The 142,535-nt window shown below is 46.9% G+C and overlaps 4 protein-coding genes, 1 long non-coding RNA gene, 2 other non-coding genes and 1 pseudogene across 11 annotated transcripts; 5 read left to right on the top strand and 3 right to left on the bottom strand.

Moving 5' to 3' along the window:
• The first annotated feature begins 18,158 nt into the window (after window positions 1–18,158).
• On the top strand, window positions 18,159–19,222 carry LOC123625740 (ubiquitin-conjugating enzyme E2 E3-like). Its single transcript, XM_045534271.1, has one exon. It carries the CDS (start codon window positions 18,159–18,161, stop codon window positions 18,663–18,665), a length of 507 nt encoding a protein of 168 aa, XP_045390227.1. The 3' UTR covers window positions 18,666–19,222.
• A 33,678-nt stretch (window positions 19,223–52,900) lies between these two features.
• LOC123625776 lies at window positions 52,901–66,834 on the top strand. The gene is made up of 3 exons (XR_006730651.1): window positions 52,901–52,924; window positions 53,387–53,411; window positions 66,783–66,834. It is a non-coding gene; the product is annotated as an uncharacterized LOC123625776 (long non-coding RNA).
• A 16,794-nt stretch (window positions 66,835–83,628) lies between these two features.
• On the bottom strand, window positions 83,629–103,862 carry SMPD4 (sphingomyelin phosphodiesterase 4). 3 transcript variants are annotated; one of them, XM_045535041.1, is made up of 20 exons: window positions 103,627–103,862; window positions 102,270–102,353; window positions 100,755–100,841; window positions 99,815–99,957; window positions 99,303–99,378; window positions 98,634–98,742; window positions 98,475–98,527; window positions 98,173–98,324; window positions 96,886–97,018; window positions 94,657–94,728; window positions 92,093–92,179; window positions 88,994–89,139; window positions 88,235–88,325; window positions 87,664–87,764; window positions 86,753–86,916; window positions 86,056–86,261; window positions 84,904–85,137; window positions 84,541–84,672; window positions 84,262–84,390; window positions 83,629–84,041 (listed from the first exon to the last, which is right to left on the bottom strand). In XM_045535041.1, exons 1-20 carry the CDS (start codon window positions 103,699–103,701, stop codon window positions 83,712–83,714), a joined length of 2,604 nt encoding a protein of 867 aa, XP_045390997.1. In that variant the 5' UTR covers window positions 103,702–103,862; the 3' UTR covers window positions 83,629–83,711. The 3 variants fall into 3 exon arrangements, with proteins under 3 accessions (XP_045390997.1, XP_045390998.1, XP_045390999.1); XM_045535042.1 differs by lacking the exon at window positions 92,093–92,179 and having other exon boundaries at window positions 103,627–103,859; XM_045535043.1 differs by lacking the exons at window positions 92,093–92,179; window positions 99,303–99,378; window positions 100,755–100,841; window positions 102,270–102,353; window positions 103,627–103,862 and having other exon boundaries at window positions 99,815–99,937.
• Window positions 103,863–103,939: 77 nt separating this feature from the next.
• On the top strand, window positions 103,940–111,007 carry MZT2B (mitotic spindle organizing protein 2B). Of its 2 annotated transcripts, XM_045535047.1 has the most exons (4): window positions 103,940–104,442; window positions 104,568–104,716; window positions 105,531–105,710; window positions 110,744–111,007. In XM_045535047.1, the coding sequence occupies exons 1-4, from the start codon at window positions 104,279–104,281 to the stop codon at window positions 110,899–110,901; spliced, it is 651 nt and encodes a 216-aa protein (XP_045391003.1). In that variant the 5' UTR covers window positions 103,940–104,278; the 3' UTR covers window positions 110,902–111,007. The 2 variants fall into 2 exon arrangements, with proteins under 2 accessions (XP_045391003.1, XP_045391002.1); XM_045535046.1 differs by lacking the exon at window positions 105,531–105,710 and having other exon boundaries at window positions 103,965–104,442.
• Window positions 111,008–111,777: 770 nt separating this feature from the next.
• On the bottom strand, window positions 111,778–126,894 carry LOC123626156 (tubulin alpha-3 chain). Of its 2 annotated transcripts, XM_045535045.1 has the most exons (5): window positions 126,850–126,894; window positions 116,489–116,711; window positions 115,448–115,596; window positions 114,468–115,148; window positions 111,784–112,164 (listed from the first exon to the last, which is right to left on the bottom strand). In XM_045535045.1, exons 1-5 carry the CDS (start codon window positions 126,850–126,852, stop codon window positions 111,868–111,870), a joined length of 1,353 nt encoding a protein of 450 aa, XP_045391001.1. In that variant the 5' UTR covers window positions 126,853–126,894; the 3' UTR covers window positions 111,784–111,867. The 2 variants fall into 2 exon arrangements, with proteins under 2 accessions (XP_045391000.1, XP_045391001.1); XM_045535044.1 differs by lacking the exon at window positions 126,850–126,894 and having other exon boundaries at window positions 111,778–112,164; window positions 116,489–116,844.
• Window positions 121,642–122,481, top strand: LOC123626179 (annotated as a pseudogene).
• A 2,104-nt stretch (window positions 126,895–128,998) lies between the features above and the next one.
• On the top strand, window positions 128,999–129,059 carry LOC123626326. The gene has a single exon (XR_006730811.1). It is a non-coding gene; the product is annotated as a small nucleolar RNA SNORD48 (small nucleolar RNA).
• A 12,318-nt stretch (window positions 129,060–141,377) lies between these two features.
• Window positions 141,378–141,480, bottom strand: LOC123626290. Its single transcript, XR_006730784.1, has one exon. It is a non-coding gene; the product is annotated as a small nucleolar RNA U13 (small nucleolar RNA).
• Between the last annotated feature and the right edge of the window lie 1,055 nt (window positions 141,481–142,535).

Below are 142,535 nucleotides of genomic sequence, written 5' to 3'. Positions count from 1 at the left end.
CCAACTGACGCAGAACCCAGGACATTCCGAACCAACTGCCCACATGACAGTTGCACAGAACCCAAGCTGTGCCTTCAACTGGCCAAACTGGGAAGATGAGCAGTTACGACTAAGAAAAACTGGCCTGTTGGGCTGGTGCTTAGGTGGCCAATGAATAAAGCCACCAAGCTCCCAGTGTCCCTCTGACTCCAGTTCTGCCAACTGTCAGAGCAGCCTGGCTGAGAAGGGGCAGTGGCTGCACCAGCTCTGAGTGTCACCTTTCCTGCCCACGTCCTTCCTCACCAAAGCTCAGTCCCTGCTGTACAAACTGCAGTCCTCACTCTGCAGTCCACCTAAGGGCCTCATGTCCACAGTCCCTTCCATGGAGCAGTTGGCAGGGGATGGTATTGGTGGCTCTGCCCTGTTGTGGGGGCCAGATGGGGATGTCAGTTGTTAATGAACCCACAAGGGGCGATCAATGTGGCTAGCTGCACCAGACAGGATTTATTTCAATGGACGTGCCAACTGGGAGGGGGAGGAATGAACTGCCTCAAATCAACCTCACTGACCAACGGGGTCGGGGGGCGGTGTGGAGGTGAAATGAATAACACAGGACGCCAGTGAGCATCACTGGTCATTTTTTAGAACATTATATATTTTTAGTTAATATTAGTCTTTTTTTTGAAGAACGTTTACAAAGTTCTGGTCAACAAATCATACTGGCCTGAAAACTTAAAATATAAAAAAACTATTAAAAATGGTTTTTTTGCTTGTAGAGCCGGTTACACAAGGCTGCTGGTCCACTCCCGGGGAAGGGCAGTAGGTTTCCTTGAATGCAGACACTGTTCTGGTGTATCCTCTGAATCCTTTCTGATCTTTTCTTCTTGTATCCTTGAGGTGTGATCCTGCAAAATACATTTGAAATAGAGATACCTATTGGCATGTTGTTGGCAGAAGACCCTGGGAAAGTGTGAATAATCTTTCCCCAGGTCACACTTCTGGTCACCAGCCGCCTAGAGGAGCCAGCTGAATGGAAGTTGGGCTTAGGAAAAGGGACGCTGCAGGGTGGTGTGAACATACCAGATGGGCTGATTGCGTGGGGACATTACGGAGAGGAGTCAATACAGAAAGGCAGCAGAGCACAGGGACTGGGAAGAAGGGGCAGGTGCCTGGGGTTGGATCTCACTCAGAAGCCACATGAACTTGGGAAAGCGACTTAACTCCTGTGCCCTCGGTTCCCTGTGGTGTGTTTTGGAAATGCCAATGGGGCCTACGTAGCGGTATCATGTTAACAAAGCTTATCAAGAGCCTGTACCAGTGAAGATGGAATAAAAATGACTGGCACTTCCTAAGTGTTCCCAAACTGTTCAAATGTTAAATGTCTGGAAGCATAAGCCAGACATGGAGCCGTGGTTGCCTCCAGGGAGGAAGCTGGGATGGCTTCAAGTCATGGAAGGTGGGAGGTCACTTTCCAGCTTTGACGTGGGCAGGGGCTTTATAGCTCGTAGGGGTGTCTGTTGTCATCTCCTGTGATCCCCACAGGTGGGGCGTGATGCACAGGGCTGTGACCCATGTTCTACAGTTGAGGGCACTGAAATTTAGAGGGGTTAAGTGACTTGCCCAGAGTCCCAACACAGGAGTGATAGACTTGAGGCAGGAGTATAGTTGGTTCCTGGGGGACAGAGACCCCTGAACCCCAGAGCCCCCCATGCTCTGAACCACTGGTCCGAGAGCTGTCCTCACGCCTTTCCCACATCTTCCTGGCAAAGGTGGCTTTGGGGAGAGCTGATGGCCTGCAGGAGGCGTCTGAGCCAAGAGACGGGCAGGTCCCTGACCCAGCTCCTGTCTGTTTGTTGTAATCCCTGACCCAGATATGATGCAGTTGGCCCCAAACGAAGGCCGGTTATAGGATCAGGGTGTGCATTCTGTGCTGCTCCTCTGCCAGCATCCACACCCAGCAGATGCCTCGAGGGCAGATCCTGTCACTAAATTAGCTCCTGTCCGATTTAATCTTCCCCAAACTTGTCAAGCTCCACGTCCTCTCCGGGCCAGGCTGGGATCTGTACCTCACAGCCTTCCCAGGTGTCACTCTGGGAATGCGCAACACAGACTTTGGAGCGGGGACGCCAGGGAGGCGGAGGGAGGCAGGAGGGGCTCACTGGAGTGGGTGTGCAGGACCCAGGAGGCCCCTCGGGACCAGAAGGCGACCTTGGCCCCTGACATTCCTGGAGTCAGGTCCACGGGGTACTGAGGCCTGTTTGCTGCTCTCTGATGAGGCTGTGGTGTGTCCATAGGGAGTGTCTATAAATGTCCTACAGAAGCGGATTAGCGTGAGCATTCACCTGGGCAGACTTCAGGTGATGGGTCCCTGGATGGTGAAACAGGTGCAGAAGGAAGGGGAGGTCTCTGGGACTCCAGGGTGAAAAGGCAGAGGCCCGTGCACCTGGGCATTGTGAGGAGCAGGAGGTCTGATGACACAGGGGTGGCAGAGGTGACCCTGCCCCTCCACCCGGACCCTCGACACAATCTAGCAGGGGACCTGCACAGAAAATATGCACAGCCTCCTGGAGTTCTTTTCTTTTTTTTTTTTTTTAAGACAGAGTCTCACTTTGTTGCTCTGGCTAGAGTGAGTGCCGTGGCGTCAGCCTAGCTCACAGCAACCTCAAACTCCTGGGCTTAAGCGATCCTACTGCCTCAGGCTCCCAGGTAGCTGGGACTACAGGCATGCGCCACCATGCCCAGCTAATTTTTTTTCTATATATATTTTAGTTGGCCAGATAATTTCTTTCTATTTTTAGTAGAGACGGGGTCTCGCTCAGGCTGGTCTTGAACTCCTGACCTCGAGCGATCCACCGGCCTGGGCCTCCCAGAGGGCTAGGATTACAGGTGTGAGCCACCGCCCCTGGCCACTGGAGCTCTTTTCTTTCTCTGCTAATGATCGTTACTGTCTCTACCACCACCACCAAACGTTGCCTATGCCTTTCAACTAAAAGAAAACATTGTGGTACTAAAAAAATACATTTTATAGCTTAAAGAGTTTTAGTGTGAGAAGGATACAGAAAACATTGCTATTTAAAATGCAGTAAAAGCCATTATATTTATCGACACATAGGAATAATAAAATAAGCACAAGTAACTTGTAATTCTTCCCCCTTAACATATTCCAAGAAAGCGCTGCATGGAATTTCCTTCATTTCCTTCCTTTGTGTGTGCGTTTCCTTTGATTTTTATACACACGTGAAAAATCTATAGAATCTCATCTTGAAACATGGTGCTCCACTGAGGCCGTGGGGCCCCAGGGGTTGGGCAAAATCCCAAACGGTCTGGGACCCCATAGTGACCCCTACTTGGTGCCAGGACCTACTCAGTGCCCACAGGCGAGCGCAGCTGGGCTGGGTGGGCTGCTTGTTTGCAGGACAAGGGCCCTGAGGTGCCTCTGTCCTCATACTTTCCCCAGGAGGCCTAAAACAGGGGAGGTCAGGGTGGGTCAGCCCTAGTGTCCCCTCATGATTAACTGGGGATGTTCCTGCTGCCTTGAGGGGGTGGGGTGGGCAGGGCTGGGTCCTGCAGAGGAAGACGTTGACCAACTCTAGTGCATGTCCACAAGGAACACAGTGATCCCCCTGGGAAGTCAGGCACATGGTGGCCCTCCCAGCACCCACAGCCCCTCCCCCGAATAAAGCAGCCCGTGGGCGGCTTGGCTGAGCAGGCTGAGGGCCTTCCATGCCGGAAGCCTCCGTTCCCTGGCAGGACGGTCTCAGGGCAGCCTTCCCGGGCCCGCGTGGATTTCAGCACCGTGTGATAAGCACATGTGCAGTCGCAGCCAAGACCAGCCCCTGCACTGCTCTCCCCGGTCCTGCTGGTTCAAGAAGAAAGTCCTGGAATCACGGGGGAACAATTGCACTTGTTTTCCTTCCCCTCTTCAAGCTGTCTGCTCCACACATTTCCTTTTCCTGATTTGCTCTGTCTTTCGTATCCTCCATTTCTTCTCCTGGTTGCAGGACTAAAGAATTTCTTGACCCCTGGAGGGAGAACGAGTGTGCGCGCCCAGAGCCTTGCAGTGCAGCAAAGGCTCTGTCAAGGGAGGGGGCCCAGAACAGACCCACACTCACTGGGAGGGGGGGTTTCCGCTTCCCCTGATCCCAGCCCAGCCCCCTGCCTGGAACATTCCATAATGCTCAGCTTGGGCCCCAGCTGCAGCCTGCGGGGCAGCAACCAGGGCGATGCCGAGAAAGAGGGGAGGAGGCTGGAGAGAGACTTACAGACAGTGAAGGCCCAAGGACCCAGGGCCTGGATGTGACCGGGACCTTCAGGGTGACGATCATGAACGGAGGGAAAGAGGGACCGGGGAAGGGGCACCCAGAGGAGCTTATGATTAAGGATCAGGACGTATACAAAAGGTGCAAAAGAGGAGAAAAATTCCAGGCAGACTGTTTCTCTGTCAGAGTCCTCAAAATCTGCAAGGTCAAGTTCAACACGTGCAACTGCAGCAAGGTGCTGCGGTGGCCTCGGGCGAGGAGAGGGGGGCGTGGGGGCGGGGTGAGAACGTGGGGCCCCGAGCCAAGAGCACGTGGCAGGAGAAAGCCTGACCTTGGAGCCCATTCTGTCCCCATCTCCACAGTCCTCTCCCAGGGTCTCCAGAGCCCCTGCAATGAGGGAGGGGGCCTAGGACCTCCAGGGGCCCCTTCCAGCCCTCCAGCGCTGTGACAGTGTGGAGGCGGGAATGGCTGCATCATCCTGTTTCCCGGGAGGCACCACCGTCACCGTGTCTCCCTGTGCACGACATGGACTCCCCTCCCTCTTCTCTCCTCCCTCTCACTGTGCTTGTCCTTTTCCTCTCTCCTAATGGCTACTCGTTTCCCTTCTCCTTGTCAACCTCCATCAACCCTGTTGTTCTACAATATGGGAAAATCGGAGGAATGAGTCTGGGCCTGAGGCCGCCCTCTCCACTCCAATCAATTGATGAGTCATCCACGCCATGCAACCAGGGAGCACTTGTCATGGTCCCAGGTTTATGCCAAGCTCTGAGAAGAGAAGGACAACCAATTGCACATGTCTAGTGACTGTCGTGTCCCGGGGATGTTCTTAGGTCCGTGGGAAATATATAATCCTCACAACCACCCCATTAAGTTTTCTAGCTTGTTAGAGAGCGTGGCTATGAAATGAGGGGTAAAGCAACTTGTCCAGATTCACCGCAAGTGAGGCATCAGGGGCCCTACAGCAGGTGGCTTTGGGGCACGTACATAAAGGGGCCTTCCAGGGTTTGCACCGAGCCAGGGGAGGGCTGGGAGGGAGGGGACCTGGCAGGCCTGAGGACAGGGGAGAGGCCGGGGCCTGACTGGAGGGTGGGGACCAGGGCAGCGCTGTCTCGCTGGAGCACTGGGTCTGAGAGGAGCAGTGACAGCTGTTGTTGTCCAGGGGACCTGTCTTGGGCTCTTTCCTGGAGATGAGGCTGGTGGGACTGTGAGAGCCGGTGTGTGCAGCAAGCCCGGCAGCCCCTTCACACACGTCCCTGGGACTCCTGCCGGCCTGGGAGGGTAACCAGGGGCAGCTGGACATGAGGCTCTCAGATGGCAGCAAACAAAGGTTTTATTCCTACTCCCAAGATTTTGGATTGGGTGAGGTGTAGATCTCTTCCAGAGAGATGAGCAAACTTCAGACAAAGTGCCTAGACAGACAATGACATAGGACAGATCGTGGGCCCTAAATTTGCAGTTACCTGTACACCTAAAACTAAATGAGGGTGCGATGAGAGGGTGTGACCGGGGTGACGGTCACTAGGGTGAGCATCTCATAATAACTTATAAAGTCCTACCCGCGTTGTGGTGCTAGTCTGCATTCACAGTTTATTTTCTCTATAAAAAGGTTTTTAAAGACAACTGTAATAGATATTGTTTAGTGTAACAAAGTCCAACGTTAAATGTCAAATATCTCTAAAAATAATTCTAAATATGTACAATTCACAAATGAAATAGCTGGAGCTACGTGAGCTGACTTGGGGAGGGCAACAGTGAGCCAGCCGCTGTTCTGTGGCCTCGTGTCTGATTCAAGCTTCCCAACCCTGTGCCAGCTGCAGCTCCCCTGGGCCCAGGCTGACACCTGCCCATCACGGCCTGCCCGGGTGTCGGCACAGGACTGTGCAGCACAGACACGGGTGCAGGGACCCCTGGGGAGGCACAGAGGTGGGGAGCAGGGCTCTCTGCCCTGGGGGTGGGTGTGCAGGAGCCAGCAGGCTCCTCAGGATGGAGAGAGATTTTATAGGTGTTAAAGATGCAAGTATATCCACTGCCTGCTGAGACCAGACTCCCCAGGGAGAGAGTCATGGAAAGAGGGAAAGAGGGCATGGGGAGGAGCCACAAAGAGAAGCTGGTGGATAGGAAATAGAATAAAATAGCAATGCAAATAGGAAATAAATTCCATGCAGACTGCGGGTCTATTCCTTATTAGAAAAGGATGTTTGCTTCAGCATGCACCAGAGCAGTGATGGTGACCAGGTGGCCTTGGGGAAAGGAAGGACAGGGTTAGATTTGAGCGGACAACTTGGGCCCTGCTGCTCCTGGCATGTTACAGCCCAATGACAGAACCCAATTCTTCCTCATCTCTGTAGTCCTGTCTCAGAATCTCTGCAATGGGGAATGGGTCTAGGATTTCCAGGTCAAATCCTGTAACTGTAACAAGGAAGGGATGCCTGTGTCGTCCTGTCCCTCCCAGAGGCAGCCACTGTCCCCATGGCCTCCTGGGCATGGCACTGCCTCCCCTCTCATATGTCCCTCCCTCATCATATTTCTCTCACATGGGGACATTGGTGGAAAGATCCAGGCTATCCTGCCACCCACCCTAATCAATGGATTGATCAATTACCAATCAGTCCAAACCCAGGGAGCACCTGTCATGGGCGTAGGATTGCGTTGGGTCCTGTGGGAGAGAAGTACAACCAACCTGGCATGGGAAGGGAATTTTCCTGACCTGAGGTGACCTTAGGAACTTGAGAAGTATTTGATCTTCACAACAAACCCATAACTTCCCTCAGCAACGAAAGGGGATGAACACACGTGTAGACAAAGTAAGGTGTCTAAATTCCCTTAGTCTGCAAGTCAGGCAGGCTGCTGTTGCCACACAGATAAAGGGGACCTGCCAGGGTTTGTACAGAGCCAGGGGAGGGCTGGGAGGGAGGGGACCTGGCAGGCCTGAGGACAGGGAACAGGCGGGGTCTGACTGGAGGGTGGGGACCAGGGCAGCACTGTCTGGCTGGAGCAGTGGGTCTGAGAGGGGCAGTGACCTCTGTCCCTGCTGCCCTGAGGCTATGTCCTGGTCCTGGTCTATGCCAGGAGATGAGGCCAATGGAACTGTGAGACAAGCCCAGTAGCCCCTTGACACACGTCCCCCAGGATTCCTGCCGGCCTTGGAGGGTAACCAAAGGCAGCTGGACACAGGGCTCTCAGATGGAGCCATTTAATGTTTTATTCCTACTCCCATGATTTGGGGTTTGGGTGAGGAGTGGATCTCTTCCAGAGGAATGAACAGTCTTTAGACAACAAAAAGCCCAGAAAGACATTGACTTAACAGATCATGGGTCCTAAATTTGCAGTGACTTATAGCTAAGACTAAATGTGGGTGATACGAGAGGGTGTGACTTTGGGGGCACTCACTGGGGTGATTGCCTTAGAATAGCTTATGAAGTCCTACCTACGTGTTGGTGCTTTTCCACATATGCATTTTATTTTATTTAAAAAGGTTTTTTTAAAAAACAACTACAATGGATAAATATTGTTTAATGGAACAAGGTCCAACATTAAATATAAAATAGTTCTAAAAGAATTCTTAATACATGCAATTCATAAATGAAATAGCTGGAGCTACATGAGCTGACTTGGGGAGGACAACAGTGAGCTGGCCCCTCTTCTGTGGCCTCGTGTCTGATTCAAGCTTCCCAACCCTGTGCCAGCTGCAGCTCCCCTGGGGCCCAGGCTGACACCTGCACATCACGGCCTGCCCAGGTGTCGGCACAGGACTGTGCAGCACAGACACGGGTGCAGGGACCCCTGGGGAGGCACAGAGGTGGGGAGCAGGGCTCTCTGTGGTGGGTGTGCAGGACCCAGCATGGAGGGAGATTTTATACACATTAAAGATGCAAGTATATCCACTGCCTGCTGAGACCAGACCCTCCAGGGAGAGAGTCATGGAAAGAGGGAAAGAGGGCATGGGGAAGAGCCACAAGGAGGAGTTGATGGATAGGAAATAGACTAAAAAAGAGACACAAATAGGAAATAAATCCCATGCAGACTACAGGTCTATTCCTTATTAGAATAGGATATTTGCTTCAGCATGCACCAGAGCAGTGATGGTGACCAGGTGGCCTTGGGAAAAGAAAAGACAGGGTTAGATTTGAGGTGAGAACTTGAGTCCTGCAGCTTCTGGCATTTCATAGCCCAACTACAAAACTCAATTCTTCCTCTTCTCTGGAAACTTGTCTGAGAACATCATTCCTTCATCCATTACCAATCAGTCCAAACGCAAGGAGCACTGTTAATGGCTGTACAACTGCGTTGGGCCCTGTGGGGGAGAAGCACGGTTGTGTCCACGTGTCGAGTGAGTTTTCTCAACCTGAGGTGACCTTAGGAACTTGGGAAACACTTGATCTTCACAACAACCCTGCAACTTCCCTAAGCAACTAAAGATGATGAACACACGTTTAGAGGTAAAGTGAAGTATATAAATTCCCGTAGTCTGCAAGTCAGGCAAGCAGTTGTTGCCACACAAATAAAGGGGACCTGCCAGGTTTGCACTGAGCCAGGGGAAGGCTGGCAAGGAGGGGACCTGGCAGGCCTGAGGACGGGGAACAGTGGGGTCTGACTGGAGGGTGGGGACCAGGGCAGCGCTGTCTGGTGGGAGCAGGGGGTCTCAGAGGAGTAGTGGCCTCTGTCCCTGCTGCCCTGAGGCTCTGTCCTGGTCCTGGTCTATGCCAGGAATTAGGTCATCGGGACTGTGAGAGCCAGTGAGGGCAGCAAGCCCAGCAGCCCCTCACGCAGCCTCTGGAGTCCTGCTGGCCTTGGAGGGTCTCGAGGGGCAGCTAGACATGGATCTCCCCAATAGAAACAAATCCAGGTTTTATTCCCAGACCAGGATTTTGGTTTTGGGTGAGGAGTTGAGGCCAGGAATGTGCTCAAGGATATCTTCTTCCTGTCCATCTCCAAAAAGCTGGGGCACAGGTGCTCATCCTGGAGCAAGAATTCTTTATCTCACCCATCCTGGGGAATGCCATTTCACACAGGGGTGGACAGTGAGGACAGAATGGGAAGGTGCCACTGCAAGTCCTGAAAGTGCACGTGGAGAGGGGCTACTTCTCCCCACCACTTGGCACACTAGGAGGACACTGGCTCCAGGGTCACATAATGCCTGGGAGGGAGGTGTGACCTGCCAAATTCGTTCACTGTGAGTCAATATGCAACAAACACCCAGATCAAAATTTTGTGTGCTGCATTCTCAAGCTAAATGCCTGGATGTTTGGCAGAGGCAGAAACAAGAACAGGAAGGTCTTATTAGAAAGACTGTCCTTAACCAGGCCGGGCACGGTGGCTCACGCCTGTAATCCTAGCACTCTGGGAGGCCGAGGCAGGTGGATCACTCAAGGTCAGGAGTTCGAGACCAGCCTTAGCAAGAGCGAGACCCCCGTCTCTACTAAAAATACAAAGAAATTATCTGGCCAACTAAAATATATATAGAAAAAATTAGCCGGGCATGGTGGTGCATGCCTGTAGTCCCAGCTCCTCGGGAGGCTGAGGCAGGAGGATTGCTTAAGCCCAGGAGTTTGAGGTTGCTGTGAGCTAGGCTGACGCCACGGCACTCACTCTAGCCCCGGGGAACAGAGCGAGACCCTGTCTCAAAAAAAAAATAAGAAAAGAAAAAAGAAAGATTGTCCTTAACCAATAAAGCAAGAAAAGAAGCTACAAACAGTATGCTCCAGGCCAATAGACAAAATAGCTCTTATTCTCATGTTACTAACATGTGAAAAGAGCGCATGTTCCCCCCTCTGTGTTAGATTTCAACCCCCTTTGCCTCAGTATCAAAAGCAACAGGATACTGTTGCAGGACACCACCTCCTCCCAGGAACTCTGGCACCTTGGGTCCGACCTCAAGGGTTGTCCTCTACCTGCAGGGTCTTCTTCCTTGATACTCGATGGATATTTGATGTCATAAATCCACTCTGTAAAGAAACAAATATGAGCAAAAAGGTTAATCAAGAGAGTGGCTCACCCCTCCCTCCTACTCCAGGTCAGACCAGCTGGATGGATGACACAGGATCACCCTGATCTTTCCTCTGGGACCTCAGACCCTCCCTGGGCCCTGCGGTGTCAGAGCGCTTCAGTGAGACACCGCTCACAGTTGCAAACCATCACGTGAGAGGATCCCGTTTCATCTTCTCACTTCCGCATTTCCACTGGAGCATTTTAGCTCTTAATTCCTTTCTCATTAATCTGGAATTCCATCTTTGGTGCACACGCTTTGAGTTAGAAGACATCAGTGAACGGACCTCGTGCCAGACTCAGAAGAGCTGCTCGGGAGAGTGTTCTGTGAGCATGGAGATGTTCTCTCTGTGCTGCTGAATGTGGCAGCTGGTGGCAAATGGCCCTACAGGGCACTCGACATGTGGTTAGGGACTGATGAATATTTCATTTTTTATTTTTATTACTTGAATGAATTATTTAAATAAATAGTTTTAAATAATTAGTCTTAAACAGCACATCCCAGTGGTGGCTGCACACTGGATAGCACAGCTTTAGAAATCAAAAGAAGAGGAAGACATGAGTCCCCTCTCCTGGTGATGACTTGTAGAGCAGTAGACATGGTGTTGGCAGAAGACAACAGGGAAGTGTAAATAATCTTTTCCCAGGACACATTTCTTTTCACCAGCTGCCTAGCGGAGCCACCTGAGTCCACGTTGGGCTTAGGAAGAGGGTGGTGTGCACGTAACACACCCAACGGGCTGATTCCCTGGGGACACAACTCTATTGAGAGGAAACAATATAGAAAGGCAGTAGAGCACAGTGACCAAGAGCAAGGGCAGGTGCGTGATGGTCTGGGGACAGATCCTGTCACTAAATTAGCTACTGTTAGGGAGGACAGGAGACTCCTGTCTGATTTAATCTTCCCCAAACTTGTCAAGGTCCAGGTCCTCTCTGGGCCAGAGTGAGATCTGCATATCACGGCCTTCCTGGGTGTCACCACAGGAACCTGCAACAGAGACAGAGATGCAGGGGTCCCTGGGGAGGCAGAGAGGGAGGAGAGGCTCACTGGGGTGGGTACTCAGGACCCAGAGAGCTCCTCCAGCAACCTTGTGGTTTCTATTAATATTCCCAGGGTCAAGTCCATGGGGCACTGAGACCTGTTTTCTGCTCTCTGCTGAGGGTGTGGTCTATCCACAGTCAGTGTCTATAAATGTCCTTCAGGAGCAAAGTAACCCAGGCATTCACCTGGGCTGCCTTCAAGTGACTAGGCCCTGGATAGGGAAACAGATGCAGAGGAAAGGGGAGGTTTCTAGGACTCCAGGGTGAAAAGGCAGAGTCCTGTGCACCTGGTGCTGTGAGGAGCAGGAGGCCTGATGACACAGAGGTGGGAGAGGTGACCCTGGTCCTCCACCCAGCCCCTCAGTGCAATCCAGCCAGGAGACAATCACATGAAATATGCTCAGCTTCTTGAAGGTCTTTTCTTTTTCTGCTAAAAACCATTATTCCCTCTAGCACCACCACCAAACTTTGCCTATGTCTTTTAATGAAAAGGAAATCATTATCCTGTGGTGATAAACAAATAAATTTTATGGCTTAATGAATTTCAGTGTGAAAAGGATACTGTAACTTTTGCTATTTAAAATGTAATAAGCCAGAGCAATGAGACAAGAGAGGAAAATCAAGGGCATCCAAATAGGGGCAGAAGAGGTCAAACTATCACTCTTTGCTGATGATGTGATCTTTTATCTAGAAAACCCCAAAGATTCTACCATGAGACTACTGCAATTGATAAACAAATTCAGCAAAGTCTCAGGTTACAAAATCAACGTACAGAAATCAGTAGCATTCCTATATGCCAACAGTAGTCAAATTGAGAACCAAATCAAAGACTCAATACCCTTCACAATAGCAAAAAAATAAAATAAAATACCTAGAAATATATTTAACTAAGGAGGTAAAAGACCTCTAGAGGGAGAACTATGAAACACTGAGGAAGGAAATAGCAGAGTACGTAAACAGGTGGAAAACCATACCATGCTCATGGGTGATCAGAAGCAACATTGTTAAAATGTCTATACTACCCAAAGTGATCCACAGATTCATTGCAATCCCTACTAAAATGCCAACATCATTTTTCACAGATATAGAAAAAGTAATTTTATGCTTCATATGGAACCAGAGAAGACCCCGTATAGCAAAAGCAATCCTAGGCAAAAAGAACAAAATAGGAGGCATCAATTTACCACATTTCAAACTATACTACAAGGCTATAGTAACTAAAATAGCATGGTACTAGCACAAGAACAGAGAAATAGACCAATGGAACAGAACTGAGAACCCAGATATAAAACCATCCTCATGTAGCCATCTAATCTGTGACAAAGCAGACAAAAATATACACTGGAGAAAAGAATCCTTATTCAATAAATATGCTGGGAAAACCAGATAGCCACATGTAGGAGACTGAAATAGGATCCACACCTTTCTCTACTCACAAAAATCAACTCACGGTGGACTTAAACCTAAGGCATGAAACTGTAAGAATTCTAGAGGAAAATGTTGGAAATACTCTTCTAGACATTGGCTAGGCAAAGAATTTATGAAGAAGACCCCAAAGGCAATCACAGAAACAACAAAATAAATAAGTGGGACCTGATCAAATTAAAAAGCTTCTGCACAGCCAAAGAAATTATCACTGGAGCAAACAAACAACCTACAGAATGGGAGAAAATATTCCCACGTTACTCATGTGATAAAGGGCTGATAACTAGAATCTATTTAGAACTCAGGAGAATCTGCAAGAAAAAAATCAAACAACCCTATCAAAAAGTGGGCAAAGAACATGAACAGAAACTTTTCAAAAGAAGACAGAATAATGGCCAACAGATATTTGAAAAAATGCTCAACATCAACAGGGAAATGAAAACCAAAACCACAATGAGATAACACTTATCTCCACTGAGAATGGCCTTTATCAAAAAGTCCCAAAGCAATAAATGTTGGCATGGATGTGGAGAGACAGGAACACTCATACACTGCTGGTGGGACTGCAAATTACTGCAACCTCTGTGGAATGTTTATAGCAGCGCAATTCACAATTGCAAAGATGTGGAAACAACCCAAATGCCCCTCAATACATGAGTGGATTAAAGAAATGTGTTATATGTATACCATGGAGTACTATTCAGCTATAAGAAACAATGGTGATGTAGCACCTCTCGTATTATCCTGGATAGAGCTGGAGCCCATTCTACTAAGTGAAATATCCTAAGAATGGAAAAATAAGCACCACATGTACTCACCATCAAATTGGTTGCACTGATCAACATCTAAGTGCACATATAGGAATAACATTTATTGGGCGTTAGGCAGTTGGGAGGGGAGAGGAGGGGATGGGTGTATACATACATAATGAGCACGGTGTGCACCATCTGGGGCATGGACACGCTTGAAGGTCTGACTAGAGGGGGACTGGGGGAAAGGCAATATACATAACCTAAAGTTTTGTACCCCCATAATATGCTGAAATTAAAAAATGTATCTCAAGCCAGCATTGCATGTAATTTCCTGTATTTTTGTGTGTGTGTTTTGTTTTATTTTTAAATATATGTGAAAAATGTATGGAACCTCATCTTGAGAGATGGTGCTTAGAGGTGACCCCCAGCCCTCACTGGGGGCTCCACAGAGGCTGAGGGCCTCAGGGCTTAGGCAAATCCCAGATGCTCTGGGACTTTGTGGTGTCCCCTACTCAGCGCCAGGACCTACTAAGTGCCCACAGGCTGCAGAGCTGGGCCCAGTGAGCTGCTTGCTTGCATGACAAGGGCCCTGGGATGCCTTTCTCTGCCTCACAGTTATCCCAGGAGGCCTGAAATAAGGGAGGTCAGGGTCATCCCCAATGTCTCCAGGTGATGAACTAAGGATGTTCCTGCTGGCTTTAGGGGGTTGGGAGGACAGGGCTGGGTCCTGCAGAGGGAGATGATGACCAATTCTAGTGGCATGTCCATAAGGAACACAATGAGACCCCCGGGAATTCATGCACATGGTGACCCATCCAGCACTCACAGCCTCTCCCCTGATTAAAGCAGCCTGTGGGGGGCTTAGCTGAGCATCCTTAGGGGCTTCTAGAGAGGGTGTCTGTTCCCTGGGAGGATGTTTTCATCCTTCACTTGCCTGCGTGAATATTTAGCATCCTTTCATAAGCACATTTGCAATTACATCCAAGACCAGTGCTCCCCTCAGTCATGCTGGTTTTCCTGCTGGGCCAACAGGGAAGTCCGGGAATCAATGGGAAACACGTACTCTTGTTTTCCTTCCCCTCTTCATGCTGCCTACTCCACTCACGTTTCCTTTTCCTATTCTGCTCCATCTTTTATAGCCTCCGTCTCTTCTCCTGGATGCAGGACCAAAGAAATTCTTGACATCTTGAAGGAGGAGAACGGTTGTGCACGTCCAGAGCCCCCCAGGCAGGAACAGCCCTGTTGGGGAGGGCGCCCAGAGCAGACCCAGACTCAATGAGGGCCCCTCCAGCAGGGTGGGCCCAGCTCCCCAGACCCCAACCCAGCCCCTGCCTGGAACTTTCAGGCTGCTCAGCTTGGGCCCCAGCTGCAGCCTGCGGTGCAGCAACCAGGGCGATGCCGAGAAAGAGGGGAGGAGGCTGGAGAGAGACTTACAGACAGTGAAGGCCCAAGGACCCAGGGCCTGGATGTGACCGGGACCTTCAGGGTGACGATCATGAACGGAGGGAAAGAGAGACTGGGGAAGGGGCACCCAGAGGAGATTGTGATTAATAAACAGGAAGTATAAAAAAAAAGATGCAGAAAGAGGAGTCATTACTACTGATCACACGAACATTAAAAAGATAATGAAGGAATACTTTGAATAAATCTATGGCCACAAATATAGTATCTTAGATGAAGCTGACCAATTCCTTCAAAGGAAGAAACTACCAAAACTCATGTAAGGAGAAATAGATAATCTGAATAGATCTGTATTTATTTCAGAAATTAAATGAATAATCAATACTTTATCAAAAAAAATGAACAATAAAAAACCCACTCCAGGTCCAGACGGTTTCATTGTTGAATTCTACCATATTCTTACAAAGGAGATCATAGTCTTACCATACAAGCAAGTAACCATAATACTAAGTATTTACCCAAATAAATTAAAAAATCATGTCCACACACACATGCAATATCCAAACTGCACAGGAAGGTTCATGGTAGCTTTATTCACCAAAACTGGAAGCAACCAAGGTGTTCCTCAAGAGGCAAATGTGCCAACAAACTTTGTGACATCAATCCAGGGGCCTGTTAATGAGTGATAAGAATCATTGAGCTATTAAGCTACAAAAAGATATGAATAAAACCTTACGTATATATTGCTAAGTGAAAGAAGTCACTCGGAGATAGCTGCACACACTATGATTCCAACCATATAAAACTGTGAAAGAGAAAAACTCTAGACATAGAGCAGAGATTTTTGGTTGCCAGGGGTTCTAGTGAGAAGCGAGGGGGATAAACAGGTGCAGCACAGGTGACGTTGGGGGCACGACACTATTTTGTAATATTAATCAATGGCATGAGCGCATCAAAATCCACTGTGCAACCCAGACGCAAATTCTGGACTGTAGTTAATAATACATCAATGTTGGTTCAGTCATTGTAACAAATGAGCACATTAATGGAAGATGTGCTTTAAAATTGGTTTCACTGATCAACACCTAAGTGCACATATAGGAATAACATTTATCGGGCGTCAGGTGGATGGGAGGGGGCAGGAGGGGATCGGTGTATACATACATAATGAGGGCGTTGCGCACCGTCTGGGGGAAGGCAACATACATAACCTAAACATTTGTACCCCCATAATATGCAGTAATAAATAAATAAAGGAAAGTGACAGGCACACCAAAAGCTCTGACTTCAGCATTATACAATTTATCCATGTAACAAAAACACTTGTACTCTTTTAATATTTTGAAATTAAAAAAAAGAAAAGGAAACTGGAGGGAGAAATATGGGAACCTTCGGAACTACCTCTTCAATTTTTATGTTAATTCAAAATTGTTCTACATAATTTCTATTAATTTTTAAAATCTGGCAACACTGTCTCAGAAAGAGATACTTTTTAGCTAATGTTTGCCAATCAGCTATTTGTTTAGATATTAGAGTGAGATGTTGTTTACTATTTAAAGTGAATTAAACTCTAAGATGTCAATATATCTTTACTCCTGTAGTTGTAGCATCAGTAATTGACTTAATAATTTTAAAAGTCCACACGTGAAATAAAAGAACATACACAACTGTGTAGAATTTTGTGTTAAAAATGGGATGCTGAATCAACTAGAATCATTATTCTTGAATGAACTTAAGAATTGAATTTCCACTGTACCTTCAACTGACTGATATTCAAGGTGCACCCTTTTGTGTGGTCATTTCCAGGTTATCCTGACCCACTGCTTGGTGCAAGAAATAGATTTTTCTTGACCCCTGAGGAACTATTCTTATATTCCTGAACCAAGATCCCGGGAGATGTATTACAATAAAGCAAGCTGTTGACATCTTGCTGGTAGAAGACCATAGAGAAGTCAGAAATAAATTATGGACAGTTTAAACTTTTGATCTCATTTTTTCATTTCTCACCATTTGTAGCAAAGCCACTTGAATTAGCAGTTTAGCAAGATCTTCAGTGTGGGTTGCACTTAAAACCAAATACATTGTGTGAAAGAATAAGCCAGACGCTTGGTGGTGGTTGGATACAGAGAGGGAGCTGGGATGGCTCCAGGGCAGGGGAGGTTGGAAGTTTACTTCATCCTTTACATGGGGATGATGTTTTCCAGCTCACAGAGAGTGTCTGTTAGTACCTGTGACCCCCACGTCAGCCCCTAGAGATAGGCAGAACAGGGGCTGCAGCCCATATCTTACAGTTTAGGGAATTGAAACTTAGAGATTTTAAGTAACTTGCTCAGAGTCACAACACTGATGAGTGATGAATCTGGGACAAGAATGTATTAGCTAGTTCTCTGGGAACACAGATGCTTGGATACCTGAGACTTCTAATCACACCCTGGACCCTAAACCAAGAGCGCTTCTCACGCACTTTCTCAAATCCTCCTGCCCCAAGGTTTCCCTGGGATAGTTCGTGCCCTGGAAGAGATGTCTGAGTCAAGAGAAGGAGTCAAATCATAATCCAGCCTCCTGCCTCTAGGTTTCAATCCCTGACCTGAAATTTGATGGTTTTCTGCAAACAAAGGCTCTCTGAAGAACAAATCCAAAAGTGTGGCCCTCCTCCCCCGGCATCCTCACACTGTCACCTACCTTGGCGTGAGCCTTGCCAGCAACTCCTTGTGACCAGTGGTCAGCTAGGCTCCCAAGGTGGCTCAGAATTCAGGACGTTCCAAACCAACTGCTACGTGATGGCTATGCCAGGAATTCACTTCCCTTCCATCGACCAAGCCTGGAAGAGCAGTCCATGGGAACTAACCGGGAAAGTGGCCGTCTGGGTGGATGCTTCAGATGTTTCATGAATTAAGTCCCCACTGTCTCGCTGACCACCTGCCTGAGCAACCATCTGAGCAGCCTTGGTTGAGGAGCAGTGGCTGCACCAGCACAGAGTGTGCACCTCCCTGCTCACACCCTTCCCCATCAAAACTCAGTCTGGGTCTGGGAGCCGAGGCGGGCACGGCCAGGCTGCTGGCATCACTTGGTGCCCAGCTTGGCTCTCCCCACAAAGGGCCGAGGAGCTGCGTGGCCCCCGACCGCGGCTCACCTCCATGGGCACGGAAATTTGTTGTACTTCTTGGGGCTAGGTTTGTTTGTTTTTCCTCTGCCTTTTTTTGTTTTTCTTTCGTTATTTTGGACAAAATGTTGGTCTGTGGTGTAAAAATTGAGCGAGGAACCTTGGTGGCATTGGGAGCTTTGCAGAAGTTTTCCAAGAGATAACTTCAGCAAGATGTCAAGTGATAGGCAAGGGTCCGATGATGAGAGCCCCAGCACCAGCAGTGGCAGTTCCAAGGCGGACCAGCGAGACCCGGCTGCTCCAGAGCCTGAAGAACAAGAAGAAAGAAAACATTCTGCCACCCAACAGAAGAAAAACACCAAACTCTCTAGCAAAACCACTGCTAAGTTATCCACTAGTGCTAAAAGAATTCAGAAGGAGCTAGCTGAAATAACTCTTGATCCTCCTCCTAACTGCAGTGCTGGGCCTAAAGGAGATAACATACATGAATGGAGGTCAACTATACTTGGCCCACCAGGTTCTGTATACGAAGGTGGTGTGTTTCTTCTGGATATCACATTTTCATCGGATTATCCATTTAAGCCACCAAAGGTTACTTTCCGCACGAGAATCTATCACTGCAACATCAACAGTCAGGGAGTCATCTGTCTGGACATCCTTAAAGACAACTGGAGTCCCGCTTTGACTATTTCAAAGGTTTTGCTATTTGTTCCCTTTTGACAGACTGCAACCCTGCGGATCCTCTGGTTGGAAGCATAGCCACTCAGTATTTGACCAACAGAGCAGAATGTGACAGGATAGCCAGACAGTGGACCAAGAGATACGCAACATAATTCACATAATTTGTATGCAGTGTGAAGAAGCAGAAGGCATCTTCTCACTGTGCTGCAAATCTTTGTAGCCTTTACAATACGGACTTCTGTCTATATGTTATACTGATTCTACTCTCTGCTTTTATCCTTTGGAGACTGGGAGACTCCCCAAAAAGGTAAATGCTATCAAGAGTAGAACTTTGCAGCTGTAGATTAGTTATGTTTAAAATGCCTACTTGCAAGTCTTGCTTCTTTGGGATATTAAAATGTATTTTGTGATGTACTAAGGATACTGGTCCTGAAGTCTACCAAATATTATAGTGCATTTTAGCCTAATTCATTATCTGTATGAAGTTATAAAAGTAGCCGTAGATGACTAGGAATTATGTCATTTGTATTAAGCCCAGATCTATTTCTGAGTATGTGGTTCATGCTGTTGTGAAAAATGTTTTACCTTTTACCTTTGTCAGTCTGTAATGAGAGGATTTCCTTTTACCCTTTGTAGCTCAGAGAGCACCTGATGTATCTCAAACACAATAAACATGCTTCTGAAGGCATAGTTTCCTGTCGTAAAAAAAAACAAAAACAAAAAAAAAAAACCTCAATCTCTACAAACTCCCTGTCCTTCCCTAGACCCCACAGTGGCAGGGGGCAGAGTCCTATATCCTACCAGAGGGACTCATACTTAGCCAAAGCACGGAGAACCCCACCCCAGGACCCTCCCTGAGGAGCCCCCTGTGGCCATCTTTTCCCGTGTCACCAAATGTCCATTCCACTAACCCAATGGCACTGTCCCTTCTCACCCCTCTCCCCAGAAGCACTCAAACAGCCAGTGATCCTGTCCTCATCAAACCCAAGGAAATCCCGTTGTGGAATCCCAGTTTCTTTCTTTTCTAAAATCTCTATATTTACCCTGCTGTAACATTTGGTTTTGAATTTTGACATCTACATTCAGAGGAATTGGCTTGTGATTACCCTTTCATGAAATGTTCCCTACAGTATTTGGAATCAAAATTCTCCTAATCTTATGAAAGCAATTCAGGTGTGTTCCTGCCATATCCATTTTCTGGAAGAGCATGCACAAAACTGGCATTAGGAAATAGTACATTATTCTAAATTGAGGAAAATACTTAAGGCAAGCAGCTTGACAGAAGAGTTAAAGATACACATTGAGTAGCAATAACACAAAACTATAAAACACAGATTTATAATTCTGTAGACAATTTGGAGCGGGGAAAATGAAAAAATATGGGGGAAAGGTTTTGAGTACACGTTACCTGACCCATTTGAAGAAACAGCAGTCGGAAGATCAGTGTGAACACACCTCTCCAGCGGGAACTCAGATCTCCCATCTGGGAGGACTCTGGGTGTGAATATGAGAACAGTGTGACCGCTGTCACACTTGAGCCTCTCAGCTCATAGAGTCACAGTTAAAGTGGGGGGCAAGATGTACATCACCACATTACCACTGACAACCTGAAATAAGCAACTGAAGCAAAGGTCTAATCAATGGAGGTTTATTTAGCAGAAGTTGGAGGACGTGCCCGGGAAAACCACAAACCACAGACAAATCATTGGCTGTTTTTCTGAAGCAGGATTTGGGAATTCAGCTTTTTGAGAAGACAGAGCATACAGAAAGAAAGAAAGAGGAGGGGCCGGGTGGGAGGTAGTGAGACAAAATTGGTTCATTCTTGTGAGACCCAGGAAATCTACATTGTACAGAAGCTAAGGTGAATGTTAGAAGAGAAAAAGGGAGTGAAGGAAGCATCAATTATGCAGAAGTCCCCGGGCAGGTGGAAGAATATTTGATCTTGGCTCTGCTATGAACTTGGGAAGATAAACCTGTAATCAACATTATTAGTGTGGAGTGGAACAGATTTTATTTTTAGGAGGTAGACTTAGCCTGCAGACCCAAACTTACAACTTGCGTGTCCTTGTTTAGGGAAAGCCAGCAAAGAGTTTCCTTATGAATGATGATGCGTAGGGCAGCCCTTTGCAGGTGCCTGGGGCTTTTATCTTTCCCTGGGGATCTGGCTGATGCACAACGTTAGTAACAACTATTCCCTTTTGCATAAGGAGTGGGGGAGTGGTCCTGAAATTTTTATTTTCCTTTACATTTCCCCCTTCTTCAACATCTTTCAGAGAAAGCATTGTAGAAGATGTGAGTTTGATATTGTATGTTTTATCTAGTCCCACATTTTTAGGAAGGCTAATTCTTAGAAACTTATTTTCCACAGAGGAGGGAAAATTAAATCAAAAAGGATCAATGCCATATGGTAGGTAAATAACAAAAACTTGAAAATAATGAACAAGGCTAGAATTTAACAACAGATGTACTGTGGCTTCTTCTGAAACATAATTTTTTCTCTCTCTAGTTTCTCATTTTTATCGAGGATGAGTCGTAGTAGGACCAGTTTATTTGCAGCATAAATTTTAGTATTATTATACCTGTCTAGATGATTTGCATAAAGTGCAAGAAGAATAGTTATTGGCCATAGAGGCTTTTTTTTTTTAAGTTGGCTTTGCTGAAACTTTTTCATGAGGAATCTCAGAGTAGACTTTTTTTTTTTTTTAAAGAGCCTCTCGAGGCTACTCAAGCCAAGGATTTGTCAAACTGTCCACAATACCTGTATGAATTTGGCAAGTTCCTCTTTTTTGAGGTCCCAAAATAGGTTAAGGTCCCCAAATGTGTCAGAAACTGACATTCTCTACCTACCATAGATTAGAACCTTGGACAAGGTAGGTACCAGGCCAGCTTCTTAAAAGGCTTTTCATTGGCTCTATGAAGTCATCCTTAATTCTTCAATGCAGTCTGGGCACATTTGAAAATATGCCATCCCAGTCAAAGCCTTGGTAAAACAACCAGTGTCTCCAATTGTGTTCTGTCATAAAAGAAAACAGATTATTAGTGATCTTATGCAAATTACTATATCGCCATAAATTCAGAATACTTACCAATAGTTTTTAAATTCTGGAGAAACCAAGTAGAGAGAAAAGTAGATACTTTAAATTTTTCTCACAAAAATATACTTTACCAATTTGATGTAAGCTAGAAATAGCTCAGAAGAAGGAAGAAAGTTTTCTTGACTTCTGGAAAACAAAACACAAATTGAATCAACAGTGTTTCAAACAAGAAGTCATAAAAAGTTAGTTCAGTCCCATGTAATTAATTTTTGTTCTGCTTGAGGCTGGGTTAGCAATCCTCATGAATACGTCAGGTTTTTCATTAAAGTCTTGGAAGTTTTCCTAGTCCAAATGATATGATCTCCGAAGTTATCAGTTGTGCCTGTATTTTCAATAGTACCTGTCAGACATCAGCACTTGAATGTTTATAGCAGCACAATTCATAATTGCAAAGATATGGAAACAACCCAAGTGCCCATCAATACATGAGTGGATTAATAAAATGTGGTAGATGTATACCTTGGAGTTCTACTCAGCCATAAAAAAATGGTGAACTACCTATTGTATTATCCTGGATAGAACTGGAGCCCATTCTTCTAAGTGAAGTATCACAAGAATGGAAAAACAAACAACACATATACTCACCATTAAATTGGTACTAATTAATCAACACTAACGTGCACATATGGGAAGTAACATTCATAGGGTTTCAGGCAGGTGGGAGGGGGAGGAGGGGATAGGAAAATTCACACCTAAAGGATGCCCTGCACACTGTGGGGGGTGGGGATGGGCATGCTTGTAGCTCTGACTTGGGCAGCGCAAAGGCAATTTACGTAACCAAAGCATTTGTACTCCTCCAGTATTCTGGAATAAAAAAAAAAAGAAAGAGTACCTGTCAAAGTCCTTTCTATAAATTTTTAAGAAGCAAATTTTGGACTGTAGCTGGTTTGATTTTTGAGAAGAATCAAAGTAAACAATAATTGTGAATGACAAGAAAGTCTTAGAATAGCCTTCGTTAAAGAGACAATTAACAAAGACATTTGAATATTTTTGTGGCATATAACAATTTAACATAATAATCATAATTATTACTGAAAACATATATCAGGACATATCTGAATTTTTAGGAATGTCATCAAATTTGGGGACACATTCATAATACATTTACACAAATTAACCCAAAGAAAGTTAAATACCATTTATATTTGACAATGCTTCCTGTAATTTTACATATCATATAAGCCTAATATGTCTCTCTTGGACATTCAGTGGCTCTAATATTCAAAAAGCTAGTTTGAGGTCAAAAGGACTGAATCTAGAATTTTGATTTTGGAAAGTTTGTGAACAATTGTGAATCAATTTAAAACAACTGATAGAATTACAGGTCATTGTAAATAAGTCATTCATTTAACTAAAGTGATAATTCAAGGATTTGAAAAACAAAAATCTTTATTTTTTAATAGAGAGGAGACTCAATTTTCCAAATAATCATAAGATCTAATAAAAGCAAACTGAAAAACAAGCAAATAAAAGTCAAACAATCTGTCTTTTTCCTTTTTGCTGTTTACTCAAAAGGTGAACAAAAATTTTTACTGTCTCTATTAGAATGATATGAAAATCTCATTTAAACCAAATTTTATCTTTGTATTAGTATATTAAATATGATAGCTAATTTTAATAAGACCTTATAGAAAGAAATCTATCTAATTTTAATCCATTTGACCGAAAAGTAAGATTTTTATAAGCCTCTTATAACCTTTTACCGTTTGTACCATTTTCTTTCATTTTCAACTTTTTATTTTCCATTTATTTTTATCTATCATTCTTTCCTCTTCTTTAAATAATTCTTAAAACCTCTGAACTAGGCAAATTACCTTTTTTATTTTTTTTTATTTATTTTTTTTTTTTTTGAGACAGAGTCTCGCTCTGTTGCCCAGGCTAGAGTGAGTGCCGTGGCGTCAGCCTAGCTCACAGCAACCTCAAACTCCTGGGCTTAAGCGATCCTCCTGCCTCAGCCTTCCCAGTAGCTGGGACTACAGGCATGCACCACCATGCCCGGCTAATTTTTTTTTTTATATATATATATTTTGGTTGGCCAGATAATTTCTTTCTATAGTTAGTAGAGACGGGGTCTAGCTCTTGCTGAGGCTGGTCTTGAACTCCTGACCTCCAGCGATCCACCCGCCTCGGCCTCCCAGAGTGCTAGGATTACAGGCGTGAGCCACCGCGCCCGGCCCAAATTACCTTTTTTAAGAAATAAAAACCACCTTCCTATGTCGTCTTATAACCTTTCTTTCCAAAAACACATCCTACTTTCTTGACCTACCTCGCACATAGAATTGTTTCTCTTGTATCTAGTAGTTTTAATTACACATATAAATTATAATGTTAACTCTTAGTAACCCTGATTTTCAATGAAATCCCTAGAAAGTAAGCAATTTTAATTATGTATCAGATATAGAGTCCAGGACAAATGACAATGTCTGAATTATCTAATCTTTTCCAGCACAGTCAGGAAGCATAGCTGGGTCAGGAAAGACAGGCCCGAGTTTTTTCTGAGGTCTCACTGTAGCCTAAAGGCTGAAATTTAAAGACCTAAGCTTATAGACAAGTTAAGCAAGTAGTAAAAACATGACCTAAGTAACAGTTTCGTGACCTAGGCTTAAACCATTTAGCTGGGGTAGTATAAATCTGCCTGATCAATGTGTTTGGAAAAAAGAATATATAAGTTAAATTTTGAAGATGTTTTTATTTTGTCAACAATTTAAAAGCTATTTTTATTTACCAACAGTTACTAAAGCTTCATGAATTTGGGCTAGTTTTTTTAAAAAAAAATTCATCAGTATTCATATTTTTAACTTAATTTGGTGCCACATGCAGACAATACGTAAACATATGTATAGAGATACGTAGCTATGCAGTCATAAGATAAAACATTCACATGGACACACAAAGACTTTATAATTTTGGTTTTAGAATTTTACCCATTGGACAAATAAAAATTGCTAGTTTAAAAAAACAATTAAATTCAAACTATGCTTCTGTGAATGGGAAAGTTTAAAGTTTTTATCTGCTTTACTTGGCCTGAATCCCTCACTGGGTTTTAGCAAAAGAAGGGTAGGAATTTATATCTCGAAGCACAGAGAGAGAGAGGCAAAGTCTAAGTTTTCTGTTTTGCTTTTTTTTTTTTTAAATAAGAGGTTTGGGATTGATAGTTAGAGGAAACAACCGTTCCAAAGTAACTAGGTGGCCTTTGGTTTCCAGCTGGACCACCACAATTTAGGACAGAGCCCACATTGAATCTTGGGTCCTCAAAAGAGAGATGCCATGGGACTGCCACAAGACTGAGCCCTGCCATGCTTTTACAACACAGGTCCTCACCAAGATGTATTTCTAAGTGTTTAAATCACACCCTTTATTTTAAGGCCCAAAAAAGGAGAATCCTGCTATACCGTATTCAGCTGCTTCTGATATTGTCATTCTTGTCTAGCCCTGACACACTCCAAGGTCACATTTTCTCACAATACAAAGTATTTCTGATATCCCCTAAAGCCAAAGATATCAGGTAACATATTACAAAAGAGAACAGAATTTTATACCAGAGAGGAATCTGTCCATGGCTCTTTAGACTCCACGAGGCAAGCAGAAGACCCCAAAAGGGGGTGCCTGATGCCTTTTGTTGAGTTGCTTAAGGGGTCTGAGTCATAAGAAGGCCCTGAAAGGATGGCCTTGCTAACAAAATAACAGTAAAAAAAAATTATCTAACCCACAGGCTCCCAGTAACAGCTAAGATCAATCTTAACTCCTTAAGATCAAGCTCTGCAGAAAAAAATACTAGCCATCTAGAACCTACTCCACAGCCTAGTGTAGCACAAGTCACTCGTGGGGAGGGGTTATACATTCATCCAGGGGAGCAAGGAGAGTTTGGGCCAAAGGTGACCTCTGAAATCATATACTTCACCCTTCTCTCCGCCCTAGAGCTCAAAAACTAGAGGAACAACTTACTTGGCCGGCTCAAAATCTCAAGGATCATTAGAAAGCCTGCCTGAATTTTATAATTCGTCCTGGCTCACAGGACATTCTAATGAAGCAGCAGTCCTGGGATGAGGATCTTTTCCCCTGGGGAGGGAGCCTGAGGAAGAAATAGCTATGTTGGTCAAGGGTTTTCACTCTCCAGTGGCCCTGGAACCCCAGCAAGGAGCAGTACAGAAATCCTTCAAAGAAGTGATGGGAGCTATTTATACCTGGAGACTGCAGGCTCCGGAGAAGTGTAGGGAGTGGGCTGGGCCAGGCTGGCTTTAAGTATCTCGAGACACGCAACCTCCCGGAAGCCAAACCACAGAACCAGCTCTGTTTCCTCTATGAGGCTCACACATCTCTCTTCCAGAACAGGAGAGGATGCAGAATGAAGGAAGACCAACGTAGGCCGGGAGGAAGCAGGCAAGTAAAGTGAGGATCTGGTGCTGGGAGCATTGAGAGGCCAAGGCCCAGCAGGATAAGGAACTAGACTGGAGAAAAAGTAGTTGCTTACTTAGGAAACCGTCAGGGGACTGAGAGCTGCAGTTCCCAGAGACTTCAGCTCCTAGAGTGCAGGCGCTGAAATCCTGCCTGGGGAGTGAGCAATGGCAGAACCCTGGACCAGGATCTTGCTCACCTACTATTCTCTGCACCTAGTCAATGCAGGGGAAGTCGAATTGGGTCCGAGACGCAAAACCTGCATTTATCTCATACATCCCAGTTTTCCATCCCCACCCATCCCCTAAGTCACTTTTCTCTTCCTTATCTCCAAGTCCTCCCCAATCCCCAAACTTTGTGTCCTGCTGTCAAAGTCTTCACAAAGTTCTCACTCAGCCTCCTATCCTAGGTTTTGAGCTGTAGGGTGAGGTACAACATTCCCAGGGAGGTCGGGAAGCCATGTCCCTAACTGACATCATGGGGTGGAGAAGGCAAGATCTTCTACTGGGATCAGATGGGTTACCAACTGTCCTGGCTAGGCCCAAGGGAGCCAAGGGTCTGGCCCAGCATTTGCCTTGCAGGCAGCACCCAAGGCTGCAGCTCAACAGCACCAGGGTAATCTGCATGGCCCTTGAGCACCAGGGAGGAGGTTGGGAAGGAGCCTGGAAGGCATCCCCCAGCCCTCCTGGCCCCACAAGCTCCTACTATAGTATCTGTCCCAGAGGGAAAAGATGCCAACCTGGCCCTCCATGACCTCATGTGAAGGGAGAGAGACAAATAAATCTTTGCATGACGCCATGTTATGATATTGGAAAGTACCTAACACTCTGGTGGCACAAATGAGGGAATGATTACCTCCACTTGGGTGGTTCAGGAAAGAAGCTTGGCCTTGAAGGAGGAACAGAAGTTCATCAGAAGGACGAGGGTGGAAGGGCATTCCGGACAGAGCAGGGCACGTGCAGAGGCATGAAGCCTGAGATAGCAAAGGGCTGTTTGGACGGGCTTCCTTTTTGTCATTCAGGAATCCACTTAAATGGAATCTCAACAGGCTTTCCCTGACCACCTACTCCAAAGGACTGCCACTCCCCGCATTCTGTTCTATTTCCTTTTTAGAATTCATCTATTTTTACATTTATTTTGACTCTTGTCTCCCCCACACACACCTGAAAATAAACTCCATCAGTCTATGTGTTAGAACCGGTTCCCCGTTCCGCCCCAGGAACAGAATGGCAGAGTCCAAGGCTGCAAAAGGCAAAGGAGTTTATTGGCTGGCTCGAGCCAGGGTCCAAGTCCCAGAGCACCAACGCAGTGGTCTCTTTACGAACTAGGACCCCGCTCAATGGGACATATGCCCTTTTATACTTTTGCTATAGCTTGTTACAAAAGATTGTCCAATATTGATTGCCCAAACCCACACACACACCCCCTGCCCAAGCCGTCTACGTGCGATTAGGAACGTTGTCCTGGCTGTTAGGCTGTTTAGGAGCTGATCATGCCTCGGCCCCTTTATCAGTAAGTTGTTTGTAGTCACCCCCCCCCAGGGCCTGGGCCTTGTTTACCAAGCATTTGAGTAAGCAAGCACCGTTCACAGAAGCGGAATTTGGCCGTTAGCTATAAGCAAATTATTTTACTTTTCAACACACTTAGTTCAATGAAATAGCATAACACACTTGAAATAGCACAACACACTTGTAGGGGCTGCAAATTATTTCTGCTCTTCATATGCACACTGGTTTTATTCCTCACCATCCCCAGCATCTGAACATTCCAAGCCGGGAGTGGGGATCCTTTGGAATAGGTGATCAGGGAAAGCCTGTTGAGTTTTAAGTGGATGCCTGAATGACAAAAAGGAAGCCCGTCCAAACAGCACTTTGCTATCTCAGGCTTATATGTAGCAGGTGCTCAGTATACATAGTTGAATGAATGAGTCTTTCGCAGATGTAGGCAGTGAGGAGCGGTATGGAACCAAGAATCCCTCTCTAGCCGTTAGGCTAAGCAACCCATGGGAAGATAATGGCTCTAGAAGAGGAGCTTACTAGGACGGGGGCTTGGGGCGCATGGTGGTGGTGGTAGCAGTAGGCTGTGTCCCAGCTCTAGGGCCACGTGGGAGAGAAGGGACCTGGCGGTGAGGAGCTCAGGAACCAGCAGTCTGGTGCACTAATTCACGCTCGGCTCCCAGGTCTTTCTGCTGCATTCAGAGGCGAGGGGAGGGCGGGTCTTTGCTTCTCCAGCCTCCGCCTTTTGGATGAGTCCAAGTCGCAACCTGGGCGGTCGGAGGGCTTGGGGTGGGGGGGCTCCCTTGCCTGCCGGCCGGTCTCCCTCCCCCCCTCCTTTTTCTTCCTCTTCCTCGCGTCTGTCTAGCTCCCCAGCCGGGCGGCCCCGCGGCAACCTAGCAGCCCCACCCCCTCCCGTAAGGGCGAAATTGCTGAACTTGTAGCAATAATGACCCTGCATTCAGGCCCCCGACTCCCGCTGAACGCCTCGGCGCCCCAGCCGGCCCGGCCTAACCAGCGCGCCCCTCCTCCGCATTCACCCGCCTTGGCACGCTCACAAGCGGCCGTGCGGCAGCACACGCCTCGCACAGCCATTCTCCGCAAGCGACGAGGAGCCGCACAAAGCCGCGGCCGCCGGGGGAGAGGGGAGGGCGGCCGAGGGGGCGAGCCGGGCCCGGCGGGGCGAGCGAGGCGGGGCGGCAGCTGACGAAGGCACCGCCTTCGCGCCCCGACGGTTGGTCCTGGGGGCGAGGTTTCCTCTTCCTGGAGACCCTCAAGGTGGGGCAGGGCCTAAGCCTTGACCGTACGCGGGCCCAGACTGTCCAAACATCTGGGTAAAATCTGGGGGAATTGCAAGGCCCAGGACCTCAAAAGGCCCGAGTCTCCGCCCTGTCCTCCCCACAAAACTAAATAGAAATGAATGCACAAAGCCGCGAAGAGACCAGACTTGCAGCCTGAGGCCTGGCTCAGGGGAGACCAGGCCTGCGACCGCCCGGGAGGGCTGCCTTCCCCCTCGAGCCTTTCCCTTCCCTTCCCGCCCTATTTAAAGGATCCTTCCCCACCCTTTGGGGCTAACCAGAGCCTGTAGTCGGCCACCAGTTTGGAAATATTGCACCTTGTTTATTGACTCCCGTAGTGTATGGCAGCGGGTGTGCACACGGTGTGTGGATATAGCTATATAGAGAGATAATATGTGCTGGACACAGAATACGAACCAGAAAGGAAACCTGGTAACACCATCGGTGGCCCACCAGGTCCCAGATTTGTTCAGGTCCCCCCCATTATGATTTCGCTGGGCTGGTTTTCCTCGCAGAGTTCTGTGGCCCCCAGCAATCTGAGGTCCCGCCCGAGGTATCCGCAGCGGAAGGGAGGCGGTTGAGGAGCGAAAACCGACTGTGGCCTGGCGCCCCGGGCGCGCAAAGTGGGCAGAGGATCGGCAGGGCCTGGCATTTCTCAAGCCACGACCCTCATTTTTCTCTCCTTCGTGCTTTTTTAAACTCTTGTCCTTGGGTTCCCCGCCAGGGCCTCGCGGAGGCGGAGGGAAGGCCGAGGGAGAGAAGCCTTCTCGCTTTGGAAGAACCAAGCAGCAGCCCGAGTCCCAGCCCCTGCACGGCCCTCGCCGCCAGGGCTGGGAGCCGTCGTCCTCCCCGGCGCCCAGCCCGCCTTTCGGCCTCGGAGACAGTCCTGGAGACCGGACCCAGGCGTCCTCCTCGCCCTGAGCCCCTTCCCCAGGTCTCCAGTGAGCTGCGATCCGGAAGCCTGGGGGGCGAGAGGGGTATTTTTTCAACGAGGGGACCTGGCCCTTGGGTCCGGCCTTTCCCGCGTTTCAGTCCCGCGGCGCCGGGCTGAGGTGGGCGCCCGCCCGTGACCTGCACCGTTGCTACCAGGCTGGCTGCCCTGCAAGGTGCCCTGCGCGCCCGCGGCCCCGACCGCAGCACCCTGGCGCGAGGGCTGTGCCCCGCGCCGCCGCCGCCGCCGCCAAAGCCTCCCAGGTCGCTCACGTTCAAGGGGCCGCCCCCGGCCGCGCCGCAGGCGGGCTGCACGGTGGCGGTCGCCGCCCGCCGGGTACGCACCGCCGTGGCTGCCGCTGGAGGCCGCGGCGGCCGCAGCCCAGTTCCCAGAGCCGCGGCAGGAAGGCTGTCGCAGGAGCAGGCGCCGGCGCCACAGGCCTGCGCGCTGGGCGTGACGCACGGTTGGCCTCCCGCACCAGCACCGGTAGGGCCGCCTGTGCGCCCAGCTCGAGACTCGTGCTGCCGCTGTCCCTTGCACTTGTACCTGCGATGCTGGAACCAGATTTCCACCTGCGTGGCCGCGAGCTTTAGGCTGCTGGCGAGATGCTGGCGCTCGGGCGCCGACAGGTACCGCCGCCGCCGGAACCTGCGTTCCAGCTCGGAGACCTGGGCCTGGAGAAGAGGCCCCGGCGCTTCGGGCGGCTTCGGCCTGTCGCCCTCCGCCGCCGCCTCACGGTCTCCCGCCGCCTCTGGAGGCTTCTTCAGCTGGCCGCTTTCTGCGGAAGAAGCAAAACAACAGCGTCCCTCAGCTGTTCCCGGCCTCACCGCGGCTCCTGTCCTGGAGCACCGTGGCCCCTTTTGGTGGCAGCGCGGAGCGGAGCGTGCGGTAGTAAATGCCTGGACTTTTTGGAAGGTCTGCGGCTCCTGGCGCCGTGGGGCCGTGGGACCCTGCGACAGCCTGAGTACCCAAAGAAGGCCCTCAGCCGGGGGAGGCACGTTCCGTGGGGAGGAGTACTTAGTGCGCATTTATTTAGGCCTTGAGCATCTGGGAGAGAAGAGATCACCCCTTATTAAATGAGCGGCTCGACGTGCTAATGACTATTTTCAGGATGTAGGCTTGCAACCCCTTATTAACTACCGTGTTTGCAAACTCATGTGCCTTCCACTCCACCACGGAGAGCTGAAGGTGTGAGGCGTGTTGGCATCAGGGGGCCCGAGGTGCATGGGTTGCGCATAAATCTTTGTTTGGAGTGCGACGCTTGCGTGTTGCCCAGAGACTGGTTTTTCGCTGATAAACGTCTACATGCAAATGTGTATGACAACAATTTTGACTTTAGAGAGAAAAAGAAGTTTGATTTTTAGACAGTTTCATGTCAATTTTAAGCCCCCGGAGCTGTCAGAACATAGATAGGCCTTCCTCAAACCTCCTTTGGGGGAAGAAAGAGATTCTTTGACTCTGTCCCCTCAGATCCACTTCCTTGGAAGCTGTATTCAGCTATCCCGTCTCCCTACCCAATTCACCTCCCCTCCGATGGGAGCAGCCAGGATCTCAGACACTAGTGGCGCGTTTCTTATTTGGGCCCACAGACTGGGACACAAAGCAAAAACGTCACGAATTTTCAAAAAAGGCCAGCGCCTCAGGGGTGTGAATCTATAATTCATGGAAGTAATCATATTTGCTCTTTGCTTTGGCTGTTAGGTGACTAATTAGCCTACCCTAATATCTGAGCAGGATTTTACACCTGTGTTTTGAATATTTACCACTCTTACACTAGCATTGGATTTGTTTTCCTATAATGGTTTGAGTGTGTGTGTGTGGTGTGTGTGTGTGTGTGTGTAATGTCCTTATGTATTATTTATGACAATAAGAAAAGTAAATTCTAAGGCATCTTATTTTATCATACACCATCATTTTCTTTCAATTTGTTATAAGAATATCACATTTTTATTTTCTATTCCATTTCAATTTTTGTTCAAGTTTCTTTCTTTAAAAATTTATTTTTCTATTCATTGCATTTGGCACTTCTGTTTTAGAACCATATTTTCCTCACTGCTTGGTAATTCCTTGTGTTTTTTGTTTGTTCGCCCATTTGTTTCGTTCTTAATCACTTTCTGAATAGTCTTCTCCATATTTTCTCTAGTTGTTGTTCTGTGGATCTGATATTTTCTGCTACTTATCTTTCAGAATTGCCTCAATTTCTTTTTCTTCTAGCTTTATTGTGATATTGTTGGCAAATAAAAATTGCATATATTCAGGGCATACCACATGATGTTTTGATATATTGGTAATTATTTCACAATGTATACCTATATCAAAACAGAATTGCCTTAACGTCTTCTGTGCTGATGGTAGTTATTGTTTATTGTGGTTTCTCCATATTTTCTATAATTTCCTAAGATTCTGTACTGCCATGCACGACAGAAACACGTAGGCTCAGTCTGCCATTCTGACTTAGTCTCTCTCAATCAGCATTTTCTACCTGTTGGAAGGGGGAGTCTATTACTTGCCGATGTGTGCAGATCTGCCTGTGGGCCTTCACTGCTGTTATGTTACCCAAGTGTCTGTTCTTTCACTAATACTGGACTGTTTTGATCACTCTGAGTTTATATAAGCCTTAAAGTTGGATAATGTTGATCCTTTAACTTTGTTCTTCTTCTTTAGTATTGTTTTGGCTGCTCTGGGTATATTTTCTTTGTTTATTTTTTTGGATTTTTCCTTTCCATAGAAATTTCAATTTTGTTTGAGAAAGTTTATCAAAAGATTTATTATTTACAAAATATCTACAAACTAGCTTGTTACAACTTTGATTGGCATGGCATTGAATTCATAGATCAATTTGGGAGTAACTTATGATACATTTCTAGTGTAAAATAACTAGTCTCACGGCAGTTTTTACACCTAGTATAAATGATCCATGAAAAATAAAATAGCAAAAATGCAAGAGGGATTGTCACTATTGATCTGGTGTATATTACAAAGATAATAATGGAACATTATGAAGAACTCTGTGCCTGCAAATTTGGTAACAGATGAAATGGACCAATTTCTGGAAAGACAGAAAGTTACAAAATTCACAAAAGGAGAAACAGATATTCTAAATAGGCTTATAACTATTAAATACATTTAATCAATAATTAATAATTTTTCATTTAAAAAGCTCCAGGTCCAGATGGTTTCACTGGCAAATAGTACTAAATATTTAGAAAGAAATTAAAACAACTCTCTACAATCACTTTGAAAATTTGTAATCAAAAAAACACCTCCTAACTCATTCTATGGTGCCGGTATTACAATAAAGACATTAAAAGAATGGAAAACTACAACCAATATATCTTATAAACCTAGATGCAAAAATCTCAACAAAATGTTATCAAATTGCATCCAGTGATGTGTAAAAGTAGTTAAATACCACACGACCAAGTGTGATTCATTCCAGATGTGCAAGTCTGGATCAACTTTCAAAAATAATTTAATCCATCATATCAGCAGGGTAAAGGGGAAAGTAATATGATAATATAAATTGGTGCAGAAAAATCATTTGGCAAAGTTCAGTACTCATTCATGATAACAACTCAAAGCAAACTAGGAATAGAAGGGAATTTCCTCACCTTAATAAAGAACATCTATAAAAATTTACAGCTATCTAGTATCATACTTAATGGTGAGAAACTGGGTGTTTTCACCCAATGTTGCAAACAACATAAGGATTTCATATATATGTCATATCTATATCTATGTTTCCCTACACATATATAGATAGATAGATAAATAGATAGATAGATAGATAGATACATAGAGAAGGAAGACATTCAACCATTTTTGTCTGTATGTGATATTGTTGTCTATTTAGAAAATCCCAAAGAATCAAGAAAAAAAATCCAGTAATTAATAAAAAGTTATAGCAAGGCTAGAGGACAAAAGATTAACATAAAAAAAGTTAATTGCTTTCCTTAATACAAGCAACGAACAATTAGAAATCGAAGTTAAAACACAATACCATTTATATCATCAAAATGAATACTTAGGTATAAATCTAATGAAATTGTTATAGGATCAACATGTAGAAAATCACAAAACTCTGATGAAAGAAACCAAAGGAGATATAAATAAATGGAGAAATATTCCATGTTCATTGATTGCAGGACTCAATATTGTTAAAAAGAAAGTAACAGTGAACCTGGGTATATTCCTCTATCCAAGAGTGTAAATTTTAGTGTGGAATGGTGATTTCTATATTGGTGAATTAGTGAAGAATTAGAGTCAGAATCAAGTCACAGAAGCAGAGATATTGTTCATTGTTGAACCTGGTGATGTAGGTAATTAAAGTCCAGAGGGAATTGTCTCTAGAACAGCTTCACAATGCTTATAATTACTCACCCTGTGCCCCTAGGATATATTCTTATGGGAAGTTATTATTGGATTAGTTTTGGAACTATCACAAGTAAAAAGAGGGAGCTTTATTAATTGACCTCTTTATGCTGCCAAATACCTAAGTTCTAGCTCTGAATCTCTGACCCATTCTTCTACTCTGGATCTTGATGACAGCTTTGATTGTGGACAATGACATAATGACATAGAAAAATGTCTTGGGACAAAGTGTATGAGGTTTCTATTTATTCGGTGACAGACTGATATTTCTAATTTTGGAACTCGGATAACTTATTTATATGGGTCCATGTCTAAAGTTTCCATAAAGTTAGCTTTTTAGTCCTATTGACAGTAACTCTTGAAAATATGGGAAGCTGGTAGAGAAAGGCTGTTTTTGAATGAACCATGAGCTTGGAAGAAAGAGGTGAAAGAAGAGCACTGAGTAATAGACACAGAAGGCGTGTTAGAAAGCACATGTGGGACTCCCCTGGCTGGAGTTGTGAAAAGAAATACCAGGAATATAGGAAGTCTGGTTTTAAGTCAGTCTGACAAGGAAGAAGGAAAAGTGTAGAAGATGGTAAGCAGCACTTATCATAATCTCAGACTGTAGTTTTTCCTCTGTCCTTGGTCTGATACTGTCCTCAGCCAAGCAAAGACATCCGCTTGTTTACTTACCAATAACAGGTAGATGCAAAAAAAGATCACACACATATATTCCCCACCATTGTTTTTAAGTACATGGTACGTGCCAGGATCTCTGAATTTCTTTACAAGCACCTTATTTAACCCTCACTGCAATCCTATAAGGTGGACAGTATTATCAATCATGCTGAGAAAGGGGGAAACTAAGGCTTAAAGAAGGTAAATAATTTGCCTACAATTTCACCACTAATGTTTTATTAGTGGTGGTGTTTGAATCCAGATCTGTATTAACAGAAATATCTTAATTCTTTGGCTGTATAACTAAGATATTCTTATGACTATGTTACTTTTTAGACAATTAGAACCAAAGTACTTTCTCACATTTAGGCTGTGTGTTTTCAGTGGGGAGAGAGGGAGCAAGTGTTCCAAGGCTCTAATTTATCCTATTAAGGAAGGCCTTCAGCTTGCCACCAGGTGTGAGTGCCCATACAGGTAACTGAGCGTTACTGAAGTGAACTCTGGCTTTAAAACAAAAATATGCTTTTGAAAGTAATCATGGGAGAAGCAAGGCTTTAAAAAAAGTCAGCATTTTTGAAGCCAAAAGAAAAAGGTTTATAAAGAAAACTCTATTAAAGTCATCAGCTTTCTCTTGCTTAAGGTCAAAACTTAAAGTGCACTGGCATACTATTACATTACAAATGAGTTCTAAGAGTCATCTGTTTTCTTGCTCTTGTTGGGTTTATGCCTAGGGTCTTTCTGTTTGATCATTGTTGTGTTAATGACTGTGAACCAATGTATAAACTATGATACCTACAGATCTAAAATAGCAAGAGATAGAAAGCGGGTATGTACATGTGTTCAGAGATGATTTTTCTTAATCTTTTACATCATGGAATTCAATCTGATATAGATACCATTGCTTTATAGTTGAAAGCAAGGTATTCTTTCAGGAAAGTAAACACAAGCACATTAATCCCTCTTGAAAGTCAAACAATTCAGGAAGAAAGGAGTATGTGAGGCAAGTTCCCTTCCAATGTGTGTTTGGCTACCTTATTAAGATCAAAGTTCCATTCCTAGAAGATTATACTTCAAGATGCATTATCCATTTACATAATGCATCAAGGTCAAAAAATAACTTGTTTTAACCACTTAATGAAATAAGTGCATGGCTAAAACTTTAATCTCATCAAAGATAGAGAATTCAGCCAAGATGTGGGTGCCTAATTCAAGGTAGGTATATGAAATATTTTTTTATCTTACTTAGGGCAAGTATACAGAATAAACACATAATAACTATATGAATACATGAAAGAATGAAAGGAAAAGTAGGGAAGGAGAGGAGGAAATTAATGGTCTTAAGTGTCAGGATTTATAAACATGTTCTGCAATTCTGGAGAAATCCTTATATATCAGGATTTTGATCTATGAAATGGTTATATCTTGGGGGATAGGTGATCAGCCTCAGAGCTATGAAGCTAATTCTACATGGGATTTCAGGAATCATTTACTCTTTCTTTGATATTTATCATAAGAAATTGAGGATCAAGCAAATGTAATAATCAAGGTGGTAATTTTAGTAAATACCAAAGCTAGGGTTAATATCCAGACTTTCTGGCATTCTCTTAAGTGGACATTTGGACTTTCTATTAGGTAGATAGCGAGTGATTCGGGGTCTCCTAGGGATAAAAGGGGGTGCCATTGCAGGTTGCCCCCACAAATGGGCTTCTAGAGAGGATCGTGGGAGATTGCATGGGCAGTAAGACTTAGGTCATATAACTCTCAACTGTTCAATCAAAGTGGTTCCATGGTGATGTTGGAGCCATGGAGAGGTCCCTATCCAGACACTATAAAACAAGACCCAGACCTTAACCAACCTGTCTGTCTCTTTTGCTATGACAATGGGTCATAGCAAAATGGTCGTCATCTGTGGTATATGTATCTTGCTCTGTAAACCTGTATCTTGCTCTTGCTCTATAATCCTATCTTTCTCTCCTCAATAAACCCCATTTTCATGCTTGCCTTACTTTAATATGTCTGGTCATTCTTTGGTCACAAGCACACCAAGAACCGACATTTCAGTTTGTGACCTGACATTTCCATTACTTTGAGCCCAGGGTCAAAGTCAATATAATTTTAGGTTGTTTTTTGAAAGTCTTCCCATTTTATTTATGTTATGTATTAACTAACTTAATCCACTCTTTCTGATATCTATTGAGCACATTTTGAATGCCCAGTGTTACACTGAGCACTGGGGATTCAGGAATGAATAAGGCAGGCATGGCTTGATGAGTCTTGAGAAAGATATTTCTGGGTTGTAAAACTGGCAAAAGGCTGGGAAAATATTTACATCTCAAAAGGTCAGAGAAAATATTTACAATTGCAAGTTTTCTAAACTCAGTGCACTAGGAAGATTTCCAAAGTCAATGCACCAGTACCATCATCGACACCTGATCTATACCTGTTTAACCCGTCCTTCATAGACATGCTTTAATCTTGCTGCTTTCTAAAGATATCACAGGAGTAGAGTTTCACTCTATTTGTCTAGGTGTGGTCTGTAGACCACCTGCCTAAGAATCACATGAAGAATTATTTTAAAAGCTGTTTTCTACTCCTCTTCTCCTACCCAAGATTGGTCTGAGTTAGAGCCTCCAAATCTTTTTTAAACAAATAAATATCCCAAATGATTGTAACCCCAGTATTCTAGGGCCACACATTGAAAAATACTGGCAAATGTAGATAAAGTTGCCAAAGGATGCACAGTGTCCTTTTTGTTAATATGCTCGTGCTTATGTGTAGAGTGTGAGAAAGAGAAGGATCTTAGGCCTCTGTCTATCCTTGCTGCCTACCACAGAGAAATGTTTGCTTTGCTGATGTGTCACCGGAGTGTCCCGTCTCACCAGACCCACACTCTGGCAGCTGAGTTTGTGCAAAGCCTCCTGCCAGACCTAGGAAACTTTGCAATTTTATATCCTGTTTTTAATTTGTACTCTTAAGAATAGCATATGTTACAATTTTAATTGTCTTCTTTTGTCTGAGTAAGGATCTCATTATTAGTGAATCCCATAACTGCCATTTAGACAGTGACTTTACTATCATATGATGATTATGGCTGGGAAACTCACATCATCTTTTCTCCTAACTCTCAGCTAAAATAAAAATAGTTCAGGAATGAGAGGATCTAGCAGAAAATGGAAATATAGAAAGAAAAAGAATATAGAAAGTGGTGGAGGGAAATTTTCCCTCTCCCCTTTAGCCCTGGGGTCTGAACCATTCCCGCTGAGAACTCAATAGAAGGCGGCAGGATGCACAACCACACTACAACACCGATGCCCTTTCACTCCGCAGATTTTCTGCCCCAGGAAGTGTTTGCTGCATATGCATGGAGGCAAATCAAGTCCCAGGTCTACAAGTTTTCTGCAAATTCTTTGAATTATTCTCTGCTGAAGGAGGATGGAAAACGGTGAACACCTGGAGAAACCAATCTTTTTGCCTTTAGGAGAGATGGTTGTTTCTGGAGAAGAGATCCCGCACTCAGACTTTTTAGACTTGGAGTAGTGCAAAGCCTGAGCAGTGAAAGGAAGCGCACCTTGCACCACCCTCCTACAGAATCACTAAGCCCACTGGACAACAAGAACTGTGCAGACGAGGAGCACCACTTCTCTCCACGTTTGGCATCATGCCATCCCTCAGTTGTCCTACCCATCCAAGTCTAACCATCCCAGGAAGTACCCCACCAAGTACTTTCCACAGCTTTCTCCAGTCATGAAAACTCACTGTCTTGCTTTGTTCTATTTTATTTGCTGACATATATTGAACTCATGTGATGTGTCAGACTCTGTGCTATATTATTTTATGCAGAGTTGCATTTAATATTCATAATATTTAATTTAATATTTATAATATTATAAATATGATGAGATAGGTTCTACTAACATTTTCATTTTAAAGATATATAAATTGAGTCTCCTAAAATACAAGTAATTTAGTAAATGTCACAGAGATATGACACATACAATTGTGTCCATTCATGTGTTCTTTGTTCCTATTGCTTACTTTGGGCAAAAGTCCTAAGTGCAAATAATGACTTAATGATAGAGTTACCATAATTTATTACTTTTGAAAGATAAATAGGTGAATTTTAATAATTATACTTGGAAAGGAGGAATAAACTGGAACCATCCCAGGAAAAGCAAGTCATGTTGTCATTATACTTAGAGAATACTCTTTTAATTGTACCCGACATAAATATCAGACTTCACCAGCTACAGAACGTTTCCCCTATAGTCTTTCTTTTGATCTGAAAACCAGGTGAAACTGCCAATCATAAAATGGGCAGGCCCCCACATGTTGGGCTCCCTGTGCAGTGGGTCGCCTTTCTGTCCTTGGACTGCCCCGAGCACATAAACAGTTTGTTGCAAACAGGGTCCTCCCTAATGAAGTCCCAGCAAACCCATCAGGACATCACACTCTCAGTGTGCACCCTCATACAGGCGCCGCACAAGAGGCTGAACCAGGAGGAGGCTTTGGGCGGGAGAACGAGTCCAAGAGAATTCTGTCTCCATTTAGCTCTGCCATCCCCAATGTCAGAGCCCCAGCCTTTAGTCTTAAAGGGGATACAAATCTAGCTGGGGTATCAAGGCCCCGAGGAACAGATCACTTCCAGCGACCTCCTTAGCAGCTCTACCAGTGGCCTGGTTTCTTTTGGCCACGCTGGCCACCCGCTTGCACTTAGCCACAGCCGGTATCCGGGCCATTATTTCAACGGCATACTTAATATCCTTATGTCCCGCAAAAGGTCTTAATTTGCTGTGGTATCCACTAATGGACAGATCCATCCTGCTAGGATAGACAGCCTCCAGAACTGCTAAACAGGCATGTGGCAAAGGCTCATTCATTCTCTTTGGCTGGTGACAGGGTGGCAGGACTGAGGGTCCACGCAGTCTTTAATAACAACTCACGAGCGGCTGCTGTTGCCCGGAGGCAAGGAGGCCATCCTCTCACAATATTGTCCAGTGGCTTTGACAAATAGGCCCCTGGCCGTGGGATGTCTCCCAGCATCTATACTAGGGCTCCAAGGCTCATTCTCAAAGTGCCCTGGGTCCCGCGGGTGAGGGCAGGTGGGCTGTTCCGTTTCCTTCCAAACACTCCTCCTTTCCCAGGGGCTCTAAGGAACCCAACTGCCCGCAAGTCCCTGGCAACTTCCCAGCTAGAGGAGAAATGATGGACGGGGTGGGAAGAGCCCTGTGGGCTGTGACTGCGGTCGGAGAGGAGGTGGGAGGGTCATGGGGTTGGGGTCGGGCCCTGAGGGTCAACACCTGGCAGGGGTATGTGTGTGGCACGAGGGATGGGGGTGTGCGTCCAGCGTCCATCAGAGGGTGCTGCGACCGGTGAGTTTGCTCCAGAGCTGAGCTGCCCCTTCCCACTTACCCTCCTGTCTCATGGTGAAACCCAGCCGTCCTCAGCGGCCTCCGTCTTGGGTGGGAGCCCAGGCATGGCTGGGAGTCATGGGTGGGGCACAGGTGCCGCCTTGGGGAGGACAGCTGCAGGGAGAACTCCAGCTTGGCGAATGCAAGCGTCAAGATGAGGGCATCTGGCGCCCCAAGCCTGCCTGTGCCTGCCCCGGACCCTGCTCCCTCTGCCAGGCTGAGGCTCCCAGGGGATCCTGTGAGGACCCCTGGTGGTCTGAGTAATCAGGGGATGGGCCATGGTTGGGGACCCCCTTCTCTCTGTGTCTCTCCTTCTTTCTCTGGCCCCCTGATGGGAAGCCCCTGGGATGAGGTCACAGTCTCCTGACTGCACGTTCCTGGTAGATTCATTCTGCCACCTGCCCTGGTCCCAGCAGGCCCCAGGCCGTGCCTGACCATTGCCCGCTCTGCAGTGACAGCAGCTGCACAGCCACAGTGCCACAAGCCCCCAGAGCCATGAGACAACTCACCCTGGGTACTTCCACTCTGAAGTGGCCTTGACCAAGGCACCAGGGACTGCCTTGTCCTCTTGTGCACCTTAGACTTGTACGTGATGTTCATGGCAACAGCTCCAGTGTCCCTCCATGCTGGGATTCCTTCCCCAGCGTCCTGCAGGTCATTTCAGGGGCAGGTGGAGAAAAAGTGCTACAAAGAGCCCTTGCCATTGAACTTACACGTGACATGGCATTACTCCTGAGCCTGATTTTATTATCGTGTCATGATTCTGTTTTCTAACAAGGGAACGTGGGGGTCATGGAGATGTTTATTGCCTTGATAGTGGCATTGCTTTCACGGGGGTGCACATATGTCAGAACTTACCAACTTGACCACTTTAATAAATGCAGTTGATTGTAAGTCACCTGTGCCTCAGTAAAAGTGCCATGAGTATATTCCAATCCCGTCACTATCCCAGAGAAAGTTCCTACCCTCTGCCACCAACTGCCCTCCCCACAGAGCCACCTCTATGCCATCCGACCACTAAAGTGGCCCTGTAAACTTGGCTGTCACCTCAGCAGCCTGGGCTTTGATGTCTCTGTGATTGCACACGCAGCCGCCGCTAACATTCCTCTTCCTCTAGGAACATGGTGTGCTCCTTGGCCTTGGCGAGGACAGCTGCTCTCCTGTCACACCCAGGTCACAGTCGCCTCCTTCCCTGGCCCCTGTGGACGGAGCTGCTCAGGCCTTTGCTCCCAGAGGCCTCTGCGTCCTCCCCTCCCTGCAGCCTCCTCACATGATAAGGTTGTCACATTTCCCACTTCATCTTCTCGCAGTCTTTGAATTCCCTCAGTGGCAAACGCTGCTTATGAATACAGCCTACTTTGGAGCAGAGCTGGGGTGTGCCCCACGGATGCTGTAGGCTGACGGTCCCCAGGCTCCCAGACCTATGCCCCGACATGATCCCCAGAGAAACTCTGAAATTTGACCAGTGGACAGCAGGGGGCCCTGTGTGTCTTCCCAGGGTCTGCGCAGGGAGCGCCCAGTGCTCCCAGGGGACCAAGCTGCCCAGAGAGGAGAGCCGGGGTCCAGCTTACCAGCCCTGCTTCTGGCCATGTGACTGTGGACGCGTCACTCTACCCTCTGAGCCTGGCCTCCTATATGATGGGGCCGTTGCTAAGGCCGGTGGCCCCTAGGGTTGCTGGAAAGTGGGTGAAGCTTGGAGCATACAGCAAGTGCTTCATGAATGTGCCCGTCATCATTACCCCTCAGAGTTGTTGCAGGATGGGGAAACTGAGGCCTGTCTTCCACAGATGGGGAAACTGAGGCCCAGAGAGGGCAGTGGCTAGTGCAAGGTCACAGGCCTATATCTTGCTGGTTTCAGCTGAGGCCTTAGGCATTCTCCCCAAACAGCCAGCAGGGCTGGGTTCCGGGTAGACCAGGCAGGGGTCTCCCCGGGCTTAGCGGGTGGGATGGGTAGAGGTAGATGAGCTTCAGCAGAAACAGCCAGCTTTGCTGAGGGCCCACTGGGTTTCTCACTGAATCCTGAAAACACTATGAACGCAGTCTCATTGTCACCTCAATTTTCCACCCCAGGGGACTGAGGCTCAGAGGGGTGAAGCCACTTGCTCAGAGCACAGCATGGTGGGAAGGAGGGTCTTCACCCAGCCTCAGATCTGTCTGCTGGATGAAGAGATAGTGGATGGTCCAGGGGCCAGAGCGAGTTTGGGTTTGGGGGGTTCAGTCCACCTCCCCAAACACTGCAATGGACAGGGGCCACAATATAGGCATACTCTGGGTTTCTGGGTCTTTAGAATCTCCCAAGGATCCAGAAAGGGGAAGCCCTGTCACCCTAATCTCACCCCCCCACCCCCACCGCCCGTGGGCAGAAGCCTTCCCTTCCTGTGCTCAGACCCCAGGGCCAGCACATGGGCTGTGGGGACATCTGTTGCCCCCTGGGATGGGTTGGGCCTGCACTGCCTCCCTGCACCCGCACCCCTGTAAGCCTGTCCCCAGGGGACCCGCTGGGCCACCCTCCTCTCCGTGCAACCAGGTCCTCCCGGGGCCTTCTCAGGACTGCCACAGGCGCCCCGCCCTGGCCTGGAGCTTTGGCAGCCCGTCACACAGGGGACAGTCTCGTCCTAGCATGGAGGAGGTCACACACTGCCTGCTCCTCCTGAAGCCCTTCTGCCTCCTGTAGGAGGGTCCCTGCAGGGCCCCAGGCCCACTGGCTCCTGTGCACCCCCCTGGGGACAACAGGAGCCACCTTGCCTCCGATTCCACTGGCGAGGACAGGCCAGTCCCAAGGTCTGGGGAGCAGATGGCAGAGCTCCCCACCCAAAAAGGTGAGCACCCTTGGGGGGCTCCCTCCCCTCCACTGGACCTACAGATTCAGGAGCAGTTTTCCCAGGGGGACATTGATGGACTTGCGTTCTCACTGTTGCCACCTGCTCACCCTGTGACTTCCGACACACTTGTCGCCCTCTCTGACTCTCCATTTCCTTAACTCTGCCGTGAGTAGCTGGACTTTGATCTTCCAGCCCTAAAACTCGGACTTCATTTCTGTGGGAGGAGGCTGCAGCTGTGGGGCCGTAACCACAGTGTCTGGTCCACAAATCCCGCCTCCTCCGTCCTACAAGCTGCAGGTGCAGAGCTCCTTCTGGGTTCCAAGGTCTAACTCCCGCAGTTACACCCCCTCCCCAGCCCAGACAGGTGCCCTTATCCCCATTTTACTGATATGAAAACTGAGGTCAGGAGTGGATGAGGTGCAGAAATGGGACCTCCCCTCAGGCCTGTCTGAATTCAAAGCCCCATGTTCTTTCCATGAAAAACGCTGCCTCCTCAGATCATTTCCTTCAACACTAAAAAGGCTGGATTCTCAGAGGGAATGGCAGGGTCTGTCCTCTTCATGCTGGTCACCATCCCTCAGCTCTCTGAGCCCACCTTTGTGCATTATCCTTGGGAGTCCCTGGGGAACATCTCTGGGGGGTGGGGCAGCCGATGTGGACCTTGTGTCACTGTCACAGCCCAACACCATGACTCAAAGATTCCCAACAGAATGGAGGAGGCCCCCTCACAGAAGACCAACAGGGACCCAGGATGTGGGAGTTGTAAGGGGAGTGAGAAGTGGGAAACTGTGTTCCAGGCAGAGCCAAGAGCTGGTGCAAAGGCCCTGAGGTGCTCTGGCCTCGGCAAACTCTAAGTGAACAGTGTGACAGACGGACAGCCAGGCAGGGCAGTGGGCAGGGCACAGACCATGCAGAGCCTTGTAGGTCATTGTCAGGAGTCTGGATGTGATCCAGAAGCCCCAGGGGACTCATGAGGGGTTGCAAACTATTGAGAGATGTGGTCAGCTTTTTCCTCTAGAGCTACACTCTCCAATATGGTAGCTGCTACCCATGTGTTTAATTTATATTAATTTAAATAAAACACGATAAAAAATTCAATTCCTCAGTGGAATGTGCCATGTTCCAAGTGTTCAATAGCTCCCCATGGCTCCCCTACTGGACAGCACATGTAACGAGCGTTCCCATCATGACAGAAGGTTCTGTCGACAGTGCTGTGCTGGGGATCTCTGAGGGTTCTGGGTGGAAGGTGTTTTCCAGAGAAGGAGACCAGTGAGGATGGGCTCCAGCGATTCCGTGAGAGATGCTCCTGGCCAGAGCCTGGCATGGTCCCTGAACACAGTAGGTGTCCTCAGAAATGGCAGCCTGTCTGTCAGATGACCCCCAGTGATCCACACATGCAAATATCCATGTCCTATGTGATCACCTTCCAAATGAATAGGGGCTGACCTGAGTGGACAACAGGATATGGTGGAGGTGACAGTGTGTGAGTTTCAAGGCTACGTCATAAAAGGCACTGCAGCTTGTCCCTTGGTCTCCTGAGTCTCTCAGTCTGGGAGAAGCTAGTCGCCATGTCATGAGGAGACTCAGCCAGAGACCCCATCAGATGAGGCACTGAGGACTCCCATCCGCAGCCAGGACCAGCTTGTCAGCCACGTCTGTGAACTGCCTTGGAGGTGGGAGTGGAGGGTCAGTCAAGCCTTCATCTGACGGCAACCTCACCAGACACCCTGAGCCAGGACCAGGCAGGTGAGCTGACCCCAGACTCCTGACCATCAAGAGATGCAAGTTGATAAAAGATTTCAGTACTCTGAACTTCTGTTTCTTGATTTATAGAATAGTTCTAATCAATGTCCTTGTGGGGTCCCTGTCCAGATTAAATGGGGCAATGAGTGCATGAGGATGGTCAGGGCATGGCAGACCCGTGACATATGGGAGCTGTTTTATTAGTTGAGAAGATGAAGAGAAAAGCCACATGATGTGATAAATGCTGGAGCAGAGTCTTTGCATAGCTTCGGAGGCCTGGATGCGGTTTCTCAGGAATCAGGCTGTGACCCATGTGTGTAGCCTGGACTGAAAGAGCAAGTCCTCGTTTGACCCTGAGACAGGGACTCTGGGCCCCAGAGGCAGAGCCCGGTGTGGTGGACAGTCTGGAACTCCCAGGAGTGCAGGGTTGTAACTCAGACTCTGTCAGACCAGGGCTCCCCACTGGCCTGGCTCCACCACCGACTGAGCTACGTGAAATTAATCAGTGAAGTCACCCTTTGAACCTCAGTGTCCTCATCTGTGAAAAGTGTTGATGCCGATAGGTAGCTTGCAATGAGTGCCGGCTACGTGCCAGGTCTTGTTTTAAGTAATTCACGTCCATTAAGTAACTTAGTCTTCATAAAAGCCCCAGGAAGCAGGTGCTGTTATATCCGCATTTTACAGATGAGGAAAGTGAGTCACAGGAAAGTTAGATTGCTCACTAGGGAATGTCCAAGCCAGGATTTAAACCCAGGCAGAAAGTGACACCCTGTGTCTCTCAAGGTTATGTTTGAAAAGACCAAGGACCTCTGCCTGGCTATCGAAGGTCACTGACCTGGGAAGCCCTTGGCCACCAAATCAGAGCTCTGAGTGCCCTCGAACTTCTCTGCTGCCAGGAAGCCCAGGCCACATGGGGAGGCCACTTCTAGGTCCCCCAGCCAAACCCAAATTCCAGTGCAGACCTGTGAGTGATGTCACCTCCAGATGAGTCCAACCCCTTGGTGTGGATGCAACCCCGGCCAGCAAGGCGTCTCTGCAGCTCCCAGACACGTCAGCTAGCGGGAAAGAGCCATCTCCACTGCACATGGTCTGAGTCCCTGTCCCTGAGAACCATAAGCAAGATAAAATGGTTGTTTGATGCCACTATATTTTTGAGGGGCATTCATCTTTTAAAGAGAATTTCACAGCGAGAGCACAAGAATAACACACTTGTGAGAAATTCAAAAGGTACAAAAAGATGTGCATTAAATCTGGGTTTTCTCCCTTCCCTCTTGTGCAGCCTACCGGGTTCTGCCTCTGGAAGTAACAACTGTGAAAGTGTCTGCACATCCTCCCAGATGTATTAAATGAGTAGTTATACAGCGCTGGCACTGCCATGAAGCTTTTCTAAAGGCTTTGCCCACATTTACTCATTTATTGTTCATCTACTGTGCACACTCAGGAGGCAGCAGGAAGGAAAGTCCCTTGCTCAGTCTACCAGTTGTCTACGAATGCCAGTCTGAACTGCTCTTGGTTTCTGCCTTTAACATGCTGTCACTCTGATCAGATGGTTTCTCATTTATTAATATGTTCCCTAATTCTTTTTCATTTTCTCCCTCAATCTGGCATTCCAAGATCTCTCTCTTATACATAATATCTATCTATCTACCTATCTACACAAACACCCATGTTATGTGTGTGCATGTGTGTGTGTATATATATATATACTAGATTCCAAACACTCACACATATACACTCATTTTTCTATCCAGCGGGGGACCCTTAAAAGTCCTCTGTTTAGAACAATGTAACACCTCCTGTTTCTTCCCAACCCCTCTCAACCATCCCCTCAAATGGATAATCCTTGGAGAAAATGTGGCAACATCTATATTAATGCAGTTTTTATACCTCATCAACATCTTATTTGATTTATTAGTTCTAGAAACTTGGGAAGAACCGGCAGTGATGGAGGTTTGTACTGTAGAGTCTCATATCTTAAAGGACAACTACTTTGTTTGAGCAAAGGCAACCGTTTCATTTTTATCTTAATAATTTCACTTGTTCATTGGTTTGGGGGCTTTTCCATTCCCTTCCTGTACCCAAAATTCATGACCTAATCATAAGAATGGGTGTGACCAGTGGTTGACTTATGAGCCCAAACACATGTTGAATCCCAGAGCTTGAGGTTATCCAAAACTCTCCATTTAGAGAATTATTAATTATATATTTTCCACCAACCAAAGAGTGAATGTATGACAATTCGTTTTTGAAAAAAAATACTCAGGGCTCAGCCAATCTTTCCCATATACAATGACAAAGAAATTGCTCAATGAGCTCACAGTGCTTGTTAACTGCGAGTACACAGTCTTAGTTGCACAGAGCAAAGGAAATATACATAGGTGATAAGGGAAGGATTTATATCATGTGACAGCTAATGTGTCCTAGAGAGGCACAATGAATTTTTAAAATGTGGTTTTTTTATTTACTGGCACAATTTTTAAATTACTAGATTGAGAAATGTCTGGTGAGTCAGAAATGCTATCAATGGATGGGGATGGTATTTTCAATCAAGAATGGAACTTACTTTTATTTTTAACATGTTAGCTTTGTCCTTGTTCCCCCTGAAATTTTCACTATCAACTGTATGTGGGGGGGGGCTGGTCACTTTTGCTCACGTGTTTTCACAAACAGAGGATAATAATGTGTGAGTCTGAGATTGAGTTTTTGACAAAAAACCCACATACTCTTAAATGATACCCTTGTACGTGTAAAAATGCACTTGTTAGAGAGCAGCAGTTGGACCCCATTGGGTGGCCGTTGTTCTCTCTGGAAGTTCTGTGATGACCTGTCGCCATGGTAATGTGATGATGTATATCCACCTGACATCTCAACTGTTAGTCTCAGCTGAGAAGTTGATACTTCACGGCAGTCCTACTGATCTTTCCTTTGTTCATTGGTCCAGAGTCCTTCAACATGGGAAATGTGAATTCCTGTTGGACAGGTGTGCTGACATTGACCATCAGATTGTCCTTTCTTCAAATGGGCCAGTTATTTATTTTCACTTCCCTTACTCTACTTTGTGTACAGAGTTGTAGATGTCTGACAGAGTTTTGTCTTATTTCTCAATTTATAGTGTTGATTCTTCTATCGAGTTAGTTGCTTTAAATAGTTTCCTAAATTTAGGAAACTGTACTATTTCCTAATGCCAGTTTTGTGCACAGTCTTCCGGAGGATAGGCACGGAAAGGAAAACACCCACATGACCTTCATCACATTTGGAGAATCCTGATGCGAAATACAGCAAGAGACACGACAGGGAAGGGAAATTAAGGCCACACTCTTCTGAATGTAGATGTCAAAATCCAAAACCAAATTTTATTACACTCTGAAACTGGAGATTTTCAAAAGAAAAGAAACTGAGATTTCATGGGGAGGTTATCTGAGGGGTTGATGAGAACAGGGTCATGGGCTGTTTGGGTGCTGCCAGGAAGAGTGATGAGAAGGGACAGTGCCAAGGGGTTAGTGGAAAGGACATTTGGTAAAAAGGGAAGGAGGGCCTGTGGGGTCCTCAGGGAGGGCCCTGGGGTGGGTTCTCCTGTTTGTATCCATGGCCAGGTCCCTCTAAGAGGAGACGGGACTCTGCCCCTACCCCTGTAAGATGGAGGGACGGATGGGGAGTTTGTGAAGAATTAGTTTGGTGGGGAAGGGTGTGAGCAGGGAGGTGCACACTCTGTGCTGGTGCAGCCACTGCTCCTCAACCAAGGCTGCTCAGGCAGTTCCTCAGGTAAGAGGTCAGGGAGACAGTGGGGGGTCACAGACCTCATTCATCAAACCACTGAGTCACCGCCCAGATGGCCACACTCCCAGTTAATTCCCATGGGCTGCTGCTGCAGGCTTGGCCAGCTGAAGGGAAGTTCATTCCTGGCGTAGCCATCACGTGGCAGTTGGTTTGGAACATCCAGGATTCTGAGCCAGCTTGGGAGACAAGGTAACCACTGGTCACACAGAGTGGCCAACTGGGGATGGCAATGCTCATGCCAAGGCAGCTGGCAGCGTGAAGGTGCTGGGGGAGGAAGCCACACACTGGGACTTGCCTTTCAGACAGGCTTTGTTTGCAGGAAACTGTCCCATTTTAGGTCAGGGTAGAACCCTAGAGGGAAGAGGCCAAGTCATGTTTTGAGCCCTTCTCTTGACTCAGCCACCTCCTCCAGGGCTTCGACCTCTCTGAAGAAAGCTTGAGGCAGGACGTGAGAAAGCGCGTGAGAACAGCCCTTGCTTCTCATTCCAGGGATGGTGTAGAGGTCTCAGGTGTTCGGAGATCTCTGTATCCCGAAAATCAACTACGCTCTTGTCCCAGATCCATCACTCATCAGTTCTGTGACTCTGGGAAAGTCACTTAAAATCTCTAAATTTCACTTTCCTAAACTGTAAATTATGAGTTTGAGCCCCTCCTATACTTGTCCCTCAGGGCTGATGTTGGGTGTCTCAGAAAATCACAGATAGTCTCCGTGAGCTGGAAAGCATCACAGCCGTGGAAAGGATAAAGTGAACTTCCAGCCTGCACTTCCCTGCAGCCATCCAAGCTCCCTCCCTGTATTCAACCACCACCAAGTGTCTGGCTTATCCTTTCACACATTTGATGATTGAATATTGCTGAGTGTTTATGAAGCAAGCACCTGTCGTCTTAGGGCTTTACATGCATTTAATCATTTTTAGATGGATTAACATGTCCACATCTCACAGCAGGGAACCTGGGAACAGAGGGGTCTCTAACTTTCCCAGGTGCATGCAGATTGTAAAGAGAATTTGAACCCAGGCCATTAGGCACCAGCCCCTGTGTTCCTGGTCACTCTGCTCAGCTGCTTTCCTACATTGCAGGGTCTACGGAAAGGGATTTGCCTACACAATTAGTCTGTTGAATTTTCAGTGCAACCCACACTACAAGATCATCCTAAAGCCCAACTCTGGTTCAGGTGACTTTGCCAAGCAGATGCAGAAAAATGGGATCAAAAGTTCAATCTGTGAATAAATTATCCTAATTTCTCTATAGTCTTCTGCCAGCAAGATGTCCACAGCTGTCTTTATTATAATACATTCCCAGGATCTCACCTCCAGGATATAAAAAAACTCTCTCTTCTAGGGACAAGAAAATCTGCTGGCTCCAGAAAGTGGGTCAAAAGAATCCAAAAGTGGCCACAGAAGAGAGTACACCCCAGAAACAAAGCAAATGAAGGTACCGTTTAAGTGAAATTATTAAGTACATTCAAGAATAATAATTAAATTTATTCAGTGTCCCATATTTAAGATACATTCTAAACTTATGACATAATATTTTTTATTTGCTGTGTTCAAATTTATAATTATGAAAACAATCGCTAGTGATACAGCTATAGAAGTAAAGATATATTTACAACTTTCACACATTTTAATAGAAAACAGCGTGACATCTTAACCTAATATTCAGAAATTTGGGTCATTTGTAAACATGAGCTAAAATGAATTTTTTCCTGAAACAGTGTTGCCAGATGTTTAAAAATTAATAGACATTACATAGAAGGGTTTTAGTTTAATGTATAAATTGAACAGATGGTACAGAAATTTGTCATACCCCTCCACCCATGGCTTTCTTTTCTTAATCATGTCCTTGATTGATGTGGTCCATGTGTTATTTTTAGTAATACAATGACTGAGCCTATATTGGTACTGAGGACTGAAATAAAAGTCCCAAACCCCTTGAGCACACTAATGGACCCTCCTTTGGCTAAAATATCCAAATTTTAGAGCTCCTGGCCATGGCAGGATGGAAAGACCATCATGTCCCATTTGTCCACCCCCTCCCCTTACTAATCATGACCAGATTTTACTAAAAGCCAGTGTGAGAGACCAAAAGGCTGGAAGACCCCTCTGCTTATGTCATCTGACCCTGGCACACTCTTCCCATTTGCATCTGTCCAACATGACGTCCATTTTAAACCACAAAGAGTTTCTTCTTAATAAGCAGCTGCAGGTTGTGGAGTGGCTCTGGCTGGTCTCCTGAAGGTGTGAAGTTCATGGACTCGTCCTGTACACTTGACCCTTTTATGCATAGGATCTAATTATGATGCATTTCAGTATTAAATCTCCATCTCAAAGTGATCACGAGATGTATGTTAATACATGTAAACCTAATACGCATGTGCACGGGTCTCTGTCATTATCATCATCAATATTCATAGCTCCTCCTGCAACCTGCCCCATATGTACACCTGACCAGCTTGTTCAGCATAAACTCCTGTCTTACCGTCCCTCCCTCCAAGTGCCTGTCACCTGGATCCTGCTGAGGCTGCACTTCCCAGCTTTTCATGATGACCCGCCTGCAGGTTGTGAACCTTTCTAAGAAAGAAAGACTCCTTTCTACATTTATAGACTGTGACTTTTTCAGTTGACCATATATTATTATTACTATTGGCTAAAGTCCAGACTTTGGGTTAAGGTTCACTCTGTGTTGTACTGTCTAATTATTTTGACAAACTCATAATGTCCTTCATCACCATTACACAATAGTGTCATGCCCTAAACATGACCCATGCCTTACCTATTAACCCCTCTCCCCTTTTGCTAGAACTGCTGGCAACCACTGATCTTTTTACTGTCTCTTTAGTTTTTATTTTTCAGAACTGTAGATAGTTAGAATCACAGAGGATGCAGCTTTTCAGACATACTTATTTACATAGCAATATGCACTGAAGATTTTTTATATGTTTGTAGGTTGCTATGTCAGTGGATTTTATCACTGAGTAATATTCCATTGGATCAATGTAACAAAGTTTGGTGGAACATTCACCTCTTGTAGGATGTCTTGGTTGCTTCTAGATTGGGCAGTTATGAATAAAGCTGCCATAACTTCTTTGTACTTTTTTTGTGTGTGGACATTGTTTTTCGATTTACTTGGGTAAATACTTAAGTTTGTGATAACCAACTTGTATAATAAGACTGTGTTTTCCTCTGTAAGAATTTAGTAGAATTCACAAGTGAAACCATCTGAGACAGTTGTTGTTTTGTTATTGTCATTGTTTTAACAACGTACTAGTTATTAATTCAATTTCTAAAATGCATACAGGCCTATTTAGTTATCTATTTCTCCTTAAGTGAGTTTTGGTAGTTTCACTCATTGAAGGAATTGGTCCACTTTATCTAAACCATGCAGTTGGTGGGCATGGATATTCACAAAGATTCCATCATTGTCTCTTAATGCCCGTGGGATCAGTAGTGATGATTCCTCTTTTATTTATATTATTAGTACATTGTGTCTTCTTTTCTTTGTGGTTATTGTGACAGGAATCTTTTTAATTTTATCGATCCTTTTGAAGAATCAGTTTTAGGTTTTGAGAATTCTCTCTGTTGTTTTCCTATTTTTCCATTAGATTGAATTCTGCAATCTTTGTTTTTTTTTTCTTTACTTCTCTTTACTTTACATCACACATCTCTTTTTATGTCTAGTTTCCTAAGGTGAAAGCTTATGTTATTAGATTAAATTCTTTCTTATTCTCCACACAGATTTACGAATGTAACTAATGCCACTGATGTGTATATTTAATAACTAAAATAATAACGTGCATATTTCACCACAATATTTTTTTGACAATCCAACAGAAGTGATGACAACTGCAGTAGCAGCATATGCAGCTACACAGAAGCCAAATGACCTTGTAACATTTCATGAAATAAGTGTGTATTGCCTGGGCTTCAAAATGAACAAGAGGAGTGAAGAGGCCTGGTCTTTGAATAATGATGTGGATTTTCATATTTGCCTGTGTGTAGAATGACCATTTCACCTGGCTTAGGTAGCCCTAGATGGAAAGCGAAGGCTCTGTTTCATCTTTCCCACCCCTCTCCTTTGCCTCCCTTCACTGTCAAGGACAGCCCAGCAGCAGCTCAGTCTGTGCCGTTAACCACACACCTGCACACACTGCAGCCCCGTGTCCACACCACGCCAGGTCCCCTAAGTGAGTCTTCAGCAACACCCTTGTGCTGACAGTTCCTCTGTGTTTCCCCAGAATCCCCACAGGTTGTGGTGGAAGAGGTGGACAGTACAAAATCAGAAGAGGCCCTGTCTTTTGAGAAGGTAAGGTTGTCTTTCCTTGTAAGGGACTGAAATGCTTTTTCTTGGTTTCTTTCTTTTTCGCTTGAATTAAGATATTAAAGTCTGACCATGTCCATTATAAATTATAGATAGAATTTCTTGGTGGGGGGAATGTCTAGTGAGAGTTCATTACCAGCTGAACCTGATTGAAGATGGCATTTATAAATGACAACATCAGTTACAAACTGCATGGTAGCGAGCATTTTCCTCAGTAGTAATTTTCCTTCTTGAAAAAGAATTTTGCATTTACCAAAATGGTCTTAAGAAATCCTTCTTGAAAATCTTCTGCTTTTGCACAGGCATCTTCTGTGCTTTATTCTGGGGCCATTGCCTCAATCACTGTTTCCCATCTGGTTTTCTGATGTTAGCAAGGGAACAAAAGACTCTACAGGCAGAAGACAGCAAGGCCTGATCCTCATAGTGTTTTCCTTTCTCTACTTGCAGGTGGACTCCAGGGCAAATATAAACAGTACGTATTCTGGGGTATTCAATCTCTGGCTGTGGAAAAATCTAAGTGATGAGAAAAGTGGGACTAGCTTGCTATTGTCTGTAGAGCCTCCTCGTTCCGGCTTCCTGCTGGAGACAAGGACTAGGGGTGTGGGGCAGGAGACTCATGGTCCAGGAAAGAACTGTGACCCTCGACTAGAGTCTCTACGACACCTGAGTTATTAGCTGGCATGGGCACGTGTGCACGAGTGTTGGGAGGTACTGAGGGGTGAGCCTATGTGCAGTGATTACTAGTGTGGTTGTGAGTGTGTGTATTTCCCAAGATTTGCACCTCTATGCACAGCACAGTACAAGTGTCACTTTTCTTAAAAAAAAAAAATGCCAACATGCCCTCCCACTTTATATGACTCTACTCAGTCATCCCTCATCAAAGACACATTTGAAGGTTGGTTTCATATTGTTCCCCCTTCAATGGAGATGATGCAGACATGCATGGTTCAAGATCTTAACCTAAGCAGAGGCCAATGTGAACTCAGTTCTACGTCACACTGTTGATGCTCTGGGTCACTGAACTGAAGTCAACACTCACCTGTAGGGTCCAGTACCTTACCTACAGGGCAGGGAATTCCAAGAGCACACCTGGAAGTGTTGTAATCTACAAACATCCCAAACACTGTCCATCAATATAAGGAGGCCTCGATGGTCACATCACTCAGGGTAGCAACAGGTACATTTTACAGTGAACTCGGGTGTGACTATCAGTGTGAAGCACACATGGAAAACTCTCAGGGTTCTGATCAGCTGGCAGATTCTGAGCAGTGGGAGACATCACATGGCAATGCTGAGGTCACTCCTCAACACGTGGGCAAAAGCAGAGAAGCAGCAGGGAGATACTGTTTGGTATTGAATACCATCATCATCATAAGCCTTAGAAATGCTCAAATCCAGCAGTGCACAAACTCCAAGGACACTTCCAAATAAGAATTCAAAGGATGATGTGGTTGTCAACCTGGTGCCCAGATGAGATTTCCTAGTTGTGAATGTCCCACAGAGCCAGGCCAGAGAGGGTCCGCACTCCCCACACGCTGACCCACGCTGCACTGTCCCACTGCCAGAGGCTCGTGTGAGCATGAGCAGCCGCTGATCCATGGACACACACAATATATTGAACAGGAATCCAGAAACGAAAATAGAGTAGTGGTTATCTCTAAATTATGGGAGAGTTCTATATTTTCAAATCTCTTTCATTTAATTATCCTTGTAACAAAAGATAAGGAAATACACATCATGGAATATTTTGCCTAGAATTGCATCCAGTCTCCCAATAGAGATTGCTCGCAGCAAGCGTAAAGTCTGCTAGAGGAGAAGGTCTAGATAATAGCAGCACAGGTGGACCCTGGGGGAAGACAGGATCTTGGAAGGTATCAGTAAGGTAGTGGCATTCACCTCAGCTTCCCAGTGGGCAGGAGGAGCGCTGAGACTCTGTCACTAACAAACAGACAGCTTACTGCCCATTGGTTAGGTGGCCTTCAGCTGGACAACCACATGCTCTGTTTCTCGAGTCTGTCCTGTTCCATGCATTTGCCTTTTCTCTCATCCCGAGTCCACGTCAAGCAATGTCCCCTTAATGATCCATGACCGACACCTGCTAGGTACTGACATTCACTCTGTCTCCTAGTTCCATCTGAGGACCCACAGATCGAGCTCGCTGGCACCAGAGGAGACATAATTCCATCTATGTCCAAGGTCAGGCCACCTGTCTTTGTCTGAAATGAAAATGTTCCTTTCTTGGTTTCTTTCTTTTCCAATTGAAAAAATATATGACAAGCTGAACAAGGATATTTGAGATGTCTTATGTGTTTTCCTTGGTGGGTAAAATTTTGGCTGAGAGTGTATTGCCAACTGAGACCTGATTCAAAGATTCAAGACGTCGTTACAATATGACGGCATCAGTTACAGACTCTATTCTAGTGAGATTTTTCCTCAGCAGCATTTTTATCTCTTTGGAAAAAGTTTTTGTAATTGCCAATCAAAATGGGCTTGAGGGATACATCCTCCACAGAAGGCTGTGACTTTAGGTATGAGCAAGTTCACTCCATTCTTGCTTTTGGGGTCCCTGGCCTTCCCCACTGTCTCCCATCTGGTTTTCTACTGTCTCCAAGTGCACAAAAGCCCTCTGCAAATAGGACGTGGAATGGTCTCATGCTCATGCTAATTCCTTTTCTGTAATTACAGGTGGCCTCAGGAGTCAAGAGAGAGAGTACGTATTCTAGAATCCCCCATTTACTAAAGAATGACTAGATGATGGGAAAGGTGGAACTACCCTGTCGGCCTTCCTATGGGGAGGCCCTGATTCCAGCTGTCTGCTGTAGAGGAGGATTGGGGGTGTGATGATAGAAGCTGATTTTCCAAGGAACCGCGGCCACTGTCAATAGTCTTGGAAGCAGCTGTGTTCCCTCTAGGTGGTGCAGGGCTGTGTGCATGCGGTGGACTGTGTCTGCGTGTGAATCCAGCGGTTGGATTATGATAGTGTGTGAGTGTGTATTTTTGCACGTTTTAGTGTTTCTCTAGATATATGTTATCCTATTACCAGTGTCTACATTTTTAATGGAAAAATACAATTATCACTATAGCACAATTATAAGCATTTATAAAAATTCATAAATTTCAAGTTTTTCATGTTTTCAGTTCATTGCATGCTGCATGTTTCTCAATTAACCTTTAAAATGAATCCGATCTACATCTGGAAATTGTTCATTAGTTTCTGAAAGGATTCACTGTGGGAATCCCTGCTTGTGTCAGTTACAACTTCATTCATTTAATAATCTCACTGCTTTATAGGCCTTTCTGTTTTCTCCTGAGATGTGAGTGATCATGACACTCACTGTTGCCATGTCCCTCCTTCACAAACCTTTTCTAGGAGCGACCTCAAAATTAACCTTTCAGAACCATTTTCAGCACAAAGAGTGGGGCAGGCTCCTGTCTTTGCAGTTAGACCCTGGTACAGCCACACGCTGGACCCAGTTCTTTCAGGAAACTGCAAAGGAGGAGCCCACAGGCAGAGTGGGGGGAAAATCACTCCAACCGTCTCCACTGAGGTCTAACATGAATCTTCAGATACTGTTGCCCAGAACAGGAAATGCCACGTTCACATGGAAACTCAGTCTCCCAACACCGAGCCTCCTACCACTCGTGGGCCATGGCCGGTCACTGCAAGGGCAGGGACTGGATCCTCCTCATCTCTCCCCCCTTCCAGAGCTCAGCCCTGGGAAGCCGGTTGGGCCCCATGAGCAGCTGAGAGATACACCCCTGGGCTGGGAACGAGCTCAGGTGGGGAAAGGCTCCCTCCTCAGTGTGTCCAGCCTGTTGGCCCCACAGTAGTCCAGGTGCTTTCCCAGGTTCTAGTCAGGCTCAGGAGAGATGAGGGTGGGCTCCTGAGGACAGCGAGGTGTCCCCCTACCCCTCTGTGCTGCCTGCTCTGATCCTGCTCAGGGAGTGTGTGCAGGGCCAGGCTCCTCCCCTCTGTTTAATACAGCACCCTCTGCAGGAAACCCCTGTGATCCTGCACACTGTCCTCACTGTCACAGTGTCCCAGGGTCACAGAGTACCTGGCCCTGACACTGTGTGCAGGAAGTGCCCATCAATGAGTGACTGGATCAGAGCAGCCAACTATCCTGCAAGGACACACCGGGGAGGGGAGTTCTGTTTTCGTCATCTTTGGATCCTAGAGCTGCGCTAGGCAGTGTGGTCATCAGTAGACAGACGTGCCTGTTCACGTCTTAATTCATTAAAATAAGTAAACTTAAAATTCACCACTTCATTATACGAGCCTCATTAGACGTGCCCAATAATAGTGGGTCCATACCCCAGAGAGCAGTTCCATCGTTCCAACACATTCTCTTGGGCAGCCTGGCCCGGCGTCTGCTTATTGAACTCACCTAACTCACAGCATGTGTGCGAGTTAGAGTTTCAGGTTAAGGAGGGTGGACTTAAGAGCTGTGATGCTCCAGTGGAAATGGGGAAGTGAGATGAGGAAGGGGGATCCTCTCACCTGAGGGTCTGCAACTGTGAGCAGTGCCTTGTTGAAGCCCTCTGACTCCACTGGGCCCAGGGAAGGTCTGAGATCCCAGAGGAAAGAGCAGGGTGATCCTGTGTCATCCAGGTGGCCTCACCTGGAGTAGGAGGGATGGGCGTGGCAGTCCCTTGGACAACATCCTTGCTCATGTTTGTGTCTCTGCAGAGTGGACATACAACATCCAGTATCCCTCCAGTGATGAGGAGGAAGACTTCGCAGGTAGGGAACCACCTTTGAGCCAGGTCTCAAGGAGAGAGATTCCTGGGGGGCGCTGGCTTCCTCCAGCTGCTCGGGATACTGAGGCAGAGGGCATGAAATCCTAAGAAAAAGAGAAATATGTGCTCTTTTCCTGCCGTGCTGACGTGAGAATAGGAGCTGTTATGTCTATGGGCATTGAGCATACTATTTGTAGCCTCTTTTTTGCTTTGTTGATTGATGATAATCTTTCCTAAAAGAACTATTTTTTCTTGTTTCTGCCTCTGCCAAACATGAGAGCCTTTAGCTTTCATTGGTCAGCCACTCTTGGGAGATGTGCATAGACATTATGGTTTGAATGTTGACTGTTGACCCACACTGGGAAAATCTCACAGGAAACACGTACCCCACCAGCACTATGGGAACCTCCAAGTGTGACAGGTGAGGGGCAAGAAGTCCACCCTCTCCCTGTGCACCTTCAGGACTTGCAGTAGCACCTTTATGTTCTGTCCTGTCTACTCCTGGGTGAAAAGACAGTCCAGGGATGGGAGGGGTAAAGAATTCTTGCTCTGGGATTGCTACCTATGCCCCGGCTTCCTGGAGACATGAGGAAGAACATGATCTTCAGCAGATTTCTGGCCTCCGCTCCTCACCCAAAAGCCAACTCCTGGTCTGGAAATACAATCTGGATTTGCTGCCATTGGAGAGACCCGTGTCCCACTGCCCATTGAGACAAGGCCAGCAGGACTCCAGAGGCTGCGTGAGGGGCTGCTGGCCTTGCTGCCCTCACTGGCTCTCACAGTCCCAGTGACCTAATTCCTGGAATAGACCAGGACCAGGACAGAGCCTCAGGGCAGCAGGGGCAGAGGTCACTGCTACTCTCAGACCCACTGCTCCAGCCAGACAGTGCTGCCCTGGTCCCCACCCTCCTGTCAGACCCCACTGTTCCATGCCCTCAGCCCTGTCAGGTTCCCTCCCCTCCAGTCCTCCCCTGGCTCAGTGCAAACCCTGGCGGGTCCCCTTTTATCAATGTGGCAAAAACTGTTTGTCTCACTTGCAGATTACGGGAATTTAGACACCCTATTTTTTTAAAAAATGTGCTCCTCCCCTCTTATAGCTCAGGGAAGTTACGGGGTTGTTGTGAAGATCAAGTGCTTCCAAAGTTCCTGAGGTCATCTCAGGTCAAGAAACCTTGCTTGACATAATATGTTGGTCGTACTTCTCTCCCACAGGACCCAGTGCAATCCTAGGCTTATGACAGGTGGCCCCTAGGTTTGGATTGATCGATAATTGATCAATTGATTGATTAGGGTGGGTTGCAGGGTAGCCTGGATATTTCCACCAATTATCCCGTGTGACAGAAAAATATGATGATGGAGGGAAACGGGAGAGGGAAGGCAGTGCCATGCACAGGAGGCCATGGGGACAGTGGCTGTCTTTGGCAGGGACAGGATGACACAGGCATCCCTTCCTGCCTACAGTTACAGATTTTAATCTGGATAAGGGGCCCTGGAGAGCCACAACCCATTACTCACTGCAGAGGTGAAGGAATGAGGTTCTGGGACAAGTTAGCAGAGATGAGGAAGAATTGGGTTCTCTCATTGGGAGATAAAACATGAGGAGCAGCAGGGTCCAAGTTCTTACCTCAAATCTAACTCTGTTTTTTCTTTCCCCAAGGCCACCTTGTAACGATCCTAGCTCTGGTGCATGCGGAGGCAGGGTTCTCAGATGAAGAGTAGACCACCAGCTTACATGTAATTTATTTCCTGTTTGCATTGCTGTTTTGTTCTATTTCCTATCCCTCAACTCCTCCTTGTGGCTCTTCCCCATGCCCTCTTTCCCTCTTTCCATGACTCTCTCCTGGAAGGGTCTGGTCTCAGCAGGCGGTTGACATACTTGCATCTTTAATGTGTATAAAATCTCCCTCCATGCTGGGTCCTGCACACCCACCACAGAGAGCCCTGCTCCCCATCTCTGTGCCTCCCCAGGGGTCCCTGCACCCGTGTCTGTGCTGCACAGTCCTGTGCCGACACCTGGGCAGGCCGTGATGTGCAGGTCTCAGCCTGGGCCCCAGGGGAGCTGCAGCTGGCACAGGGTTGGGAAGCTTGAATCAGACACGAGGCCACAGAACAGCGGCCGGCTCACTGTTGTCCTCCCCAAGTCAACTCACGTAGCTCCAGCTATTTCATTTATGCATTGTATGTATTTAGAATTATCTTTAGTGATATTTTATATTTAATGCTCAACTTTGTTTCATTAAACAATATGTATCTATTACAGTTTTCTTAAAACCTTTTCATAAGAAATAAAATTGACATGTAGAAAAGCACCCAAACATAGAAGGATCTTAATAATTTATTACAAGGCAATCACCCTAGTGACCACCAGAAAGATCCCACTCTCTCACATCACACTCATTTAGACTTCGTTGTGCAAATAACCAGAAATTTAGCACTTGTGATGCATCTTATGTTTATGTCTTTCTAGGCTTTTTTTTGTCTGAAGTTTCTTCATTGCTCTGAAAGGAATCATGGAAATAATATTACTTAAGGTCTTCCATGACAATGTGGCATCACAAGGTCTTTTTCAGCTGAATGTTAGTTTTGCTGAATGTGAGATTCACAGCTCACAGTTTCTCTTCTTGAATATCTCATATACACTATTGCATTGCTTTTAGACACAAAGTATTGCTCTCAGAAAGGTAGATCAGATTCTCATTTGCTTTTCCTTATATGTCACTTATACTTATTTGTCAATAAGAGCTCCATGTTCCTAAGCTTATGAACCTGGAAGACTAGAAGTAACTATTTTGGGGGGGAGGGGGTTGATATGGGCCAGTGTTACCATACAATTGATCCATTTTTATATCATTTATGATTATTTATTGAGTACCTACTATGTGCCAGCCATTGCACTCAGGCTAGGGAATATTTAGTAAAACAGACACACAATTTTTTTTTGTTTTTTGGAGCTAAGGTCTAGTCTCCTGAGATAGAAACAAGCCACATGCATATTAAACAGGTAAATGAGACAGGACCTAGGGAGGTTGTCATTGCTGTGGTGACAGAAACACAGCAGGGACAGGGCTCAGGAAAGCCCAGTTGGTCCCATGTCCTAGGCCCATCGAGGATTGGCTAATGCTTCTGTGACTTTTCTCCTTCCTGACACATGGCAGCATTTTCAACAACAAGGGAATGTGACCCACAATTTACACATCCATCCACCTCTTTCCACGCTGTGTCCTAGGAGGCCAAGGTGCGTGAGCAGACAGACAGAGGGAACTGGAGGATGAAACGGCCACAGTGTGTAAAATCCCTCAGCTTTCCCCACCCATGACTGTGCAGCAGAACCACCCACGAGGCTGTGTCCTCTCCGGTTCTCTACGTCTAAAGGATGACAAGAGCCCTTGCCCAGATGAAGATATGGCAGCACCATTTCCCTTCTACAAAGAGCAGGGTCCACCAGATACTCTCTACATTTATATTTAAGACTAAAGTTCTATACCAGATCATTCTGGGATCACCAGAACACACACAGGGAACTCCACATGTCGATGTATAAGTAGATTAGGTTCATCGATGTTCCAGAGGACACTTTTATATTGGAGTGACTCTGGTTTCATTTATATCTATGCCTCATGGGTCATGGTGTCCGGCCACTACCCAGCACTTGCACCTTCCTCTGCTCCAGGACTGGAAAGCCCGATGCTTCTGGTCATGTTGGCCTCTCACGATGCCCCTGACCTCCATCCTCAACAGCACCAGCACCCTCTTTTCTAAGCTTCTACGCCATGGACTTGAAGGAGCATCAGAGAGACAGGGAGAGTGAGCTCCTGATAGCTGGACTGTAATTCTAAATCTTGGCTGTTGTGAATAGCTCTGCAATAAACAGAGGAGTGCAGATACCTTCTCTATATCCTGAATTCCCCTCTTCTTGGCTATATACCCAGCAGTGGGATTGCTGGGTCAAATGGTAGTTGTGTTTTTAGTTTTTTGAAGAATCTCCATACTGTTCTCCATTGTGGTTGCACTAACTTACATTCCTGCCAACATTGCCTGAGGGTTCCCCTTTCTCCACGTCCTCGCCAGCATTTGTTATTGTCTTTTTTTTTTTGAACATTGATTATTTATTTTACAGAAATAAGAGGATATAGGTCTCTATGAGTTGTGGGGATGGGATTTTTCACTAACGTTACCTTAGTTCATTGCCACAGTTATTCTGGGAGGAAGAAAGAATATGGCGGGGTTGCCTGTCTTTTTGATGAATGAATTTTAACTGGTGTCATCTCATTGTAGTTTTGATCTACATTTCTCTGATGCTTAATGATGTTGAATGTTTTTTCATGCACCTGTTGCCCATTGTGTGTCTTCTTTTGAGAAATGTCTACTCAGATCCTTTGCCCATTTTTAAATTGGATTATTTGATTTTTTTTTCTTATTGCATTTTTGGAGCTCCATATATGTTCTAGTTGTTAATCTCTTGTCACATGGGGAGTTTGCAAACATTTTCTCCCATTCTGTGGGTTGTCACTTCCCTTTGTTGATTGTTTACTTTGCTGCAAAAAGCTTTTTCACTTGCTGTGATCCCCTTTGTCCAATTTTCTTTGGATGCCTGTGCTTGGGGGCATTACTCAAGAACTCCTTGCACAGACCAGTGTCTTGAAGCATTTCCTCAATGTTTTCTTTCAGTAGTTTCATAGTTTCAGACCTTAGATTTAAGTCTTTAATTCATTTTGATTTGCTTTGTGTATATGGTGAGAGATAAGGGTCTAGCATAATTTTTCTCCATGTGGATATTCAGTTTTCCCAGCACCGTCTGTTGAAGAGATCACCATCATCTCCCTGCTGTATGTTCTTGGCATCTTTACCAAAGAAAGGTAAATTCACTATAGAGGTGTGGATTTACTCCTGGGTTCTCCATTCTGTTCCAGTAATCTGTGTGTCTGTTCTTATACTATCACTATGCTGTTTTGGTTATTATAGCTCTGTAGTATAATTTGAAGTCAGGTAATGTGATTTCTTTTTGCTCAGGATGGCTGTGGCCATTCTGTGTCTTTTGTGGCTCCGTGTAAATTTCAGGATTATTTTTTATATTTCTGTGAAGAATGTCTTTGGTATTTTGATAGAGATTGCTTTGAATCTGTAGGTTGCTTTGGGTTGCATGGACATTTTAACAGTATTAATTCTTCCAATCCATGACCCTGGAATATCTTTCCATTTTTTTGTGTGTCATCATTAATTTCTTTTTTTTTTTTTTTTTTTTTTTTTTTTTTTTTTTTTTTGAGACAGAGTGTCACTTTGTTGCCCGGGCTAGAGTGAGTGCCGTGGCATCAGCCTAGCTCACAGCAACCTCAGACTCCTGGGCTTAAGCGATCCTACTGCCTCAGCCTCCCTAGTAGCTGGGACTACAGGCATGAGCCACCATGCCCGGCTAATTTTTTTGTATATATATTTTTTAGTTGGCCAGATAATTTCTTTCTATTTTTAGTAGAGACGGGGTCTCACTCTTGCTCAGGCTGGTCTCGAACTCCTGACCTCGAGCGATCCACCCGCCTCGGCCTCCCAGAGCTAGGATTACAGGCGTGAGCCACCGCGCCCGGCCCATCATTAATTTCTTTCATAGATGTCTAGAGTTTTCATCATAGATATATTTCACTTCTTTGGTTCAGTTTATTCCTAGGCATTTTATTTTATTTGTAGCTGTTGTAAATGGAATTACTTTCTTGGATTCTTTTCCAGATCATTTCCTGCTGGCATTTAGAAATGCAACTGATTTTTGTATGTTGATTTTATAATCTGCAACTTTACTGAATTTGTTTATCACTTCTAATAGTTTTTTGAGGAGTCTTTAGATATTCTAGATATAAGATAACATCCTCTATAAAAAGAAAGGATAATTTGACTTCTTCCATTCCAGTTTGGATACCCTTTATTTCTTTCTCTTGTCAGATTGTGTGTGTTAGCTAGAATTTCCAGTACTGTGTTGAGTAACAGTGGTGAGGTGGGCATCCTTGTCCTCTTCTGGATCTTAAAGGAAAGGCTTTCAGTTTTTCCCCATTCAGTATGATACATGCTGTGGTTCTGTCATATATGCTTGTTTATCATGTTGAGGTAAGTTCCTTCTATACTCAGTTTTTTGAGAGTTTTTGTCACAATTGTATATTGAATTTTATAGAATACTGTTTGAGCATTAATTAAAATCTCATATGGTTTTTGTCCAATCAACTTCTCATTTTGTTTATCTTTTATATTTGGTTTTATTTCAATTTCTTTTATTTATGTTCTGATTTTATTATTTCTTTTGTTCTACTAATTTTGCTTTTGGTTTGCTCTTGTAGGTTTTTGCGATGCATCATTTGGTTGTTTATTTGAAGCTTTTCTATTTTTTTGATATAGGCTTTTATTGCTATGAACCTTCCTCTTATTACTGCTTTTGGTGTATCCCATAGACTTTGATATGTTGTGCTTTCATGTTCATTTGTTTTGCAAAATGTTTTAAATTCCTTTTCAATCCCTTCATTGGCCCACTGGTCATTCAGGAACATATTTAGTTTCCATGTGTTCATACAGTTTCCAGTGTTCCTCTTGTTATTGAATTCCTGTTTTGTTCCATTATGGCCAGAAAAAATACTTGGTATGATTTTATGAGTTTTTATGAGGTTTTTAATACTTGTTTTGTGGCCTAACATGTGGTCTATCCCTAAGAATGATCCATGAGGCGGGGAGAAAAATGTGCGTTCTGCAGCTATTGGATGAAAACGTTCTGTAAATATCCATGAGGTCCATTTGGTCTCTGTGCAGATTAAGTCCAGTGTTTCTTTGTTTATTTCCAGTCCGAATGTTATGTCCAGTGTTGAAAGTGGAGTGTTGAGGTCTACAATAATTATTGTATCGGGGTCTCTGTTGCTGTAGCTCTGGTAATATTTACTTTATATATCCAGGTTTTCCAGTGTTGGCTGCATGTATATTTACTGCTGAATTAACCTCTTTATTATTATATACAGATGCTCTTTCTCTCTTTTATGTGTTTTGTGTTGAAATCTCTTTTGTCTGATAGGAGCATAGCTACCCCTGCTCTTTTGTGGGTTCCATTTGCATTGAATATCTTCTTTCATCCCATTGTTTTGTCTTTGTGTGTCCGTATAGGTGAAGTGGATTTCTTGTAGTCAATAGATCGTTGGCTCTTGTTTTTTTGTTCATCCAGCCACTCTGTCTTTTGATTATAGTGTTTAGTTTATTCACTTTCAATGTTACCAGCAATAGGTAAGGATGATATTACTTACCATGTTGTTCTTTGATTGCTTGTTGTTTTGTGGTCCCATCTTTCCTTTTCTTCCTTCTTGTATGAAGTCTTTCTTTCTAATTTTAAATGGCCTTGTAATAGTGTACAGAGTGGCTCCCCCATCTAGTTACTCCCCCTCCCCATTTCATTGCAGCCATACTGGCCTTCTTGGCATTCCTTTAACACAGCATGCTCATTTCTGCCTCAGGGCCTTTGCACTGCCTCCTTCTTTAATTTCTAAAGCATTTTCATGGTTCTTTCATTGCCCAATTAGGGAGAACTTGGAAGAAATTTCTGAGCTGTGGTCAATGGTTTCTCTGGATGGTCAAGGACTTGGAAGGGACATGGTTGAAATTGGAGACAAGGACATCTGGAGAAGTGGTATAAGGGAGGAATCTCTCTAAATGGACAAAAACCAAGAAGATATTTGTTTGTGATGTGAATGTTCACATCGCAAACAAATACTCATGGAGTTAGGATGTCCTTTTATACTCATGGAGTTAGGATGTCCCTTTCAGTGTGTATCTGTCAGCATCTTTCCCCAGACACTCCAGTCATTGCCTAAATGTTCATGGCACAGTGGCCATAGTGATGGGGATGGAGGTGACACAGGCACAATGAACTGTATGTCACTTGGACGCAAGGAGTCAGGATCAATCACAGCCCATGCTCGCCAGGAAGGAGTCAGCAGCACCAAAGCACTGAGAGTCAGGGCTCCACTTTGCTGCGGCCAGTGGGAAGCCGACCACACACCCTGGCCCTTGTGCTGCACTCCACAGGAGGATCCAGGACCACAGGAAGATTCAGTAAGACCCAAAGTCTCATAATATAACTTCTAAAATGCCCAAATACAATAAAGATAATCACACGTCATAACAGGATCCAGAAAAATCAGCAGTTGACTGAGAAAACATAATCAGTAGACACGAACACTGAGATGCTGGAGTTACTGGAGTTCTGTGACACACATTTTAGGGAGGAAATCATAAAATCACTGTGATGAGCAATAATAGACACTTTTTCACAAATGGAAAATGAGAAAATCTCAGAAATGAAATATAAGTTGTGCATACACAAAATAGAAATTAGAGGGCTGAATATCATGATAAAGAAAGTAAAATCTCACTGTGTGGACTCAGGGACAGGTAACACCTAAATATTATTCCAGAGATGTGAGAAGCTATTTAACACAACCAGAGAACAATAATTACCAATAAGAAGTAGCTAAAGACATAAAAAACAGTGAAGCTGCTTTGACCGGGCAAGCAAGGTAGAAATGTTCAATAGATTAAACAACATTTATTTATTAGAAGATAAAGGTGACCTTTCAGTCTGCATAGCACTCACCACCATTAGCATTCTCTGGAGGGGGTCACCAGGGTGCTACAGGTGTGCTAATGGGTGAGCAAGGCCAGAAGCAAGTTCAAGTTCAATGGGCCCTGGGTCCCTGATCACTGGCCTGAGTTAGAGGTCACAGCAGCTGCTTCCTGCCCAGGGAAACACTCAGAACTCATACTCACCAGAGCCTCCTGACACTGGGGCTACAACTGGGCCTGGGGACACAGAACAGTGTAGCTGTGGGTGGGAAATGGCTCAGACTGGAATAAAGCACCACCCAGAAATAATCTCTGCCCCCAGGGAACTGAGGGAAGATAAAGGGCCACCACAGAGGCAGCACCAGCTATGTGGCCACAGTGTCCTTGGCACATCCCCATCAAGGCCTGGGCTCCTCTCCTGCTGCTCCTCCTCACTCTCCTCAGATTCATTAGAGTTCAAACCAGCATGTGGGGTGATCCTCTGTCCTCCTTCCTCACTCATGACACGTGCCTGTTTTTGTTTCAGGGTCCAGCTCTCAGGCTGTGAGGACTCAGGAGCCCTCGCTGATTCTGTTCCAGGAGGGAACAGTCACTTCCACCTGTGACTAATCTCTAATATGTACAGTTACTAAAGTTGTATTTTATTTTTTGCCATTAAAGTGCAGTTGTTTCATGTTTTTAACCAACTCTGTTTTCTATGCAATCATTTTTTTGTTTGTTTTGCCTTAGCATTTATACTTCATGGTCTTTAGGCCACATTTCTGGTTTTAAAAATTTAGACCATTATTTTAGGTAAATGATAAAGATAGCAATATACCATAGATTCCATAATGGACATTAAAGTCATTAGTTCTTTTAAATATTAAAGAAACCTCCTAGAAGAAGTGATGGAAGTAAAAATTTTAAAAATCCTATTCAGACAAGATTGGGTGTGTTCAGGGTGGTATGGCCGTAGACAGTTTTGGATTTTCTCTTGTTTAGATGGAGCTCCCTATCCTCCCCCCAACATCATACGGTGCTGTTTGTAGCTTATGTTGGGTAAGAACCTTTGGCTTCATTTGTGAGTGTTCTGATGGCGATCTATGTTCCTGACAGATGCCTTAGTTATGGATAATCTTTAGTGTAATGGTTTTCTCAGGTGCTTGTATGCTCTAGCAGTGCTGAGCTGTGGGTGTGGACAGAGTCCCTGTCCCTGAGAGAGGATGGAGGCCTTTGAAATCTTTGCTCTTTCCCCAGCTCTGTGTTCTGACCAACAGTGTGAGTCTTATTGGCACACCCAGTTTAATCTCTGAGACAGTAGGGGGCACTTGTGCAGGATAATCAATCTCATCCTGTACGACTGAGTCAGTAGATGTCATAAAGGGCTGTGCAAGCTGACCTCCCTGTCAGTAGATGGCATTTGCCAGAAGGAACAGGCTGCGTGTTGTTTTTGTGACTGGCCCTACTCTCTCGGGAGAAGCACCCAATGCCCCAGGTGGTGGGTGGGGCCCTGGAACTTCCAGGCACATCCTTATTCTCTGCCTCAGTAGAGGCTGGTGGGTGAGTCAGGCTGGGCAGGGCTGGGTTGGGTGGGCTTGCCCTCAGGCTCCACAAAAGCTGGTAAGGTAACTATTTCGGCAGGGCTCAAAGGTCTGCTCCCAGCTTCTGGGAAAGCTGCCAGGGAGGGGCTGAAGTGACCCTGCTCAGCCGGAAAGTCTGCTTGTGGAGATGGGGACATCTGAGATTCACAATCTGACTGTCCAGCTCTCACACTCCCCCTGGCCTGCATGCCTGCCCCACTTGGGTGCCTCTCTATGACACACCGGCAGGCAGGGCACTCCAAAATTGGGCACCCCAGGTCCACTATAAGTCCACAAATGAAGAGGCATGGACCCTACTCTGTGGATGACTCAGCCTGGAGTTACCCACCCAGTGGGGAGAGGGAGCTGCTCGCATTCATCTTTTAAAGAGAATTTCACAGCAAGAGCACAAGAATAATACACTTGTAGGAAATTCAAAAGGTACAAAAAGATGTGCATTAAATCTGGGTTTTCTCCCTTCCCTCTTGTGCAGCCTACCAGGGTCTGCCTCTGGAAGTAACAGCTGTGAAAGTGTCTGCACATCCTCCTAGATGTATTACATGAGTAATTATACAGCGCTGGCACTGCCATGAAGCTTTCTAAAGGCTTTGCCCACATTTACTCATTTATTGTTCATCTACTGTGCACACTCAGGAGGCAGCAGGAAGGAAAGTCCCTTGTTCAGTCTACCAGTTGTCTATGAATGGCAGTCTGAACTGCTCTTGGTTTCTGCCTTTAACATGCTGTCACTCTGATCAGATGGTTTCTCATTTATTAATATGTTCCCTAATTCTTTTTCATTTTCTCCCTTAATTTGGCATTCCAGGATGTCTGTCTGTCTCTTATACATATGTATCTATCTATATACACACGTTATGTGTGTACATGTATATATATATAAATGTATATGTCAAACACTCACACATATGCACACATTTTTCTATCCAGCTGGGGACCATTAAAAGTCTTCCATTTAGAACAAAGTAACACCACCTGTTCCTTCCCACACCCTCTCAACCATCCCCTCAAATGGATAATCCCTGGAGAAAATCTGGCAACATCTATATTAATGTAGTTTTTATACCTCATCAATGACTTATTTGATTTATTAGTTCTAGAAACTTGGGAAGAACCGGCAGTGATGGAGGTTTGTACTGTAGAGTCTCATATCTTGAAGGGCAACTATTTTGTTTCAAATAAGGAAACTGTTTCGTTTATATCCTAATAATCTCACTTGTTCCTTGGTTTGGGGGCTTTTCCATTCCCTTCCTACGCCCAGTATTCGTGACCAAACCATAAGAACAGGTGTGATTCATTGTTGACTTATGAGCAGAACACACGTTTAATGTGTCCTAGAGTTTGAAGTCATTGAAAACTCTCCATTTAGAATAGTATTAATTGTACATTTCCTACCAACCAAATGGTGAACATATAATAATCCCTTTCTTAAAAAACACTACTCAGTGGTTAGCCAGTCTTGGCTATATACAATCATGAAGAAATTGCTCCATGAACTCACAGGGCTTGTTAACTAAGTACATAGACTTAGCTTCATGCAGAGCAAAGGAAATATACATAGGTGATAAGGAAAGAATTTACATCACTGACAATTGATGTGTCTTAGAGAGGCACAGTGAATTGTTAAAATGGGGGGGGGCATTTGTTTTATTTCAGCATATTACAGGGGTACAAACATTTAGGTTACATATATTGCCTTTGCCCCATCCGAATCAGAACTTCAAGCGTGTCCATCCCCCAGACGGTGCACACCGCACCCATTAGGTGTGTATATACCCAACCCTCCCTCCCCCTTCCTAAAATGTTTTCATATTTACTGGAACAATTTTTAAATTATCAATATTAGATCAAGAAATGTCTGGTGAGTCAGAAACACTACAAATCAATGAGGATGGTATGTGAAATCAAGAATGGGACTTATTTTTATTCTCAACATGTTAGCTTTGTCCCTTTTCACCCTGAAATTTTCACTCTCAACTATATTTGGGGTGCTGGTCACTTTTGCCTACTTGTTTTCATAAACAGAGAATAATAAAGTGAGTCTGAGGTTGAGTTTTTGATTTAAAAAATGTACTCTTAAATGACACCCTTGTACATGTGAAAATACACTTGTTTGGATGGCAGCAGTTGGACCCCACGGAGTGGCCTGTGTTCACTCTGAAAGTTCCATGACGGTCTGTCACCACAGTAATGTGGCGATGTATATTGTCCCAACATTTCAACTGCCACTCTGAGCTGAGAAGTTCGTGTTTCACAATGGCCCTGTTGTTCTCCCCTTTATTCATTCGTCCAGACTTCTTCAACACAGGTAACATGAATTCCTGTTGGGCAGGTGTGCGCATGTTGACCCAATTGTCGCTTTTTCAACGGGCCAGTTACTTATTTTCACTTCCCTTACTCTACTTTGTCTACAGATCTACAAATGTGTTTTATAGTTTTGTTTTATTTCTCAATTTATACTGTTGATTTTCCTATCGACTTGGTTGCCCTAAATAGTTTCCTAAATTTAGGAAATTGTACTATTTCCTAATGCCAATTTTGTACACAGTTTTCCAGAGAATAGATACGAGAGAACACACCCACACAACCTTCATCAGATTTGGAGAATCCTGACACCAAATACAGCAAGAAACACTCCAGAGAAGGGGAATTAAGGCCACACTCTTCTGAATGTAGATGTCAAAATCCAAAACCAAATTTTAGTACAGTCTAAACCCAGAGATTTTCCAAAGGAAAGAAACTATGATTTCATGGTGGGATAATGGTGGGGTTGATGAGAACAGAGTCATTGGCTGTTCGTGAGAAGGGACAGTGCCAAGGGGTTAGTGGAAAGGACATTTGGTAAAAAGGGAAGGAGGGCCTGTGAGGTCCTCAGGGAGGGCCCTGGGGTGGGATCTCCAGTTTGTATCCATGGCCAGGTCCCTCTAAGAGGAGACGGGACTCTGCCCCTACCCCTGTAAGATGGAGGGACGGATGGGGAGTTTGTGAAGAATTAGTTTGGTGTGGAAGGGTGTGAGCAGGGAGGTGCACACTCTGTGCTGGTGCAGCCACTGCTCCTCAACCAAGGCTGCTCAGGCAGCTCCTCAGGTAAGAGGTCAGGGAGACAGTGGGGGGTCACAGCCTTCATTCATCAAACCACTGAGTCACCGCCCAGATGGCCACACTCCCAGTTAATTCCCATGGGCTGCTGCTGCAGGCTTGGCCAGCTGAAGGGAAGTTCATTCCTGGCGTAGCCATCACGTGGCAGTTGGTTTGGAACATCCAGGATTCTGAGCCAGCTTGGGAGATAAGGTGATCACTGGTCACACAGAGTGGGCAACTGGTGATGGCGAGGCTCATGCCAAGGCAGCTGGCAGCGTGAAAATGCTGGAGGAGGAAGCCACACACTGGGACTTGCCTTTCAGACAGGCTTTGTTTGCAGGAAACTGTCCCATTTTAGGTCAGGTATAGAACCCTAGAGGGGAGAGGCCAAGTCATGTTTTGAGCCCTTCTCTTGACTCAGCCATGTCCTCCAGGGCTTCGACCTCTCTGAAGAAACCTTGAGGCAGGACGTGAGAAAGCGCGTGAGAACAGCCCTTGCTTCTCATTCCAGGGCATGGTGTAGAGGTCTCAGGTGTTCGGAGATCTCTGTATCCCGAAAATCAACTACGCTCTTGTCCTAGATCCATCACTCATCAGTGCTGTGACTCTAGGAAAGTCACTTAAAATCTCTAAATTTCACTTTCCTAAACTGTAAATTATGGATTTGAGCCCCTGCTCTACTTGTCCCTCAGGGCTGATGTTGGGTGTCACAGAAAATCACAGATAGTCTCCGTGAGCTGGAAAGCATCACAGCCGTGGAAAGGATGAAGTGAACTTCCAGCCTGCACTGCCCTGCAGCCATCCAGGCTCCCTCCCTGTATTCAACCACCACCAAGTGTCTGGCTTATCCTTTCACACATTTGATGATTGATATTGCTGGGCGCTTATGAAGCACCTGTCTTCTTAGGGCTCTACATACATTTAATCATTTTTAAATGCATTAACATGTCCACATCTCACAGCAGGGAACCTAGGAACAGAGGGGTCTCTCTAACTTTCCCAAGTGCACGCAGATTGTAAAGAGAATTTGAACCCAGGCCATTAGGCACCAGCCCCTGTGTTCTTGGTCACTCTGCTCAGCTGCTTTCCTACACTGTCGGGTCTAAGGAAAGGGATTTGCCTGCACAATTATTCTGTTGGGTTTTCAGTGCAACCCACACTACAAGATCATCCTAAAGCCCAACTCTGGTTCAGGTGACTTAGCCAAGCGGATGCTGAAAATGGGATCAAACGTTCAATCTGTGAATAAATTATTCTAATTTCTCTATGGTCTTCTGCCAGCAAGATGTCCACAGCTGTCTTTATTATAATACATTCCCAGGATCTCACCTCTAGGATATAAAAAGACTCTCTCTTCTAGGGACAAGAAAATCTGCTGGCTTCAGGAAGTGGGTCAAAAAAATCCAAAAGTGGCCACAGAAGAGAGTACACCCCAGAAACAAACCAAATAAAGGTACTGTTTAAATGAAATTATTAAGTTCATTCAAGAATAATAATTCTGGTTTTTGTGATTTCTTTAAAATTCATCGGGTGTTGGGCAGGTTGCCGGGAGGTGGGGATGGGTAAATGCACATCTAATGGGTGAGGGGTCCACCGTCTGGGATGGGCACGCCTGTAGCTCCAGCTCGGGCAGTGCAAATGCAATATATGTAAACTAAATGTTTGTACCCCCATAAAATCTTGAAAAAAAAAGGACCACATAAAAAAAAAGTTGTATGCAATTTTGAGCTGTTATGATTCATGTTGCAGTGAAGATCCCTTTCCTTCCATACATTGTTAATTATTTTTCCTTAAGATAAATTTTCAGAAATTTTGACTCAAAATAAAATTCAAGCCAACAGGTACAGATAATTAAGGTTGCCGATACATATTGCCACATTTAAAACACTATTTTAGAAAAAGAAAGTGGATATAGTATGCAGCATTTCTTGGATGAGAGATTCTGTGGAAGCAATTTGATCTGGCACAGAACTGAAATGGCTTCGCCAGGTGGCTGGGTTCAAATCCTGGCTCCTCTCACTATATAACCTCAGTCAAATAAATTAATCTTTTTGTCTTGCTTTCTCCCTTGTATAATGAGATAATTCATGTGAAGCAATTAGAGCAGTGCTTGGCATGTAACAGCTGACACTATGGAGTTGTTGCTAGTATTATTACAGCAATAATTTAGGTTGGAAGTGATAAGGTTGAGTTATGGAGAGAAAAAATAGAAATCTTTGACAAATCAGTCATACTCAGTGACTAACTGGCTATATGGCTGAAGAAAAGAGAGAGAAGTAAAACAGTGAGCCAAGGTTTCTGGCCTAGAGAAGTGGATGTTTCAGTAATGGAGGTGGCCTCTGTGTTAGACCACGCTGAAGTGGACACAGTGGGCAATGGACATAGGCCAGTGCCTGTAGGTTACAGGGTAGACTGAAGGAGGGCAAGTCGATTTGGAATGATCAGAAGGGAACTGTTGACCTGAAAGTGGGTGGACTCCCAGGACAAGGGAGAGTTGAGAAAACAAGGCTTAGGATCCTAGGCTGCTGGAGGAAAGGGGACATAGGCAACAGCAGGGAGGAAGACAAACCAGCCAAGGATACTGAAGATGCCACTGCACAGGGGGACAGAAAATCAAAGTTGTGGGAACCATGGAAGGATAAATGTTCCAAAGGAGAGTGTATTCAGCAATACCAAATAGCAGAGAGTTCAGAGGTGATACGAAGTAAAGACCATTACTAATACTATTTAATAAATTAAAGGTAAGAGAGTTTGGAAAAAAAAAAAGAATGATAATTCTATGGCCAGCCACAGTGGCTCAAACCTGTAATACAGGCACTCTGGGAGGCTAAGGCAGGTGGATCGCTCGAGGTCAGGAGTTCCAAACAAGCCTGAGCAAGAGCAAGACCTTGTCCCTCCCTGTCCCTGTCTACAAAATAGAAAAATTAGCCGGGCATGGTGGCCTGCACCTATAGTCCCAGCTACTCGGAGGCTGAGGCAGGAGGATCGCTTGAGGCCAGGAGTTTGAGGTTGTAGTGAGTTATGATGATGCCGCTGCACTCTAGCCTGTGCAACAGAGCAAGACTCTGTCTCAAAAAAATAATAATAATAACAATTCTAGTTTATTCAGTGTCCCATATTTAAGACAAATTCTAAAAATGTTACACTATATTTTTATTTTCTGTGTGCAAATTTAAAATTATCAAAACACTCTCTCTTTTCTCTTCCTTTTGCTTGTCCTGCTGTGACAATGGGTCTGGTCGTCATCTGTGGCATATGTACCACGCTCTGTAAACCCATTATCTTGGCTCTTGCCCTATAATCCTATCTTTCTGTCCTCAATAAACCTCATTTTCGTGCTTGCCTAAAAAAATAAATAAATAAAATTATTAAAACAATGTCCAGTAATACAACTACAGAATATATGTTTACAAATTAAGGTTTTGGACACTTTTAATACAAAATGACACCACATCTCAATCTAACATTTAGAAATTTGGCTCACTTTAACCCATGAGCTGAAATGAATTTCTTCCTGAAACACTGTTGTCAAATTTTTCAAAGTTAATAGACATTACATACGAGAGTTTTAGATTAACATAAATTGAACAGATAGTACAGAAAGTTTTCATACACCTCCCCCATGGTTTCCCTTTCTTAATCATGTCCCTCATTGATGTGGTGCATATGTTACAGTGATTGAGCCTATGTTGACACTGAGGACTAGAATAAAACTACTAAACGCCTTTGAGAGACTAAGAGAATGCCCCTTTGGCTAAACATCCACATTTTAAAGTTGCTGGCTATGGCATGCTCCATTTGCATTCACCCCGCCACTTACTAGTCATTACCAGATTTTATTAAAGGCCAGTGTGAGAGAACAAAGTCTGGGAGACCCCTCTGCTTATATCATCTGACCCATGGTGCACTCCTCCCATTTTTATGAGACCAACATGACATCCATTTCAAACCACAAAGAGTTTTGTTTTGTTTTTTTGAGACAGAAACTCACTCTGTTGCCGGGCTAGAGTACTGTGGTGTCAGCCTAGCTCACAGCAACCTCAAACTCCTGGGCTCAAGCAATCCTCCTGCCTCAGCCTCCCGAGTAGCTGGGACTACAGGCATGCACCACCACATCCGGCTAATTTTTTCTATATATTTTTAGTTGTCCAGCTAATTTCTTTCTATTTTTAGTAGAGACGGGGTCTCACCCTTGCTCAGGCTGGTCTCGAACTCCTGACCTCGAGCGATCCTCCCGCCTCGGCCTCCCAGAGTGCTAGGATTACAGGCGTGAGCCACTGTGCCCAGCCCACAAAGAGTTTCTTAACAAGAAACTGCTGGTTGTGGAGTGGTTCTGGCCTGTCACCGGAAGGTGTGAAGTTCATGGACTCAATCTGTACACTTCATGCTTTTATGTATGGACCTAATTATAATGCATTTCAATGTTAAATCTCCATCCCAAAGGAATCCTGAGATGTTTGATACATACATGTGAATCTAATACATATGTGCATGGATCTCTGTCATCAATATTCATACTCCTCCTGCAACCTGTTGAATACGTATACCTGACCAACTCATTCAGCATAAATGCCTTTCTTACCCTCCCTCCCTGGAATCAACTGTGTTCCCTTTAGGTGGTGCAGGGTTGTGGGCATGCGGTGGAGTGTGTCTACATGTGAATCCAGTGGTATAAATCTGAGAATGTGCGTGTGTTTTCACATGTTTATTTCCCCAGATATGTTATCCTAGTTATTATCAGTGTCTGCATTTTTAATAAAAATCCAATTATCATTGGGACATGATTATAAGCATTTGTAAAAATTCAAAAATTGCAAGTTATACATGTTTGCAATTCATTGCATGCCATGTGTACCTCAATTAACCTTTAAAATAAATCCAATCTACACCTAGAAATTGTTCATTAATTTCTAAAGGTATTCACAAAGTGAATTCCTGCTAATGTCCACTACAACTTAATTTATTTAATAATCTCACTTCTTTATGGCCTATTTCCTCATGAGATTTGAATGATCATGACACTTCACTCTTGCCATGTCCCTCCTTCACAAGCCTTTTCTAGCAAAGGCCTCAGAATTAACCTTCCACAACCCTCTTGGCCCGGCGCAGTGACCAGCCCGGTGATTTAAAAGTTGGCAGCTTAGGAACATGGAAATGTTTTGTCGTTTTTTTCCACAAAGGAAAATTGAGGGTTTCAATGTCATTTCTGTATATATTATTCTATTTTTCATGTTTCAACAGTGATGTTATTGTGCTAATGTTACTATAATCAAAAGGAGTTTTGAATAAGTTATTCTAATTAAAGTATTTTATTTTTCCTGAAGCAGATATACCTTTCTCCTCTATTTAAAATTATCTTTAAGAAATCACGTGTCATATTTTTTACTCCCTACAACGCATATTGTATTGTCTAAACAGAAAAAGTACTCAGAGAATGTTTGTAAAATGAATAAATTACTTATAATAAAAAAAAGCATCAGGAAACTAATGTGTCATGTTCAAGAACTCTATTATTTTATATTCTTAAACAGAATGCAATTGGGGAGGATGTTTAGATACAAATATGTCAGAAAGTTTCAAACATATTTCATGTTTGAACATGATATAACTACATACTTCAACTATAAGTTCAACAAATTTAGGTTTGCAATTTGAACCTAAGGAGAAATAAAATTAAAACAAGACTTGCATAAGTAATTATGTGACTACTGTTATCCAGGTAAAGTCCTCCTGGGATATACTGCAACAGTTATAAGTATAAATAAAGGCATCAGGATATTTCCTAGGGTTGATCATTTGATTTATAATAACATACTTCTGAATTGGAGGTGAGAGACATATATAGGGAGAACTTATGAAAGACTGAGAAAAGAAATTGTAGAAGATATAAACAGATGGAAAACCTTACCATGCTCATGGATTGCCAGAATCCCCATTGTTAAAATGTCCATACTACCTAAAGTGATCTACAGAATTAATGCAATCCCTATCAAGATACCATCATCATGTTTTACAGATCTAGAAAAAATAATTCTACGCTTTGTATGGAACCAGAGAAGACCCCGTACAGCCAAAGCAATCTTAAGCAAAAAGAACAAATTAGGAGACATTAGTCTACCAGACTTCAAGCTTTACTACAAGGCTATAGTAACCAAAACAGCGTGGTACTGGCACAAGAACAGAGACACAGACCTTTGGAACAGGGCTGAGAACCCAGATATAAAAGCATCCCCATATTGTCAACTAATCTTCAACAAAGCAGACAAAAATATATATTGGGGAAAAGAATCTCTATTCAATAAACGGTGCTGGGAAAACTGGATAACCACATGCAGAAGATTGAAACTGGATCCCCACCTCTCACCTCTCACAAAAATCAACTCACGATGGATAGCAGACTTAAACCTAAGGCATTAAACCTTAAGAATTCTAGAAGAAAATGTTGGGAAAACTCTTATAGACATCAGCCTAGGCAAAGAATTTATGAAGAAGACCTCCAAAGCCATCACAGAAGCAACAAAAATAAACAAATGGGACCTGATCAAATGAAAAAGCTTCTGCATAGCCAAGGAAACTATCATTAGAACAAATAGACAACCAACAGAATGGGAGAAAATATTTGCAATATACACATCTGATAAAGGGCTGATAACAAGAATCTGTATAGAATTAAGAAAATTAACAAGAAAAAATCAAACAATCCCATCAATAAATGGGCAAAGGATATGAACAAAAACTTTTCAAAAGAAGACAAATGGCCAGCAAACATATAAAAAAGTGCTCAACATCTCTAATCATTAGGGAAATGCAAATCAAAACCACAATGAGATATCCCCTAACTCCCAGGAGAATGGCCTTTATCAAAAAGTCCCAAAACAACAAATGCTGGCATGGATGCGGAGAGATTGGAACACTCTTACACTGCTGGTGGGACTGCAAATTAGTACAACCCCTGTGGAAAGTAATTTGGAGATATCTCAAAGGGCTAAAAATAGAAATACCATTTGATCCAGCAATCCCACTACTAGTCATCTATCCAAAGGAAAAAAAGACATTCTATAATAAAGACATCTGTACTTGAATGTTTGTGGCAGCACAATTTGCAATTGCAAAGATGTGGAAACAACCCAAGTGCCCATCAATACGTGAGTGGATTAATAAAATGTGGTATATGTATATCATGGAGTACTACTCAACCACAAAAAACAATGGTCAACTAGCACCTCTTATTATCCTGGATAGTGCTTGAGCCCATCCTTCGAAGTGAGGTATTACTAGAATGGAATGTACACCATCAAATTGGTACTAACTGATCAACACTAAGGTGCTCACATGGTAGTAATAGTCTTTGGGTGCCAGTCAGGTGGGGAGGGTGGGGGTGGATAAATTCACAACTAATGGATGTGGAGTGCACTGTATGGGGGAAGGGCATGCTTGTAGCCCTGGCTTGGGCAAGGCAAACACATTATATGTAACCAAAATGTTTATACCCCCCATAATATTCTGAAATAAAAAGAAATAATTCACTTCTAGAGATCTATGAAAATAATTTGAAAGAAATAACTCAGTGTTTTTACTAAAATTGTTTCCTATAAATGTAATATTATCATTTATTTCTATAGCTATGTAATAACTTCTAGATTTGTACATTTGAAATTATGTTTCCATAAAGGTATTCATATTAAACTCATTTAATTGGCTCCCATTACTTAAAAATGTGTTGGCCTTAGCCTTATTAATCTACAGATTAGAAAAATAGTGCTGCTTTCAAACTGAGTGGAAATATTACCCTGTCCTAGTAACTATCTAATATAGTTAGCCTCTTAGGCCTTGAGAAGTAAAATATGTCAGATATTCAAACTATCCAAGAGAATCTTAATGATCCAAAGGCTTAGAGATAAAAGTTATAAAAGTTTCTATAACACATCACAGTGCAAAAGTGTCATCTATTGAAGGGTAGCAGGGGTAAAGTTTTGCCAGGAATGCATTTGGCCTAAGTAGAATGAATATATATTTATTCATATATATAAAAAAACATATATATTAGGATGTTTATTTGCATATAAAGTTCATACACATGAAAACTTCTATATATACGGAAATGAACTTCCTGTTTCTACCAATAGCAAACAGATAATACATATCAATAGTCTTCCTGAGTAAACTCTAAACCTCAGCAAAAGATTAGGAAAAAAAATGTTGGACAACATCAAATTAATGGCAAGGCAAAGAAAAACACCACCCTAACAAAAATATCATTGGGATTTGAAGGTGCTAACATGGAATCTGTAGCCTGTCTTGCATAGTATGCCTGCATTGTATTTTAATAGTATTAAGCCATCTAATCTATGGAACATGAGAAGTCATTCCATTTATGTATGTTCTCTCATTTCTTACATCAATATTTTATACTTTTCAGTGTACAAGTCTTTCATTGACTTTCACTAAGTTTATTCCTAAGTACTTTATATTTTTGCTATTGTAAATATGATTTTATTTTCAGATAGTTTACTTCTAGTGATAAAAATGAAACTGATCTTTGAATGTTAATTTCATAATCTTCAATTTTATTGTTTGTTCATTTAACAGTTTTTCCCTTGTGGACCCTCTAGGGTTTTCTATATATAATACCATGTCATGTACAAAGACATGTTATTTTACTTTGTCCTTTTTGGTTACAATAACTATGTTTTTCTTGCCTAATTGCTCTGTCTAGGATTTCAAGAATTATGTTGCATAGAAGAGGTGAGAGTAGGCATTTTTGTCTTGTTCCCAATCTTAGAGGAAGTTTTCAGTTTTTCACTATTGAATATATTAGTGTGGGCTTGTCACATAAAATCTTTACCACCTAGGTCTGTACCTAGCCTGTTCAGAGTTTATATCATGAAAGGTATTGATTTTTTTGTTTATTTTTAGTTGAGACAGGGTCTTGCTCTGTTGCCCAGGCTAGACTGTACTCGCATGATTGAAGCTCATTGCAGCCTCAAATTCCTGGCCTAAAGTGCTCTTCCTGCCTCAGCTTCCCAAGTAGCGGGGAGTAAGGCGTGACGCACTGTGCCCAACGGATGTTGATTTTGTCAAATGATGTTTCTGCATCTATCAACTATGTTAATTTTCCTTTCACTCTGTAAACGTGGTCTATCAGATTTATTCATTTGCCTATGTTGAACCATCCTTGTACCCCAGAAATAAATCCCACTTGATCATGAAGTATGATCCTTTTGACATGCTGTTAAATTCAGTTTGCTAGCATTTTGTGGAGGGTTTTCGCATGTATGTTCATCAGTAATATTGGTCAGCAGTTTTCTTCTCTTGCTGTATATTTTTCTGGTCATGCCACCTTCGTGAAATGAGTTTGGATGTGTTCTCTCTTCTTCAGTTTTTTGGAAGATTTTGTGAAGGAGTGGCATTAGCTATTCTTTAAATGTCAGGTAGAAATAACCAGTGAGGCCATTTGGTCCTAGGCTTTTTTTGGTTGATAGGTTTGTATCAGTGCTTCAATCTTCTTTCTTAAATTGTTCTGTTCAGGTTTTCGATTTCTTCTTGATTCAGTCTTAGTAAGTTGTATGGTTACAGGAATTTATCCATTAACTTTAAGTTACTGCCTTAACAGTAATGGGGAAAGATTAGTTATGGTCTAGGCCATGCCAAAGCTAACCAAGATAGGTAAGAAGTTCCTTTGCAGAGCCCAGTTTCTGCTCCAACTTTGGGTCAAACTGCAAAACTGCTCTTGCTGCCAGCATTTTTAAACATACCCAATAGAAAGTAACTCCTTGAAATTAGGACATCTCATCCCAAATGACCCTGAAAAATAGGGAAATCCTCTGTGTACACATGGAGGCTGTTGCTACATGAGACCTGGGACAAAGGGCTGCCCTCTGCCTCTCTGACTGCCCTTCCCAGCCTCGACATTCACTCACACTGGTCTGTGTGGCTGCACACTGCTGTCCAGTGTTGCCCTGGGGATTCTCCTGAAATTGTGGTGGCTGTGGACATGGCTTGGAGCCGTCATATTCCCTGTCCAACTGTGGACGGCACATCCCAGTATCAGAGGGCATGTTTCCCAGCACAGCATCAGCTAATGTTCCTGGGACTGGTCCCTAAACAGTGGCTCACTACTTGAGGATGTGATGTTCCTTGAGCCAGGAGTGCTGTTCCAGTGACAGGGCGGGCCTGGCAGTGCTCAGGACTACATTGGCTATTTGGTGTTCAGCCAGAGTGAGCAGGGCAGGAAGTGGAGGTCTCCCGCCACCTTATCAGTGATCGAGACACAGGCTACCAGGCTCCAGGAGAGCAACGATTCCCCCTAGCAAGAGTCAGAAGTGTGGTACCACTCTGGGTTCACTGTCTCAATGAGTGGAGCAAGCGTGAAAGGTTCAAACTGCCTTATCCTAACCCAGGATGTGGGAAACTTCCCAAGTCCCCATCGCGTCTCACAAGAGTACATGCTGCCGAGGCAGGCGCCTTCTCTGTTGCTGCCTCCCTTGTTGCTGTAGCTCTTCATCCTGTGGCCTCCAGGATCACAAGGGGTCACCCATGGTGAGGGGTTTCCAAACAACTGTTAGCAAAGTGCGGTAATCCTGGCCACATGGTACCAGCTGCTCCTAAGTCTCCAAAGGAGGTGGCAAACCTTGGTGCTTGTGAGTAAGCAGCCCAGATGGTCTGTGCACTCCTAAGTGCTGCAGCCACCAACACACCAGGCTCTCACAGTGCAATCCCAAGGCTTTGGTGCCAAACCAACAGCCCCTGCCACCCTCGCTTTGTGGACACTGACCCAGACCCCTCAGAGGTCAAATGGGACACCCTTCAGCAGGAAACACTGGCCTATGAGATAGGACAAGGTGCAGAGGCATCCTCCGGCTCCCCCATCATTTCCGGTCACCATCTGACATAACGAAATTATGGGAGGTGCCCAAAAGAAACATGAGATGGAGACATAACCATACCACGGTAGCAATGCAACATTTCCAAGAGAAGTTTGCACAGAGAGAGGGAGAAAGGGGGACAGATTGGTTAGGAAGAGTTTTTGATAAGGTGTCCGAGCTGCTACTCACAGTAATAGAAATGTGTCAATTCCTGGGGCTAGCCAAGGACCCCAAAACAAACTCGAAGGTACTTAGGACAAGATTTGTTCATAAATCACAGAAGAGGCCTCCTCTCTCCACCACAACAGTGATGCTCTTGTAAGCACGGGAGTCACAGTGTCAAGGGTACAGATGAGGATAGGGTCACTGAGGAGAGTAATGTGGGGAAAACAACCCCCCAGGAGGAGGAGCCTTTGCCTCTTGTCACGTGAAAGACGACCTTACTAACAACCTATCTAATAGATGAAAATAAACTATCAAGCAGAAACAAAAAAACTCACACCACCTAATTGCCCCTTTGAAGAAAAAACTCACAACACAACCACCCTTTGTTTAATTAAAACACTGTGGTCTAACTTGTTATCTTGTTAGGCTTTGTTTTCTCAGCTTGGAAGATCCCTAAGCAGACAGTAAGGATGCGAGCTCTCTGCCTCAACTCTTACCAGACAGATTCCAAGGACTCAGATGAAGTTGGCCTCACAGAGAGAAAGAAAAATAAAGAACACCTGCAAGAACTGGAACTGACTGGAGCTCCAGCAAAGGCGCTGGAAGACTCAGGACGAAGAGGTTTATTCAGATCCATGGCCAGTTACAAGTTTGGTTTGATTTTTGGTCACAGGCCCCCAAATGCCATTACTCTGAGTTTACGTTGAAACACAAAGTCCATCGTTTGTAATTTGAAAAATGATAGAAAAAAATTAAAACTCCACACAACAAAAACAAAGGCTTGGTTTAAAAATCACACTGAGATGCCATTCTCCTTGCTGTCTCAGGATGCATCCGTAGGTATGTGAGACCCTGTGGGGATTTAAGACAGTGAACACATAATTGCTGTACATTTTGAACACTTAAGTGTTATCAAAAGGTCACTGTCTTTGACCACTTGATTTTGCTGAAGATACATGTAATAACGCTTCTGACCATCTTTGGTGGCTGTAGAACAGAAGCTGCCAAGATCCAACCAATCAACCCTGACCTCGCTGTTCCCCAAGCCTAAGGACCAGCTTCTGTTTGTAACAAGGTATGGCAGAGGGCAACACTGGGCACTGGGTTACCTGCTCACGGCTTGGGGGCTAGGGCAAAGCACCTGTGCTCTGAGAGGATCCTCGGCTCCTCCAAGGTGGAATTCTGTGGCCCAGTCTTGGAATGGCCGGGAGAACATGAAGACAGACCCTCACTTTGCCAAACATGGTGGTGAAATTTAGCTTTGTATTAGGAATCAGGGGAGTGCCACCCTCCAAGGTTTTTCAGGATTTTCTTTTAGAAACTTCGGTTCTTCCCTGGAGAGGAGGCTAAGCTACCATCCTGGTACCACATGGGCAGAGGAGGCATCAAAACCCACTCTGCCCACCTCAGGAACAGCCAGGGGGGAGGCGGATGCCCTCTAGGGCCAGGGAGGACAGGCTGGAGCCAGCATACTGGCTCCTCAGCTTTGCACAGGAAAATACTAAAATGGTTACTAAAAAAAAGGCCTCAGGCTGAGAGTGAGGGGCTAGCAGCTGGGCTGTCACACAGCGTGGCCCATGTGCCCACTACCGCCACCCCCTTCCTTGCTACACCTCAACTCCTCTCCCTTCTCAGTTCAGTTTCTTCCAAACAACTCCCCTGTTGCAGGAAAACACCCACTAGCAGCCCAAAGATGACCATGTTCTAGCTTGGAAATGGCCTCCCAGGCAAACCCCCCAGTCTGCTGTGGGGACAGTGGCCAACCCGTCAAAGCTGATGCAGCTTGCCCCGCTCGGTCAGCACTGTCATGGCCATGGCGTAGAGGATGTAGCCCAGGACGAGGAGCAGGGTGCAGAGCAGGGGCCCTACCCGGAACAGATAGGCCACAAAGAAGGCCAGGAGGAGTGAGAGCAGCGTCCGGTAGCTGCCCAGAAAGCGCAGGCTGAGCCTGGGGCCCCGGGCCTGGCCAGCCGCCTGCCTCCGCCCCACGGGACTCAGCAGGTGCCTGTTGGCCAGCACTGGCTCTGTGAGGTGGTAGCGACAAAAGCTGCCAAGGAAGTCGTTGCGGGAGCACAGAGCTACCATTTGGCCTGCAAACTGAAACACAGACAGAGGCACAGGTGGGGTGGGGACGGTAAGTGCCACCTCACAGGCCACCCCGGGCTCGGGACAAACCCTCCCCAGGGCTACTCTCCACCCAGTCTCGCCCCAGGTTTTCAGATGGAATGGGAGTGCTGAGGGGAGGGGCTGCTGGGCAGGACCGTCCTCTGGAACCCATTTCCGCAAGAGGCCGGGCCGGCCCTGGCCCCCCACTCACTCTGTGGTTGATGGCGGATGACAGCCGGAAAAGAGCACGGACCAGGCAGGTGATCTCATAGCTCCGGATGGGCTGCAGTTCCGAGTCCCCCTGGTACTCGATTTCAAACCTTCGCAGCCCGTTGATGATCTAGAAACCGAGGTCACAGGGACAGATCAGAAGATATTAAAATACATCCTTATAAACAACCCAAACGAGCCCTCTCTGCTCACTGGGGCAGGGGGAGTTGAGGCCGGGTCAGAAGGCCCAGCCAGATGCCTCCAAGACACAGTCCCTCACCTGGTACCGTCCCAGGGGCGTGAGGATGAGTCCATCTTCACCCACGATGCAGTCTGGGAGCTGCTTCTTTCCATTCTCATCCTGAGTGGTCCCCAAGGCGAGTGTGAGCTGGGTGAGCTGGGCTTCGCTGAGCTGTCAGAGAAACGCCTCTACTTTCAATTTCAAGGTGAAGGGAGAGGCTTGGTTTTCACCCCACTGGCCTCTACCAGCGACAGCGAGGGGACCCAGACACAACACTCCAGGTATGGGCCTGCCTCCCAGGCCTAGGTCCATCCGTAAGGGGCCTGGCATGGGCTAGGCAGAGAGTGGATCCCTCGGGGAAGGGAACCCCAATGGCCCTTGGGCAGACCCCACTGCTCGTACCCGAAATATCTGGCGCAGGTACTCCAGGGCCTTCTCCAGGTACTCATCTGTCTTCCGGACACTGTCCTGCCCCATCTCGTCCAGGTCGTTGGCTGGGTAGGAGCAGTTGGTGTCCATGGGGCTGAAGCCCAGCCATGACAGGAAAGAGGAGCCAGCTGGGCTCTCCACGCACTGGTCAGAGATGGACTTGGCAGTCTGCTTGGCCTGTGTGATGAGCTGAGCGAGGCGGAGGACCTGCGGGGGCACAGGCAGGTCAGCTGACTTGTTCGGATGCTCCTGCACCCAGCCACTGACAGCATGGGCATGTGCTGCCAGCCATGCAGCATAGCCCCGGGGCGCCCCAAGAGGAGTGTGAGTGACCAGGAAGGGTGGCTTCTCAGTGAGGACTTTTGTTAATTTTACTTTTAATTTATTTATTTTTTGAAGAGACAGGGTCTTGCTCTGTGACCCAGGCTGGAGTGCAGTGCTGCGATCATAGCTCACTGCAGCCTCCAACTCCTGGCCTCAAGCGATCCTCTGGCCTCAGCCTCCCAAAGCACTGGGATTACAGGTGTGAGCCACCATGCCCAGCCATGAGGGGGACTAATGGATGGGTTTTCAAAAGGGAAAATTTCCCAACAAACACTGCCTTCATTACTAGAAAGAAATTATATTTTACTGGAAATAAAAACTGGGGGAGGCCGGGCGCGGTGGCTCACGCCTGTAATCCTAGCTCTGGGAGGCCGAGGCGGGTGGATCGCTCGAGGTCAGGAGTTCGAGACCAGCCTGAGCAAGAGTGAGACCCCGTCTCTACTAAAAATAGAAAGAAATTATCTGGCCAACTAAAAATATATATACAAAAAAATTAGCCGGGCATGGTGGCTCATGCCTGTAGTTCCAGCTACTCGGGAGGCTGAGGCAGTAGGATCGCTTAAGCCCAGGAGTTTGAGGTTGCTGTGAGCTAGGCTGATGCCACGGCACTCACTCTAGCCCGGGTAACAAAGTGAGACTCTGTCTCAAAAAAAAAAAAAAAAAAAAAGTGGGGGATGTGCAGTAGTGTCAACTTGACACTCAGACTTCCTCCTCTCTGTCCTGAAACGTGGGTGCCATCCCCGGCTCTGCTCGTCCCTATAGCCTCAGGGACCCCGAGCACAGCACTGCCGACCCACTCACCAGGGTGCGGACCTCGGGCCCGAACATCGGGGTGTACTTGCAGTCCTGGCCCTCCAGGCTGTAGACGTGGCTCTTCACCTTGAAGGAGGCATCGGTGACCACTGGTGGCCAGGGCGACAGGAAGCTGCCAGTGAGCGTGGGAGCCGTGAAGATTCGGTGCTGGCGGTGGGGGATGCCGAGCTCTGGCTCCAGGAACAGCTGCTCGCCTGGAAGGTAGGACACAAGTCCACAGACGCCTGGCACCTACTTCCCGGGACACAGAGTACTGGCCACCGTTTCTGAGAAGCAGTGGCCATGGTGTGCCCACCCGAGGCCCTGCCCAACAGTGTGTCCCATCCAGGAGGCGGGACATGGCAGTGTTGACAGGGAGACAAAGGCCAAGAGAAGCTGACACTCAACAAAACCAAGACAAAAGCATGACAGGGACCAAGAAGATCACCTCCTGACACCGCCACGAGTCCCAGGGAGAATCAGGGGTTGCTAAGGCTTGGCTCATGGCTCTGCAGACCCTATCTCCCTGCAGCCCCTACCCAGAATGTAGCAGCCACAGGGAGGGGGGCTCAGCTAATCTCAGACTCCACATGTGCCCCCACTTTGCCCTGGGAGCCATGGACATACTGCTTCCTTGCAGCTAAGGGCCAAGCCCTGGTTTGGCCAGGGCAGGGCCTGTCTGGCTGGCCCCGGGCTGAGGACTTACCTTTCTGGATCATTTCAGCCAGGTTGGGCTGGGCAAAGACTTTGGCCACTCGGAACACCATGAGAGCGTTCTTGGGGCTGACCAGATCTGTGCGGAGTGCACGGTTCAGGAAGGCCACGAACAGTTTGGTGTACATCAACAGGTTCTCCTGAACAAAGGGCGCCCTGGGGACCGAGGTGGCAGGTTGGGGCCAGCCTGTGCAGGACCCTGGCCAGATCTCCCTCTGGAGGCGGGAGTGACACTGTCATGCCCCCATCACCCCTGCATGTCCCTGGGCTTCGAGACTCTCCCGGGTGAAGGCCCTGTGAAGGTGTCACAATGGCAGCTCAGTGGGGCGTGGGGGGCAGGGAGGAGGGCAGGACACAGGCAGGGAGACCTAGGCCCTCTGAGGATAAAACATCCTCAGCATGGATGAGGCCCCTTTCCAAGAGGACTGAGGCCACTAAGGCAGAGCTGGCCAGAGTCTGATGGGGCAGAGGGAAGACCCACCAGAGAGGTGCAAGGGAAGGCCTCAGGTGAGGAGAGGAGACATCACTGGGCACACCAGGTGCAAAGGCGGCCTGGGCTTGGTGGGGCGGCCAGGAGGAATGAGCGGGAGATGAAGAGGAAGTGGCCGCCACTCTGCTTTGTGCTGGTGAGGAAGGGTGAGGGATGGTTTGGGGGTGACCTGAACATGCATCTGGGCCAAGAGGGCACAACCAAGGGCATGGGGACCGGGAAGGACGGGAACAGCTGTTTTCTTGGGAAATCAATTCCAGGGCCCAGCAAAGCTCGACCCAAGGAGGGCGGCCTGTGCTCCCACTGGGCAGGGGCTGGGACAGGAGCCCAGGAGGCCCCCGGTAGGATGCTCCCAGAGCAGCGTTCACCGGGAGCAGCCAGTGCACCGCTAGGAGGAGGGGCCCGAGGCTCACCATTTCTCCGACACACACCGGGGCTGGGAGTCGCTGCTCTGAGCCTGCTTCTCAGGTGCATACCTCCACGGCTGTAGGTAGCTCAGCCACATCTCTAAGACCTGGGGAGGGACAGGAGTGCTCTGAAGGCCCAGGAGCTGGTGGCCATGGGGCTGGGCTCTGGGCTTCAAGTCAAATCCTCCAGCGGCCTGGAGCCCGGCTCCCAGAAGGCAGCTAGGTGGGGGCTCCACGCCAGGTTCTGGCAGCTTCTTCTTGACCTCAGTGCGGATGCTGAAGAGCGATGGGCTCTTCTCACGTTGCCAGAGACAGCACATGGAGGCCTGGCACAGCCTTCTGGAAGCCAGGATCGTCAGCGGGCTTCTCTCAGCCGAAGGAGCCGAGGGCAGCGAGTGAGGGCAGGACCCGGCCTGCTCAGACACTGGGGCCCACGGGGCCGTGCTGCGCCTGAGGGCTGGCTTTGGAAAGCCAAGCAGGCAGAACAGCGTGGCCCCCGGGGCCTCTGCAGTGACAGTGGAGTCCCTCATGGGCCACACGGAGAGTAAAGGTGAAGGTGGGACAGAGAAGCACTCACGGCTCTGAACGACGCATCCAGGGGCCAGTGGCCGAAGCAGTGCTGCAGGAAGAGGTAGAGCTTCTGCTGGACAAACCTTGGGACAGCAGCCCTGCAGGGGGGAGGTCACCTGCTGCTCACCCAGCACCTCTGTCAGCGAGACTCAGCTCTGCCGCTGGAGACCGCTGGGCACCCCTGGAGCTAGACCCATTCCTCAGAGAGGAAACCAGTGTCAGAGAGGGTAACGACCATCCCAGGGACACACAGCACGAAGGTGGCCAAGCCAGTGTGGCTCCTGTGTGCACCTTTCGTCAGCCCTACACAGGTCACCCACTCAGCAGGCCCCAGTGAGGCCGGGAGTCAGGCGGGGTCCCTGCCCTCCTCCTGACAGGGGCTGGGGGGCAGGGAGTGCTGAGCTCCCACTTCTGCCTGCCTGTGTAGATGAAGCAACAAGAGAGCGGCAGGACAGGGCCCCTCTGTGGCCAGCGTGGCTCTTTGCACTGCAGAGGGCAGGGCTGCAGGGAAAGGCCTTGGGAGCAGCTGCAGCCAGGGGCCAGCAGCTGGGGCGGGGGGCGAGGGCACAGGCTGGAGAGGGGTCAGGACTACCCAGCCCCAGCCCTGCAGAGCCTCACTGCTCCCGGAGCAAGGACACCACCCCTCGCCCTGCCCCATGTCCTGGGCAGAGGGGGCTGTGGGTGACACCTGGGCAAGGGGGAGGATGGGGAGGGTGACATGGCAGCTGCCAGAAGCCACAGGAGCCAGCCCATGGCCTGCACCCACCGTTTGAATTCCTCCAGGGGACTGGTGGCGTGAGAGTGGGCGGAGGGAGAGGCCTGCTCCGGCTTCAGGCTGTTGGCAAAGGCGTGCAGATGCTTCAGCAGCAGGCGCACCACCAGCACATGCTCCTCGGTGGGCGTGAACGACTCCTACCATGGAGGAGGATGAAGTGGAGGAGGAGGAGGAGGATGAGGAGGAGGAGGAGAAGAAGAAGAAGTAGGGTGTCAGGGCCCAGGGAGGTCTGCAGCGTCCACATTGCTCAGCCCCCAGGTCCAACCACATGCGCCCCTGGGCGGGTCGCTCTGCTCCCTGACAAAAGGCACGAGCCAGTCCTCCGGGCACCACTGTGCCTGGCACCCAGCACTCATGCTGCTTGGTCTGAACTGAGGCCAGCGCCCCAGGGTTTAGGGGGAGTGCTTGGCCAGACGCCTGCAAGACCCACCCTATGGAGGGCTCACTAAAACAGACAAATTTGCAAAGTGCTTCCCAGCCCTGCTTTTGCACCACCCTGCACCCTTGGTGGGTAGCATGGGTTATGGCCCACCAGGCTGTGCTATCCTGGGGCACTGCTGCCTATCCTGGTTCTCAGGGGGCAGGGGCAAGCTGGCATCTGCCCCCCAGCTCTGGATCCAGGCCCTCCCGCCTGCCTCCAGGGAGTGTGCAGAAGGCTCCCTGGGGCCCACAGCTTCTCCCCCCTCCCCTCCTAAACACAGGTAGATGGGGGCTACGCCGAGAGGAGCCCAGGGCATCACTGCCTCTGTTGCCCACAGACCTGTGGTCAGCAAACCCCCAGGAGCACCATCAAGAGCGTGGGCTGGGCCAGGTGTGGTGGCTGACGCCTATAATCCTAGCAATCTGGGAGGCTGAGGCGGGAGGATCACTCAAGGTCAGGAGTTCGAGATCAGCCTGAGCAAGAGCAAGACCCCATCTCTACTAAAAAATAGAAAGAAATGATTTGGACAGCTAAAAATATATATACAAAAAATTAGCTGGGCATGGTGGTGCATGCCTGTAGTCCCAGCTACTCGGGAGGCTGAGGCAGAAGGATTGCTTGAGCCCAGTAGTTTGAGGTTGCTGTGAGCTGGGCTAATGCCATGGCACTCTAGCCCGGGCAATAAAGCGACACTCTGTCTCTAAATAAATAAATAAATAATTAAATAAGAGTGTGGGCTGAACTTTTAATTTGCAACATACAAGCAGGACCTTAGACACCCAGATCCAAGATGAAGCCTGTTTGCCAGCTGTGGGGGTGAAGGTGGCAGCCTCTTGAGTGGACTGGGGAATGAAGTGTCACGGGGTGGAGGCCTGAAGGCAGGACCCTCATTCTGGGCAGACACGACCTCTCCCTACACATGCCCCAGCCCTTTGGGCCTTGACACATTTGCAACGCTGAGGCCAGTGCAAAGCCTGGCCTCCTGGCACACCCCAATAGGCAGCAGCCCCCACATGGGCCACTGTACACAGCACTGTCACCTTAGGTCTCCCTGTCATGAAAACACCTCCCCACGTGCAGGTGACACAGCCCACGGGTCAGGGACTAAGTCTGAGGATGGAACTACAGGGTGGGAGGTAGGTTCTTCTGCTTGTCTGTATTTTTACATGTTTGTGCAATGAATCTACATGACTCTGAAGGAGAACAGCAGGGGACACAATACCCGCTCCCAGCACTGACAGACCAGGAGAGCAGAAGGGCACCAGTGCCAGGCGGTGAGGCCGCACCAGGACCCTTCTCCTGCTCTAGTCCCATTCCTGGCCCTTCGGTCCCACCCAGCCTGGGACCCTGAGCCACGGTATCGTCCCTGCGGCTAAGAGGAGGGGACGGCACCCACACGGGGACCGGGAACCCACCTTCCCCAGCTTGAGTGAGCACCTGCTTCCGGGCCGTCCTGCGAGTCCGGAGGGCCAGGTCATGCTGCCACCCCCGTCCAGCCACAGGAACCCTGCAGGCGATTTTCCCACAGGTTTCCAGGCCACACTCACTGTCTTCCAACTCTGCACCCCTGCTGGGCCATGTTCTTATGTGGGGCCCTGGCCACAGTTACATTTGGCCTCCACCTGCTCACTTTTAAGGAAGTGCCCACAAAGCTCTTGCCTTTCCCACGAGGCGCAGCCTCCCTCTCCACCTTTCCTGTGGGGGTGAACGGAGCCAGATGCTTCCCCAAGACAATGTCCCTCCCTCCTGGCCCCTCCTAGGCCCTCCGAGCCTCCTCTGCAGCTGCTTCGGCAGAGCAAGAACTCTGCTGTGTGCTGTGGTTGCCATCCCATCCCCACAGGCACTCAGGGGCCAAGCCATGTTTTCTTATCTTGTGCTCAAATTCACGTTCAACTGTTGTGTGCTCCCTCCCAGGATGGACTGGACAGACCCCAGGCCGAGAGCACAGTTCCACGTTTCTGCATCTCTTACAAATTAGCTAACTCTGTTGTTCCCAAAATGCCACACAGGTCTGAATTCCACTTCACTGACCTCAAGTCTGTCCCTACACTTGTCCTTTCAGCCCAGGCAGACCACGATCTCCATGAGGTCACAGCCTGCTCTCATCTGCCTTGCGAGGAGTCTACGAGTAGCCAGGGCTCCACCAGCAAAAGCCAGCCCGCTGGACTGTCAAGGGCTGGCAGCCACTTGGGGCTGTGGGGCTCAGCCCCAGGTGCTCCCCACGCCCTGCCTCACATGCAGGCTGGGGCCGCTCTGAATGGGGCAGACCCCACACCACCCCTAAGTCCCTGGGCCTCAGCATCCTCAGCCATTTCCTGAGTACCAGGCCCTGCCCCTCGGGTTGAGCCAAGCCAGTGACTATTTTAGCTTCCTCAATCTGGGGCCAAGCATGGCACCCTCCCACACCAGAGAACTGGTGACACCTCCACTGGCTAAAAGATTGGCCAGCCAGGGCCATGTGCACCTTTCTCCATCACACAGCCACAAACCAGGTGAGTCTATAAATCTGAGGGCTCCTCCCAGCACATGGGCTTTGCTGGACTTGGAACTAGCCCTCAGAATCACTCGCAGCTGGCCCTGGCCAGACCCTTGCCTGGCCACTGTGCTGACGCATGCTTGTGGTTTCCACCACGGCAGGGGCAAGGGAACAAAACGAGAGCAGCCAGTACTTGGTAGGCGTGGAGGGCCTGGAGGCTGGGCTGCGCAGGGCTGTGGAGGGCGCTGGAGACACTGAGCCGGTAGTGCAGAACCTCCAGCTGAGACAACAGGACAGAGACGCCAGAGAAAAGGCAGGGAGAACAGAGGACAAGAGGATGGGTGGGGAAGGGGAGAGACAGACAGGACAGGGAGGGGAAGTGGGGAGAGAAAGAGAACAGTGAGAACAGCCCAGAATTAAGGAGAAGAAACAAAAAACAAAAGACATGGTCAGTGACAACCCAAATAATGAGAGTCCCAGCAGCCTCAGGCCAGCACAACAACCCCCGTCAGCGGCCCAGATGGGGCCCTGGGCAGGCAAAGCCATGGCCTTATAGGCCAAGAGACAGACAGACCCTCAAGATCACCTGGAGGCTCCTCAATGTCCCTTGGCCCTAAAGGCCTCTCCCATTTCACAAGGTTGGCCCAAATCGCCGCACTTCCAGAAGGGACCCACCCTCCCGGCCAACCCTGGGACCGCACCCTGTGTGGCATATGCACCCCACAGCACACCAGGAGCCCAGGGCCCCTGCTGGGACACGCTACCGGCCACCAAGGTCCTGAAGGCCATTAAACTCAGAAAAGACATTTTAGGGAAGCATATTACAGAAGGAGGACTCTGCCCAGAAACGAAAAACATTTAATTTATTAGATTTCCCTAGATTATCATGAGAAATTGACCAAATCGGCATGGGACAGATCAATTTCTATGTGTGTAAAACCCAATCAGTATCCCCTCTGTGACTGCCTCTGAGAACTGAGACGACGGGATGAGCTCGGGAGAGGGCAGCACAGACAGCAAGTGCAGGCTTGGCCGGCCAGGCCCCACCCCACCTCCACACCCTACGTTCTAGCAATCAGTGGAGGTGCTGTGCTCACCGGTTCTAACTGTGGGAAAAGCCTCTCCTACCTTACCAGGATCCCCTGCCCTCCAGATGCACCTGGCTCCGCAGGGCAGGAGCCTCTCAGAATCCGGCCACACACACCCAGAGGCAGCAGGAACTCTGAGGCTGGGACAGCCCAGGACACAGTGAGACAACGCAGCTGGCATGCTGTCTGGCCCCCAGCCCCACCCCCTAGCTCTCTGCCGTGTGGAGGCCTGCAGAAGCAGCCTTAGCCAAGCGCAACCCAGAGCCGGCCCAGTGCACATGCTGCCTAGCAAGAACCCTTGCCTCCTGGCCAAGCAGCACACCCACTGGGCTTCTGAAGGAAGGTCAGAACACACACGCCAGATGCCAAGGAGACACACAGAGCAGGATGGGGCAGAAGGGAGGAGAGCAGGGAGGCATCTCCCCTCACAGCCTTCCTCCCTGCCAGACCCCCAGAAGGGCTTTCCTGGTTGGCCCTTGAAAGTAGGTATGTTCCAACTCACTCAGAAGACAGGATGAACAGACAGGAAGACAATGCAGCAGAGTGGCCCCTGCCCATGTAAGGCTGAGCCCCATGCACAGGGCTGAGCAAGCATTCCAGGCCCAGGGAACCAACCACGGGGATGCCCAGTATCTGCGTCCGCAGGCACCAACCAGGAACATGCAGCAAGTCTGCTGGGAGCAGGGAGGGTACCACAGGCTCTTTGTGACTCAAGAGGCCCAGGATGGAGATTTGGAGTACCTTGTGCTCTGAGAGAGCAGTGTGGGGGAGGGGGGCGTACTCCAAGCGTCCACACAGCAGAGCACGCAGCTACAGAACTGGCTGCAGAGACTCTGCAACAGGAGCAGACCCACACCTTCTCCCCAGAATCAGATGAAACCTTACAGGACGCCCTTCTCAATTTAAATTCATCACCCATGGATTCTTCATTCCAAAGGACGCCCTCAAGAATTTTGTCCGGCAGCTCAAGCTATTGCAGGGAATGTGGCTCTAACTGTGGATCTAAGCACACCCTGCTACCGTTTTACTCTGACTAGTGCATTGGAGTGCTGGCCCCAGGGATAGTGACACCAGCACAATTCCAGGGACTCTGCCACCTCCACACCTCTGCAAATGAGTGTACTGCCCAAAGTGGGAGTGGAGAAGAACGTGGAAAGGGAAGGCAGGCTGCATGCGGCGGGGCACTGGGCCCAACCCACCACGAAAATGGCTCTGCAGGAGCGTGGGCAGCAAAGGAGGCTCGAGGTCACCATGGTAGACGGGGGCTGCCCGGGGCCGCCATCCCACTGGAAAGCACAAAGGTGCTGCTGGTGGTACAGGGGACTGACTGGGCCGTGACTCACAGAGGCACCTGCAGCTCGCCTGCCCCCACAGCAAGAGCACCACAACCTCATGCATTCCCACTGCCAGGGAGGGGGCTCTGAAAGCCACACAGGGAGGATCCCTGAAAGGACAGACCTCTAGGCCCCTCAAGCGCCCACCTGTCAGGGCGCAAGACTCCCCCAAAACTGGAGAACAACACCCACCTTTTGTTTGGCATCTGAGGGGTGGATGGTGGGACTCTGCTCCCACCATCCAGCCTGTGAAAACTAACTCAGATTGAGGACAAGAAGTAGCAGGTGGACCAGGGCTGGCAGCAGAGATGGGAAGAAAAACTGTGGAAACGTACCTTGGCATGAGGGGACTGCATTTTTTGGTACAACTCCAAAGAATAATGATGAAGCCACATTTCAACAAAAACCTGCAAAAGAGCATTAGCTGGTCAAAACTTTCTGACAACAGTACCAAGACTATTCAACGGGGAAAGGATAGTCTCTCCAACAAATGATGCTGGGAAAACAGGATATCCACACGCAAAACAATGAAGATGGACCCTTACCTCACACTATATACACAAATTAATTCAAAATGCATCAGCAACCTATATAAGAGCCAAAACCATAAACTCTTAGAAAACATGGGAGAAAGGCTTCATGACATTCAATTTGGCAATGCTTTCTCAGCTGTGACACCAAAAGGACAGGTAACAAAACAAAAAAAAAATAGGGAATTGGACTTCATCAAAATCAAAACTCTTGTGCACCGAAACACACTACTGACAGAGTCAAAAGGCAACCCATAGAATTGGAGAAAATATCTGCAAATCATGTATCTAATAAGGCAGTAATATCCAGAATATATAGCGAACTCCTAACACTCAGCAATAAGAACACAAACAATCTGATTCAAAACTGGGCAAAGGACCTGAATAGACATTTCTCCAAAGAAGACATACAAATGGACCACATGCACATGAAATGATACTCAACGTCACTAATCATTAGAGAAAGGCAAATCAAAACAACGAGGTATCACTTCACACCCACCAAGGTGGCTATGATAAAGAAAAATAACAGAAAATAAGAAGTGTTGGTAAGGAAGTGGAGAAATTGGAACACTTGTGCACCGCTGGTGGGATGGTGCAGCCACTATAGAAAACACTATGATGCTTACTCAAAAAATTAAACATAGAATTACCATATGATCCAGCAACCCCACTTCTAAGTGTATACCCAGAAGAACTGAAGGCTGGATCTCTAGATATTTGTATACCCATAGGCAGTGTTAGTCACAACAGTTGTGTCCACTAGCAGGTGAATAAACAGAATGTGGTATGTTCAACCTTCGAGACATTATGCTAAAGTGAAGTAAACCATTGACACAAAAATAAATACTCTACAGACTAAATAAAACTTTAGATATAAGCACCTGAAGCAGTCAAATTCATAGGAAGAGAAAGTAGAACAGTGGGTGACCGTGGGTCAGGGGAATGGAGAGGTGTTGTTTAATGGGTAGTTTCAACTTCACAAAATAAAAGGCATTTTGGTGATTAGATACACAACAGCGTGAATGTACTTAACACTGCTGTGCACTCTTAAATGCTCAAGATGATAAACACCATGTAATATATATTTTACAATTACAATTGGCCCAAGAAACAGAAACTTTCAATTCTTCCATGCAAGTCCACGTCTGGGTCACCTGCCTTCCTCCCGGGCTGACACAACCCCGAGCCCACTGCAGCCGGGAGCTGCCTGAGCCACCACGGTCCCCTGTGAACAGAGGTGATGATTCCTACCAGTCTGACGTCCAGAAGCTGCTGTGAAAATAACACCGAAGTTTCAAAAAGCACAGCATCCTACACACTAGGAGTCATGCAGGAGGTGGGAGAGGCAGAGCCCCATGCAATCCATGTTCCATGCTCTCACCAGCGATCCTGTGGCTACCAAGTCAGCCCCAGGATCCAGGTCAAAACCAGCTGAATCTCCAATGTGCGCTCAGAAGACAAACCAGGGCCTGGGAGGTGGCTCAGAAGGGCAGGACTGCTCAGTGAGTGAGCCAGCCCACGCCTGTGTGGGAGGCTAGACCCCACCAGGGCAAACAAGGGTCGCTGCCACCTCCCATTTGGATCCCCTGACACGCAAGAGCTGGGGGCTCTCTGCCAACCAAGGGGGAGATGTCACAGGCCCCTCACCACCCAGCATGATGAAAATGCTGCTGGGGCAGGGCTCACTACCCACAGTGAGCACATGACACATCTCGAATGACACAGAAGGAAGTCAGAGGGGCAGGGTGCAGTGGGGACATTTACACACATCCACTGGAAACTGAAAGACTCTGCAACAATTACGTCACCAGAGGCAAACCAAACTCCCGAGGACAGGAGTCCTGGGATGAAAAACACTGTCAATGACATTTCTTCTCATCTGCTCTCTAAATGTCACAATAGGAAAACATCAACAGTTTAGAAACCTCCCCCTCCAGGCTGAAGGGCCATCGCTGGGACTCTGCCCACAGGGTGATGGTGGCTGAGCAGTTCACTCTGAAACAAGCAGAGACCAGTGTCCTCTGTGCTCACCTGGAGCAGAGTTTCTGACCTCCAGATCTCATGGGAGGCGGGGTCTGCATTCACAGACGTCTGATGAGAGATGTGTCGCTTCAGGAGGCTGGTGTGGTGGAGGCCGTAGGAAGCAAAGGACATGGCTGGGGTCCTGAGGGAGACACGGAAACAGGCCGGAGTCAGGGCTCCCACTGGCCAAGCCAGGAGCAACAAAATCAACAAGAGCAGTAACGAATTATAACCTGTTAATCACAGGACAACTGCCAGATCCCTACTGATAATACTTAAATAAATGGGGAAGAAAAGTATTCCTTATCAGAGTGCCCACTAATAAGTGTAGGAGGGATGAAATTAAGAGGCTGGGGTCCTGTAACTTACATGGACCAGAAAAAAAAACATATTTAACAGATGTCCTCAGAGTGTGGAGAGCAGGGTGGGGGTGGAGGTTACAGGGGAAAGAGAGGTTGCCCAGGTGGCAGCAGTGGCCAGTGACCCTGACAGATTGCTGAGGCAGTGGGCGAGAAGCAGGACTTAGAGGCGGGGCAGGTTCCTGTCCTCTCAAAGGCAGAACTTAGCTACCCCACCCATGCGTGAGTTCTGGGTGAGGGCCTGGCCTGCACATGCCAGCAGAGGTGGGTGAGCAGTGTCTGCAGCGACGTGACGGCATGCAGGCCCCGGGGAAGGAGATGGGCCATGAGGTTCAGGAGGGTCAGAAGAGCACAGGCAGCTGCCACCAGGGCAGGAGGGTCACCTGGGGAGTGGGCCAAGACGCCTCCAGTAAGGGCCCACCGAGGCCTCAGAGTAGCCAGGCAGGAGGCCCCCAGTGCCACTCGCGGCCGGTACCCCACAGTGTCAGGCCCGGGCTGCTTGGCCTGGCACAGAAAGCTCTTCAGCCCAGGGCCTCGCGCTCAGGCCAAGACCTGGCCCAGGGGCCCACACAGATTCCTACTACTCTCTTTCATCCACAGACAACCCTTCCGCCCTGCCCACAGCTCAGTGTGGGGCTGAGCTGAGACACCGCCTGCGGGGGGGGGGGGGCTGCTCAGAGCAGAGCAGAAGCCTGTTCCCACACCAGAGCGAGGCCTTGAGGAAGCCAGAGACCCGACAGCTTCAGTGACAGCCACAGACACCAACAACTAAAACACAGAGGCCCCCTCACCCCATCCTCAAATCTGTGCTGGGACAGCTGGGGTTGGGGAGTGAGGCATAAGAACAATTGGGGAACCTTGGAAAAGGGTGGCATCACTGTCCCCATGGGTGACGTCACTGACCAGGCCACTCCCTTAATGGCCAAGGCAGCCTTACCTGGGAGCTGGTGAGGCGCTAGCACCCCCTGGGCTGGAGGAAAGTGGTGGGGGCACACTGCCTTCGGTGGGCAGGAACCACGACAGGTACCTGTCCACCAGGATGAAATAGGCACAGTCTGAAGTACGGACGTGAAGGGACACAGGGAGCGGCTGGAAAACCAAGGCTGTCATCAGTGTGGGCTCTGGGCCCTGCCCAGATGCCAAGAGCCCCACAAGCTCAGGGGAGCCCTGGGCCTCAGCCACACCCCTCCCAGCAGGCTCTGGTGCAGCCAACTGCACTCAGAGGCGACCCTTCCGTACCTTCTGAGTGATGAGGCTCAGGGCAAAGAAGAATATATAATATTCGAACGGATCTGATGGCAGCGTCAGGGGCAAACACACCACAAGGTTGTTGGGCCACCCCAGCACCGTGTGCTGAGCCACACCCGGCCTCCCCACCACAGGGCCACCAAAGGATACTGAGGGCCAGGTTCAGGCCAAGGCCTCCGGGCGGGGGGAACTGGACCTTGTTGTGGTACAGAGGGCTGTCAGGGAGGACGCGCTCCTGGATGGATGCTTTTACAGGGCCCTGCACACAGAGGGAGGGAGGCTTGTGGGCAGCGCCCCACACACACTGCAGCCCTTTCGGAAGGCTGCTGGGGAAGGAACTAGCACATGAAACCTGCTTGTGGGCGGTGTTGGAGCATAAAAGCCTTTGTTTTGGGTCTCTCCCATCACTCTCACAAGAACCTGCAAACAGCAACGCCAGCAGCTGAGTACATTTTTGAGCCCCATCTCCTTTGCCTCTCATGTCTCGAGCAAGGCACTCCATAACTTGCCCCTGGAAGACGGGAGACTCAGAAGAGCAAAGCAACTGGTCACACGGCCCCATGTGACCCTCAGCCAGGAGTACACCAGGCACCATGGCAGCTTCTCCATTGGCAGAGCTTGGGACGATCTTTAAAAATCAGTAGCTGTTGCAGTTCTAATTTGTGGTGCCTCCTGGACTCTGAAAAGCCACTGTGGCATTCTCCTCTGCCCACTGTCACAGGCTCTCTAAACCCTCTGAGCCCCTGCCCGCCCACCACCATGGCCACTATGCAGGACTGGCTGGCCCAAGCGCCACTCTCAGAACCACAGTTTACTTACAGGCAGGTAGGAGACAGGAAAGTCAAACTTATAGTCTTCAGCTTGAAGTTTATAAACCAACTTCATCATTGGGCCACTGAATATGAAAATAAATAACAAACAAAAACAGGGCAAATGAACTACAAACTGCTTTAGACTTGGGTCTTGCTCTGTAGCCCAGGCTAGAGTGTGATGGTTCAATCATACTTCATTGCAACCTCAAATCCTTCAGCTCAAGTGATCCTCCTACCTTAGCCTCCCAGGTAGCTGGGACTACAGGCATACACCACCATGCATGGCTAATTTTTTAAAATTTTTTTGTAGAGATGGGGTCTCACTATGTTGCCCAGACTAGTCTTAAACTCCTGCCCTCAAGTAATCCTCCTGCCCAACCTCTCAAAGTGCTAGGATTACAGGTGCGAGCCACCACACCCACCTTTTGATTGTTTCTTAACCTTAAGAAACAGATTAATTTAAAAATGAGATCACCCTGAGGAAGCACCTGGTCCTTCTAAGGTGACAAATCTACCTACCCAGGATCTAGAAATTCCATGGCGATGCTGTACTCCAGAGGGTTCACCCGTCCCTGTAGGCAGCGGAGGTTCCAGCCAACGAGAATGCCATCCAGGCTGCCGAAAATGCTCTCCACCAGCCATGGGAAGATGGTGTGCAGCTCCTGAAACAGTGAGGCTGTGGGCAGGTGCCCGTGCCTGCCCCGGCTCAAGGCCTGCACTCTGCCCTACCGGCTCCCTCTGTGAAGGTCACACCATCCTGGTAGAGACCCCCAGGGACAGTCCTGCACTCACAGGAACCCCGGTACAGCATGCCAATGGGAGAAGTAGCTTTGGATTCTTCTGCTGGGGTCACATGGTATACCCAGCACCACTGCTTTAGACTTGGGCCAGTTAAATCAGTCAGCCTATAATTAAAAGACTTTTTAAAATATCAGAAATTTCTGAACTAAAGAGAGTTCTATTAAAAAGGGTGGCAACATCCTTTCTCAGAGTGAAGCCCCTGAAACATAAGTGACCGGCTGCCATTTGGTATTAACTCTTTGTCCAGGCCAGCTTCCTGGGATTGACGCTTCCAGGTGTGATTTAAACACATATTTTCAGTTTTTGCGTTAGGGTCTCTCAATTTTGTTGCTACTGACATTTTGGGCTGGATTATTTCTTTGTTGCAGGGGGCTGTCCTGTGCGTTGCGGATGTTTCCAGCATCCTTGGCCTCTGTCCACTAGATGCCAGGAGCATACGTCCCATCTGCCCCCAGTGCTGACAACCAAAAATGTCTCAGACATGGAAGTACCCGTGGTCCAGAACCGCTGGTCTACAGGTTCACACAGTCAAACGTGTTCATCAATATGAGTCACGATATCACAGAGGTCAGGCCTCTGTGCGTCAGAGGAGGGAATCAGTGATAGCTTTCCAGGAATGCAGAAGACATGCCCCAAAGAGACCCCAGCAGACCTGTACCTTTGCTGGGAAATCCTCAATGACTTTAACCAAGTCTTGGCACCGCTGTGCAAAGGGCTTATTTATACAGTCAGCTTTCAGGCTGGCCTGGAAGACAGAACAAAGTGAAAAAACCATGAGCGTATTCGCTCTGCAGCTTTTGGTGGTATTTTGGCTCGAGTCAAAACAGAAATCCAAGTGATAGGTGTCACTCAGACATACAACCACTGGCTTGTCCCCAGCACCTCACACATGGGGTCGTGCCTGTACCAGTGGCCCAAAGGACGCTGCTAGAAGAGAGGCCGTGGTTCTGTGCTCGCTAGACCCGCAGCGCTCAGGCTGGCTTCCCGGCACCCTTCCCAGGCGGCCACAGTTGCCTCAGAGTGCGGCACATCAGCAGAACAAAAAAACTGACTTCCGCTGATCCACAAGCGGGGAGTCAGCCCCAGGTTCAGCCCCGCAGCCAGCAGAGGACCCCTACCATGTAGGGCACCTCTCACAGACCACCGCGAGCTCACTGGCTTTGTACATATGAACTCGAAAGTCCCCACCTGACTGACTACCCGTGATTACACCGCCATGATCGTCAGCGAGAATGTCCATCCACATGAGGGCACAGTAGAAGCCCTCTTAACCAAGCTGTGCTTTAATCAGTAGTGAACCTTCTGACCTCATCACCTTAAACACAGGGCAGGCTCAAATGACAGACGGTTTCAGCCACGTGGGCACTAGTCATGAAGGCAATGGACAGGGACTAAGGAAATCCACCCGAGGCCATGGGCTGTGGGGAAAGCACCCTGACTATAGAGAAAAGAGGCTCTGTGCAAACAGATTAAGATCAGGAGGAAACACCCAAATTTCCACCTCCAGGGCTTTCCTGAGGATAGCTAAGGCCTTGCCTACCTCCAAAGGAGGGTGGATTTCACAGGGCCTGAGTAAGAAACAGAGACCTGAGCTTTCAGGCCACAGGTCAGACCTACTGGCTCTAGTGGGGCACAGCGAGGAAGAATGTTCCTCCAAATGAATGTTTATAAAAAGCATCTTCTGGGAACTGAAATTAGGAACCTTCATCTCAGACACTTGCCTCCTACCCAACTTCTCAGCATGTTAACATTTAAAGTGCAGTCCTGGCCACCCCAGTACAGCAGGGTCCCTCTATTTTTCACTGATCACAGTTTTGATTATTAATTATTAGAACATTCCACATCTGCATAAGGGTTTACAGGGCAGGAAGACACATCCTTTTCCCTTGCTCCTCTTCCTTGTACCCTGGGGAGTAGGGACAATAGCACTTGAATCAACTTGTCTTATAGATGAGAAAACTAGAGCTCAGAGAGTGACTAAACCCAAGGTCCCGCAGTGATAAGGAGCAAAGTCAAGCTGAAGGATTCTAACCCCAACTCTGGCATTATTTCCATCACACATCCCTCAAAAACAACCACCAGACGGTTCTTCAAGTCAGCGGAGATAATTCTCAAGGCCCTCAGCTATACAGCTGTTGTCACACTGACACTCATGCGGGCAGTTGATATTCACCAATAGGAAGCTGGGTTGCTGCAGATGAGGGAACGCCATAGCAGCCTCCAGTGGAGCATCGAGAACGGCCACCTTATCAAACCACTGTGGAAAAACAAAGATGAAATCTCAACAGCTGCTACACATATGCAGTTTCACAATGCCCAGGAGACCGTTTGTGTAACTCAACACACACTGCACTGCCGATTCCCATGTTTTAGTGTGGACACCACACCTGGCTAAACTTTATTTTTTTATTAAGTTAGGGTCTTACTATGGACTCAGCTCTGCCCAGCTGCACCAGTAAAGGTGCCGAGGTGGCACCCGGCAGCCTGTGTGGAGGCAGAGCAGAGAGGCTGGGGCAGGGAGGCCTTGTACAGGTAGTGGTGGGGGCTGAGAGGAGACGAGAAGCTCTGCTAATTGACAACACGAACATCGCCCGGGTTTTTTCAATTCTCGACTAGCTATCAACTTCAGTTTTAAGGAAAACTTAAAACGCCTCATTTCTGACCGACCTGATGAAGAAAACACTGCAAAATGCTGAAAGCAGCATCACATCGTGGACTGTTGGATCCGGGCAGGGCTTTAGACTGATGAAGTGAAAGCATCTCTTTGCTCAGAGGAAGCTTGCACAGGCAGCGGCCGAGTGAGGCCCAGAGGCGTCTAACTAACTGGGGTTTCTGAGGGAGGGCAGTGTCTCCACACCCCTCTGACCCTGCCACGGGGACACTCCCCCACCACACCCCTCCGCGTGCTGTGCGCCAGGAGTCCCTCCAACCCCTTCCTTCGACTCCCTTTCTTCAGGCGCTGCTCCGGACCCTAAGGTTTCTTCTGGGAACCGCACCCCTCTGGCAACACCGGTCAGGCCGAGGAGAGCGTGTCACTGCCAGGGCCTGCCTCTGGCTGCTTCCTGAGAAGCAGCAGCATGCCCCGGCTGTGGGTCACAACTGTCCTGCTTAGTGGCTGTCGGGAGCCCCCTACTGCAGGTGAGGAAACGGGCCCGGAGAAGCCCAGCCACACAGGGGGCGAAGTCGAGCCAGGACCCGCACCCGGCTCTTCCTCCCGCGCCGCTTGTTGAGCCTAAAGCTCGACCTTAACTCGGCGCTGTCCTTCCCTCGACTCGCTCAGCGAACGTCAACCGAGCTCGTACCGGACGGGCGAGCGAGCTGCGCGGGAAGGTGGGACAGAGGTGCAGCCCGGGAGGGTGGCGAGAGGGCTCAGCCGGGACCCTCAGCTCCCCCGCCGCCCGGCCGCGGCCGAGGGGCCAGGGCCCGGCCCGAGTTCCGGGGCTCGCGGAGGAGCGGAGACAGCCTCGGCAGGGGCGCGCGGAAGCCGCTGGGGCGCGGGGACTGTCCCGCGCGCGCCTCCCGCTACTCACCTGAGGGACCCATAGCGCCGCCCGCCGCAGGAACGGAAACCGCCATTCGGCCACCCGGCGCCGAAATGTCGTCATCAAGCTGCGTCTGGAGTCACGCCCCCTGGCCCAGCGGGAAAAAGCGCCCCTACCCCTTTGCGACTCTACCTCAAAGGCGCGTGCGCAAAGCGAAGGGCAGCCAGGTGCTGGGGGTGAGGGGGATGGTCCGTCGCTGAATGCGCGTGCGTAGTGGCAGCACCCGCGCCCCGTACGGCTGTGCTCACGTGTTTAATCCACGGCATGGAGTCCGCGTGTGCCAAAGTGGAAGCTGTTGCCTTGGGCGCTCGATGAGTGCCCCCTAGTGGGGAAACGGCGCGGAACACAGCAGCATTGCGGTGAGCGCCTGTCTTCGGCGACCATTTATGGAGCGCCCGGTGTGTGCCTGGCACTGCGCTGGGTGCTGCTCCCTAAGCGAGCACGACCAGTGCAGCCCATGGGGGAACTCCTGACCGCCGAGGAGCCGGCCTCTGTCCGCCACGGCGACCGCGACGCCCAGCACGCCGCCCAGCGCACGGTGGGCGCTCATTAAACGTCAGGGGGTCGGATGACGGCGTAGACACGGCGCCGGGACCCACTGGGGGCGCTGTGGGAGCGCTCGGCGGGGCGGGGCGCGCTGATGGCGGCAGCGGGCACCGGGTCTGGGTCGGGGGCGCCCCCGGGGCTGGAGGCGACCCGGCAGAAGCTCGCGCTGCGGCGCAAGAAGGTGCTGAGCGCCGAGGAGATGGAGCTGTACGAACTGGCGCAGGCGGCGGGCGGCGCCATCGACCCCGACGTGTTCAAGTGAGCGGGCGCGGGTGGGGGCGTCGCGCTCGTCGGGTCTGTAAGAGCCTCCAGCCCTTGTCGGGTCCTCAGGGAGGCCTGGTCCGCGGCGCGGAGGGCTCACTGCGCGCGTTTGTTCTCGCCAGGATCTTGGTGGACCTGCTCAAGCTGAACGTGGCCCCCCTTGCCGTGTTCCAGATGCTCAAATCCATGTGCGCCGGGCAGAGGCTGGCGAGCGAGCCCCAGGACCCTGCGGCCGTTTCTCTGCCCGCGGCGAGCGTGTCTGAGACCCGAGGTCAGAGCTGGGCCGGGCGCTGCCTGCCCGGGGGCGCGGCGGGCGGGCGGGAGGAAGGCAGGGGCCGCGCAGCGCGGCTTGACCCCCAGTGGCCAGGCCTGTCTGCCCTTTCCTGGGACCAGCGGGGCCCATCCAGGGGCTCCAGTCCCTGGCGTCATTGCTACCCTTGGGAATGCACGTCCAGCTCAAGTGGACGCAGAGTGGGTGCCCAGAGTGGTCCACGCAGGCTCTGCCTCAGCCTCTGCTGCCTCTTCAGTCATGTCCTCGTTCCACAAACACGGGAATAAAGACGGCTTTGGTTCCTGTCCTGTGGCACTACAGCCTCCAGGGCCTCCTGCCACCCCCTCCCATTTACCCCAGGTCCTGCCAGCGGCCTGGCCATCTTCCCTCTCAGGATCGTAGGATGATGAGCGTGGCGGCTCCTGGCTGGCCTGGAACGTTCGGAACTCCTGCCAGGGTGCAAAGGCCTGAAGGGCTTCCCCACTGTCGAGTGGAGTGTCCTCACTATGTCACTGTGGAGCCTGGGGTTCCTGCTCCAGCTCATCCTCCCTGCGTGTTGCTTCTGCTCTGGGTGGCTATTGGAAACCCTCTGAAATGCAGCACAGCCTCCTAGGCAAATGGCGGCAGGTCTAGGCGGGCTCCCTGCCTGGATGTGTGAGGACACTGGCACAGGCATCCTGGGGGTGGGGGGTCAGGGGGCAGTGCCAGGGCCCTGGGTGCCCACATCCCCCACCCCGAACAGCCCAGCCACCAGCGCTCCGGTCTCCTCACCCTCGCTCTGTCTGCTCTGTTTGTGTCTCTCTCTGACCTCCAGAGGCCTCCTTTCTCTCTGCCAGGGGCAGCAGCCCCCCTGCAAGGCCCTCCCTTTCCTCGGGCCCACGGCCTGCGGCCTCTCCGGTTCTGCTCCAGGGCCCAGCTGCCGCGCACTCGCCTCTCTCTCCAGGGCCCCCCGGTTCCCTCCGCTTCTCTTGCTGCCTGTTCTCTCCTTTCGCAGGTGGCGTTTATTGGCTTATCTCTGGGGGTTGGTGCTCTTTCTTGTTTCCATGGAAACTGCAGTGTCCCCAGGAGGCCTGAGCAGCTGAGCTGCAAGGGCAGGACCGTGCAGGCCGTCACTGCCATGGGGCTTGGAGACAGGGCACAGGTTCTGGCTCGGGTTATCAGAGACACAGTACTGCATCATTTCTAGAATGTGCAGTTGGGATGGGCCCACCACCCCTGCACCCCAGAGGCTGACTCTGTGAGTGAGATGTGCACCCTGGAAAGTGCCCTGAGCCCAGGAGGAGGACAGCAGGCGAAGGGCAGCGTGGTGTGCCGTGGTGAGCCCAGCCTCAGTGTGGGGAACACCTCAGCCTCTTAGAAGCTGTCCCCCTCTTGGACGGGAAGTCGGAGGCTAAAACAGATGCTCACGTCTCCTCCGAGGCTCCTCAGCAGCACCATGTGAATGACCTGTGCATGTCCCATAAGCCACACTGGGAAACAGGCCCCTTTCCTGCCTCATTCCTGAGATGGGGGTCCTTTCTAGGCATCGCCAGTTGAGGTGAGGCAGGGGGCCCAGGGTTGCCTTGGTTGCCCCCTCGTCCACATCTGTCCCCGTGTCGCCCGTCTCCCTGCTCCAGGTGCCCCCTGGAGCTCAGGCCTGGGGAGGGGGTGGGGAAGGGCTGAGGGGCAAGTCAAGGTGGGGGTGGGTAGACCACAGGCGAGTGAGGAAGTGAGCGGTGAGTTTCCAGAGGGAGGGAGAAACTGGGAACAAGGTCCTCATCACTCAAGGGGACATTGCCACCCACTCACTCAGTGGCTGTGGGTGCTGGGCAAGTTTTCAACACTGAGGGCACAGTGGGGACGAGAGTTGGGCATGCTTGCTCTGGTGACAGAGGTGTCCAGGCGAAGGACAGTGATAGAGATGGCAGGAGGTGGTCGGAGCCCCAGGAGCAGCAAGGGCTAAACATGGAAGGTGGGGGTGAGTGGAGGGGGGCGCCGCAGCCCTGCCAGCTGGGGGTGGGAGGCGGGGGCAGAGGTGCCCAGTATGTGCTGTGCAGGTGCTGGTTGGCCTGGGGTGGGAAGCGGGAGAGAGAGGAGGGCACGGTCCCGGGGTGTGGGGGGCTCAGCAGTGGAAGCATGGGCATGGGGGTGGTGGGAGAATCAGGGGGCACCACTGAGTGAGCAGGGGCTCCAAGGGAGGCGAGGAGGAAGCCCCCAGCACAAGGACAGGAGTGGCCTGGAGTGCTGGGCCCCTCAGGGTCATTTGCTCCTCAAGGGCTCAGCCCTCGAGGCATGGCCCAGGCCCCTGTCCTGCTAGGCCGGGCGGCAGAAGGCCAGGACTCAAGGCAGAGACCACCAGACGAGACGCAGAGAAGTCTCTCAGGCCCAATGTCACAGCCTCTGACCACACAGACCTTGCAGCTGCCCCGCTAATGGCAGGATATGCAGTAGAGAAAACGAGGGGGCTGTCGGAGTGACCCAGCTGGGGGGTGGGTTGCCCCAGATTTCCCACACACTCGGGTGTGCAGTTGCCCCAGGCCACGGGCCAGCCCCACTCACGGGCCTGCCTGTGTGAGCTGCAGCAGGAGCAGCCAGGTCATCTGGGTTCCTGTCCCCCAGCCTTCCAGGTGGCCCTCGGGGACTACCACCAGCAGCCTCACTCATGCCCAGCAGAGAAGGGGACACAAAAGACCCAGAAGCACAGAGGGGTGATGGTTGTCATGGTGAGGGGCTGGCGTCATTGAGGGACAATTAAATTCAGCTGAGCATGCTCTGTTTCAGTTTCGAGAAACTATATGTTTTATCGTAAAAAGATGTGCTCCAGAACGTGTAAGATGTCCTTTGGTGTGTGGAAGGCGTGAGTCTCACGTGAGCTGTACTGCCTGATGGGGGAACCACGAGCCACCCATGACTGGTGTAGCCACGACACACTGCGTGTGCAAGTACACAGCAGATGGCAAAGAATTGGTACAAAAGTAAATGCAGCATCTGTTGTTTGAGTTAATGTCCATTTTCTTTTTTATTTAAAGGAACAATAGCTTATAATTCTTTTACTTTTTAACGTAACTATTAAAAAATTTAAAATTAGATGTGTGGGCTGGGCACGGTTACTCACACCTATAATCCCAGCACTTTGGGAGGCCGAGGTAGGAGAATTGCTTGAGGCCCAGAGTTCAAGACCAGCCTGAGCACCATAGTGAGACCAAGTCTCTACAAAAAAAATATAAAAATTAGCCCTGCATGGTGGCGCGAGCCTGTAGCCCCAGCCACTTGGGAGGCTGAGATGGGAGGATCACTTGAGCTCAGGACTTCAATGATGCAGTGAGGTATGGTCATACCACTGCACTCCAGCCTGGGTGACAGAGCAAGACCCTGTCTCTTTTTTAAAAAAAAAAATAGCTACACGGTTCACGTGTTATTCCTGTCGGACAGAGTGGCTACAGCACACCACTGTAAGCTTTTCCCTGCAGTCCCGGCTCGGGGCTATGGTGTCTGCACACGTGTGCACGTCCGGGGAGGGGTCGCCAGGCACATCCCCGGGGAGAAACACCTTCCCAGGAAGTGTAGGCTGGGCTGAGTTAAAAGTGTACATGTGCCCATCCATGTTTCATGTCTGTCGTGGTTGCTAGGTCTGTTTGTGTTCTGGAAACACTGATTAGGACCGTACTGTATGAGTGGCCAGAGAGGGCAGCAGTCCTGGCTGGTAACAACTCAGGCCACCAGACCCTGCCAGCTGTCCTCGGGGAGAGCTGAGCACTTTGCCTGGGAGCCAAGTTGGTTCCCACTAGGAGGGTTTGTGTGCTGTGGAGGTTTTGGGGCAGCCTGCTCTGCTGCCACCAGCCATCATGACGTTGAAGAGTTGACACGGTGACTTCCCTCGTGTGCTCCTGGAGCAGGGCTGTTTTGGTTCCTTCCCTCTCTTAGTTCTCTCACCTCTCCTCTTTGTCCTGCCTTTGTTCTTTTCCTTCTTAACACGAACACCCGCTGGTCCATGTTGCTGCAAGGTGATGTTCCCACTGTGAAAGGAAAAAGGCCACCCTGGGGACCACCAGGAAGGGACAAATGCTCATCCCCCCAGCTCTGCCCAGCAGTTGACAGGGGCTGTGGGTTGGGCTCACGTAGGCCACACCAAGGGTAAATGGCAGACCGGGTCCCACCCCAGTCTGGCCCACTCCCCAGCTTCAGGGACTCCCTGAATCACAGGAGGCCGACGGTCTGCTGTATTCAGGATGTTGCTTCACTGAGGCTCACAAAACGCTGAGTGGCCACTCGCTGGTTTCAGGGGTCACAGTAGCGTTGATCTAGAAGCGCGTGAGGCAGGCCGCTGGAACAGTCTGAGGGCGTTGTCTGTCTTTGGCACTTAGAGGGCCCTCCAGGGGCAGGGCCTGGGCACATCAGTTGCCCCTGCCCTCCCACCCCAACCACAGTCACTCTTGGTTCAGCCCCCAGGCCAGCCGACCCAGCGACCCCACCCAAGGGAGCAGCTGAGCAGAGCTGGTCCTGCAGCCCCGCGCCTCTGGGCACCTCTCCCCGCACACGGTGCAGAGGCCTGAGCAGGGTTCCCTGTTTACACCCCACCAACCACAAGAGCACATGACTCCTAAAGTGTTCCAGGATGGCTTTCTTAATGTCTTCTGTGGCTCACGGTTACAGTGGTGTCATGTTCCGGGGGTTTGGCAGCCCTGTCAGATTTAAAGATGAGCATTATGTGCTCTTTCTACTTCCCTCTCATCCTTCTTGAGTTTCCAGGAGGGACATGGTCATTGCACTGAAGGGACAGTGGAGAGGAAGCTCAGGTGTGCAGCAGAGCTGAGGGGACCCGACTCAGAGTCCGGCCCACAGCTGAGGCCCCTCTGCCGCTTGCTGGGGTGAGGCAGGTGTGAGTTACCTGAGTTTCCCAAGCCACGTTTCTGCAGCCTCAGGAAACGCCCCCCACCAAGAGTGCGTGGTCACCTGACCCCAGCTTGGGTTCAAGCCTGCAGGGAAGACCTGCAGCGGGCCAGGTCACAGGGCGTTGACATACTCTTTCTTGTTCAGAACAAGAAAAGTGGTGGGGACCTAGGGGACCCACACTGGGGGGTCAAGTAGGGGACCCATGCGCTGGTTAGAGCCCACAGGGCAGACCCTGCCAGGTTGGAGCAGAAAAGAGCCCTGGCTAAGGCAGTCCACAGGGGAGGGACTGTGATTCCACAGGCAAGCCTGCTCCCCAGGCACAATATTGTCCCCCGTGGGGTCCTCTACACACTCTCACTGTTGGCTGTCAACACCCTGAGCCCCGGGGAAGGCACTTCTTTAAAATAAAGCTCTGGCCCAAGTGTGTTTGCAGATCTTTCTGGGTATCTTCATTAAAAAGTGTAAAGTAAGCAAATTATAAATCAAGGAAAATCTGAACGGGTGGTTTTCACCGAGTGTGACCATCTAGCGGGCAGAAGGAAAGTCTCAGGTGCCCAGGGCTCAGCGGGAACGCAATCGTGAAATCCAGTAGCTAAACCCAGGAGCAAGAGGCTTCACCACCGTGTGTGCAGAATGCTCTGGTAGGTAGGAAAAAACGTGAGAAAGCTTCCAAAATCAAAATCAGAAGCCTGACTTAAGTACTTAGCAACTGCTGTGCTTCCTCTCAGTCCGGTCAGGGCAGCCTGGAGGGAGGATCCAGTGTGATTGTGCTCGGAGAGTATGGGGCCGTGAGCCCCTCCTCTGCTGGCATGGGGCTGGGGGCTCACCATGTACTTTGTCCAGGCCACGTGTGACCAACCAGGCTCCCCTTCCCTAAATGGACTCATAGCGTGTGTGCTTTCGAAACATTGCCAAGTGTTCCTTGCATGGCTTCCTCCCTGGAACACATCCTAGCCGGCCCTGCACACTGCCAAGGTGTTTTCTGGGATGAGCTGTCTTCTGAGCCTCAAGACTTGGGGCTGACGTAGGGTCTCCAGCTGAAATGGCTTTGACAGAAACACAGATGTAAATGCTGCTCAGGGAACCCGAGTACAGCAGGTGTGCTGTGGTCACGGAGCTGGCCACTCCTAACGACTGTGCTCTGTGTCTTCTCAGGGAGAAACAAAGGCAGCGCCACGCTCAGTGGAGTGCCAGGCCTGGCAGAACGCAGCGGTCGGGAAGGACCCAGCCAGAGGGCGCCCCGCCAGCCCAGTGCCACCAGGCTGCCCAAGGGGGGCGGGCCTGGCAAGAGCCCCACCCGGAACAGCTCCTAGGACTGGCAGAGACTTGGCGCACACAGGCCTGCTGAGGGCTCCCCTTCCTCCCAGCAACGGCTACATGTTGTTTCCTTCAGTTGGTAATAAACCTTTCTGAAAAGCGGAGGGTCCAGATCACATGTTCTGTATCACTTTCTGAATATATTAAGGCACAAAGACTCCGAATGAGTTCCTTGTGCTGGTCCTGGTTGTGCTACAGGTGATCTCACCGAGGGACTTAAACTTGATTCAACTTCCTGGACCTGATTTTTGAGTCTGAGAGAAAATATATGTAGTGACAGGTCTTTTATAAACAGTCATCAACACACTGCACTTGCAAAAGGTGCGGCCAAGTCCGCTGATGGTGCTAGGGGCCGCAGTGGCTGTGTGTGCTCAGGGGGACGCTGCCGTCCAGGTTACCCTGGCGCAGTGAGGTCAGGATGGGCGTGTTGTGACCTGGGTGGGTCATGAATGCCACAGAGAGTTCTGTAACAGTCTTTGCCCCCCAAAACATCCTGACAGTACACATATGACCCATAGCTTTAGGGATTTCCTGGACAATCCCCATCCACAGACCCCTGAGTTCAACACCGCGGTTCTGGGCTCTTACACTTTAGCCAGCATGTCCCAGCAACACAGAAGCCCAGCAGTGGCAAATTCAATGGAAAACCCTGACTCAGCTTTCCCAGAATTTGATAAATCTTTATACCTTGAAACCTTGGCTTTGAAATACCAAGTATTTCCTCCCGGTAAAGTCACTTCTGCAGTGGCTCCTTAAATACATCCAGCAGCACCACACCCCAGCCCCACTCCAGCAACGCGGGCTGTCCACGAGGGCTCTGGGACCCCATCCACTCCCATAGGCAGAACCAAGTAGCACGACACAGAGGTTTTGGTTTTACACAGAAACTTTAATTGTAAACAATTTGAAAGCAGCCATGCTGAGGGGTGGCAGGAGAGATGGGCGCGTGCCCATGTGCCCCCTCAGTATTCTTCCCCTTCCTCAGCCTCGGCTTCCACGGAATCCACGCCCACCTCTTCGTAATCCTTCTCCAGAGCCGCCAGGTCCTCGCGGGCCTCCGAGAACTCCCCCTCCTCCATGCCTTCTCCCACGTACCAGTGCACAAAGGCCCGCTTGGCATACATGAGATCGAACTTGTGGTCCAGGCGGGCCCAGGCCTCGGCGATGGCGGTGGTGTTGCTCAGCATGCACACGGCCCGCTGCACCTTGGCCAGGTCTCCCCCTGGGACCACAGTGGGGGGCTGGTAGTTAATGCCCACCTATGGGAAAAGGGGAACAAAGCATTCGATGAAGCTTATATCAAACCCAGAGATAGTGGTACTTTATCTCAAACAGAACACATGCTGCAGGTGCCCTCTGGTGACCAGAGAGAAGCTCAGTTCACCCCACAAAAGGTCAGTGAGCCCTTCTCTGTGCCAGGCAGGGTGCTGGGACAGCAGTGATGGGTCAAGGAAAGAGCAGGGAAAGAGGAGCCTTGGAGACAGCCCCCCCGGCTCCATCCCAAGCTACCTGGAAAGCTGTGTCCTAGCAACTGTGACATATGATAGCTGCCCAGTTGAAGGGACTCTGTCTTCCCTCTGAAAATGTACATGGCCTTGTCTTCGCTGTAGATTATTTACTCCATAGGCTTTAACAAAATAGGGATGAATTTCTAAAGCCGGAACTTCTTCCACCCAGATAGATTCAGGGTATACAACTGAATCTATGTGCCCCTTTCTTGGCTGGTAGAATTTAGTGTGGAAAATGTAGGGTAAATGTGGAAATGTAGAAATTTTAAGGGTGTTTTGGTGATTCATGTGAATAGTGTAGATATTTTAACTTGGGCATTATTATCAACTGACTGGTGTCACTAAGTCCCCCTTCATTCTATAGATGTATAGAAATTAAATCAAATTTAAATGTCCTATGGTGTGTTTGATTTAAAGAAAAGCTATCATGAATCTTTTTGTGACAAGAATGGCAACGTCTTTATTTCTCTGGTATCACAGGGAAGATTTGCCCACGATGGCTGACCCGCCGAGCAAGCCACTGTGGGCAAATGCAGAAGTCACAGATCAACCGTCAAAGGTCATGTGAATGCTGCCACCACAGCAGCAGAGGTGATCAATGTGCCTGCTCACCTGGGGTGGAGGTGACATTCCAAGGTAAGGACCAAAGGGGAGGCATTCCAAGTGTCAGACCCGGGAATAACATGACCTGAGGTTGGCAGCAGTGTACAGGGCCAGCCGGAGCAGGCATCAGCAACCCTGTTTGCAAAGGGCAAGACAGTGCAAATTCTAGGCTTTACAGGCCACCTGGTCTCTGTCACAACTACTCACCTCTGCTGTTGCAGAACGCTATGTAAATGAAGGGGAGTGGCTGTGCTGAGATGGAACCTTGTATACAAAATTAGGTGGCTGTTCCAACAACCATGCTAACCCCTGAACAAGAGGAAGCGCCCCCAGAGTAGGAAATCCTGGTCATTCTAAGAACCTACTGCAGTGCTCCCACCAGGAGCAGTGAGGGTCTGGGCATGAGAAGCAAAGCACAAGGGCATGCAGACTCAGGACAGAAAGAACTGACAGGATTGAGTAATCGACTGCCGGAAAAGCTAAAAAGTGACAGTAAGGTTTCTATCGTGTGTCACTGGAAGACTGGTACATATTTTGGGTTTTAGGCAAAACCAGGCCAGAATTCCTAAGATTACCAAGAGGGAAATAAAGATGTTGCCATTCTTGTCACAAAAAGATTCATGATAGCTTTTCTTTAAATCAAACACTCCATAGGACATTTAAATTTGATTTAATTTCTACACATCTATAGAATGAAGGGGGACTTAGTGACAGCAGACAGTTGATAATAATGCCCAAGCTGGCCGGGTGCGGTGGCTCACGCCTGTAATCCTAGCACTCTGGGAGGCCAAGGCGGGTGGATCGTTTGAGCTCAGGAGTTCGAGACCAGCCTGAGCAAGAGTGAGACCCCATCTCTACTAAAAATAGAAAGAAATGATCTGACAGCGAAAAATATACATATAGAAAAAAATTAGCCGGACATGGTGGCACATTCCTGTAGTCCCAGCTACTCAGGAGGCTGAGGCAGTAGGATCGCTTAAGCCCAGGAGTTTGAGGTTGCTGTGAGCTTGATGCCACAGCATTCTAGCCCGGGCAACAGAGCAAGACTCTGTCTCCAAAAAAAAAAAAAAAATTCCCAAGTTAAAATATCTACACTATTCACATCAATCACCAAAATACCCTCAAAATAATTTCTACATTTCTACATTTCCCCTACATTTTCCACACTAAATTCTACCAGCCAAGAAAGGGGCCCAAAGGTCCTTCAGAAAATATCTTACTGTTAAAGAAAAAAAAAAAAAAAAAGCTCAAGACAGGTATAGAATCTGATGATTTAGTAAGGAAGTTCAAAAAAACAATACAAAATAAATTATCATTACGGCTCACTAATTTATGACCAAGAGCCCAGCCAACAAACAGAGGCAGTTTCCCCAAAGGGCGTGGGCCCACAGGGGCAGCATTATTCTGCTGCTGACTGACAGATACAAGGATTCGACATCATCCACTCCTACCTTAAATCCAGTCGGACACCAGTCCACAAACTGGATGGTGCGCTTGGTCTTGATGGTGGCGATGGCCGCATTGACATCTTTTGGGACCACGTCCCCCCTGTACAACATGCAGCAGGCCATGTACTTGCCATGGCGAGGGTCACACTTGACCATCTGATTGGCCGGCTCGAAGCAGGCGTTGGTGATCTCAGCCACGGACAGCTGCTCGTGGTAGGCCTTCTCCGCTGAGATGACGGGGGCGTAGGTGGCCAGGGGGAAGTGGATGCGGGGGTACGGCACCAGGTTGGTCTGGAATTCTGTCAAGTCCACGTTCAGGGCCCCATCGAATCGTAGGGAGGCAGTAATGGAGGACACGATCTGCCCAATCAGACGATTGAGGTTGGTGTACGTGGGACGCTCGATGTCCAGGTTGCGCCGACATATGTCATAGATTGCTTCGTTGTCCACCATGAAGGCACAGTCAGAATGTTCCAGGGTCGTGTGGGTGGTCAGGATGGAGTTGTAGGGCTCCACCACGGCCGTGGAAACCTGGGGGGCTGGGTAAATGGCAAATTCCAGCTTGGACTTCTTGCCGTAGTCCACCGACAGCCGCTCCATGAGCAGAGATGCGAACCCAGAGCCGGTGCCGCCCCCAAAGCTGTGGAAGATGAGGAAGCCCTGCAGGCCCGTGCACAGATCCGCCTGAGAGAAACCAGACAACGTCAGCCAATGCCTGTGGAGGCCACGCCACCAACCCCCAACAAGCCACAGTCACCTCTCTGCCTCTGCAAGTTGATACGGATTCAAATCGTCCACAGTGAACACGCATTACACTTGGAAGCCAAAAAGGCAGACGATAAAGAACTATGGATGCATCGCAACACACGCTTCACAGCTGGTCCAAGATTTGCCAGAACAACCTCCCCTTCCCAATCCAAGGCCTCCCCTCCCATCCAGGACAATATCTATAATGCATGAAGCCTTTTAGGTGCTCCTCTTACCAGTTTGCGGATCCGGTCCAGGACCAGGTCGACGATCTCCTTGCCGATGGTGTAATGGCCTCTGGCATAATTATTGGCTGCATCTTCCTTCCCGGTGATCAGCTGCTCCGGGTGGAAGAGCTGCCTGTAGGTCCCTGTGCGCACTTCATCTACAAATAGATCGAGTGTGCTCTGAGTCTTTAAGGTCTAGGGTACTCACCAAGATGGACACGTCCAGGGACTGTGCACCTCTACAGAGAACATGCTGTTCCTTGGAGGTCAACTGTGGGAGTGTCTCGTAGGAAATGTCTCCACGGGGTACACAAGCCACAAACCATAAAGAGAAATTGATGGCTCTAGGAAGGTGAAGTTAGCTTATGGCACAAATGCCGGCAGGACCAGTTCCCAGCGAAGGGAAATAAGCTCTCACACCCCCGTGCAGGTAATTCTACACGTACATATTTCTTTCCTACCCATAGCTACATCAAAGAGTGTAATTTAAAAATCCCTCACAAACTGGGCAGTCACCAGGTCAGAGTGACTTCTGCAGGATAGTCCTATCAGGGCACCCTATGTGGCCTGGGTCTCACAGGCTTTCAAGTGGCATTCTGTCATCTGGGAGGCCACTGAAAGGTGGTCTTCTCCTTGCAACCTACCTCAGGCTTCTAATCTAGAGGAACCAAATGAATGTTCTGTAGTTACCTTTTTATGTCTGAGATGCAGGTCAAGACTCCCATGCACTCGCATGAGAGTGTGCACAGCATCAAGGAAGGAACCAGTGGCCACGCACCCTGCAGGTGGGGTCCACTGCAGCCACCCGACCAGGCCTGGGCATCCAGAGTGACTCTCTCCAGACTGCTGGCAAAGCAGCTTTTCCTTGCATGTCGGGTTTTCCTCAATTAGAAGCCTGGGTCTCACAGACACACGAACCTTTCAGTTTCTCTCCTAACACCGTGGGCATATGCTTGTCCATCCTGCCCTTTCCACAGAGGGACTCAAAGGAGCCCATGTGGGGCTTTATCCTGCCCCAGGAAAGCTGCCGTCCAGTGCTCGAGCACCTACCGACCACGGTGGGCTCCAGGTCCACAAACACTGCTCTGGGCACATGCTTGCCAGCCCCAGTCTCGCTGAAGAACGTGTTGAAGGAGTCATCCCCGCCACCGATGGTTTTGTCACTTGGCATTTGACCATCAGGCTGAATTCCATGTTCAAGGCAGTACAGTTCCCAGCAGGCATTGCCAATCTGGACACCCGCCTGCCCCACGTGGATGGAGATACACTCGCGCTGGGAACCAGAACATAAACGTGAACTCATTCATCTTAGAGTCAACTGAAATTATATAAAATGCAAATAAGACCTGATGTCATACCTTAACATTTGTAAAATATTTTGGTTTCTAAAGGTCTTCTCAGATATAATGTACCATGAGCTTCCATAATCATTTTATATCTGAATACCTCCCTATCCACATGGATATAGACACACTTGAACTAAAAATAGAAATACAGCCATTTTAAACTCATCTTTCAAGCAATTCATAATGCTTATTTATTTTTTTCTTTTTTTTACTCTCTTAAGACAGCATGAAACTAATGTTTACAATGAGTGTAAAATAAGCAGTCAAGCAATTTTGGTTCTATCCATGATCAAATTTACTATCCTGCTGTAGTCCTAGCTACTCAGGAGGCTGAGGTAAGAGGATCACTTGAGTCCAGAAGTTCAAGACCAACCTGGGCAACATGGCGAGACCAGTCTCATATTTAACAACAACAACAAAAAAATGCTGGACATGGTGGCTCATGCATGAAATCCCAGCACTTTGGGAGGCCAAGGCGGGGTGCTCACTTGAGGCCAAGAGTTTGAGACCAGCCTGGGCAACATAGCAAGACCCCAGTTCTAGAAAAATTTTAAAAATTAGCCAGGCATGGCAGCACATGCCTATAGTCCTAGCTACTCAGGAGACTAAGGCAGGAAGATCACTTGAGCCCAGGAGTTCAAGGTTACAGTAAGCTATGGTCACGCCATGACATTCCAGCCTAGGCAACAGAGCAAGACATTGTCTCTAAAAATAATCAAATTAAATAAATAAATAATAAAAATTTTTAAAAAGAGCATTCAATGGAGTCCTCAGTCACCGGGCCAAATAAGGCCTAAACTAAAGGCTGTTCTGAATCCACATAAGCTTAAGAGCAAGCATCAAAACCACCAAACTATTTCCTGCCCTAATAATTACATCCCAGAAAAAAATTCCAAAAATAGTTAAACGAATACCAAAAAAACAAACCTAGCACCCAGTAATGTAAAATTCATAATGTCTGGTATCCAATGTAAATTTACCAGGTATTAAAAAGAAAGAAAGCCAAAAAATAAGACCATAACAAAGAGAAAAAAGTAATCAATAAAAACAGACTCAGAAATGACACCGATGATAGGATTAGGAGACAAAGACATTAAAATAAATATTATGGCCTGGCATAGTGCCTCATGCCTATAATCTCAGCACTCTGGGAAGCTGAAGATGGAGGATCACTTGAGCCCAGGAGTTCGAGACCAGTCTGAGAAACACAGTGAGACTCTGTCTCTACCAAAATATTAAAAATTAGCCAGGCACAGTGTCATATGCCCATAGAGTCCCAGCTACTTGAGAGGCTGAGGCAGGAGGATCTCTTGAGCCCAGAAGTTAGGGGCTGCAGCAAGCTATGATCGTGCCACTGCACTCCAGAGCCTGGGTGACAAAGCAAGACCCTGTCTCAAAAAATACATAAATACTATATACCCATATGTTTAGGAAGGCAGCGGAAAAATGAACATGATTTTATATGTGACATATTTGATATAAAAAAGACCTAAATCAAACTGCTAATGATTAAAAATTACATTGAGCCAAGTGCGGTGTAATCCTAGTCTGTAATCCTAGCACTTTGGGAGGCTGAGGCGGGAGGATCGCTTGAACTCAGGAGTTCGAGACCAGCCTGAGCAAGAGCGAGACTCCCATCTCTAAAAAATAAAAAAATAAAAAATAAATAAATAAAAATACATTGTCTGAAATGAAAAATATTATGGATGGGTTTAACAGCATATTACACATTGAAGAAGAAAAGATTTGAGAATGATGAAAAAATTCTCAAAATAGTGGTGATGGTTACATAACATGTGAATGTACTTAATGTCACTAACTTAAATACTTGAAAATGTTTAAAATGGTAAATTTTATGTTACATGTGTTTTACCACAATAATTTCTTTCAAAAAACAAAGGTAGGCCGGGCGCGGTGGCTCACGCCTGTAATCCTAGCTCTGGGAGGCCGAGGCGGGTGGATCGCTCGAGGTCAGGAGTTCGAGACCAGCCTGAGCAAGAGTGAGACCTCGTCTCTACTAAAAATAGAAAGAAATTATCTGGCCAACTAAAAATATATATACAAAAAAATTAGCCGGGCATGGTGGCTCATGCCTGTAGTCCCAGCTACTCGGGAGGCTGAGGCAGTAGGATCGCTTAAGCCCAGGAGTTTGAGGTTGCTGTGAGCTAGGCTGATGCCACGGCACTCACTCTAGCCCAGGTAACAAAGTGAGACTCTGTCTCAAAAAAAAAAAAAAAAAAAAAAAACAAAAAACAAAGGTAATAGCAATGAAACAGTTTTGATATGTGCAATAACATAGATGAATCTCAAAATTATTATAGTGGGTGACGGAATCCAAACAACAAAAGAACTCCATGTTTCTATTTATATAAAAGTCTGGAAAATACAGAAAAACAAATTAAGAATTATGGTTGGGGGGACAGAGGAAGGGTTTGCAAAGGGGCATGAGGAATCTTTTGGGGTGATGGACATGTTCATTATTGTGATTGTGATAATGGTTTCATGACTTATGAATGTGAATGTTAATACATGCTAAACTTTGTTGAATTACACTTTGAGTACTTTATTTTTATGTCAATTATACCTCAAAGTTATAGAAAAAAAGGCAAAGTAAAGACTTTGAAAAGCTGAAATAATTAATCATTAGTAGATCACTAGTATAAGCAATGTTAAACGAATTCCTGCATTCATGTAGATTAAAAATGAAACTAGCTGGAAAACTAAATTGCACAAAGGAATGAATAACATCAAAAATCACTAAATATGTGGGCAAATATAAACGACTTTTACCATATTTTAAAAATACAATTAGGCCGGGCACGGTGGCTCACGCCTGTAATCCTAGCACTCTGGGAAGCTGAAATGGGCGGATTGTTTGAGCTCAGGAGTTCGAGACCAGCCTGAGCAGGAGCGAGATCCCATCTCTACTAAAAAATAGAAACAAATTTTTAGTTGCCCATCTAATTTTTCCTATTTTTAGTAGAGAAGGGATCTCGCTCTTGCTCAGGCTGGTCTCAAACTCCCAACCACAAATGATCCTCCCACCTTGGCCTCCCAGAGTGCTAGGATTACAGGTGTGAACCACCACACCTGGCCAACAGCTTAATTCTTAAAGCAAAGAATTTTACCAGGGGAAAAAAGGGTCATTTCGTAATAATGATAAAGGGGTCAATCCATCAAGAATGCATAACAATCCTTAATGTTTTGCATTATTATATTTATAACTTCTAGATGCAGAATTTCAATGTAAAAACTGAAGGGAGACAAGAATGGAAAAACAAGCACCACATGTACTCACCGTTAAATTGGTATTAACTGATCAACACTTAAGTGCACATATAGTAATAACATTCATCAGGTGTTAGGCAGGGGGGAGGGGGAGGAGGGGATGGGTATATACACACGTAATGGGTGTGGTGTGCACCATCTGGGGGATGAACATGCTTGAAGCTCGGACTCGGGTGGGGCAAGGGCAATATACGTAACCTAAACATTTGTACCCCCATGATATGCTGAAATAAAAAAAAATAGAAATACAATGCTCTCATTAGTCCTTTAAATGAAAATAAAAATTCAGTTTTACTGGCTGGATAGTTTAATCATTACTTATATTTTTGTGTCTGTTTAAGCACAGAGTTCTGACACAACACCACTTAGTTTGGAAATATCAAATATTTCTGTTCCATATAGCCATTAGAAGAGGTTACTGGATTCAATAAATATTTCCAAAATTAAAAAAAAACTGAAGGGAGAAATAGACAATCCATAACCAATTAAAGATTTGAACACTCTTCTCTCAATAACTGATAGAACAAGTAGACAGAAATCAATAAAGATACAGCAAACAGATGCTGTTGACCATATTGATACAGCTGACATTTATAGACCACTCTGTCCAACAATAGCAGAATACACATTCTTCTCATGTACAGGGAACATTTACTAAAATAGACCATATTCTCAACTGACCAGAAGTCTCAATAAATTTCAAAGAATTCAAATAATACAAAGTATGTTTTGTGAATGTTAGATTTAAATTAGAAATCATTACCACAAAGAAATTTGGAAACTAATGAGGAAAATTAGAGTGTTTTAAAAAGAAAGAAAATGAAACCACTGCCAGATGCAGTGGCTCACGCCTGTAATCCTAGTGCTTTGGGACACAGAGGCAAGAGGAGTTCGAGACTAGCCTGGGCAACATAGTGAGACCCCATCTCTACAAAACATAAAACAATTTAGTTGGGTATGGTGTCACATGCCTGCAGTCCCAGCTACTCAGGAGGCTGAGGCAGGAGGATCACTCAAACCCAGGAGTCTGAGTCTGTAGTGAGCTATAATGATGCCACGGCACTCTAGCCCAGGCAATAGAGTGAGACCCTGTCCCCCCAAAAAAAGAAAAGAAAATGGAAAGACACCATACCAAAACTTGTGGCATGCAGCTTAAACAGGGCCTAGAGAAAAACTTCTAATATAAAACACATCACAAAAAGTTAAAAAGGTCTAAAATCAATGACCTTCTTTAAAAACTCTTCCAGAAAATATGAAAGACCACTTCCCAATTCATTCTATGAGGCCAGCAGCATTACCCTCATACCAAAAGACATACGAAAACTACAAACCAATAGCCCTCATGAACACAGACACAAAATTCTTTTTAAAATTTCAAAATCAGAGACACATTCGTTAGCTTACTGCTTTCTGCCATGGGTGCCACTGAGGAAGCATCATTACAGTCTCTCTTCCCACTGTCCTCGGGTCTTGTCTAAGCCAGAGTCTCCTAAAGAGCCCGACGGCTGCGGAAGCTCTTCATCGGACTCCACCTCAGCGACCGATGAGTCTGAGGGGCCATTCTGAGCAATGAGGAATGCTCAACACTGTGTGGTAATGACAGATCCAAACTCCAAGCACTCTGGGGGCTTTGGGTTTGTCACATATGCCACTGTGGAGGAGGTGGCTGCAGCAATGAATGCAAGGCCACACAAGGCAGATGGAAGAGTTGTGGAACCAAAGAGTGCTGTCTCCAGAGAAGATTCCCAAAGACCAGGTGCCCACTTAACTGTGAAAAAGATCTTTGTTGGTGGCATGAAAGAAGATACTGAAGAACATCACCTAGGAGACCACTTTGAACAGTATTGGAAAATTGAAGTGACTGAAATCATGATTGACCAAGGCAGTGACAAGACGAGGGGCTTTGCTTTTTTAATCTTTGATAATCACGATTCTATGGATAAGCTTGTCATTTAGAAATAGCATACAGCGAACGGCCACAACCGTGAAGTAAGGCGAGCCCTGTCTAAGCAAGAGATGGCTGGTGCTTCATCCAGCCAAAGAGGTCAAAGTAGTTCTGGTCACAGGGTGGTTTCAATGGGAATGACAACTTTGGTCATGGAGGAAACTTCAGTGGTTGTGATGACTTTGGTGGCAGCCGTGATGGTAGTAGATGTGGTGGTGGATATGGTGGCAGTGGGGATGGCTACAATGGATGCAGTAATGATGGAAGCAATTTTGAAGATGGTGGAAGCTACAATGATTTTGGCAATTATAACAATCAGTCTTCAAATTTTGGACCCATGAAAGGACAAAACTTTGGAGGCAGAAGCTCTGGCCCCTAGGGTGGTGGAGGCCAAACCACCAAACCAAGGTGGCTATGGTGGTTCTAGTAACAGCAGTAGCTATGGCAGTGGCAGAAGGTTTTAATTACACCCAGGGAACAAAGCCTTGCAGGAGAGGAGAGCCAGAGAAGTGACAGGGAAGCTACAGGTTACAACAGATCTGCGCACTCAGACAAGCACAGTGGTGGCGGGGCCTAGCTGCTACAAAGACATGCTTTAGACAATACTCGTATGTATGGGCAAAAAACTCGAGGACTGTATTTGTGACTAACTGTATCATAAGTTATTTTAGTTTCTGTTCTATGGAAAGTGTAAAGCATGCCAACAAAGGGTTTTAATGTAGATTTTTTTTTTCACCCATGCTGTTGATTGCTAAATGTAAGTCTGATCATGACACTGAATAAATGTGTCAGTTTTTTTGTTTGTGTGTTTATTTTTTAATGTGCTGTGTAAAGTTAGTCTACTCTGAAGCCATTTTGGCAAAATTCTCCAAAAGTGTGAAGATAGAATTCCTTCAAGGTGATGCCAGGTTCTATTTGAAATTCATTTACAACTGCCTGGGTGGAGAAGCCATTGTCTTCAGAAACCTTGGTATAGTTGATCTTAACAATTACTGCTGAACCTGAAGTTCACCATTAAAAGGGGCCACCAAAGGAAAATCATGGAGTTATTGGTTATAAAGATGATTGCTGGCATATCCTATGCAATATATCTAAATTGAATAACGATACCAGATGAAATTATAGATGGGAATGAAGCTTGTGTATTATCCATTATCATGTGTAATCAATAATGATTTAAATCTCTTGAAAAAAAATTCAAAATCAGTTGACCTATGCTTCCACCTTAAAAAACTAGAAAAAGGACAAATAAGGAACTAGTAAGGAGCAGGAATAAACTATTAAATAGAAAACAGAAAAAAAAAATTAGAGAAAATCAGTGAAACCAAAAGTTCTTTGAGCACAACACTGAAATTGAAAAACCCCTAGCCAAACTGATCCAGAAAAAAAAGACACAAATTACCAATACCATGAATGAGAAAGGATATCACTACTGATACTGAGATATTAAAAGAATAAAGAAATATTATGAACAACTCTGTGCCAATAAATTAGATAACAGATGAAATGGACAAATTTCTTGAACATGTTAACAAACCTTACTCAAGAAGAGATAACTGGTATAAAAATAAAATAGGCAGTCAAAATGGCCACGTCATGACCCAGATGAATTTAAGCAAGGATGTTATTTTCCCATCATATAATTATGATCACATTACAGTTCAGAAATCTCAAATGACTTTGGATTGTTTCTATTAATAATTTCCTAATCCAGCAATGTAACCTCCTAGCTCTTAGTCACAATGGTGTGGAAGCCCAGAAATTCTGCTTCTAGGCTGGTCTTTAGTAAGCTTAAGACAAGTGGCTAAATCACAGCTGACAGTCTAACTCTGATACCAACCAAACTGGAGTACTGAACCAGAAAAAATTACCCTTAGTTTTCAGCAGATGCTGCCCTAGGCAACAAATTCTCCAGGAGGTAATCAACTTTGTGATGAGGCTCTGGTATACATAAAGTGGGATTTTAAGCAATTTCTGCTGCTAGGATTGCCATTAAATGCATCTTGACACAAACCCTTCTAATGCAAAGGGAAATACCTGGAATGGCCCACATTTTCTCAGAGATCAGTGTAAATTCTTTTAGATTATATTTATACCAACTTCTTACAACTTCCCCCCATCAGAAAAGTTTCCTAATTAAGTTGATTCAACTACAGGAAGTACTATGAACTTTTGAAATCTCATGTATGCATTTCAACTTGCAAAGACCATATCATACCAACAATGTCTGAATAGCTCTGTTGGAAGTATTAATTAATCATTGTATTTTTCCTTTAAAGACAAAATCTTTGCTAAAAATAACAGCTCTTAAAAATGGTGAGATGCACGAATTTCTTCTAATCCTAAAGCTTCCTTTTATCTGTCAGGTAATAGAAGATGCCTTCTCTTTACACTTGAAATGATTAATGTCTTAAAAAAAAAAGCATTGAACACGGGCACAAAGAAATGTAAAGGTCATTGCAAAGCAAGAAGTGGGGAGGCACAGGAGGGTAAACACTTACCCATCAGGTACAATAAACACTATTCAGGTATGGGCACACTAAAAGCCCTGACTTAAGCATTATAAAAGGTATCTGTGTAACAAAAACAATTTTACCCCCCCTCTTTTTTTTTTTTTGGAGACAGGGTCGCGCACTCTGTTGCCCTGGCTAGAGTGCAGTGGCATCAACATAGCTCACTGCAACCTCCAACTTCTGGGCTCAAGCGATCCTCTTGCCTCCGCCTCCTGAGTAGCTCGAACTATAGACACATGCCACCACGCCCAGCTAATTTTTCTATTTTTTGTAGAGATGGGGGTCTCGATCATGCTCAGCTGGTCTCAGACTCCTGAGCTCAAGCGAGATCCTCCCACCTCAGCCTCCCAAGAGTGCTAGGATGCCAGGTGAGAGCCATCGCACCTGGCCCCCCCTTAATATTTTGAAATAAAAAAATATACATATATTATTTGCCAAAAAAAAAAGCATTGGAGCTGACATGATGGCTTGGGTCTGTAGTCACATCTCTTGGGAGGCTGAAGTGGGAGAGTCACCTGAGCCCAGGAGTTTGAGACTATACTGGGCAAGACCCTGTCTCTCAAAAAAAAAAAAATCAACCACCCATTTCATGCCTCAATTCTGAGAAGGGGGAGTTGAGAAAAAGAGAGAGAGAGAAGCCTCAAACCAACTTTTATGAAGGGAAAATGAAGAGATTAGCTTGAGTTATTATATATGTACTTTTTATAATGTTTGAAAGCTAGCAAACTTTGTAAACTTTAGTTTGAAGAGGAAATTGAGGCTAAGATGATTGGCCATCAGCCTCAGTTAACTGGGGACAAGTGAAACAAACTGGACCATGAAAAGTTCTCATGAAAGGTCTTTCTGGCCTCGATGTAAGACCTCTCATGGGCTGCGGGTTTTAGATGTGCACAATGACACAAGTGTTGGTTGGGTTTCACTGATGTGTAAACTGTTAATGAATTACTTCAACAATGACCTAGTATGTACCTATGAGCTGAGGATATTAAAATGAAACAATTAAAGGTAGAAGCCTGCCCTTCACTGGGAGGACAGGAATTCTCATTTACTGCTGATGGAAAGGAATCTGGCAGTATCTACAATATCATAGCCATCCCCTTCTAGCATCCCACATAACACCTACACCCATAAGAAATCGTGCGTGCACAGGTTACTCCTTGCACCTTTATGTGTAAAGACTGGAAGCCATCAAGTATCCTGCAATACAGCAGGGTGAATAACCTACTGTACAGCCATACCCTGGAGTACTACTACACAGCGGTAAACAATACAGATCTTTATACCGATATGGAGTAAGCTGCAGGACTTTGTTGTATGATGAAAAAAGAAGGTGCAAGAGTACATACTGGCTGGGCCTGGTGGCTCACACCTGTAATCCCAACTACGTGGGAGGCTGAGGTGGGAGGATCACTTGACACCAGGAGTTGGAGGCTGCAGTGAGTTACGACCGTGCCACTGCACTCCAGTCTGGGCAATACAGCAAGATCTTGTCTCATAAAAAATTAATTAAAATTAGAATTTAAAAAAGAGTGCAAAGTGTGCCATCTCTGGTGCAAGAAGGTGTGTAGGAGGCGTAAATATACCTATTCCATTTGCTTGGTTTTACTTCTAAAAAAATTTTGAAGTATTTGTATAAACAAACAAAGAATTGGCCGGGCACAGTGGCTCACACCTGTAATCCTAGCACTCTGGGAGGCTGAGGCGGAAGCAACCATTGAGGCCAGGAGTTCGAGACCATCCTGTGCAAGAACAAGACCCCATCTCCACAAAAATAGAAAAATTAGCCAGCCGTGGTGTCGCGCTCCTGTAGTTGGAGCCACTCAGGAGCTGAGGCAGGAGAATAGCTTGAGCCCAAGGGTTTGAGATTGCAGTGAGCCATAATGACACTACTGCACGCTAGCCTGGGCGACAGAGGGAGACACTGTCTCAAAACAAACAAAAGTCTTCGTAATGGAGAACGCAAGATTTTTCAGCATATACCATTTTCTATCATTCTATGTCAAGACCTGTAAGTACTGTCTATTTTTGTAAGTGCCCTCTAGAGGAGCTCACAGCATCGTAGAGACAAACCGGAGAGAGTTTAAGCGCAACGCCTGGTGTTGCGAAGGGCAGGAAGGTCGGGACGGGCTCCTCGTCACCGCCGGGCAGGCCGGGGCTACGGCGGGCGGCCTGCACCTGCGCCCGCCCCTGACCTGCACGCTCCGGCACGGGCCTGCCGGGCAAGTCCACGTGGCGCCGCTGCCCAAGGCCCGTCCCTCGCGTCCGCCAGGCCCCGGCCGCCCCTCCTAGGCTGCCCAGCCCCGCCGGCGCCCGGCTTACCATGACGGTCGCCCCGGGCTGCAGGCCGCCCTCACTTCCTCTCAGTCCAACACCAGCGCCCAACGGCCAGCCCACCACGCGGCATGCCACGTCCTGATTGGTTCACCGCCTGCGCGACTGCCATTGGCTCAGGTCCCTTCGGGGCGGGGCCTACGCCGGGGTCCCTATCACGATTGGCCATCTTCTTCCACCCGAGCGAAGTCGTCCTTCTGATTGGTCGTCACTTTGAGCGGGAAGTGGTGACCCCCTGCAGTGGCCGTATGGCTGCGGAAAGTCATGCTTTGCTAGCGCAATGCGGCAGGGCGGGGCTTGAGGGGTTGGCTGGTGGAGAGGGGCTGCGGAAGGGAGAAGGGTGCGCCGCTGCACTTTATACCTCCTGAGTACCGTAAGTTCTCCCGTAAAATGCAGCCTCATTACTGAGCTTTACAGGGACAAGGGCTGGTAACCATGAAAGGGCTTTGCAGACTTAAGCTCGTGCAAATACATGTAAGGACCACTCAGCAACCTTTTACTGGTGCTGATGGTGGTATCCCGTGCTGGTAAGCATTGTAAATCCCTGGGTAACCCCACTCTTGCATTATCATGTGATGTGCACTTTGTGATAAATTCCAGAAAAGAAGTGGCTGGGAAGCTTTAGCAAGGAAGGAGGGAGGGGTCCATTTGCCTCCCAAGAGACTTTGAGACTTCTGAGCAAGCAGGTGCTGAAGAAAGAATCTTGAGGAGTTTTCCAGGCCACAAAGAGGGGTGAGTGAGGTGGGCAGAACAGGCATGAGGACAGGGAGGACTTCAAACTGGAAGGTTTGTGGGGCACATGGACTGTGGCGGAGAATGTGACACTGGAGGTTCTGGGCAGGGCTGGTGTGAGCACAGTCAGACCAAGGAATCTGGCTTTCTGGGGTGGGCTGAAGCCCGCCAGCAACAGATGAAGATGGGATTGGCCGTTTAGGAATAGCATATGGCAGCAGTGTGAAGTGAGGGGGAGGATAGAAGGTAGGAGTTACTGCAGAAGGCCAAAGAAATCCCTACCCACCTTGGTGAAAGAACATACAGGATTTCCGAGGTTCCTGGAAAGGGGGCCGATGCACTCAATTTGTTAATGAACCCTCAATGGGGGTGCCCTCTGTTGCTCGCCACACAGAAAGCCAATTACTGAGACAATGAGGATTGTCAAGGAAGAAAGGAGATTTATCACGGACGCATGAACCAGGAGGTGGGAGGTATGGGGTGCCTCAAATCTGCCTCCCCTACCAATGGGGTCAGGGGTTTTTCTGGAGGTGAATGAATAATGCATGACAGTAGTGAGCATCATTACATGTTCTCGGGGAGTGCAGGGCACACAAGTGCAGTGAGAAATCTTGCTAGTGTATACATCACAAAAATGATGAATGAATCCCTCCCAGGGTGGAGATTTTAGTAGTTTAATGAGCTACGGGTTAATATTGGTCATTGGTCATTCTTTCAGCCTTGTGCTCTGGTGGGATGCAGGTAGTACGTTGTTCAGCAGGTCCTTTGGCATGATCCATGGTGAGGTGTCCCTTATCTTGTCTTCTCTGGTCAAACAGGTGGTGTAAGGCTTTGTAGTTATCTTGTGGCTGCAAGGAGGTTCCACTTCTGAAAAAAAAATAATAACTCAAAGGGGAATGCATCAGTACAACAGAAAGTTACGAAGTTCTGGTCAGCAAATCTTACTGGCCTGGAAACTTGAAACATAAGAGAACTATAAAAAGGCATTTTTGCTTATGGAGCCAGTTACAAATTCACTTATCCCTGCAAAATCTGTGCACCCCCCCATTTCTTTCTTTTCTTTTTTTTACAGTCTGGCTCTGTTGCCCAAGCTGCAGTGCAGTGGCATGATCATAGCTCACTGCAACCTTGAATTCCTAGGCTTAAGTGATCCTCCTGTCTCAGCCTCCCAAAGTACTGGGATTACAGGCATTGGCCACTGCGCCCAGCCCCCCTCCATTCTTGCTGCTGTGTTTACCCCAGTGGGTGGCTGCAAAACTCCATTCCCATCCTCAGAGTCCCAGATAGGCCTGAAAATTAAATCCACATAGAACAGATTAACAGGAGAAAAGCACCCAAATTTATTTAATTAAAATTGTATGCGGCACAGAAGCCCTCATAAGGGAATGAAAACCCAATCAATGGGGTTCATGATGACCCCAGGTGATTGAGTGTGTCGCTGATGCCAATCACCGCAGCGTCCTGACAGCCCCTCCCTCCCCGCCCCCAGAAGAAAAAACAAAAACAAAAGAAAACCCAATCAAGCAGCTAGAGTTGGTTACTTACATAGTGAATTGGACAAAGAATAGTAGGATATGAAGGAGCAGCTAAATTATGTGGGGAGGCTTTAAAGATAAAAGTTATTTTAACAAGGTCTGTACAGAATTCTCTCAACTTCTCACCCTTGGGGATAAAGATGTAGCATCTTTCACATAGGAACTTCATCTCCTGCTTTTAAGAAACAGCATGGGCCGGCGCAGTGGCTCACATTTGTAATCCTAGCACCCTGAGAGGCCGAAGGAGGGTAACTTGAGCTCAGGAGTTCAAGACCAGCCTGAGCAAGAGCGAGACCCTATCTCTACTAAAAAAAGTAAAAAATTAGCCGGGCACAGTGGTGCATGCCTGTGGTCCTAGCTACTGGGGAGGCTGAGGCAGGAGGATCACTTGAGCCCAGGAGTTTGAGGTTGCTGTGAGCTAGACTGACACCATGGCACTCTAGCCAGGGCAACAGAGTGAGACTCTGTCTCAAAAAGAAAAAAGAAATAGCATGAAGGCTAGAGTGGTCTTTCTGCACCTCCAATTTTTTCAACTGCCTTTTACTTAGTCAATAAGTGTGTTTTAACTCCTTTATTTCCCCCTTCTGGAACTTCCCTAGAAGTTGCATATATGAAAAGCTGGTTTAGACGTTCTTCGCCGAGAGTCGCCAAGGTTTCCCGCTTCAACAGTGCCTGGACTGAACCTCGCGCAAAAAAAAATTTTTAAATAAAATAAAATAAAATAAATAAAAAAGCTGGTTTAGGCTGGGTGTAGTGGCTCATGGCCGTAGTCCTAGCACTTTGGGAGGCCCAGGTGGGAGAATGGCTTAAAGCCAGGAGGCCAGGAGTTCAAGACCAGCCTGAGGCCACTGCACTCCAGCCTGGGCAACAGGGAACAAGACTCTGTCTCAAAAAAAAAAAAAAAAAAAGAAGGCTGATTTGATGGCTGTGGAGGGAAGAATCATGTTAGTAGCTGAGCAGCAAGAGATCTGCAAAGGGAGAGAAGAACATAAATTGGAACAAGCAGAAAAGAACAAATCTAAGTACATTGTCCAGTATCTTTTTGAATTAGTCTCTTAGTCATGAGAATAGTTTAGTTAGGCAATTGTGTCTCATTTTCAGAGGCAATATTGTAGGTGGGCTCTTACCTAAGTTAGACCTCTATATGGTGAAAGCAAACAGGTACTTAATGAGACACATTAAGCAAGAAAAAAAAGGTTAATGGCTGGAGCAAATATAAATCAAGTTTTTGAGTTCAGAGGGCAGTAAGTTGAGAAGATTACTAGATGTTGGGTTCGAAGCATTTTTACTTGGAGTGGGGGGGAGGCAGCGACAATTTTGATGAATTTCGGTTTGTAGTTTGAATGTCTCTGGTGATGTCATTTGATGTTCTAGTGAACTTTTCAAGTGGCATGAAGGTTGTCTGTACATGATCTGTTGTGATTTCTCTGAAGTTTATGTCAAGTCATCCAGCTTTAGCTTGTTAGGACTTCAGGGAAATGGTAGTTTTAGTTTTTAGTGATTCCAAGTGAGAAGGATGAGAGACAAATTGGAAATGTTAATTATTGACGAAATGCACAAAATGGCAAGAGTCAGTTCACCAAGAGGAAAAAGCTTAAATTCAGTGAATGTGGCACTGTTTGACATCTCATAATGGTGTATTATACATAGTTTATTGAAATATAGAATGTCTTCCCTACAGTCATCTGCATTTTTATCAAAGATAATAAAATAAAACTAATTTGTAAAATAAGTTTAGTTTCAGCCAGGCGTGTTGGCTCACTTCTGTAATCCTAACACTCTGGGAGGCCCAGGCAGGAGGTTCACTCGAGGTCAGGAGTTCAAGACGAGCCTGAGCAAGAGCAAGACCCCATCTCTACTCAAAATAGAAAGAAATTATCTGGACAACTAAAAATATATAGAAAAAATTAGCCGGGCATGGTGGCACATGCCTGTAGTCCCAGCTAATCAGGAGGCTAAGGCAAAAGGATTGCTTGAGCCCAGGAGTTTGAGGTTGCTGTGAGCTAGGCTGACGCCATGGCACTCTAACCTGGGCAACAGAGCGAGACTCTGTCTCAAAAAATAAATAAATGAATGAATAAGTTTAGTTTCATTAAATTTGGTCCAACTGTTTACATAAGTATAGCAAGGATCATGATTAATCATACAGCTCTTTTTAAGTCTGCTTTGTTGAACAAAAATAAGAAGGACTCTCAGATTTGACTTTTAAAAGCCCCTCAAGGCTAAGAAGCCAAGCCAACTCACCATTAGACTTCACCTGCAAAACCTATAGATTTGGGCGAATTCCTCTCTTCTCCAGGTCCCTGAAATATCCTGATGTTCCTGGACCTGCCAGGCAGTGGCACTCCTTACTCACCTGTAAGGCTAGGAGCCTTTTAAGCCACGTACCAAGTCACTTTTTCCAAGGGGGCTATGTAAGCGTTGGCTCTATCAAGTCAACCTTAGTTCCTTAAAGTTGTCTGGTCATATCTGAAAATATGAAATTCCTTCCCAATGAAGCTTAGCCTTGGAAAAATTACTTTTTTTTTTTTTCCAGAGTCTCACTCTGTTGCCCCAGCTAGAGTGCTGTGGCGTCAGCCTAGCTCACAGCAATCTCAAACTCCTGGCCTTAGGCAATACTCCTGCCTCAGCCTCTCGAGTAGCTGGGACCACAGGCATGTGCCACCATGCCCGGCTAATTTTTTCTATATATTTTTAGTTGTCCAGATAATTTCTTTCTATTTTTAGTAGAGATGGGGTGTCGCTCTTGCTCAGGCTGATCTTGAACTCCTGACCTCGAGTGATCCTCCCTCCTCGGCCTCCCAGAGTGCTAGGATTACAGGCATGAGCCACCGCACCCAGCCCCAAAAAATTAAAATTAAAAAAAAGAAATGAAAATATGAAGTTCCAGTCACAGTCTTAACTAGTCATGGTGGTGTGCACCTGTAGTTCCAGCTACTTGAAAGGCCAAGGTGGGAGGATGGCTTAAGCCCAGGAATTCAAAGTTACAGTGAGCTATGATTGCACCACTACACTCCAGCCTGGGTGACAGAGTGAGACCTTATTTCTGAAAAAATAAAATAAAATAAAAACCCAAAGACTCGGTAGTGTAACAAATGTTTTCCATGGTGTCCTGTTACAAGGAGAACAGATTCTTATTGAACCTATGCAAACAACCATATTGTTGTGAAAATAAGAATACTCATGGATAGTTTATATCAGTGAAGGATCAAGTAGGGAGAAAAAGATAAATGTTTTAATTTTGTTTTAAAAGGTATACTTTACCAAATTGCTATAAACTGTAGATAGCTTAAGAGAAAATAAAAAAAGATTTGCTTAAATCTGGAAAACAAGACATTAAAGAACCACCAATGTTTCAAACAAAAAGGCTGTTAAAAAATAATTCATAGGAACACACCTTTGTTTTACATTGAAGGCTGTGTCTTCCTGATAAAAAAAAAATTAAAAAAATTTTTTTTTCATCAGTTTATTGAGTCTTAGGTAATTAATTCTTGTTTTGCTTGATCCTTGAATTAGCAATTTTATGAATCCACTAGAGTTCTGGAAATTCTTATCCAATCCAATAGTATGATCTTAAAGTTATCAGAAACCTGTTAGAGAGTTAGTCTTTTCCATGAGAGTTAGTCTTTTCTCTTTGAGGAAGAAGCAATCTTGGACTGTAGCTGATTATTAACAGTTTTCAGGAAAATATCAGAGTAAAACAATTGTGAATGACAAAAGACTCAAAAATAGCTGTAGTTAAAGATCTGGTGAGACTTTCTTGGTTAGTTTGTGACAAACAAGATTTTAAGATAATAAGTAGAATTGTGACTGATACTATCAGACTAGAACATACCACATTTCGAGGAACCTTATATACTTTTTGGAACATTTATATTAATAACATATAACAAATATAACGTAAAGAGGGTTAAAAATCATTTCTTGTTTGACAATGCTTCCTGTTATCAAATAAGCCTAATTAGTTTAACATCTGTCTTTTTATAAGGAGAGAGAATAAATTCTTTTGAGATATTCCAGTGGCCCATCTGGAAAATCCCAAAATTAATTCAATGTCAAAAAGATTTAATTTAGAATTTGATTTTGGGAAGTTGTCAAAAATGTGAAAGTTTAAACACTTCATGGGATTACAAGTCACTGTGAAACAATAGTTATTCATTTAACCAGAGTGATAACTAAAAGACTTCAAAGGCAAATATAGAAAGTGACATAGTTGTAGAAAAAATCTTAACTTTTTTAATAGAGAGGAGTCAATTTTTTTGAGCAAAGACCTGATAGAAGACACCATGAAGCACAAGAAATTAGTTTGATAAGACACAAATTTTTTCTTGTAGTACAGGTCTGGAAAAAAAAAGACACAAAATTTTTGGGTTTTAGGCAGATCATTTAAAAGGTAAAGAAAAATCTTTCATAATATATTGTATCAAGAGCAGACCAATACTTTAAAAAACTTTGTCCTCTTAATAGAGAGGACCAAATTCTAGTTTTGTAACAGTTTACTCCTGATGATAAGGCTCATTTAAACAACCCTTATAATGAATTTATTTAAGTTAGTCAGCAGGACCATAAAAGAGCTTCTCTTTTGTTTTCTCTTTTTCCAACTTTTTGTATCCACTCAGTTTTTAGCTTTTATTCATTGATTTATTTTGAAACTACCTTTGAATAACCTCCAAGCTAAAACGTAATAACTCTTTCCTTAACAAAAATGTCTTTCATATCGTATGGCTTTCCTTACCACAAATATATCTTATTTTCTTGTATGCTGTGCATACAGAGTTGTTTTCCCCTATTATCCTGGTAGTTTTAATTACATATATTAGTTAGAATTCTAATCAGCCAGTTGTGGTGGTGCACACCTGTAGGCCCAGCTACTCAAGAGGCCTGAGGCAGGAGGATCACTTGAGCCCAGGAGTCTGAGATTGCAGTGAGCTATGATGACGCCACTGAACTCTACACAGGGTGACAGAGGGAGACTCTGTCTCCAACAACAACAAAAAAGAATTCTTAACTCTTAGTAACCTTAATCTCTAGTGAAACTAGAAAACTAGTAATAAGCAATTATGAGCCATCACTTTGTAGATTAACACCATTTCATAATTTCTACAAATATATGCCTCCTCATAGTACAATTTTTCAGTGCAGCACAAAACATGTTTCTTAACAGGCACAAATATCTTTTGTTCCTTTGTAATTGGAGTCCAAAAGTAGATAAGCTCAAATTTATGTTCAGCAATTATTTATAAATTTTTTCCCACTTACATTGATATAAGTTTACTTTGTTTAACAATTTACTTTGTTTAATAATTACGTTTAAATTATGAAACCTTATGAAACATTAAACAAAGTTAGTCATTATATTATGTTTTTGCTGGCAGTTTTTGTAACATATATAAGACAATTATCAAACATTATTGAGGTAAAGCACCTAAAAAGTTAAACATTCAGCTTTTCTTTCTTTTTTTTTTTTTGGTCTCAGATGGGCAGATGTAGGAGTTGTTTTAGGTATTAATAATTCTTCAGATACGTCAGTTTTAAAGACATGAAAAGATTTACACTTCCAAGGAAGGTGAGAAAGGATATTGCTTTTCTCCAAGAGGGAGTAGTTTGGGGGCATATTTGTTTATTACCATCAGAGATCTAGAGTAATTTTGAAGATTTTTTTCCCCAAGCATTGGACAGCCCAATACATTTTTTATTGTTGGGGCCCCCAATATAGGAAGGCCTAGCGCCAATGAATTTATATTACAGAGTCCTGGGAAGTAGCAGGAGTTGTAAGGTGTGGTAAAGCCAGCAGGGCTGCAAGTTCTCGGGTCAGTTCAAGATTGCTCTTACAGACATTGGCAAAGAATTTATGAAGAAGACCCCTAAGGCAATCACAGCAACAACAAAAATAAATAAATGGGATCTGATTAAATTAAAAAGCTTCTGCACAGCCAAAGAAACAGTCACGAGAATAAACAGACAACCTACAGAATGGGAAAAAATTTTCACATGCTACACATCAGATGAAGGACTGATAACAAGAATCTATTTAGAACTCAGGAAAATCAGTAAGAAAAAATCAAACAACCCTATCAAAAAGTGAGCAAAGGACATGAATAGAAATTTTTCAAAAGAAGATATAAGAATGGCTAACAAACATATGAAAAAATGCTCAACATCTCTAATCATCAGGGTATTGCAGATCAAAACCACAATGAGATATCACTTAACTCCAGTGAGAATGGCCTTTATCAAAAAGTCCCAAAACAATACATGTTGGCGAGGATGCGGAGAGACAGGAACACTCATACACTGCTGGTGGGACTGCAGACTAGTGCAACCCCTGTGGAAAGCAATATGGAGATACCTTAAACAGATTCAAGTAGACCTACCATTCGATCCAGCAATCCCATTATTGGGCATCTACCCAAAAGAACAAAAGACATTCTATGACAAAGATACCTGCACCCGAATGTTTATAGCAACACAACTCTCAATTGCAAAGATATGGAAACAACCCAAATGCCCATCAATACATGAGTGGATTAGTAAAATGTGGTATATGTATACCATGGAGTATTACTCAGCTATAAGAAATAACGGTGATATAGAATCTCTTTTGTTCTCCTGGAGAGAGTTGGAACCCATTTTATTAAGTGAAGTATCCCAAGAATGGAAAAATAAGCACCACATGTACTCACCAGCAAACTGGTTTCCCTGATCATCACCTAAGTGCACATTTGGGAATAAAACCAATTGGGTATCAGACAGATGTGGGGGGTGGGGAGAGGGGATGGGTGTATACCTACATGATGAGTGTGATGCGCACTATCTGGGGAATGGACACGCTTGAAGCTCTGACTCGGGGGGGGGGGCATGGGCAATATACATAACCTGAACTTTTGTACCCCCATAATAAGCTGAAATAAAAAAAAAAAAGAAAAAGAAAATAAAAAAGAAAAGATTGCTTTCTGGCTCTCAGCATTTATGTAAGTAAACGTTTATCTTGTACCTGGAGATCAGGCTGGAAAGCTCCTGCAAATTTTGCAGGGAAAGGGAAGTTAAAGTAGGCAACTGGGTGTTTAAAGACTATTTGGAGAATCTGGAGGAGTTTTAGGAGTAAAAGGAATTGGCTGAGAAGATGGGGCCAGATTTTGAGGTGGGGAAGTTTAAGCCAGGGGCCCAGAGGTCTGAAAGATCTTCTGGGGGCTCAAAGACAGGGACTTGTTGAGAAACGGAACACAGGTGGGTGAAGAAGGAGAATTTACAGAGCGTGGATTTTAACTATCGTTCAGCATCTGATTTCTGTTCTTTAACCTTGCGAAGGGAGTCCCTAAGTCTAGCCATTTTATTCCTCTGTGTCTCTTTTTAATTTGATCTTTCTGTGGTTACCAATAGGACAGTTGTTTAGGATGACAGCACTCTTAAAAAATACTTTTAGATAAAAAAGTCCAAATCTTCAAAGGTATACCTACTTTAATTGTGACTCAAAACCAATAAGCCTTTTTATGGCTTAACCATGGCCACAATAAGTGCATCAGAAAGAGGCTGGGAAAGATGCAGTCCCCTTCAAGATTTGAAGTCCGTCCCAAGATAGCCTGAGAAGGTGAAGACCCTCATTGCTAACAAGGCAATGAAGGTTGAGACAATTAAATTCCCCTCAGAGCTAGCAAGTGACAGAGACACTCTGCGTTTCTGATTCCTAGCAGGCTGGCTACTGGCCTGACAGTGCAAGCGACCCCTGGCTAGTGGAGATCAAAGAGAATATTTTCAGTGGTCACAAAGCCAAGCTCTCAAGACATAAAACAAGCTAGTAGAAGAATCTTATCTACGGTTTTCCTCCTTAAACCACACAAAAGACATAGGCAAGGAGAATAAGCACTGCTGCTGGGAGGCTGTGGGTCACCAGCCAATGTGTGCCCAGAACCAAATTCACAAGTGTGAAATTAAATAATCCAAACTTAAAACTGTTGGAACTTCAAGTTATTCTGAGCCTTGCAAGGAATGCGGCTATGTGGCAAGAGTCGCAATGTATGCATTGCAACTTCTGCTTTTTCCTGTAAATGATTAGAAATGACAGAGCGGTACTAGAGATAAGATCCCCTCAGAACATTACTCCTATTAATGGAATGTTAAGACAATTTTCCTTGGAATGTAACGAATGTCCTATTAGAATTGCTGTACCTACTGGCCTTACATGGAAAATGTTGCAACCTGCTAAGACTTTCTGCCTCTGTGAGTGAAACCTTAGCTTCCCCACTTTGGAGCACTGATGCCATCTCTTTGGAGTCTATGTTTCTCAGGTGGCTGCCATCAAGCTTTGCGCCACAGGGGAGCAAATCTTCTGAAGCTCATTTGTAAGGTCGACACAAGAGTCACAGTTCAAAGAACCAGTTGTAACAAATGCTTTTCTCCGCCAATCCAAATTTGGAAAGGAAGGGACAAGGAAAATATTTACCCTCCTCTCTCTACCAGGCACTGCAGACAGAAATCCAGGAGACCTAACTTTGGCAAGAATTCCTACCTTCTGGCTGGGTGCAGTGGCTCACACCTGTAATCCTAGCATTTGGAGAGGCTGAGGCAGGAGTATCACTTGAGGCCAGGAGTTTGAGACCAGCCTGGGCAACATAGTAAGGCCCTGGCTCTAAAAAAAAAAAAAAAAAAAAAAACCACTACAGATGCAAAATGCAAATTTCATACCCTGCCTTTGTGCAGGCTTTGTGACCTGCCACTTCTAAGTCAGTGGGGGTCTGGGGTATTTCACAGTGGCAGTTCAAATGATGGGGGTCTGAGCAATACCACCCCCCTTCCCTGGATTCCGTGGGGCCAACTCTTCAGTTCCCCAGTCCTCCCTTGCTCTGGCAGATCACAGAGTGTGTGGTCTGGGGCTCGGAAGAGCCAGGCATCTAGCTGGGGCTTCTGGGGAGTGGTATTTGGAAAACCAGATGTGGGACTCTCTGACCTAGTGGGTGCAGGGAACCAGGGTCAGCCTTTGGCAGAGATTGGTAAGGGATGGAGACAGATGTGGCTGCCATTACCAAGGCTGGAGAGCAAAAAGAAGGCAGGTTTGGAAGCCAGTATGTGGCGAAGTGTACTGGGGATAAGTCTGGAAAGGTAGCATGCTGCGGCATGCCGGTGAGCTGTGAATGGTGGAGTCTGGGCTGGCTTTGGCCCCAAGGAGAATAACAGGCTGCAGGTGGATGGGGGTGAGGGAGCATGGGGACAGAGAGGACAAGCTGCAGGAGACACACAAAAGTGGAGAGAAAGAGGGCCCGACTACCTGAAATGAATGCTCTGATTGGAGTGATCTCATTTGGATGCTAAAAGAACAGGGAACTCCAGGAGGCTGGAGGACATGGGGACAGCTGGGTCTCATGTGGCACCTAGACTCCATGATTAAGGGGTGAAGGGGGGCGTTGACCTGGGTCAGGCAATGGAGACAGGGCCAGTTTGGGGGAAACCAGTAGTCACCCAACCTCGAAGCCTGTCCTCTGCTCACCAGGTTTCCCCTCTCAGCGCCCTGCCCCTCCTGCCCCCGAGCTCAGGAAAGATGGTGGTCCAGTGTTTCTTCTTGGAAACAGTTTGATGCTTTATCTTTTATTTTTATAACAGCTTTATTCACATATGATGATATAGTTCAGCGGGTTTTATTATATTCATAGAGTTGTGTAACCATCACCACTATCTCATTTCAGAACATTTCGTCACCCCCAAAAGAGACCCTGTAACAGTTAGCAGCTGCTCCCCAGTCTGCCCCTCCCAAGCCCTGGAAACCATTAATCTACCCTCTGTGTCCATGGTTTGGCCTATTCTGGACATTTCGTATAAATAAAATCATATAATATGTCATCTTCTGTGACTGGCTTCTGTCACTTAGCACAAAGTTGTTGAGCATCGTCTATGTTGTAGTACCACTGTAATCATTTTTACAGGCAGGTAATGTTCTGCTGTGTGGCTGAATCACATTTTGTTTATTCATTATGGTTTGATGGACATTTAGATTGCTTCCATTTTTGGCTATTATGAATAACACTACAATGAACATTCACATGTGAGTTTTTGCAAGGACACATGTTTTCATTTCTCTCATGTATATGTCGCTAGTGTTACCAAAAACTTGGCACTTGTCCACGAGGCAGAAGAAGAACAAGGACAAGTGGTTTGAGGAGGAAGGAAAGAGAGTTTACTTTGCCAACAAAGGAGGGAAAACGGTAGACCTTCTCTCTCAAAATCCCAAATTTCCTGCACATTCACAGAAATACAGAGCTTTTAAAGGACGGGTTCTCAGTTTCAGGCAATTATTGTTCAAGTACAGTTGGTAATTCTGACCATTGCATCTTGCAGAAGACAATCTCATGACCTCTGCCACGGATCTCCCTTTACCACGTGGGGTGGGCCATCTCCTATTGCACAAATAAACAACGGCTGACCCTGCCCCCCCCCAACCACTGGCGGAGCCAGGGATGCAGGCTTTCCTTCCCCAAAAGTAATGTAGGATGTTTTAAAGAGACAGAAAATATTTTTGCCATTTTTTCCATTCCCTCTGTTACACTAGGAGCAGAATGACTAGATCATATGGTAATTTAGTGTTTAGCATTTGAAGGAACTGCCTACGTGTTTTCCAAAGTGACTGCACCATCTTACATTCCTCCCAGCAATGTATGAGGGTTCCAGCTATTCCACATCTGCAATACTTGTTATTATCTGACTTTTTTCCTATAGCCATCCTGATGGGTGTGGTGCAGTGCTATCTCACTGTGGTTTTGATTTGCATTTCCCTGATGACTAATGGTGTCAGGAGTCTTTCCACGTGCTTACATTTGTATATCTTTTTTGGAGAAATGTCTATTCAGATCTCTGAACTAAAATAAAATCCTTAGGCTCCCCGCCACTGGCTGACTGAATGGACCCCCTCTTGGCCAAGGGAATATCCTAAAACTAAATTGTCTGCCATGAGGAGGGAGCTCAGACATGCCTCATCATGCACCCCTCCTTCTTGGAGACATGCTTTGTAACCCATTAACAGGCCTAACAGTATGCAAGACAAACCTGCAGGTCCTCAATTTACACAACATATATATCAAATATATGTTTGGTGGCTTGTCTCTGATTAACAGACCTCCTTATCTTAAAACATTCCAAGCCTTTAGACAAAGCTTCATGTAACCCGCCCCCCATGGCCCACCTTTTCCGGCCAAACCACTGTATGCCTCCCACATATTTATTTATGACTTTACCTGTAACCCCTGTCTCCCTGAAATGTATAAAACCAAACTGTAACCCAGCCACAGAAGTCTATTTGCTCAAGGCTTCTTGGATGTGGCTCCGGGTCATGGTCCTCAAATTTGGGTCAGAATAAATCTCTTTAAAATTATTTTACAAGCCGGGCGTGGTGGCTCACGCCTGTAATCCTAGCACTCTGGGAGGCTGAGGCAGAAGGATTGCTTGAGGTCAGGAGTTCGAGACCAGCCTGAGCAAGAGCGAGACCCTGTCTCTACTAAAAATAGAAAGAAATTATCTGGCCAACTAAAAATCTATATAGAAAAATTAGCCAGGCATAGTGGCACATGCCTGTAGTCCCAGCTACTTGGGAGGCTGAGGCAGTAGGATCGCTTAAGCCGAGGAGTCTGAGGTTGCTGTGAGCTAGGCTGACGCCACGGCACTCACTCTAGCCAGGGCAACAAAGCGAGACTCTGTCTCAAAAAAAAAAAAAAAAAATTATTTTACAGAGTTTGGCTTCTTTTCCATTGACAGATCCTTTGCCCATTTTTAAACTGTGCAATTTATCCTTTTGTTGTTTAGTTGTAAGGTTCTTTATATATTATGGATACAATCACCTTATGAGATATATGATTTGCAAATATTTTCTCCCAATCTATGGATTCTGTTCTTACTTTCTTGCTTTCTTGATGGTGTCTTGTGAAACACAGAAGTTTTTTTTTTTGTTGTTGTTGTTTGTTTTTTTGAGACAGAGTCTCGCTCTGTTGCCTGGGCTAGAGTGCCATGGCATCAGCCTAGCTCACAGCAACCTCAGACTCCTGGGCTCAAGCTATTCTCTTGCCTCAGCCTCCAAGTAGCTGGATCTATAGGCATCCACTACCACACCTGGAGAATTTTTCTATATTTTGTAAAGATGGGGTCTCGCTCTTGCTCAGGCTGGTCTCAAACTCCTAACCTCAAGCGATCCTCCCACCTTGGCCTCCCAAAGTGCTAGGATTACACGTGTGAGCCACTGTGCCTGGCCAAGCACAGAGTTTTTGTTTTTCATGTCAGACAGCTAATGTGCACACATGGTAACAAGTTTTGAGGGAGACACATCTCACACATGTGCGTGAAAACCCAATCATCATGCTTATGAACTACAAAGGATCAAAGATTTTAATTTTGATGAAGTACAACTTATCTACATTTTCTGTGGTTGCTTGAACTTTTGGTGTCATATTTAGGAAATTATTGCCTAATCCAGGTTCATGAAGATTTACTCCTGTATTTTCTTCTAAGAGTTTTATAGTTTTAGCTCTTATTTTTAGGTCTTTGATCCATTTTTAGTTAATTTTTATATGTGGTACAAGGTACGAATCCAACTTCATTCATTTGCACGTGAGTATCTAGTTATCCCAGAACAGTTTGCTGAAGACCACTCTTTCCCCATTTAATTGTTTTGGCACCCTTGTCAAAAATCAGTTGGCTGGCAAGAGAATGAAAAGACAAGCCACAGACTGGGAGAAAATATTTGCAAAAGACTCATCTGATAAAGGACCGTTATTCAAAACACACAGAGAACTTTTAAAACTCAACAATGAGAAGACAAACAACCTAATTTAAAAATGAGCATAATATCTGAATAGACACCTCACCAAAGAAGATACATAGATGGCAAATGAGCATGTGAAAACCATACGTCATTAGGAAATTGCAAATTATTATAAAACAACAATGAAGCCAGGCTGGTGACTCAAACTGTAATCACAGCACTTTGGGAGGTCGAGGTGAGAGGATCACTTGAGGCCAGGAATTTGAGACCAGCTTGAGCAACATAGCAATTCCTCCTCTTTAAAAAATAGAAAAAATTAGCTGGGCATGATAGTGCGAGCCTGTAGTCCCAGCTCCTGAGCCCAGGAGTTCAAGGCTGCTGTGAGCTATGAGTGGGCCACTGCACCTCAGCCTGGGTGACAGAGCGAGACCCCATCTCTAAAAAAAAATTTAAAAATAAAAAATTGGCTAAAATCCAGAACACTGACAACACCAAATACTAGTGAGGATGTGGAGAAACAGGAACTCTCATTCATGCTGGTGGGAATGTAAAGTGGTGCAGCCACTTTGGAAGACAAATTGGTTGTTTCTGACAAAGCTAAACATATTCTTACCAAACAATCCAGCAATCATGCTCTTTGGTGTTTACCCAAATGAACTGAAAACTTACGT

This window comes from Lemur catta, chromosome 21, assembly GCF_020740605.2.
Source record: "Lemur catta isolate mLemCat1 chromosome 21, mLemCat1.pri, whole genome shotgun sequence".
NCBI classification, from domain to species: Eukaryota; Metazoa; Chordata; class Mammalia; order Primates; family Lemuridae; genus Lemur; species Lemur catta.
Note: the sequence above shows the minus strand (reverse complement) of the source record. Positions and strands in the feature narration are given on the sequence as shown.

Coding starts and splice junctions, on each gene's coding strand:
- LOC123625740 (XM_045534271.1), top strand. CDS start 18,159: ATGTCAAGTGATAGGCAAGGGTCCGATGATGAGAGCCCCAGCACCAGC.
- SMPD4 (XM_045535041.1), bottom strand. CDS start 103,701: ATGACGACATTTCGGCGCCGGGTGGCCGAATGGCGGTTTCCGTTCCTG. Junction 99,379..99,814: donor ATGGAATTTCTAGATCCTGG/GTAGGTAGATTT, acceptor TTTCATATTCAG/TGGCCCAATGATGAAGTTGG. Junction 94,729..96,885: donor GGTCAGAAACTCTGCTCCAG/GTGAGCACAGAG, acceptor GCTCTTTTGCAG/GTTTTTGTTGAAATGTGGCT.
- MZT2B (XM_045535047.1), top strand. CDS start 104,279: ATGGCGGCAGCGGGCACCGGGTCTGGGTCGGGGGCGCCCCCGGGGCTG. Junction 104,443..104,567: donor ATCGACCCCGACGTGTTCAA/GTGAGCGGGCGC, acceptor TGTTCTCGCCAG/GATCTTGGTGGACCTGCTCA. Junction 104,717..105,530: donor GAGCGTGTCTGAGACCCGAG/GTCAGAGCTGGG, acceptor TCTGACCTCCAG/AGGCCTCCTTTCTCTCTGCC.
- LOC123626156 (XM_045535044.1), bottom strand. CDS start 116,741: ATGAGTTCACGTTTATGTTCTGGTTCCCAGCGCGAGTGTATCTCCATC. Junction 115,149..115,447: donor TGGACCGGATCCGCAAACTG/GTAAGAGGAGCA, acceptor GGTTTCTCTCAG/GCGGATCTGTGCACGGGCCT. Junction 112,165..114,467: donor GGTGTCCGACTGGATTTAAG/GTAGGAGTGGAT, acceptor CTTTTCCCATAG/GTGGGCATTAACTACCAGCC.